Source organism: Calonectris borealis, chromosome 7 (genome assembly GCF_964195595.1).
Source record: "Calonectris borealis chromosome 7, bCalBor7.hap1.2, whole genome shotgun sequence".
In the NCBI taxonomy this organism is placed as follows: Eukaryota; Metazoa; Chordata; class Aves; order Procellariiformes; family Procellariidae; genus Calonectris; species Calonectris borealis.
The window spans coordinates 6,261,311-6,404,327 of record NC_134318.1 but is presented as its reverse complement, the minus strand read 5'-3'; the positions used below and the strand labels follow the sequence as shown (position 1 = coordinate 6,404,327).

General features: G+C 47.9%; 3 protein-coding genes across 3 annotated transcripts; 2 read left to right on the top strand and 1 right to left on the bottom strand.

Annotated features, from left to right (window-relative positions):
• The first annotated feature begins 63,541 nt into the window (after positions 1-63,541).
• PCBD1 (pterin-4 alpha-carbinolamine dehydratase 1) lies at positions 63,542-68,495 on the top strand. The gene is made up of 4 exons (XM_075154158.1): positions 63,542-63,614; positions 66,689-66,820; positions 67,185-67,265; positions 67,816-68,495. The coding sequence occupies exons 1-4, from the start codon at positions 63,612-63,614 to the stop codon at positions 67,912-67,914; spliced, it is 315 nt and encodes a 104-aa protein (XP_075010259.1). The 5' UTR covers positions 63,542-63,611; the 3' UTR covers positions 67,915-68,495.
• Positions 68,496-69,301: 806 nt separating this feature from the next.
• On the bottom strand, positions 69,302-101,643 carry SGPL1 (sphingosine-1-phosphate lyase 1). The gene is made up of 14 exons (XM_075154156.1): positions 101,521-101,643; positions 92,610-92,775; positions 90,577-90,644; positions 88,464-88,611; positions 86,692-86,771; positions 85,057-85,185; positions 78,000-78,088; positions 76,733-76,838; positions 76,155-76,253; positions 74,994-75,143; positions 74,511-74,749; positions 73,701-73,847; positions 72,550-72,670; positions 69,302-72,451 (listed from the first exon to the last, which is right to left on the bottom strand). Exons 1-14 carry the CDS (start codon positions 101,521-101,523, stop codon positions 72,311-72,313), a joined length of 1,686 nt encoding a protein of 561 aa, XP_075010257.1. The 5' UTR covers positions 101,524-101,643; the 3' UTR covers positions 69,302-72,310.
• Positions 101,644-122,339: 20,696 nt separating this feature from the next.
• On the top strand, positions 122,340-137,135 carry LOC142084566 (microsomal triglyceride transfer protein-like). The gene is made up of 18 exons (XM_075155414.1): positions 122,340-122,765; positions 123,812-123,993; positions 124,189-124,332; positions 124,836-124,943; positions 125,573-125,689; positions 127,336-127,475; positions 127,777-127,930; positions 128,597-128,754; positions 129,311-129,476; positions 129,919-130,026; positions 130,154-130,366; positions 130,497-130,711; positions 131,321-131,418; positions 132,508-132,629; positions 133,067-133,294; positions 133,616-133,740; positions 134,031-134,201; positions 134,496-137,135. Exons 1-18 carry the CDS (start codon positions 122,699-122,701, stop codon positions 134,638-134,640), a joined length of 2,661 nt encoding a protein of 886 aa, XP_075011515.1. The 5' UTR covers positions 122,340-122,698; the 3' UTR covers positions 134,641-137,135.
• Positions 137,136-143,017: the final 5,882 nt, after the last annotated feature.

The window sequence follows — 143,017 nt, the reverse complement described above, 5'->3', positions numbered from 1 at the left end:
GATAAAGGGTATTTGTTATTTTCTAAGAGACGTTAAATCTAAATCCCTAAGTTTGGTGTTAGGCCTACAGATTGACACGTCCTGATTAACCAAGGAGAATTAACCTCTCAGAGTGCAGAAAGAGTTGATTATTTAAAATAAATCAAAGATTCTTTTCCAGTTCAGATCACACGGACGGTCAGTTATTTTTAAGTCGATCTGTGCAAATACATTTTCGGCTGCACGTGCCCTGGCATCCGCGGGCTTGCTAAGCTGCTCCACCACCGACTCCCCGCAAACCTCGGGCTTCCCTGCAGCCGGGGCAGCCGCCTTTAGCCGGAGCCTTTCCCCCGCCAGGATTTACTGGGGGGAGGCTGAGGAAGGGCAAAGCACCTCACCCTGGCTCACCGGCTTCCAGCAAGGTGTGCCCGAGCCTCCGCCGCCTGCTCCGGCCACGTCTCCTTCACTCCTTTCTCAAGCCCTTCCACCACCTCCCACTCCATCCCTCGGCGTGAATCGTACCGCTATTAACTCGTGACACCATTAGCTTTTGCTGTCACCAGAGCTGACAATTCAAAAGGCCCTCGAGAGCTGTCTGCAGAAACACAATAAATGAGAGCTCTTAATTAACACCTCCCTTAACTAAATAAATTAATTTTATGCAGCTGATATGTCGCGCCTTCACAGTTTGAGGGTGACTGAGTAGCTGAAAACGAAACGTTCCTCTCCTCTCAGCCGGCGGAAGGACTTTTTCCTTGACAGCGTTTCTATAAACAAACCCGGCTCCGAGGTGGCCGCGGGTGCGTGAGAGGCAGGGGAGGGAGGGAGGGGGTCCGCTGGAAGCAGGATCAGCATCCCTCAGCACCTAGGCTTGCAGGAGAAACGCCTCACCGGGAGCAGGCAGGGGAAGAAACCCCTCTGCAAAGAAAGAGATGTGGGACGTACACGCTTGCATCCTTAGGCGGCTGCAGAGGCAAGGCAACCCACCTCCTCTTCCCCGGAGCAAAACCGCCTGCAGCTATGCCAAAGCATGGAGAAAAAGTCAGGGTGCTTCACCTCTCCTGAACCCGGTCTTGCAGTCAGTGCTATAAAACCTAGATCATAAAGATTAAAAAAAAAAAAAAAAAAACAAACAGGACTTTGGAACACAGGATTTCGGCCCTTGACCTATAGCATCTGATAGACAAAGCAGATCCCACACTCCCAGCTGAACGCAAACAGGTCCCTACCTAAACATAAGGGTGGAAAATGGCTACACACCAAGACTTCACATCCAGCGTGCAGCTACCGATGGATCGCTCAGCCAAAACACTAAGCGCGGCATACCTTAGGTTTTACACGTACACTCACCCTCCTCCCCAAATTCAACTATCTTTTCAGGGCAGGTGGCATACACACGTGCACGCTCTCTCCAAAACGCCTCTCAAAGGATAGCCTTTTCTTTCAGCTTTTCCCCCCCCTCTCGCTCCCTTTTAACCCAACAAGCAGGGTCCTCATTGGGAAGGAAGGAGACCTTGGCTCTTCCACAACTTGTTTTCTATAAAGCAGCCACTGGTAACGTGATAAAAGCCTCCTCTATGGCCTTTGATGGCTGGGGGGGGGGGAAAAAAAAAAAAAACCACCACAAACAAAACCCGAAAGCTTACCACTAAAAAAGACATTCTCCTCCAGGTCTGAATCACCAGCGCAGCTTTTGGTCCTTGAAGAAATGCGATAATCCAAGGGAACAGACTCAAGGCCAAAATCAGATTGTATTATCCAGGTTATCAACGGGGTGCCCTGCAGAGATGCAGCCAAGAATTATTTCCTCCTCCCCCTCTTTCGCCTGGCGGAGCATGACAGAGAAAGACTCTTCTTTTTTTTTTTTTTAAGGAAATTAATTAGATTTTTAAAGAGGCTTGGATTTAAAATCAATTTCCCAATTAAAAAGCGTAAGGTTTATAGTTGGTGCAGGATTTAAGCTGGGTCTGTTTGTTTGCATTACAGGATCGATGCACAAACCCCAAGTGCCATGGTTGTCACTATTTTGACAAGAACTTTTTAAGTAACCTTTGGGGGAACTGTTTCCCTGCTGAACACCAGTTTAAAGGAGAAATGGCGAAAAAGACTATGCTACTGCCAAGTAAAACAGCACCAGGCAGCATATAGTGAAAGGTATTATAAAGCAACGTCCACCTTCTTCGCAGGAGCAAGGAAAACAGACTCCAACAAATCAGAGACTGGCATAGGTGGATTCTCTGATGTGCGCTAAGGGGCTGGTTGACTCCGAATTTCTCCCCCAAGGAGGACACCAACAGCCCAGCTCCCTCTGCTCACCTCTGAAGGAATCGGTTCAAGGCTAGACTCTCTTATCTCCTACAAACAGAGCTTGACCTCTGCCATATTTGCAGCAAGTCCTATTACTTTGGGGTGATTCAGAGCTAGAAGCTGATTATTACAAGCCAGGAAGAAGCATTCTGGCTTCTTCAGTGTTTACAGCTTTTATCGCAGAAAAATCCACCTGCGCTAGCTATAAAAATAGATAAAATCTCCCAGCAAAGCCTGCTCTGCTCAAGATCCCATGCCACTAACAAGTCCCTGTATGCTCTGGGAGTCCCCCCCGGAGAGCAGGAGCTCTGGAAAAAGCTGTAAGGTTTTCCTCCAATTCAATCTGGTGTGTGATCCTGGCTTAGAGGAGCTCTAGAGACGACCTTAATGCCGACAGCACAGCACATTGCTGTGTTGAACAGGGTCACGCATCAAGTTGGATCAATGCTTCCATCATCTTGGCACTGCGGTGCACACCAGCAGCCACGAACATGCACTCGTAGCAAAGCAATTCTCTACAGCGAGACCAAGCGACGGGAAGAAGGAAGAAAAGCTCATTCATGGTGGTGTTTTTCACTTGCTCCCAGGCTTCAGGGAGATTTCGTCCCCCACCACTGCAACATAATGTAAATGGTAGATGTTGGTCAGCGAGGCCAACGGTATTCAACGAGTATGACATTCATTCGAGCGGGTTTCTGCAGTGCGTGAGATTTACTGTTGTGAGAAGATGCTGATCGCTTCCTCTGGAAAGGGGCTGGGCAGTGGGGAACTGCCTGCTTGGGTCAAACACCCGCGTGGAGGTACCTCAGCCATTCAGAGAGGGAGGTGGGGGGAACAGAAAGAAGACATTTGAAGAGCAGCAAGGTGAAGACGTGAGTTGAAGAACAGCCGTATAGGAAAGGCAGCATGGGACATGGGAGAGGACAGGGATTGGAGTGAGTAGCAGCAAGCAGTGCTGAGGGAGCTGCAGGAGCCCAGGGGCGAGGAGATGTTGGAAGTAACGTTGTTGGAGGAGGGAGTGCCAGGGGTTGGCATCCGAACGAAATGAGATGCACACAGCCAGCCTCGAAGTCTTTTAGGGTTTCTCAGAGTCCTGGTGCCACCAGAGAGGGTTTGAAAAAAACCCTCACCTTGTATTTAAAAAAGTGTCTATCTCCTACAGCCAGAGGGAAGAGAAGAGGAGGGGGAAAAAGTGTAAACACCCCATACGAATTGCAAGGGAAGGAAGGAATCAGGAGATATCCAACAGAACCCCAAGCCTGAATCACATCTATTGATGGAAATTAGATGAGGTTGCCTGCAATTGCCTCCTTCCCACACGTATATCCAGCCCATCCTTTGGTCTTTCTCACTCAAAGAGCCCTTAATTCTAGTTGACCCATTCCACCAAAGCTTGAGAAGACAACGGGGCTCCCCAGGATACACAGTTCCTACCAGCTTTCATGAAAATCTACATCTATACCAGCAAAGACATCCAGACTAGTGCAGGCCTGGACAAGGACATCACCAAAGCTGTGATGTTGTGCAAGGGTATCTAGAGGCACTGGAGGTGGTCAGACCAGAGGAGTGTGGTACAAGAAAGAAAATCAGGGGTTTTTTATTTATGTCCTTTCCCCCTCGCTCCTCCTGCTGCTCACAGCACAGCTTGCTTTCTTCCTCCTGCCTCTCCCAAGGGAAGTCATCGCTCCTTTCCTCATCTTCTTGAGCGAAGGGCTTGGCTTGGTCCCACCTAAATCCCAGGGCCAGAAGCTGCGATAAGCCCAATTGCCAGCGCCCAGCCCAGCTTTTTGATCAAAATGTCCCTCCAAACACAGGGGGAAGATCCTCCAGCTGCTGAAGAAGGAACAGTTTCTGGTTTGAAATTTCTACAAAGTTACTGCTTCCACAGGAAAGGAAGATATTAATTAAAGTTCATTTTTCAGTGAAAAAAAATCTGCAGGATAACCCGGAGTCCTGAGGAGAAACAAGCCGCAGGACAAAGCGGCGTGAGACTGCTGGAGGGGACGAGAGCTCGCGCAGCAGCACTGCCATCGCTGCCGGATGCCCTGAGATGACATTATCACTTTTATCCTCATCTCTCTTTTCCAATTCCCAGAGTTAAGTGAAAGAAGTTGGTTGCGGAGGGGCAGGCAAGCCCGAGCGCGCTTTAACAGTCCTACCAGCACACTGCCCATCGCCTGCAGCCACCGTTGCAGCTCAAAATAGCACCGATAACCTCAAGAGAAGCGCGGTGCAACCTCAGCTCAGGCAAGACCACTGGACACGCCAAGGTCTGGGCCCCCAACCCTACTGATGGTGCCGCTTGCCCCCTCCTCCCTAGATGAGACGTATCCCCTTCATTTGAGGATCTACAAGACAGAGCATAAACCATTTACTGCCCCGTTGCCACCCTCTTTCTCTCTCCCTGTAGCTGTTCTGCGCCTTACCGGCTGCTTGAGGACTATGTTTAGAAACTCACAAATTCCTTTTTTTTTTTTTTTTTTTAATAATTTTTGAAACAGTTTTTGGTTTCCTGCTGTCTTCATGGACACACCTCAGCTAAAAATGCAGTTTCAATGACATATCATTCATCCAAGGCCTGAGAGGGAGCAAAGGAATTGTTCACTCGCTCCACAAACAAGCGCAGGAAAGTGAATATTCCCTCCCATTCCTGCTGTTTCATTAAACTAATTTTATGCATGAGGTGAGATTGCATCTTTCCTAAAAATAATAATAATAATAATAATAATAATAAGTACATTTTTCTCCAGTGACAGCATCAGTGATGGGGTTTTGCTTTACCACAAAGTAGACATTTCAAGAGAGTGCATCTAGAAGCCACCTGGTTAAAAATGCACTGTGAACAGCCAGAATTAGCATCTGAAGGAATTTAAGGGGCTTTCTGGGTTATTCTGGAGCAGAAAGGTTAAGGAACCTCACCACATGGAAGACATACGCAAACCTGTTTCCAAAGCAGTGCCCTTCTGAGGGCGAATGGATACCTGTAGGATCCACCCACGCAACTGGGTTGAACGAGCAAACTAAGACCCACCAAAGCAGAGATTCACAGGTACTGACTTTGTTAAAGCATAATCCTCCATAAATGCAAACCGCGACTCTGAACAGGGATGCCAAATAGCACCCTGCTGAAAAAAAGCGATATCCAAAGTGAGTAGGGGATCTCCAATCCCCACATCACCTGCAGGGAGCTCAAGGACAACTCCACCTGGTCCTCTTCCCCAGCCCCAAACCCCAGTTACAACAAAGCAGGTGAGATGGGAAGGCAACTAGATAAATCAAGTCCTTGCAGAAATGCCAAGAAATGCAGAAGGAGCTTTGGGGGGAGAGCGAGCACATTGCAAGGAGATCTCAGGAGAGAGTCTGACTGTGCAACGCAAGGACAAGGGGCGGGGGGGGGGGGGGAAGCTTTTAGCACCTGTTTGCTTGCACTTATAAATAAGAAAAGAGGCAACTGCAGTTAGAGAGGACAGTAGACACCCATCTCCCCTTGAATCCTGGTTGCTGTCCCCTCTGTGAACTCCACACTTCATCAGGGCTGCAGGCAGGAAAGCTGCAGCTGCGAGAGGAGGGAAAAGGCGAGGGGAATCGCATCCCGCTTCCTAACCACGGCGGGCACGGAGGAGGTGCAGCCCTAGTCACGCATGCAGACAAGTTTCCCGGAAAGAAAAGCTGAGAAACGTATCTCCTATAATTAGAGGACCAGGATCGTAAATACAACAGCTGAATTAAAAGCAGAGATAGGTCCAGAGCAGAAAAGCAGAGCTTGAGCACACTCAAATCTAGGTCCCCAGCTGCAGCGTTTGACCAGCCCTTGAACCCGGTTTGCATTGCCACGGGGCTCAGCATTGCCAGCCAAAGGACTTCACACGCCCAAGGAGATGACAAGGGCTTAGCTGACAGAGTAACCCTGAGCACGCAGCCCCCCACGCCAGCCAGACGTAGGAAAAGCCCCTTTTCCACAAACAGGGATGGAGACATCATGAGTTGCCAGGGCTGAAGACGTTTAGCATGGATGATAAAGCGTAGTCATTTCAGAGAGCTGCTACGAGCAAGGTTACGCACATCGCCGATTAAAGAACCGATTGCGCTTTGCTAAGGTAGGGCATCTTGCTATTTACAACCCAGCACACAGGGTCACGGAGCACAGGTCCCCTCACAGGCCAGAATAAAGCAGCTCTTTAACACAGAGGGTGTCCAGACCACCTCCTCTGCCTGCCACAGGGCGCCCTGCGCACCCAAGGCTTTTTATTAGGTGGTTATGACCCACAACCGCACCGGAGCGAGCCCGCAGCTGCAACCTCCAGACCTCACCACCAAAGAAGCCCAGCTGAATCAGCGAGGTCCACGTCAGCTCACGCATCCTCCTTGGAGCCCTGCGTCACTTGGCTTTACATCAGATAGCAGGAAAGGCCAGTGAAGAGAACAATGTCCTGAATGATAACAAGCAACAAATAAAGACGTGGCGAGGGAGAAAAGCAGCAAAGCGATTTGCAAGCCCAGTTCTCTGGTCACGCAATGGACAGAAGACCATTGCAGCACACATAGCAAGCTCCTAGTTTTTCGTCTCCTATGGGGCACTCCAGAAATTCTGGCTTGTCCTGTAGGAGAAAGTTAAGGGTGCTTGCACCCATCGTCAGCTCACAGATAAGGAGAGGGAGGGCTCTGCTTTAGACTACGGATCCTCTGGACACCGGCTCCTCACTCCCACTCGAGGGCGAGGAGAACAACAAAGCTGGAAGACTTCAGTCCCTCTGACGTGAAGTTACATCCGTAGCCTCTACTCATCCAGAGACTCAAGCAAAGCTGTGCCAAAGACTTGACACCGTGCCTGCAAAAGGCAATAAACGCAACCAGTGCTGGAAGAGCTGACTTGCCTGTCGGTGCCTGGTTTCATAGCGTAAGAGGAAAACCGCCTCTGACAGCCTAGCAAGCGTGGCACTGAAGCCGTGGAGCAACGCCAAGGTGCTGTGACCTCCAAGTCATGTTCAGGAGACCAGCAGACTCCTGCCCTTGCCCAGCAGGACAAGGGAGCAGCCGAGCACAGGCAGCAGCGGTCCCGTCTGGAGTCAGCCTCCTGGCTAATTCCACTAACACGTGGAGAGAAGACACACCATCAGCTATTCCCTGGTTATTTTTAGTACCTGATGACTTTCCTGGAAGCACGCCACAGCAGCGGGTCGCAGGGATGACTGCAGAAGGGACAAACATAGCCCCTCTGCCAGGACCGCACCGGCAGCAAGAGATGCCAGCCCAGGTTTGAAGGGGTCACGGATAAACACATGAGCGTACCGAGCGTGAGTTCTAGCTGCTCTTCCTCCATCCTCCTCCTCCCTTTCCCCATTCACCTGCAGAGCAGCAGCCACCGCCAGCCCCGGGGCTCCCCGCCGCCCGCTCTGTCCCTGCACAGCCCCGAAAGGATGCAGGGCTGGCAGCGCTGGCACGGAGAGACCCGTTCATCTCAAGACCACAGACAAGAGTCAGTGATTATTACTGAAGAGGGAGACAGGGCATTGCCCCTGAAATGGGATAAAGGTAATGGCAAAAAGCCTCGTCGGTCTGGTCCCAGGGCGAACTGGCAGCCGCACTGCAGCACCTGCAAGCAAATTGCACCCACCAGCCGCTTCCCGCAGCCCTGACCGAGACGTAAGTTGTCTTTGCATCTCCTAGACTGCTGCTGGCCATCAGGAGAAGGAGCTCAACACTTCAGTAGGGATTAGGCTGAAAATTAATGACGTTTTCCTTTACGCTACCAGATAGATGCACCGGAGAGGCACGAAGGAAGGCAGCTCAGCCGAGAGCTCCAGCAAGGAACTCAGCCTGGTTTTCCACCTCATCTAACATATTCCCCCCAAAACAGTCTTCAGGACAGCATCTCAGAAGCAACGCATTAGGGCAACGGCAGTGGGAAGAGGAGATGAGAATCGGACCGGTCGTGCATGGGAGAACAGCTGGAGTTGAGCACAGCATTGCCTTTGGGTTTGAGTTGCCGAAGAATTATTGATTTACTCTCCGCCTGCACTCAGGGGGCCGCAAGCAGAAACGCTCCCATGCATTGCACAGCAGGGCTCGGCTGGTAAAATCGTAATGTTGAGGCACCCTGACTGAGCAGAGCCAACACTAAATAAATAAAAAGAAGGTGCGAGAATATCAATATTCTTTTTGCTACTCTAGGACCCAAATCAACAAAGGCAGGAACTGAGAAAAAACGGGATACACAGCACTCTGAAGTCATTCTACAGGTGCACGGGGCAAGGGGCTTCATTTGGGGGGAGCACAAGACACAGCCCAACTGCCTGATACTTGGCATATAAAGTTTGACCTGGTTGGGGATCAGAATATGTACAATTCTGGCCATATCCTATGGATCCATACCAAAAAAATGGGGTGGCGAGGAGCTTGAAGAAGCAGGCAGAAGTTTTGCCAGTTAAATTCTTACCAATTCACCTCCTTTAAGGTCTTGCCCCATCAAAGAGAAGTTTGAGCAGTCCCACCCCAGCGCTGTCCCCACGGCGTCACTCACCCCACCGCTGGGATTCGTCCCAGGCAGCACCCCACAGCTCGGGAGCTCACAGCCCAAATCCCTCCCTGATGCTGCCAAGGAAGCCGGGACCCAAACCGAGCCTTCTCCAGGGCTGGTTCCTCTGGAGAGCTCTGGAGGAGCTCATGTGGCCCCACAGTCCTTCGTCAGTGACCCATCCACGGGATTTGGGCACTCAGTTGCCCCTCAGCGTGGAGGGAAGCCCAGCAAAGCCCGGCACGCAGAGGCTTCCCACTCTGCTGAGAAAGTCCACGTTTTTGTCCTTCCACAAATGATTTATTCAACTTTACCTGCAGCCCAATTATATGTCAAAGCATTAAGGGAATAAAAAACCTTGGTGTGTGCAAACTGTTGCTTTACTAAATTAGTTTGGTTCATTGTATTGTTCAGGATAATTTTTTTAATGCATTCTGATCAGATATCTCTTCTATTTTGCTTTATGAAAAAAGAATTGATAAGAATGAATCTAAAACTTGCATTAATGACAGGGAAGGGGAATAAAGTTTTACAAAAGATGAGCATTAAGGGGGTTAGAAACGCATGCTTTTGAGATGCGAGACAGTAGGTTAGGAAATGAGGTGAAGCATCACAGTGAAGGGGTTTTATTTTGGCTGCCTGAGAACTTCCACATCTCCCCCTCCCCAACTTCCACATGTGATAAGATTGATAATGATAACTAAATATATAATTAAAATGAAGGCAGTGTAAAGTTCAAACAGATGCACTCGCTAGTCCTTTGCAAGAGCTGTGTGCATGCAGAATAGAAGCGTTAGCGCAAAGCTCTGCTCCCTCATCAAGAAGAATTGTTTGAATATCTGATGTAGCACGCGTACGGCTAAGGCTAGTTAAGCGCTGACACTTGGAGAATATGAATGAAGGCAGGCGTTTTTAAAGGCCTTAGAGGAATTAGGTGCCCAAAACACACACAGGCAGGCATTTAATTCCCCTGAAAACCCAGTATTTCAACTACCTTGCTGAAAAGATTTCTTGAGATAATCCAGAAAGCTTACAAAATACCCTACAAAGATTTTTTTTTTTTTTCCCCCTCTTTTTCTTAGGGACACTTGGGATTTAACATTATGATTCGGTTGCAGGAATAATTTGGTCTCACGCTTCTCCTCGCAAGGCCTCCAGCCTTTTGGGAAGTTTCAGAGTGCATTTCCTAGTTATTATAGTAATAAATGAAGAAAGGCTCCAGCCTAGTGTAATGGGTACAACCTGCAAGCAAAGAAATCCCTTTTCTTCCTCACACCCACTCGCATCCATCCACTGCCCATATTTTTAGCAAAAAGGCAACTTAAACGTGTAAGCTTCACTGCTGCACCTAAAACAAACAGAAACATCCAATCTCGTGAGCCAAGAGCATCACTGACGCCATCCTGGAAACATCCCTCTAGACAAGGTGAGCTCAGCGACCTCCTGCCCGCATCCCCTTCACCACAGTTTGAGGGAAACCCGAGCAAAGGCACGCAAAAAGCCGATTAGGGTATGACGAAGCATCTCTCGTTTCCCAGTCCTAGAAAGAGCTGTGCAAAGGGGGTATCTCCCAGAGCTCAGGTTGGAAATTATTGCCATCAGCCTCCCGAGGCTGCTCAGCATCCGCGGCTCCCAGGAGTACTTTGGATTTCCAAAAAGCCTTTCTCTATCACTGGGACAAGTTATTTTCAGGGCCATATTGTGCGAGGGCTGGAAATAGGCTCCGATCACCATTTTGTGCCTATTTAAACCAAGCAGGAAATAGCAGAGTCCCCTCCAGGGAGTCTCTTACCTGCGAGGGGTTTGGCAGAGCCACCTTGGCTGGAGGACACCATCTGTCCCCTGTCTGGCCTCCTCCATGCAAGAAGGACAAATGGACGAAGAGGGATTGGGCACAGAGATAAAAAATTAAAAAGCACCAAGAATACCGCAGGCTCCTGACCACGCAGGAAAGTTATTACAGTTAGAAAAAAGCCACCTGCATCAGAAGGGAGTGAAGCCAGCAACCGAGATACATATCAGGGGACAGGGAGGAGGGTGGGACGTGATGAGAATTGGCATAAATATGAGGCTGAGGCAGAAATCATAGGAAAATAAGGAAAGGAGAAGGAGCGTTGGGCTATACGGCATCCCTGGTTCATCGGATCCGGCCTTCCTGCAGCCTCCTGCTAAAAGCAGGAAGGGTTTTATCCCCGCTATTCCCACGGGGAGGCTGGTCCAGAGTCTGATTGCTCTCTGATTGTCAGAAACTATCTTCCAATTTCCAGGCTGAATTTATTCTGGGCCAGTTTATGTACATTTGTTCTTGTGCCAACACTGTCCTCGGGCATAAATAGTTCTCCTTCACTGATGCTCTCCCATCCCCGTCTTCCACCGATGTATTTATAGGCAGCTATCTTCCTCAGCCTTCATTTTGCTAATTTAATTAAGTCAGGCTTTCCTCGCCTTCCCTCCGAACGCATGAGCTTCATTTCTTTTATCGTGTTAGCAGCCCTTTCCCAGCCCCGGTTCTTCGGTCCAGCTCCAGCGTCCCTTGGAGGAAAACACGAGCCATACAATCGCCAGCGGTGATCTCTCCTAGAAAACAGATGCTTGTGAGCCGAGCGCCTAATTGCAAACTAACAGAGACAGGCTCGTCTTTTATCCTGTCAGCTATTTTGAATCAGTTAAAGACCATAAATAGTGTTCTTGAGCACAAGCAGGTCTCGTAGTGCTTTGTAATGTATTCAGTTTACATTTTGGCTGAGTTGTCTCACCGTAATCCTGAACCGTTCTTCTTTTTCCAATTACGCTGCGCCACTTTGTGAAACTGTATGATGTCCATCAGATTAAATATTATCCTATTTGGTGTTAGACAGCAGCTTGTATTGCAAAAAGGAGAAAGCTATGTCCAGCGGAGTGGAGGACAATAAGAGGTTTCATTCCTGCTTTTCTCGTGAAAAGAGAGAACTTGACAGCAGACTGCATGGGATGTAAATATTGCTGTTTCGCTTTGCATTTGGGGAAGAAGTCAAATCCACGGACTTCGTAACAACGAAAGATTATGCAAGAGTGGCACAATGTGGCAACTACAAGAGCAAGATATATTTAGGTGATCAAGGCTAGGGAACTTGGATTTGAGAATTTTAAGAGACCCAGCCAAGGAGCCATTTGGACCGTTTAATGCTCATTTTAGTAAGAGCCAGAACACCAGAAAAGCTTTCAAAAGATGGAAAAAGCTAACATCACATGAACATACATACATAGAGTATGGTGAGCAAATCCACAGCGCTTTAACGAAACTCCACTTTATGCTATTTTGTTTAAATATTTGATTAACAATGTTAATAATGTTAGATCTTTCATACCACTAGTATTTCTCATCTCCTAACTAGATGCTGGTACTTAGCATAGCCTTCCTTCAATATGAGTCAAAAAGGGACAGATTAATAAATGTAGCCAGCTGCCTGAGGACTTGCCAAGGGTACAGCTCAAACCTGGCTGCGAGGCGATCGCCATCCTAGCTATTTCTGGGAGGTGGTTAGGTCCTGGATACGACATCTCAAGAAAAGCAGAGGCACGGAAACCCAGTGTCTTTGCAGCTGGTATTAGGCTGACATTTAAAAAACAAAACAAAAAAAGACTCTGTCAAGGAGCAACTCTGCTTTTTAACCTATCCAAAAATGTTTGTTAGCCCAGCAAAAACCATCTCCCGCCTTGTGTAAGCATGCTTTCCTCCCCTTCTCACCGATGACCTAGACCAGGCTCTCCGGCTCAACAGCAGCTTCGTTGCACTCCGTGCAGAATAACAAACTCCTCACGCTCCATCTCAGTCTCCTCTTGACAACAACCAGTGCAAGCTGTCCTTCGCGTCACCAAAAGCAGAGGCGAAGGGGTACATCACTCTGTTTCGGTGGCCATTGAGCCCGGGGAGGTGCCAGCGCTCTGCGAGGCAGTGCAAAAGAACACGATATTGCCCCCAGGCACCATGGCACCGCTGCTGAGTAAGGCATTATTTTAATACTGTATCCTCCAATGGCTCGTTGCAGGACTGGGTACCATTTCGTGGGATGATTTTTGATCACCCAGCAAGCAAGACAGCCTCCCTTCCAGCCAAAACGGAGGAGAAAAGACTGATTTGCTGTAGTGGAACTGCCAGAAATAGCAGAAAAAAATGGAAATATCCTCAAAGAATCCCTAGTCTTTCAATAAATAAGGAAAGCTGTTGTCAAGATGTAAAACAGGCAGGTGTTATTCGTAGGAGAGCAAATCATAGTGGGGTGCGATAGGGCCAGAGGAACAGCAGCCACTCTCTCTCATTTCTTTGCGGAAATCTCATTTGGTGCCGGCTCAAAGACACGAAAGCCACGACCATTTCCAGCAGCATTAGAAACACAACCAACACGTCAACCATTTGTCAGAACAACAAAACTAGCGGGAAAAGAAAAGGGGAAATATGTTCTTTTCAAGCACCACCACAGGGGATTTGTAGAAATTGGGTGTTAAAAATAAAGCAAATGGCCAGCATCCTCCAACACAACTCACTTCATTTGTGATTTTACACATCTGGGTTGCTGGGCCATTTCTGAGCCAACAATTTCTGCTAAAAGAGAGAAGTGCCCGCTACAGAGGACTCAAGATGGTCTCGTAATGGGTTTTCTTTCAGCTAGAAACAAGCAGATCTAGCACAAATGCCTCCTAGCTAAAGGAAGATTATTAATACCAAGAGAGCAACTGCAAAGCATCCAGCGCCGTTGAAATATTAGCTTTTATAATTGCAGCATTGCAATTCCCTACAACCTGCGCTCTTCTCCTGCAAGACGCTCGTGGGGAACCTAAGCCCACCATGCCACAGGGGTGGCCAGGCTTCCCCCGGCCCCTCCAGTGCTGCCGAGGAGGGGGCAGCGCTGGCAGAGATGGATGGCCAGCCCCGGGGCGGCATGATTGATTTCCCTCGTTAGCCCAAGCGGTTAAGTGGGACAGAAGGGTGGCCGCACAGCTGATGGCGGCCCAGAGACGGGGTGCGGGGAGAGCAGTTTGTCTCGCTCAAGTTCGACGCGAGCAGTATGTGTGACGGCAGGCAATAAGCGTGACGGCAGGCAAGAGGAGGTGTAGAGGAGCAGAAAGCCCTTGCTGCTTCCAGCATGCAGCTTAACGCATTTATGGCAAGGGTTATGTGTTGCACCACGGCTGGGGAGCCAGGCAGGATGAGCCCTTCCGTATAGAATAAATTGGTTTTTATTGTTATTCCTTCTCCAGTGAGCCTTCCCCTTTCCATATATGAAGCACAGGTGGAATTAAGGCTCAAACAGCTGATGCTGGCCAGGTGCAGCAGAGCAAAAGGACCTCTTGGTGATGAAGACATGCCTCTGAGTTGACCCCAACCATCCCGAGTTAACACTCACACAGCCTGGCCCAAAGGAAAAAGTTCCCAGAAAAGTTTCTTTCTAACTGAAACAGCTCAGTTTAACTCTTGAGATCAATCCTTATTTTTCATTTCCCTATTACTATCACTCCAAAATAAAGCACTCCCTGAAAACTCAATGCCCATAATAGGAACCCAAATCTTACGGTGAGGCTGCAAAGAGGAAGAGTAAGAAATCACTAAAAACTTCTCTACTTCCCATGGAAAATTCTCCTGCAATCTCAGCTTTAAAGGTAGGTTAAAACTGGTTTGGCTTGGGGTTTGGTGGTTTAGGGGGGGAGATTTTTTGGAAATCAAAGGCACCAGCCATCATGCTGTGACACCCGCAGCATGATGAATGTGTGAAGCGATCACTAAACGTGGCTGCCGCGGGCCATGATAGAAATGAAATGTGGGAAATGGTAAATCAGCGCGGACAGGAGGAGGAGAGAGCACCGGAGGGGCACCAGCCCTGTTGCCTTCAAGGCAGGTCGCCGGCCGTAGCGGGGAGCCCCTCGCTCAGCGGGCATTAATGGATGCGGAGAGGGGAGACTGGCTTGATTTTTCATTGCTCCCTCCAAACCAGCTGCATCCCTCACTCCAAAGGCAAATAAACAGAAGCTCAGCTAAACACATCACTCCAACCCCACTGAGCTCCTGCCGAGCCCTTGCCCTCCGCTGACATCCCTGGATCCGGGGTGTTCTCAGGAAAAACTCCGCACCGGCTATTTTTCGACCTGGCATATGGCCGCGCCGGGCTCAGCCCCTTGCTCCGAGGTGAGAAAGCAGGCATCTGCCTATGCATATAATTGTGCGTGTATATGGGTCAGCGCCGGCTCGTGGGTCTGGTGGAGACACGTATGCATTTTTCTTGCCTCCTTAGGCAAGCTGGAAAATGTCACTCGCTAGGCAATCACTAAACATTTTGCTGCCCTAAGTGACCACCTGCTCCGCGTATGCAGCTCTGCGGCTGTGGGAGCAGGCTGCAAGCACGTCTGTAAGACTGAGAACAGGTTTCTCCTTTTTTATACATTTTGCTTGATTTTTTTTTTTTTTTTTTTTTAAAAAAGGCACACAGAGTGATTTAGAGCCCAAAACTGGGGCAAACGTCCCTACCCACATACTCATCCCTGTTCTCATCTGTGCCTCTGCAATATCCTTCACCTCCCTTTTTATTTTAACCCTGTAAGGGAAACCCTGTCTGCTGCCTGGCTTCCTAACGGCAGCATCATAAAGCTTTTATCTGAAGCGGGGGTGATGCCCACCAAGCAGAGAAATACGGGCAGAGGGCTGAGGCGTTCTTGCACATCCTGAAGGCAAAGTCCTGACCAAGGAGGGGGTTCCCTGTGTAGCCCATACCCGCGTGCAGAAGGAATCGCACACATGCCAGAGGGACTGCTTTTTCTTAGTCCTGGCTCCTCCACCCTTGGGGAAGAACATGAGCATCTGGCACAAGAGTTAAGTTCACAGACGGGTGTCTGCTGCTGAATCCCATGCTAGTTAAAATAAGTGGGTTTGGGGTGTGGGCTCGCAGCACCGTTTGGAGCAAGCGCCCTACAGCAAGCACAGCACCACGTTGCAGCGGGAGGACACGGCGAGTCCTTCCCAACCGGTGCACGGAGGCAAGGGGAGAAAGATGAAAGGGATGAGTCCAAGTGGAGGAAAGGAGCAGGGAGACTGCCCGAAGCTGAAGCTCTCCGGGAAGGTAGAGGGCAGCTGAAGATGCTTCAAAAGTGACCGTGCTTTCTATTTCCTAGCAACAGATGCCAGCAAAAAGCCAAGGGAGATGGTCAGAAGATACTCTTGGTTGAGGAAATGGGGGCTTTGCCAAGTCTCACCCTGATGGACCCCCATCCCTCCTCTCCTTGGGCTCCTTATGGACACCAACACCACTGCCCTCATCCCAGCCAGGCTGCTTTCTGCCCCCAATGGCCCGGGTGAGAGGTTTGGGTGTTTTCAGCCCTGGTCAGAGCACCTCTCTTGCCCTCTCCCCTGTAGGATCCACCCAGCTTAACTCGGGGCAATAGGGCCACAATTCGTGCTGTAGCCGCGCACGGGCGACCAAGCAGCTTGGTAGCTAAAGGGGGACCCCGATATTACACATAGGATGGTGCTTAGCTGGGAGCGAGCTCTCTGCCCCTCGGGGTCTTCTGCTGCTCAGTATTTTGGGCTCCATCTGCTTCCCTGCGAGCATCTTCATCTGCGAGTAGCAAACAGGGCAATATTTACAGCCCCCAAAGCATCTGGTACCAATACGTTTTAACCCATCAGTGAATGGCTGGAGGACACCACACTCAGTGCTTTTAAAGACATTAGGGAGGGGGAAAAAAAAAAAGAAAACCTGCATCTACAGGAAAAAAACGCCCTCCCCCATTGCTGTATCAATTACAGAAGATGCATTAGAAGGTTTTAGTAATGATTTCTTGTCAATAATCTGGATCTTCAAGTCCCAGTGTCCTTATTCAAACTCTCCTGGGAGTGAGATGTCCCAGCAAAAATGGACACACCACAGATGCGACGGCAAAGGCAGAGGAAAGATAATAGAAAAGAGATATTGGGCAGAGAAAAAAAGATCAGAGACAGCAATCTGTACGAACACAGACAGATCACGAGTTTAAAGGAAGGTGATTCTTCACTCTAAGCCTATACAAATGATTTCCTTCCCTCTGCGGTTCCCTCCTCCCCTCTCCCCTGATGATTTGAAGGCTTTGGGAGCTGCAGTAAGTGTGACCGTTTTTCCGTGCGAGTCAGCCGAAGATTTAAGCAGGCGGGAGGAAAGCACTTTCTTTTTCCATCAGTGTTCAATAGAAAGACAGTAAAAAAAAAAAAAATATCAAGGAAGAGTCCAAGCTGGGAATCGTTAAAAGAAAACACAACCAAGAACATAAAAAACAGAGAGATGGAGTGGAAAAATACACTCAGGCGATCCTTCCAGCTCTGAGCCACCCTCCGACACTTTTCAGGTATGTAAGGTCTTAACGCAGAGATTAATCTGCAAGCTGCCGAGCCGGAGATGGGCAAGCTGGCCTGGGAGGAGCCTCCTTCACACCAGGCGAGATCTTCTGATAATCCCCAGTAGAGAGCTAAGGAGGAAAGTTGGCCAACGCATTTGCTCAGTCCTTGGGCGATACAGAGGGGGGAGCGGAGGGCTGCTGCCCGTTATGATAAGGCTGCTCTATGAATGCTGATTATCAGCCTGGCCCCGGCTTGCTAATCCAGATCTCTAAGTCCACAGAGGTCTTTGCCTGACCCCGTAAAGCCCTCGTACGGGGCCAGGGCTGTTTGAGGCAGGCACTCGCGTTACGGACGTTTTGTGACGCATTCAGGCGCGCTTACTAGCCCGGTTTCCTAAGGAAACAGGGTACACACAGTCACAACATCCATCCGTCCATCCCTTCGCTAATCATTTCCGAACTCGTCAGCCCACTTTTAACTACATCCAAAAAGAACAGAAGACCCCCACCGCCCAACCCCCCCACCCCCCCAAAAAAAAAGTCACTGGGCACCAAAAACGTCATCCTCCCTGGTGAAAGCAAGCGCGGGGGACATTTTTCCGATTTAGGGAATTTCTCCCTCGTTAAACTCCAGAGAAACCACATGGGAACTCCAAGATGAGCCCAACCACAAGCAAAGAGCAGACATTTTAGTCTTGCGGGTCATGGGATGGCTTATTTTCATTACGTAAGGAAAATTCAATACGGTGGAACAGAAGCAGCTATTCTTGATGCAATCAACACTCACCCTCAGACATGTGATGTTGCAGGAACGCATGTTTTCTGTCCTTCCCGTGCTCCGACAACATTCCCAGCTCACAGGACCAGGCAGATTGTAGAATGAGGGCTTGGCTGATTATTTTTTTTCTTTCCAAGACCTTCATCTTTCTTTGCCACCAAACATTGCCTGGAGCCCATCCAAAGCTTTCCAGGAGCACAGCGTCTTGAGCGTGCATGCCTTGCAGCTTTTCCATTCTTCTTGACGTTGTAAAACTGTCTTGTAAAAGCAAAATTAAAGGCTTGAGTGCTGGCCACAAAGCCCTTACCGTGGACATGTTTTCTGTTGTATGCAACTCCAAGACAGACGTAGGGGGGTGGAAGGGGGGGGAGAGAGCTTCATGCATTAAACTTCTTTATAAATCTATTGAAGGTATTTCATCACTTCCCGACATTCCTCTATAAAACCCACTCAGCTACGTTTACAAATTATAAAATTAGTTTTATGTTCAGGGTCCAGCTAATGGCACAGCTAAATCTAGGGAGCAGGAAGATTAGATGCTTCTCCCTTCCTCATGGTGGAATTTATTTTGCAGCATCCCTGCGCAGGGAGCCGCATCCATCCTGGGGTGGAAGATGTTTCCCTCCCAAGCCAAAGCTTTCAAAGGTCAAATGAGATTTGACCACTAACTGGAGAGTTTTGGAGAAGCCACGTCTGTGGGGAGCAAATAGAGCTGGGTGGCTCAGGGGAACATTTGTGGTCCACAAAGACGAGGCGTTTCTGGTAAACTAGGGAACACAAAACTGGAGAACTTAAATCCCAGGCAAGATAATTTACGCATATGGGATGGAGGAAGAGAGGTGCAATATTGAGAACTTTTCAAGACAAAGGGACAGTTTTCATTACTCCCCTTATTTTCGTAAAACGGGTGTATGCCTCGCTCTGTGCTTTCAGCAGAAGACTATCGTGGTGGTAGCCAGCTAACTGCGTTTGAACATTAGAGAGGCATTTCGCTATGCACCTAGGACGTAAGATACCTGGCAGCTGTATTACATGTACTTGGTACCCTGCCACGCTCTTCAGAGAAACATTGGGCAGCACCAACCTAGTTCCCAGCGGTCTCCCATTTCTTGGCTACAGCCCAAGGCACTACCCAATACAGCTCTCTGGAAGAGTGCTAAAAGACCCATTACAGAGACAGGACCAGCATAAATATTAATTCAGCACAGCACAACTGCCAGGAAGGGAGGGAGTGATACGCTTCAGCCCTTCCTGCACAGGGCCAGCATCTCTCCTGCCCAGCTCTGCGCTTCATCCCTGCTCACATCCCCTCCTCCCTGGCCTCGGCACCTCTCCGGACTCCCCAGGCATTACAAGGGGTGCAGAAAGAGGCTTGACGTTGCTTACCTAGTCCATGGGGATGCTGCCTGCTTCCCCATGGCAGCCCAGCAGTCCAGGCCTGCGAGGAAGGATCTTATGGCAAAGCAAGGTCACCTCCCAACGCGTTTGGCCACTTGCTAATCCTCACGCTGTCGGGGATCAACGTTGCAGGCGAGGAGGGAAAAAACCACAACAGTTCCTCCAGTTAAGGCTGGAGGAAGACACAAAAGCTAATCAGCCTCGAGCACAGGGGACGTGAAGGGAACAAGCTTCTTCAAGGCACGTTCTCAGCTTTAGTTCTTTGCTCCCTTTAAAAAAAATAATTTCCCTCTGTAGCGTATTAATCACCACAAGTCAGCCTCGGCAAGAGTTATCCATGGAGCTATGCAGGGACTGCGAGGACACTGTGTTATAGCAGGATTATTTACTTTTATAACCTTTACAGAAACAAGAGATAACTACATTAGAAAAAAAAAAACTTGCTTGCACAAAACAGCAGCAACCGCCTGATTCATTCCTGCACCCTCCCATTTGTGCACATGTGCCGAAAGAGCCGATGCTCCGATTGCCACTGCAAGAGCCTCCCAAAATAGCATTGCCACCATGCAGGGGTGGCTTTGGAGGCAGCTGGATTTGGGAGGGTGGCTTTTTAGCGGGTTTGCCTTTCAGAGGACCAGAGGGTACCTGTCTCCCACCCCATGGGGCAGCGGCACTCAAGGGCTCAGGACCGGAGGCCATTCAGGGTTGCCCTGTGCCCCAGGGATGCGCATGGCATTGCATGGTGGCACAAGACAAAGTGGCTTGTGCAGCAGGACCCTCGGAGCCTCCCCATTGCTCCCCTTGGGTTTTCTTCTCCAGCAGGCATCGGCCACCAGCAGAAAGCCTCCTAAGCAGCTCTCAGCCACAAGCTTTCCAATGGCTCAGGTCATTGCACGCCAAGAGCGAGCCTGCAATAAACTGAGAGCCCACCCCTAAAAATCACCCCCATGTGACCTGCAGCTCCAAGCATGATGCATCCCTTGAGCAAACAAATGAACAAGCTCTCACCTGCACCGCCCTCTTCTCCCTGCCCCCCGATGCACGGCTGTAGTTGTGTGCGTGGCATTTCTTCCCCTGGTATTTATTTCCCTGCTGGCTGGCAGAGGGGATGCGCACAGAGCGACCTGCCCCATGCTCCCCGGCAGGTTATCAGAGATCATAGAATCATACAGGTTGGAAAAGACCTCTAAGATCATCGTGTCCAACCGTCAACCCAACACCACCATGCCCACTACACCATGTTCCTAAGCGCCTCATCTACACGTCTTTTAAATACCTCCAGGGATGGGGACTCCACCACTTCCCTGGGCAGCCTGTTCCAAGGCCTGACCACTCTTTCAGTAAAGAAATTTTTCCTAATGTTCAATCTAAACCTCCCTTGGCGCAACTTGAGGCCATTTCCTCTCGTCCTATCGCTGTTACTTGGGAGAAGAGACCAACCCCCACCTCGCTACAACCTCCTTTCAGGTAGCTGTAGAGCGCAATGAGGTCTCCCCTCAGCCTCCTCTTCTCCAGGCTGAACACCCCCAGTTCCCTCAGCCGCTCCTCATCAGACTTGTGCTCCAGGCCCTTCACCAGCTTCGTTGCCCTCCTCTGGACACGCTCCAGCACCTCCATGTCCTTCTTGTAGTGAGGGGCCCAAAACTGAACACAGGATTCGAGGTGCGGATGGGGAGACTTTCCCTGCACCTGCCCAGGGCAGCTATTGCACCTCTCTGCATTTTGGGTGAGGCATTGCAAATTTCCAGCAAATTCATCAACAACAATCGTGCCGGCAGCAGCTTCATCCCTCTAGTCTGCCGGCTGCAGTCTGGAACCTCTTCAAAAATCAAACGGCACGTGAGGAAAACAAAACAGTTACCTCCAGCCTCCGCTGCCATCAGCCAAACCTCGAAGCGTAAGTGCTCTTAAATCCCTGATTTCCATTTGTCCCTGAACCTGTGCCTTGCACCCTCCGGAGCCATCTCCCATTTCCGCAGGGCTCTGTGGGTGACATCCTGATCTACAGACATATAAAGGAGTCTTTGTTTACAAGATAAGAGCCACAAAATGCAAATAAAAAGCCCCAAATAGCACAAGATCAAACAGGGTCCATATCTACCCTTTCAAAGGCATCCAGGCTGCAAAGCTCGCTACAAGCAATGGTTTTGTTTGCAACAGTAATTACGATACTAAAAGCATCTTCCATGCAAAACCAACGTGCATATGAGTTTGTTGATGTTATAACTTTAATCTCGCCAATAAGAGGTCTTTAAACCTTATTTTAGGCTGAAAAAATAATACTGAGTAATGAATCAAGGCCTTAAGAGGCTGATAAGCAGCGGGGAACCATTACGGAGCGCATACTCCTGATTTAATTAAAGTCTTAAACATACTCCAAGAAACAAAATTCATCCACTCATCAATATGATGAAAAGACTGCAAGTTCCCTTAAACTCACCCAGCCACCTCATGAATCTCCTGCTTGCAAAAGCGAGGAAAAACGCGGTCTTCTTTCACTTAATTCTTCAAACCACCAATTTCCAGGCAAGCAGGAGCTGTTTCGCTGCTCCTGGGACACGCTAACGGGAGTTATACCTGCGCAGCGAGCAGCGAGGCGGCTTCAAAGCCTTCCTGCAGCAGGGGTGCAGCAAAGTCCAAGTCTCCGGCACCCATCCTGCAGCTCAGCCACGTGTCACCTCCCCTCCAGACGCTCTTCCTCCAGCAGCCTCCATGGCGTCCAGTTTTTGGTATCCCTTGCCGTGCCAGAAAGGATCCAAGATACCTCTGCTACACTGGCAGGAGTTATTTAAGGTGCTGCTCTTCCCTTTGGCACACGCAGCCAGAGCAGCTCTCTGTACTAGGACGCCCTGGGCACTGCTCAGATCTCTCCGTCTTTCCCATTTCTCATGGCTTGCACTGGTGGCTTATTCCTCCTTTTCAGAACAGTGAAAATTCAAGTGGCTTCACGGACACATCCCGCACCCCAGCAGAAGGTCACGGCACGGAGCATCTCTGCAGGCTCCTGAGAGCCAGAGGGGATGGACACCTGAGATGGGAGGACTGCCCCAGCCGAACCTCACCCACGGGGCCGCAGGTACTCCAGCAGACCGTAGGTTTAGGTGGCCTCCACGAAGGAGCCTTGGAGCATTCCCAGTTCAGGGGGAGAGATGACCCGACTCACCTGAAAGGAGAGCAGCCAAAGGGGTTTAAGCACATACTCATCATTAGGCATGCTAGTAACGTTTTCCCGAATCAGAGCTCGGGCAACCAAATGAAAAAAGCAAATATTTGCTAGAATGAAAATGTCAAACGCTTGGCAGCTTTCCTTTTGCTTTGTGTTTCTGCTCATGGGGGCTTCAACCAGTTAATAACCATGTAATTCATGGATTTTTTTTTTTTTTTTTTCTGGTCAAGGAGGTGGGGGCAACTCAAGACAAAGTTTTGCTTATTTCTTCCTAAACAAAATTAAAAGCAAGGAGAAAATGGGAAAAAAGGTTCACGGGGGGAGCGCCAAACTTTTTTTTTTTTAAAGTTAGCATTAGCTTCATTGAGGCTCCAAACATCGCTTCAAAAAGTCAAAGCATCTCATTTCAAAAACGCACAAAGTGATTTGATTTTTTTTAAATTACTACTTTCTGTTGTAATTTGTTGAGTTCAACACAAATAATTTCAGCTGACCTGAAACCCTATTTTTCAAAAAATGCATTTATGTACATTTAAAAAAAAAAAAAGAGACAGTCTAGTTCTTTAGCCTGTATTTGTGCAAAACCACTAATTTTTACATGTTGGCTTTCTGCTAAAGATAATGGCACTGAACAAATGGCTGACTAAATGATTCTTCTCACAGGTGTATCAAAAGGGCTGACAGAAAGAACAAAAAAAATGACAGTATCAGAAAAGGAAAAATATAAAGTGTGTATAGATACAAACCACTAGAAATATTTATAGAAACAGAGCACCAGCGTCAACACTCGAATGTTTGCGCTACCAACCCCCTTTTTGCATTTAGGTTTCACATCTCATGGCATTGCATACGTACTCCCTGTAATCCGAAAGCCCCAAATTAAGGAGCCTAATTTTATCTGGAAGAGCTTGGAGCGACCTCAAGAACAAGCGCTCTTCGGTGGGAGCCGGCATTTGAGTTTCTTTCTCGCCGAGAGGAGCATTAGTCCCCTGGGTAACCCGGCTCGAAGGCCGGGGGGACAGCTGCTTCATTTCCTCATTAAATAATTCTGACTCATGAACGCATCAGAAAACTTGCATTGTGGCCTTTGACAGTTTACCTCTATAACGGCAAAGTTTGTCGAAGAAATCATTTTCTGCAAATCATTCACGCGGCATTAGTCATGTTTGTCCCTTCCTCCCAGCCTCACGGAGACAGCTCCAGTAATTTGTATTATTTTCATTGCCTTCCCCTGTGCCCTCATCTATCTTGACCAAGTGAACTTGCAACTTTATCTCATCTTCCTGCAGCGGCGGATCAAGACAGAACTGCTCGTCCTGGCCAAGAGGAATGGGTTTAAATACAATTTTCGTCTTTTTCTCTTGAAGACAACCTAAATGCCGCTAATACCCCAGTCTGGGCTGGCTCTTGGCCTTCAGAGGAGTCTGAACAACAAGGACATATGGGCATAAGGACACAATTGGAAGGTCAAACCTTATCAATTATATTTACCTCCATTGCTTTTATTTGTATAACTCTGGTCTCTCTTTCCCTTCTGATTTTTTTTAAACCAGCCAAACTACCTACGGGCATCTCTCATGCCCACACATCTCTTTAAGCCACATGCAAAGCAGAGCACTGAAAAAGATGAATATGATAAAGATGCTTTTAAAGGTAATCTTAAAGTTGTTCAACCTTGCACACTTCTGGGGCCACGAGCACATACCTTCTTGGGTTACGGTTACATCCTGGGGGGAGAAACCAGTTTGAGGAACTTGAGAAACATCCTAAACACCTGATATTTCCTCCCCCACCTCCAAACCCTGGCATATTTCTAGAAGATCTGTACATTTATATCTGGCTGCTTAGCAGGGAAATGCTCTTTCTGAGCCATCTCCACTGTATGTTTTCTTCAGACATAAATATGAATTAAGGTTATGGCCCAGTATGCTCTTCCCAGGAAAAAGTGTAGATTACATCCATGTGACCCATTAAAGCAATCTTAAATACCCACTGATGGTTCACTATTGCAAGTTACTTTCCTTCCTGATGTAGAATTTATTCAATATATTGGAGGAAAAAAAAAAGCCTCCAGGAAGGCATTGCCTGTGCATCGCATTAATAAAAAGGGACAACGCAAGGGATGGGCTTGACAAGTTGGAAGAGGAGTCTCTATTTACCCAACTCTGCTGGATGAATAAAAATACTCTCCTGAAGGGCATGCAGGCCAAAGGGAAAACTTTAATTAACAAAATTCAGAAGGCGCAAGGACATCCTTATCCCATGCAGCAACAGATCATGCTGCGTGAAATATGAGAAAACACAGATAAAATATTATGCCTGCCTGAAAATGCTCAGGAACCCAAGAAATCCGAGGGCTAACCTTTCTCCTGTTGTGTGTAGTAAATACAGCAGCCTGCGTAGCGCTGTATCTGGGAGCAGTGGCTAATTGCTTATGGGATCGCCACCAGTGGCTATATGGGGGTGATACAGGTCCCACACCCCAGCAGCGAAGGGACTTCCCAGACACAAGCGGTCAGTGGCTCATATGTGACTCACACGTGACATCGAACGCCACTACCTAATTAGCTAGTAGGTTTCTGGCTGCTTTTTTAATACCCTTGCCCCACTGCAAGGCAAGAAACAGCACGTTGAGTTGCAAGGTGGATTTAGGTGCAGAAGAGGGGGTGGAGGACTCCCCACAGCATCGCTGCTCACTCCTTCCCCATCTCCTGCGCGGAAAGCAGTGACAGGAGAAGGCTGCGAGGCTCTTCCAGCTCAGGGGAGATGGGACTTCACGAGCCCTAAAAAAAGCCTCTCTCTTCCTTTATTTTACGCTTTGCCTCTGCAACCTGAATCTGAGTTTATAAACATTTTGCTGTGAGTTAAGTCTAGAGGGATTTTTTTTTTTTCTTTGCACCTATACGATTCAATTAAAAAAAAAAAATGTGTCTGGAGAAAAAGTAGCTTGTGCTATGGAAAGAAAAACTGCTCAAACCCAAGGCTGAGAGAAGAGAACGTGTACGCTTACTGGCTTTTCTCCCTCGCAGAGAGCACAGTGACGAAGACACACATCCAAGAGTCGATTGCCGGCAGTCGGCCCTGAGCTATGCTGGCTCACGACCCTACAAACGGTCCCGCCAAAGGCTGATTTCGGCTAAATTCCAGTTCCTAGATTCCTCCAGTTTGTGCCACCATGTGCCCAGGAGCCCTCGGTACTCAGCACGGCCACAGAAACCAATGCAGGGAAGAAGGGAGGGAGCTGCAAGCTTGCCACCGGGTCCTGTCGCGGTGCAAAGTCCCGAAGCATCGCTGGGGTTCAGCAAACCCTAAAAAGCCAAGCAGAGTTGGGTGCTGAGCACAGGGTCTCGAAGGTGCCCTGCACCCCTCCCACCTCCTCTGCCTTCAAGTGGGGAGGGCAAGGCAGCAAACAGTGCTGCCAGCTCAGCCTGGGAATCCTCCGTTCACAGCCTGGTACATCGCCTTGCCCATTGCAGCAGGTTTATGGTCTCCTACGCTCCCAGGATCCATAGACCTCCCAGAGGCAACCCCCTTTTCCAGGCATCCCTGCATCCGTAAGGTTAGGAGTGAGTGACGCTGCCAGAGCCTTTTCCAGTTGCTATGGGGCCTGTGCTTTCCCTAAGAGGATGGCCCCTTCCACACCAAAACCTGCCCCAAAGGGCCAAGAGGCTCCTGTGGGTACCCCTCACGCTACGTATAGCAGAGGGTCCCCGGGGAAGAGCACCCTGAATAATTTAGAGGAAGCCAGGCAGCTTGCGGGCTGCATCTGCAAGGTGCGATGTGGCACATCTTCCATTCTGTTAATTCATAGTATTGACAAAACATAAAATATTAATGCCGGAGAATACAGAATTCTCTTTAAAGAGACTGATTCGCAAAGGTTGGGAGCGGGTCCTTTGCCGTGCAGAACAGGTCAGGCAAGAAGTCTTCAGCAGCAGGCAGAGGGGTTTGTGCCAGGGAGCGAGGACTGCCTTCTCCCTCCTCGCCCTACGGGCTCCCGCTTGCAGGGGCTTTGCACGGTGCCTGCCCCGAGGCTTCGCAGGCTCCCAGAACATCTTGGGTTGGAGGGGCCTCAAGATGTCATCTCCTCCCACCGGCCCAAAGCAGGCCAATCTGCCAACACCTCCCTTAAAATGACGCCCCGTGCTGTCACACTCCTTCTCCCCACCATCACCCACCAGGAAACAGGGGACACCTGCCCGGGGGGGAAAGAGTGTAGGGAGCCAAGACCACATTGAAGCCTACCTTTTTTTTCCCCAAAATTTCCAGTTGCATCAGCTTCTTCATTTGCTCCAACTTCCTTCCAATTTTCTGTATTCTTCATGCGTCTAATTAATGATTCAGTTTTGGAGCAGAATTCTCTTCCCATCTATAAAGTGGCCATGCCAATTCTTAGCCCTAATTTTAAACAACATATTTTGTTTAAGCTTTCTGCAGAGAAAACAGCTTGAGACAAAAGACTTTTCTGTCTCTTCACAAGACAATTATTCAGAACGTTATCAGCAAATCTTAACGCACCTTCATCTGCGAGGAGGATTTCTCCCAACGCTGCTACACAGTCCACCCACCTCTAGATGAGCACAGGAGTACAATCAATACATGTTAATTAAGCCGTAGCCCACTCCAATTAAAATTATAGGATCTGAAGGACAGACATTTATTTTTGTCAGTAACTTAATTTAAGCATTCATTAATTTTAACTTTAATTTTTAAATTATATATCACTTTAATGATAAATAATTCCTCTCATTACAGAGGAAACATATGGAAGAGAAAGATAAAATGGGAGAGACTTGGACCCAGCGAGGAGTATGTTCTCCGGCACTTCCTTCTCTTTCGGCACATCAGCAACCCCATTTATGTCAGCAAACTGGGCTCTTTTGAAAATTTGGCTGGCGAGTGCAGTGCTGAAATAAGAACAGAGATTCTTTGAGTATCTCACCTCCTTCTCTGCTGGGAACATGAAAGCTTGGCTGTGAAATCTCAGTGTTTTAGAATAGCTGAAACTTTGTACACGCTACCAAAATAAACACTTTTCTACGGAAATAAAAATATTACCATGTTAACAGTTTTTTTAATTTATATAGAAAAGGGCAGGTTGTTTTACAGCTTAACCCTTTCCGGACAGATCCCAGGCAGAGAGCACCGATTTTTAAATGCAGGTTTGTGCAGTGTCCTGCACTCGGAGTTAAACCTTCCCTGGCTTGGGTATGGCAGTTAATTAAACACGGAGCAGAGCAGCAATATTTCGGGCCTTCTTTTCCCAGCAGATGCTGTGTGGCAAACGATCTGGGCTGGTCCAAAGGAGGGTTTTAACCCTCAACATCTTCATCCCAAGGGACTGCCCAACAGCTCACCTATCGGCATCCGTCACATCTGTGCCGTGAATTTTTTCTGCTCCACCTCAGTGCAAAACTAAGCAAACATCCCAAAGTCTTTTCCTTCCGTACGAAGCAGAACGCAAGAGTGTCTGGCATCCTAAAATGCTCTCTGAGATCACAAGCTCTTTACCCCGCCAAGCACATCCGCGCAGCGCTTCCCGTAGCCGGGATGCTGTATAAATAGCAGCGCTGCATACCGAGACTCCTCCACACAGACGTACCGTACCCTGCCTGGGACCTGTCAAATGCCAAAAATCAAAATAGATTAACTGAATAAATTATTCAATGGAGAGCGTCGTTACTCCTCAAGCGCTGCGCTGGACTGGTAGAGAATTGATCAGCTTCACAGCCGATGGTGGCAAACAAATAGCAAAACAAAATTGTTCAGTGAATAGACTATCTGACAAAAAAAGAGCTAGAAAAGCACCAGGTCTCAACCTCCAGGGAGCTTTAGACCTGCAGTGCAATTACGGTCTCTTCTTGCCATATTTCTTCCCTTGAAACAACTACTTGGCCCTCTTCCCAGCCCGGTTTTGCAGCTATCATCACAAACCATTGCTGCTGCATTTTTAGGACACCGCATCTGCTACCAACTCCTGGGAGACAGGGAGAGTCCCGCTCCGAGCCCCGTTGCAGAGGGCTCAGTGCAAGCACGATGCAAGGCACCGTTCACACAGACATCCCTCTGCCGCCTTTTATCCAAGACAGTAGCGCCGAGGCGAGGAAGAGACAGTGGCACAGCCCAGCCAGGACCTCCAGAGATAACCCAGGATGCCTACCAGCCAGACGAGTCGTGACCGCTGGCATACGCATTAAGCAGAGCATCCTGGCCTTCTCAGAGCCAAAATTCACTTCTTCCAGCTCCCCTGCCTCTTGACATCTCCTGTCTCACACTGTGCCGCCCTCCCACAGTGCCAAAATTAACTGTATTCCCTTCTCAAGATCCATACCCTTCCCTCCCCCTGCAGAACCGTCCCTAGCAGGGTGGCTTTGCTGAAGCCGAAGGGATTCCTCCTGCAAGGAGGAGCCCTGCTGCCTGCATTTCCACATATCAGTATAAAAGCAAGCAGGAGATAACCCAGTGCTTTGAGCAGATGGAGAGGCAGACCAGCAGCTTTGAAAACCTCTTTAGCAGGAACATGCAGGACCTATGTAATGGAGAAGGTTCAGTCGAAAGAGGAATAGGGCAGCGAAAGAGAAACTATGCTAAATATTACTTTACTAGTAATTTTCTGTTTCCTTAACTACTCCAGATATTTGAGCATTTAAAAAAGAAAGCCTTTCTCCCCATTTATCTATTAGCTCTTCTTCCATCCAGCTGTGCTGCTGAATTCCCATATTTATGACATCAGTGCATGTTACTATAGAGATAATTAATTAATGCAACATAATAAAGTCAGCAATTTTACTACTTTGCAGGTTAACACAGGACTGGAAATAGAGTGGGGAGGATAGAAAACCTTCCTTCGAAAAAGCAGTATTTTTAACGATCCTCCAAGCACTGAAAGAAACAGTTGGGCCTGAAAATCATTTCCACAGTATACAAGATGTACCGCATTTGGTATAATCACCGTCATCAGGAGCCCCGCGAAGAATTAGAAAAGCAGCAATAAAGATGAATAAACGTTCAGCCGAACAATTGCAGGGGGAGGAAAGAGTCCCCCAGCGTCCTGCAAAACTCTTCCTCTCAACCTGGCAACACCAGCTCACCAGGTATTTGGCCAAAGATGCTACAAGCGGTGATGTCCTAGTGGCCAACCCCAGGTGCACAGGGCCTTTCCCCAAGAGCCCTCCAACGTTGGCCACCCCAAAAATCGTCTTTCCAGGGGTGTCTCTCTTCTGTGGAAGGGAAGCTGAAGACAGGTTAAGAGCAGCTTTTCCTTGTGGGACCTTCTGAGCAAGCCCGTGATGAGAAAGGGGTTGAGACAACCTCTTTGCACCCCAGGAGACTCAATGTCATGCTCAGCCATGAGCCAGTGGCCTTCCCAGCTGCTCATCAAAGGACGATTTTCCTGCCTGTCACAGGTGGGCCACACAGGGAGGCAGGAGGTGAGACCAGACACTTTCACCTCTCTTCATACGTAGCTGCCTCCTGACAGTCAGGTTGACATTTCCAGCTGACAAGGACATCAGTGACTTGTCAACACGTCCAAACAAGACAACTCTTTGATGAGAGCTGTAACTCCACCCGGGAGCTTGCCTTCCTAACAAGAACTAGGCCAAAAAAAAAAGATGCTGTGGAGCATTCGGGTAGGTGCCACACTTGCGGTTTGGTCTAAGTCCACCCTTTTGTTAATTTAAAAAATTAAAAATCAATCCCCTTTTCAAGCGAGGCCTTATTTTATTATTTGTCCTGTGCTAATTAGAATCTTTTTATATACTTTTCAGTTCAGGGTCTCTGCCTTCTGAGGTTAGAAAGAAGGAAGCAGCACAGATTAAATTAGGTCACTTAACCCTCAGGATGCTACCATTCCTCCGCAAAGGTTGCTGTGCATGCAACGAAGCAACGGGGAAAATGCTTTGAGAGAGACACACATGCAGAATAAATGAGTAAAAAGACCATGTTTGGGGACAAAAGTGACATCATCAAGCAACACTTGCCTTCCATAACCACGAGGGCTTTGTCATGTTGTGATATTTTCATGGCAAGCTTCACTGTCATGCTGTAACTGAAGATACCTGCACTTCTCTGAGAACTGCCCAGGGAAAAAAACAACCAAATTATTAAAAAATTAAAAAAGATTGGGCCATTTGGCAAAAAAAAATCAGAAGGCCAGAATACTGCTGCCCAACTTAATAAGCCGTCTCCACAATACCCTATTCCAATAAAAGCATGGAAAAGCATGCAGCTTTTATGTTGCATTCATGTAGAACACAGCTGAGGAAAATCAGAACAAAAAATACCCGAGTATTAAATGCTTTATGATCTGTTTGGAGACTTCAGCATCAGCTATCAATTCTTTACAGGCTCAGCTACTTTCAATAGGATAAATTGCACCGAGTCATTAAAATCCAGAGCTTATTGCATACCATCTGCAGAGAGAGATAGTTTCTCTATTTTCAAGTCATAGCTCTTTTGCTGGCAGGCTGCTGCTTTGACCTGTTGCAAGACTTCTTCCCGTCTGTCTGCAACACACTCCCCGAGGAGATGGGTCCACCTTACGGGGTCAGTTTAGCTGCAGAAAGGAGTGGCAGAAGTCTGTCAGACAATTTTCATGAGACAATTCGAATGGCAGTACCCAAGCCACCAAAATATTTGCTCGATCCACACAAAAACCAGAGCAAAACCCACTCTTGCAACGAGCAGCTGCCGCTGCATAGGTTTGTAACTGGAACAGAGAGAGAACACATTTTTCCTAAACCCAGACGACAACCCAACCCAGATAGCAGAGGCAAGAAATCATCTATGGTGAGAGTAACAATGGGCAATTTAGCTTGATTATATCCTTGCAGATACTCCTATTTATAACGGCTTGCATTACTTTGAATGCAAACTGTTTTTTTTCCTGTGCATCAGCTCTCGCAACCAAAAGTTGTCATTAGCTCCTGATTAAAAGAGGCTTTAAATAAAGAGTAGAAACAAGCCCAAACAAAGAAGTGCTGCTGCATCCCAGTCCTGTTGTATCAGACTGCAAATGTCAGTTTTATTTACTGTTTGGAGTCCACTAAGCTTTTCTCTTGAAGGAGAGGTAAAACTGGGAATACTGGGCCAGACGGGAGAAAAGGAAAAACAGGGAGAAGCGAAGAGGTAAATAAATAAGCAGCCATGGGGCCCATGCATCCAGGAGGATCCCGGTAGTTCGTACCGGCAACAGACATGCAAAGTTTGCCCACAGATGCAGCAAACAAATTAAATAAGCTTCACTAGCGAGAGCCTGACCTTTTCCATCTTCCCCCCAGCAGAAATCAAGCTCTAACAGGGACCAAAAAGCGGGTTGGAAATAGCAAGGGTAATAAAGTCAGTCATCAGAAGCACAGAAGTCTGAAGGGAAGAGACAAGCAGGTGAAAGGACAACCTCAAGAAAACTGGAAATATTACAAGTCATCCTCTATTGCCAAAATACCATGAGACACAATCTATCCCACCGAAATACTGGCAGCGGGGGATGTGACCAGGTGAGGCTAGGAGCTCCGCTTCAAGGCTGAGAGAAGCAGCCTGCTCTGCTTTATACATTGAACTGCTCCTTTTGGCACACATTGCTCTGTATTTTTTAGCGGAACAGAACTCCCCTCTAGCAAGGTGGAGGCAGACACCAAACGAGATTACTTTGAATTTTCCAGTCTCGATGGCATCCAGACCACAGGAAACAGCACTGATTACTTCATGTCGCAGGTTCCTCACCCCGGTGATGGCCGAGCCACCGCCTTCAGGGGATGTCTGCACTGCACAGCCACCGATTCCTCTGGCTGATGGAGAACTCAAGCCAACGCCAAGCTGGTCCACCGCATCAGCACAGAGCACTGCCTGGGGTATTTAGCCCCTGCTTAGTTAGCCAGGATGAGTACCACTGGGAGATGACAGAGCAGGACCTGAGCACGGGATGACACGCTGCTCTACGGATGCACCAGCTTGGTTAGTTCAGTCTCCAGCAGGTACCCGTTTTATAGACGCATCTTTTAGTCAAGATGATGGGAATAGGGATAGAAAGGAGGGGATCCTCCATCCCTGCATCCTTCCTGACCGTACATATAGCACACTGCCTTCGCTAAGGGCCTGCCGGTGAGCAAAACCACGGCTCAGAGGAGCTCACAACTGCTCTCTCAAACCCCACAGCCAAGTCCACACTAATGCACCGCTCCAGATAGCCCTTCCCACCCCAAACAGCACAGGTACTCAACCCTTCTCCAACCCTCGAAAGCGGGAAAAGCTAACTTCAATAAACGCAAAGCAATTCCATTCGATTTCGCCTTTTAAATGCAACGCTTAATTAACTCTACTGGGGCTTCTTTCGCTCTAACTGCTTGTGTTTCCATGCCACCGAGGTTAGGAAAACACTTTCTCCCCTTGCACGGAGGGGCCCTGGCTTTCCCTCCCTGCTTCGTGCTGGCATTACATTAACCAGAGACGGGGCCCTCGGGCGCACAGAGCCCGGCCCCAAACAGAAAGAGCTTCTCCTTCAGAAACCTGCGACCAGACGGTAGGTTTTTTACTGCCCTGGCCGACCCTCGCTTCGACTCCGAGCCAGTACCCTGGCAGGGCTCTGGTACTCGAGCAGAAGAGGAGGAACCAAGCTGTCACCCCACTAGATCCAACATTTAGAGTCAGTAATGCTAAACTCTCCAAAAACAGAGTAAGAAAGAAAAGCAAAGGTGGGGGTGGAGGGAGAACAACCAAAACCAGATGTTTCTAAGCAGCTGGCATCTCTGTTTCTCCCAAGATGCTGATGAACGCAAACTCTGCAGCTTGACAGACCCCCATTGGCCGCCCTCTTCCTGCTAACAGAGAATTCAAATCAGCTCTGCTGGATTTAATCATCTTCTCCCCTTAAATAATACACTAGGGGGAGGAGAGGAAAAGGATTTATTCATGTCACTAACTGTCAAAAAAATGTTTACTGTGCTAAAATAACCTGGGCTCTTGAACTGCAGGAAGGAGGAAAAAAAAAAAGGAAGAGAAAACACCCAGGGGAGAGGGAACTGTGAGAATATCAGCTCCGCGCACGAGGGGCACGGACATGCCCAGGCAGACGTTGAAATGGGACATAGGTGAGGTCTTCCAGCAGATATTCACGGGGAAACGTGGTGAAAGCAGATCAGCGGGGAAGGGTGGGGAGCGCCTTGGTTGGTTTAGCTCAGCTGGGTGAGCTGAGCTCTGCTTTTTGGACAAAGCTGAGCACATCATACATTTTTTTAAGCAGAGCCTTGCGGGACTCGCACCAAACCCCAGCACTAGCTCAACAGTTTGCACAGCAGCTCCACCAGCCCTGGCCTGCTGACCCTCTGCGGTAGCGGACCACCCCTCTCCAAAACTCTTCAGAGAGGAAAAAAGAGACATCAGAAGCAGGACTGCAAGGTGCTCCTCCTGCCAGAGAAAGGTCGGGGGATGCAGGAGGCCCTAGAAGTAACCGCAAAAACTCAACGTACCAGGAGAAACAAAGACTTTGAAGCATTACTGAAACACATCTCCAGCTCTGTCACACAAGGCATGAACTGCAGAGCTCCTTGCAACAGGGCATGGGCGAAGGGCCCGTAACGCAAATGTTTAAGCAAACTGGCAGAAGTCCATCAAGGACTATTAAACACAAAGTTACAGATTAACTTGCCGCTCAGGCAGCCCTGAAGCTGCAAAATGGCCCAGATTAGGAGGGAGCAAGACAGGGGCACAGGGTCTTTCTCAGGCACCTCTTGAGACCCTGCCTCTCGCTGGAGACCCACCAGTGAACTCAAGCACAGCCAATGTTTTGTACCTGCTGTAGATAAACCAGCTGATGGCCACGTTTCACTGGTGCAGGGGCTGTGAGGCTGTTGCCGCAGTCCCAAGAAGCGTGGCCCCTTGAGCGGAGCCTATGGAGAGCTATACCCACCCGTATCCAGGACCCCGTCATCACCTGCAGCAGGTAACTGGGGGCAGGCACAGAGGAGATCCCACACTGAGCATCCCGTCCTTCAACACACCCAAGTGATAACATTACAATTGCGCACAGAAGTAAGGATCGCTTTGCTGGAGCAAGGCCTTCAAAACAGCCTTTCCAGAGTGGACATACCATATTCTTCCAGGATGATGAACCACTTGCAGTGAAAAATATCCCAGCCCCCCTACAATGCACTTCAGTCTTCTCATGCAACCCAGCCTGCCTCCTTTCTCTCCCACAAGCTTCCATCCTTTTATACTGGTGCCCACAGCTGGAAACCCATACAGATCTATTTTTTGGTGTTTTGAGCACGTTCCCAACCTTTCAGAGCTCTCCTGTGCTTTAGCAGTTATTTCTCAGCCTGGGAGACACTCTGCTGGCGGGATCTAACAGCACGGTGAAGGTGCAGTGGCTCACATCTCCAGTTTGAGGTTTAGAGGCAACAGCCACCTGCAGAAAACAGTCAACAGGAGAACTAGCCACCAACAGCACAGCCAGCCCCTGATTTCCTTGCTGTCCTCGCATACCCTCGGGGCTGCGCAGCATCTGGGAAAGCTAAGAGCCTCTCGAGATAAATCAGTGCAAAGCCACGGCGAGGGCAACCTTATCATGGATAATATTGATACAGCTGAATCCAGTAACAAATTGTTTTCCACTATAGACCATGCCTTTCGTCACAGTCCTTAGGGGACAAGCGATGGAATGAGATTCCCTCCTGTCAGAATCAAATCAGGACGCCTATTATAAGAAAATGAACTCAACTGCTGCACAATATCCTTTGATATTCCAGTTTCGTGATCCGGAGGTGGTCGAACCGCCACGACTGAGCAAGAGCTGAATGGCAGGCAGGCCACCCGCTGCTCAGACTGCCTGCGGACCGCAAGGACGTCGGGCACGCAGGATGCTCCGTCCAGGCAGCTGCACGCACAGGCATATCTAGAGCAAGAGCGAGAACCAGGAACCACAGGGAAGCAATTTCTCTGTGACAACAGATGCCTCATAACTTATTCCAGCAGCAGGACGTCATTCCAGCTCCACCTGCAGGAATTTCTGCCGGTGAGAAAGCCTTGAAGGTTAGATGGGAAAGGTATTGCTCAGGGAGATGAGGGAAGTGAGTAGGCTGAGGTTAGTGGAGAGAAGCAGGCTACAGGTTAGAAAAGCGGGGAAGGTGATGAGTCTTGGGGCTGCACGAAAATACTATTAAATAGCTTGGAGAGTCAAAAGGTTTGGGTTCTTTGGTATAATCCCCCAGGAAATGCTGAATGCAGCTTCCCGAGGCTGGAGTGCCTTCTAGCAACCTTCATGAATTCTCGGCTCCAGCCCATACTCCCTCTGCGTTCGGTATCTCTGCACGGTTCAGCAGCTGAAGTTTCCAGAAAGAACATTTGCTGAAACCGAATTTTACAGGAATATTAGAGAACATCTGCAAAATGAAATCGGAATTGACAGAAGGGAACATTCATGATACTAATGCCATTCCTAAAAAAGTTACTCCTCCAAATCAGGAAACAGACAATTGGTATGTCCTTGCAAAATCATCCACCTTTTTAATTACAGGTTTTAAATATCAGGAACTTCGTGTGTTTTGGAATCTACAGACAAAAAGCATCGTCTGGCAAATAATCACAAATGGAAGCGTGCGAAAACTGTGGTCATCTCCAAAACATTTCATCTACAGAAAGTAAAAAAAAAAATTCATCACATAAATTGAGACAAGGTATGCGCCCAGCAAACACACCAGTAACGGTCTAGAGGAACAAACTTCCTGCAGAAAGGGCTCACCTGGCTCTCCTGCCCCCCTAGAGCCACCTTCCCTTATTTCCCCAATAGAGAAAAACCAAACTGGAATCCATTGCCCAGTAGGAATGGCTTCTGTGGGAGGCTTCTTCCCATCGCACCAGAAGAGTGCAGCTCCTGGAGAAGCCCGTTCAGAGCTGCAAATCCCTATCTTCAGAGCGCCTTGGAGGCAGCAGATAAGCCTTTGGCTTTGAACTGGAGACAAAACCCAAAGAGGTAAGTGTGCAACCCATGGTGAGGGTGGGAGAGAATTAAGTCTCTGCGATGCTTCAAGCAACCTGACATGGTTTGGGCATCAAGCTCAGGCTCAAAGAAGTAGCAACTCAGCCCGTTTCATAAGTAGCCCATGCTATTAAATGGGAAACACTTAAGAGGTTAAAAAAAAAAAAAAAAAGAGACCTTCAGTGCTTTCCCACCGAGAGCAAAACCCTCAAAACTTACTAGATTCTGCAGGGGGCGAACTTCAAATCTGCATAATTAAAAAAAATATATATTTAAATGTTATCCATACAGCACCAACAGCAACAAGGAAATGTATCAGCAGATTACGGCTCACAGGAGAAATCCCTGCAGATAAAAGAGAGAAAAGAGGAACTGAAGTATGAGAGACAGGAGAGTTCACAGCACGGATCGCCAGTCCCAGAGCAAGCGTAAGGCATGGAGAGAGGCAAACGAGCTACACGCAAGCAACGAAGACAACTGTGACCTTGAGCTGAGAACACATTTGTAATAGATCTATAAAGATGCCAATCTCCTATTTATATAGTGGATAAATACCTGTGCAGCTACCCAGGAAGCCACGCATAAAAATTCTGCACCAAGCTCCTGACAAAGCCCCACGCCAGAGACTTCTCTGCTCCCGTCTCTGTATCAATCCACTGCAAAGCTGTGCTAAATGCCTCTTTTCCGCCCCACAGCTAACAATACAGGGCCTAAATGTGGTGCATTTTATCTGAATTATCAGCATTTGCTGGGCCTGGCTTTACCTATGCGGACAGCAATCACAGAAGAATAGAAAGAGAAAAATCCCGTATGGTTTATTCAAACGCTGGAAATGTCTCACAGCCCTGCTTGTTACAGGGTGATATTCTTGCATCCCTCTTCAAACAGAAAAGCAGCATGGCAAGAACTAGAGATCTAAAGTGGCAGCCGGACTGACCAAGAAAAATGTTGGGTGGAAAAGCAAAAAAGACTGAGGGCCAGGGTAGTACACACGGAGCAAAACCAATAGCGTCCTCTGTGTGAATTGCCCTAAACTGAATTGTTTTTACCAGCTTTGTAAACCAAATTTAGGCTTGTAGGAGATTCCAGAGAACACTGGTGATTCAGAGTTAGAAACAGCCTTTTACCCTACACTGGCTTTGCAGGGGTCTCAGAGAGAAAGCAACAGTAGCAAGAACGTATATGACATTAATGCACATGCCTGTGCATCCTCATTGCAGGGACAGACCGAAGGAGATTCCCACAGATGCCACCACCACAGGTTGTCCACAGTGCTGGTCTTTGAAAGAGGAGGGAGATGCACTTGCCTCTTTCCACTTTGGAAACGATCAACTGTTTGGGTGTTCCCATGAAGAGAAGGCAGAGAAGCACAAAGAGCTAACATGAACCTTTTCCCCCAATGCCGATATACCAACAGATTGATATTACCCTCCTTAAGTAACGAAGCGTCCTCTGAGAAGCCAGGATTAATGCAGTCTCAGCCCAAAAGGCCAAGCAGGCTCTAGACCAAACAGTACTCACAGAAATTAAGGCCCAGGCTGAGATGGCTTAAATTTCTTCTGGGAACCTGTGCCAAACCATTCCTGTTAGACAGACACCTCCAAACGCCCTAGAAAACCCAACAGGGAGCACCAGGCATGGACACAAGCCCGAACCCAAGCAGTTTGCATTTCATAGCCCTGCCTTCCCAGCTTGCCGCTTGCTCCCCAGTGCTTTCCCTTCTCCGACCCTCGGGGAGCTCCCGAGCTGCGGCGCTGCCGCTGGGACTCTGCTCTGAAAAACGACAGCGTTAACGACGTGAGTTTTGACAAAGCATCGAGCTCAGGTCTCTCAATACCTTTTATAACATCCACCTTTCAATTACCGCACTGCGCCACGTTTTAGTGTTTCAGGAGCATCGACAGGTGACAGATGCCAAAAAAAAAAAGGCAAAAGGCACTTTGCAAGGGCAGAAATAGTTCTGGGAGAGCTGCCTGGGGAGAGCAGCCCAACCGAATGCCCAAGAAACTACCTGTCCCCTGCTCTGCTCCATGGTTCCCCCACGGGTGGCTTCAGCAGAGGTGTAGATGTCTGAGAGAGCAGCAGCTCACGAAATCCCATCACCCTCCCAGGGCCACCCCATCCAAATAAGCACACACCATTATGAAAAATCAATTTAAAAAAAGCAGGAATGGAGGAGAAGGTGCAATTCCATCCAGTGTTAAAACTTCTCCATCCCAAGCACTATTTTTTTTTTTTTGCCTGCGAGCAATGATAAAACTACTGATTAAACTTTAAAGGGGGACTACCTTTGAACGAGAGGAGAGGCACAGCAGAGAAGGGATGCATTATTTAAAGGAAGGTTTGTGTTTTCCACCCCAGCAGCCACCATGAGATTGCCAGGCAAAGCACGGTACTACAGAGTCAAAATCCAAGTGCCCCAAGATGAACATTACATGGTAATGCATGCTTAAATAATCCGTTTATTACATCTGATTGTAACTTTAACAAGGCACAAGTTTTACAGCTAATATTTTGGAGAACTGCAACATTTTTTTATGGCATGCCACGAATTCACAGGAGAATGAGTCTCACCTAAGTTTACTTCTTCCATCAGGGGACTAAATAGATTTTTCCACATAAAATTACCTATCACATGGTGCCTATAAAAAGATACAGCTGTAAAAGTCCCAGTTTCAACCCCACAGCTGAAAGTTAGTAACACAAGGAGCAAAAAACAATTCCTACAGCAAAATGGCTAACTGCAATAGATTTTACACCTGTCTGGAAAGCTCTTCCTTCAATGCCGCGTTATCACATACGCTACAGCCCCCTGCCAGATGCTCGAGCAGGGTTGTGCTGTCGATGTGCAGCGTGCACGGCCAGGGAGGCACCGTGTGTGTTTGCCTATCATTTAAAGTCAACGTTTCTCACTTTTTTTTTTTTAATCAAAGAAGAATTAACCTTTGGGGGACAAAAAAAAAACCAAAAACATGCATGGACCATCTCCTGCAGTGTTGACACAATAGTTTTCATTTGCAAGCAAATGAAAGTTGAACTTAAACATCAAATATTCATTTATCAGCATTAACCTAGCTTCCCCTCCCCTCTTTGCTCTCACAGGCATTTTTCTTGTTTGGTTTTAAGTGGGCTCGTGACTCTATGTGTAAAGCTGTTTTGTTCCTTTTGCTTTGAGAACAGTTCCCCAGATTACCCCCTGAACTCCTCTGACCCACTAGCTGTCCCCTATGACAGGGTTGTCTGTTCTAGGCAACATTAAAAAAAAAAAAACACCCGGAATCAGGCTTTCAAAAAGGCTCCCATTCAGGAAAATCCATTATCATTAATGGCAAGCCTCCCAGAATCTGTTCTTCATTTCTTTTTCATTTTAAAATGTCAATGCATGTTGTCAGAATGCAATTGTTTTCCTTAATCATCCACAGCAGTGAAGTAGAAAGTACTCATCTTTGCGGTGTGGAAAAGTCACTTGCTTTATTCATACCACACTCGGTTTCGAGAGGATGCTTTCCGGGCTGGTTTTGCCTTCAAGACTCAAGGCTTATACACTCATCTTCTGTACGAGCCTGTGTGACGATAAAGATCCTACCACCGGGAAATTCAGGTTTCTTTGCTAGGGTTGCCACTGAAGGAAAGGCACAGGTATGAGGACACACGTCTGGAGGCGTCAGAGAACCCTTAAGGGAAAGCCGCCTAGAAAATCGGGTGTCCTCTTCCTTTAAGCTTGGGAACTAGAAAAAGCATTAGGGCATTTTTGTCATCTCGATTTTCATCCAAGCCAGAAAGGCAAACTGCAGAACGTCGCTCCGCTCCATTATCGCTTCTCGAGAGTTGTTCCTCAGTGCAACAACTACATACAATCTCTTCAGTTTGGTAATTGTTGTTTTTTTCCCCCCAGCAATCACAAAGAGAAGCTGCTGAAAGGTGCGGGCAATAGACTTAAAGAGCTGTTGACAACTCCCAGGAAACTTTTACATTTTGAATGCATTCTGCCCACATTTCCTATATTTTCTGTGGTTCTTAAGTTCCTCAATTTAGCACACAAAGCTATTTGCATGAAAATAGCATCTTGAGAGTTTCTTATGGAAGACTTACAATGCCTTTCTTTAGAAAAAAACACCACATAATTGTAGAATTATATGTTGAACATCTCAGGTAGCTGGGGTAAGAGGAGAATGAAGCACAAAACTGATTGCAAACATTTTTCTTTCATTTTAGATGCCATCAAGTTCTCATTCTCCAGCTGCCACTCACAATGGTACTCCTGGATACATTAATCTAGTGCCATTATCATTCTCTAAAGGCAAGGAGAGCTTTTATTAAAGCAAAGACAAATGAATTTAATGGTTTGACTGTCTGCGTTTCTAAAAATACATGTAGACTTCCTCTTGACCTGCAGGTAAGTAAATTCTATATTGATATATTTGTGGACTAAACCCACTCCCCCAAAGATAAAACATCCCATCTGGTAAGCACCCCTTTCCCAAAATCCTAGAGAAATGGCTGGAACCTATGATGCATCTGACAGGTCAGAGTGTTAGCTGAGAGACAAGTTCTGTTTCCAAATGAGATGGTCCTACGCAAATCCACCAGACCACGAACTCTACCAAGACACTGATTTGCAGTGGCAAAGTGTTATGCAAGCAAGGAGATAACCTTTCAGGTAGCCAGCAACCATCTCACTTAAGGATGTTGCACTTCCAATCAGCATCTTAAGTTGCACGAGATAGTAAACAGGCAGTTAGCATTTCAACATGCTTCAGAGAGGAAAAAAGCAGTATGTTTACCAGATTTTACACTTGCGAGTGTTTTGGAGTGTGTTGCAAGTGCAGTCTCACAAACAGACCGCTCCCAATGCTGGACGTTGGGATAAGCAAGGATGGGTCGTGGCTGGCAGCCGGCCTGATCTCAAGTGCCTGTGCAATGGCTTTGGACAACAGAAGCTCCCTGGACCCTTCTGGACTTGACATTTTCTCAGGTGGCCCACAAATACAGCGGGCTGGAGCCAACAACTTGGTCCTGCCAGCCCCACCTGCCTATATCTAAAAGCAAGGACTTTCTGGCCAAACCTGTATCACACAATCGTACCGATGAATCATCCAGCGGCATCAGGTAGTTGAAACAGCAGAACCGAAGGACAAATACCAACTATGTGCCTCAGACACCTAAAACTCTAGTAAAGACAACTACAGTCATTTCCCTACACTTGGCTCCGTCACCATCAGCAGGTGGGTGCAGCTACTTGGGTGATGTCAGAGCAGTTAAAGGAGGCAGAGCATGGTGTAGTTCTCCTAGCTGCAGTCTCTACCTTTCATCACCCATGAAGCAGATGATGATGTCATTTCAATTGCCCGTGACTCACAGAATCACAACATTGGATTTCCACGAGAACACCAAGGAAGAGAAAGGCAGCCACCATAGATGGTGGGCTCCATTATGAAAAACTCCGGAGACACCCTGCAGTTTATGTGACATCTCAGATAGCTCATGAGCACCTTCACACAGTGGCCTGCTCAGAGAAAGAGCCTCATGCACTCCCACTTACCTAGACCTGGGTCTTGGAGCCATTCACTCAGAGACCAGAAACCACTCCACCAAGGGCCGTACCAATTTTGGGTATTTTGCAAGCATTTTGCTTGCTGAAGTCCTGAATCGAGCTCTGCATTGCTGTATCAAAGTTCCTAGTAAAGGAGACATTTCTCACATAGCAATCTTGAACTCCAATGGAAAAATCACTGCAGGAAGGCAAGTCTTAATAAACTATTTACCCATGCGACCGGATGCTTCCAGAAATTAACAGCAGGCTTTGGGCACCCCACGGGAACGTGACCTGCCATAGGCTTGACTTGGAGAGATCCTAGCACAGGAGAACTGTCAATTAAGATGATAATCAATATTCTCTCTAAGGCAACCATTCCCCTTAAGATCATCAGGAAGCCCTAAGAAAGAATCACTGCTACCACCTTCAAGGGTGAACCACAGGGACTGTGTATTATGTTAGGTGTCAGTAAAGGAAAAGGAAGCAAAGAGGAGAAAGAAACTTCAAGAGGGAAGGGTAAATAGCATTTACCCCAAAATTGGAATTGCAACAGGGCTAGAGCGTTCAAAATCCTTAAAGGATTTTAAGATCTGGCCTTATTGTCCTTTATTCTACAAGATTTCTGCTGCACCTACACAAATACCCCTGAACAAAACCCTGGAGTTTATTCTGAACACATGCCGGAGGCTTTACAGATCACTACGAGCACTCACATCCTCTGTTTCGTGCCTCACCCAAAATCATACACACACCTTCAGCAGCATAGACCAAAATTCTGAGAGGACATCAGCAGGAACCTGGGGGGGGCGGGAGGGGGAAAAAAAAACAAATAGCAAATCACTCAAAATAAACCCAGGCAGCACCTGGACTTTTCTTTGTGGACAACCCAGCTTCAACACTGCTTTTCTCACAAACGTTGTCAAGATCATCTCCTAAAATGGCACATCGGAAAAATTTCTTTTTGCATGAACAAATGCCAAATTATCTTGATGGCTGGCAGTATTTAGCACATCATCACACAAATTCATTAAAAAAATTACAAGGTCACCTCCAAGCAACTCTTAAGTAGCTATTCTCATGCAAATGTTTCTGTGTGTAAACCCAAGAAAAACACAAACATCAAGAAATAGACTGAAAAGTAAAAAAAAAAAAAAATCACTGCAAGTAGAGGAGCTCTCCCACGAGACAGCAGGAGAGTTTTTTTAACACTTCTGACTGTTATTGCAAAGGCAGGAAGAAAAGACAAATTAGAAAGATGAGAAGGTAGCAAAACACAAGGTCAGCAATAATGTGACTCCAAGGTATTATTGAATTCAAGTCAAGGTTAATCAGAGAAGCCAAGTTTTTACCTTGGTGCCTTCACCAGGTGCCTAAAAATGATGTAAGGATCCAGCCTAAGAAACATTAGATGCTCTCATTTCTGCCTCACAGAGAAGTATTTGCAAGACCCTGGTTAATTAAACCAATAAACCACAAGTGAAAGCCTGGCCTCGTGCCACATTTTTACTAGCACGTTGTGCAGGGGTGTTGCATTAACAGCTGTTATCCTATCGCAGGGGGATGGGGGAGACGAGAGCGGAGAGCAGAGAAGGAGCAGTAGCGGCAAGAACAAGGCGAAGCAGCTGATTTTCAATTAACAGTTGAAATAAAAATGAAGTGCTTTTAGCGCTCGGCCTTCAAAGTGCCAATACTCTTAAATAACAGAGATACCTGGCCGTTCTATAGCCCTATTAAATCAACTTCATTTGTTTTAAGCAAAGCTAAGCGGTACTTATTTAACAAGCACTTCTTCAAGCATGACTCAACATGCAAAGAGGAATCCTTCCAGGGCAAAGAAAAATGTCTCAGAGGGATGCTGGGAGACGAAATTTCTCTTTGGACTAGAAATCACTCACCACAGCAGTTTCTGGCCAGGCTAGGAGTGTTTGGAGATGGTTTGCATCATCTGCTTCCGCCCAGCTGGGGATACACGTTACTTTGTCCCATGAAGGTATGTTGATGTCCCCAGACGTTAAGCACCCGGTAAAGGGGTGAAGTTAGGATCGCAGGCTCCTGGAGGGAGAAGCAGACGCCTCAAAAGAGGATCCACTCAGTCAGGACACCCTAAACATCCTCCTCAGTTACTCCTTTCCTCCTAACACCACCTGAAACCTTCCCACCACCTTGGTTTTAAGTGAAATGGTTAACACAAATCAGAAGCAACGTCCTCAGGATACATGGTGCAGCGTATCCAGCCCCAGGTGTGAAGCAAGCTGAGCAAGGGGTAGTAACAACAGCCTTGGTGCATAGTGAGCCTCCAAGCTGTCACCCAGCTTGCCTGGAAGTCCTAGCCTTTCCTTTTCTTGGAAAAAACAAGGATTTTGCTTAGCAAGTGGGTCTGAGGAGGGGCATGCATGCTATATCCACTCTACCCGCAACCGAATCCTTCCCAAAATCCTTGCAGTCCTTGGCCACCCAGACCACCTCTCTGTCCCACCTAGGAGCACATCACAGGTCAATTCTCACCTACCCTGGTTATTCAGGGCTGAGTGAAGCTCCTGGAGCTCCTTCACCACGTTTTAAGTGCTCAGGGCTTCAAGTTTCATTAGTGGTTACCCTTACCTGTCATTTTCTTTCGCTTTAGTTTCTGTATCCTGATCTCTTTGATCCATTTACTGTAAGATGCACTTACTCCAATCCCCAACCCCTCATCTTCGATACAACACACAACCGATTCTTAGTTGGAGCCTCTTTCCTTCTGCCAAAGAGCTCTCCAGCAACAGCTTTGTGTTACAGCCAAATCCATTCAAAAGGCCCCTTCACACACATAGCCTGAAACTCTTTTTCAATCGGTCGCCGGTTCTCCATGTGCAAGTAACTCTTGTCCGCACGTGACCAAGGCTCTCCTGCATTCGGTACAAAGCATCTCAGCACACTGAGTGGTGTTTATGAGCCAACGTGCATTAACCTTTCCTCTTGGAAACCTGAATACAGAGTACGATGGTTATCCAAAAGGCCTAATAACCAGTCGAGAGCACAAGGCGCGGCTAAGCCTCGCAGAGTGTTGAATTGCCTTCCTGGGATGGTTTGATGAGGGACATAATCACAGGAGAAGGATTTTGAAAAAGCACGTCTTCATCTCTCTTAAAAGTACCAATAATCAGTAGCTAATTTTCTCTGTCCTGTTAGAGCTTGTTTGACTTCTTGAGAAATTAATACCTGTCCTTAAGGTTAGGCTGATACAAGCACCACTGATTTTTCAATGGCTCAACTTCAGGGCTGCTAGAACAGCAAAATTATCATCATTTAAAGGTATCATTAGTTAAAGCAGAAGTTTCATTATTTAAAGTAAAAAAAAAATGCAGGAATATTGTTTGTGATACATGCAGAAGCACACCTCGCTTCACATTCAGATACCAACATTTGGGAAAACAGCCCCAACTCTCTGGTACTATCAATGTAGTCCAAAAGACGGATTAAACTGAAGACGTGGGGAAGGAGCAGCACCACACTGGGAACACAAATACTTTACTTCTCACCTGCCCCCATGCATCTAATTTTAAATCCTTCCTCTACGCCTTGCCCGCAGGGCACTCTGAAACACAGCATTCAGATCCTGGGTTTAAAGCATTTGGTGTCCAACGCTACATGGACAACTAGGTCCTCTCCCTAGCGATGCACCCATGCTTCAGGGAAAAAAAAAAAGCATTGGTGAAGGCATCAAACGCACAAGAGCGCTCTTCTCAACCCACAGCACACCAAAGGGTAGGACGATGCCGAAACAGCCACCCCACTCACCACCACCCGCTTTTCCATTTCACCGATGAGCTCCAAACGGCAGAGACCGAGGTCATGCAAAGACAGCCCCTCCGTTCCCCCCGCCACGAGCCCTCGCAGCACCACAGCAGACTGGGCACACGCACAGCCCCGAGGGGCGAATGCCTCCCACGCTCGCCCGGCTTGGGGCTGACCGCATCCGTGGGGACAGGAAGGGGGTGTCTCGGCCCCTCCGCCTCCTCTCCCCTCCGTTTCAGAAGCACTAAGTTGGAAAAGGGACAAGGCTGACAATTATTATTCGAGATTTCCAAACCGGGAGGGATGGGGGAGGCTAGAAAATGTCACAGGCTTCTTGCGGACGTGACACAGGCTGGCTTGTGGGCAAATTAACACAACCGGGAGAATTCGCTCAGGCTAATCAGGGTAATGAAATGTGATATCCACTGGAGAAAGCAGGGGCAGGGACACACTCCACTTTGCTGTAGCAGCGATGCCCTTTAGACAAAAGACTCCCTGGTGAAATGCAAAACAACTCTGGGATGGAGTGTATTCAAACAGGATGCAAGGACAGCAAACCCATAACATAAATAGATACCTTCTGCTTATTTCTGTGCTGCCCGGGGATGTGCCAACATATATTTGGGGAGGGGATGCTCAGAAAACACTACCATTTTTCTTTTTTCCCCGTTGCCTGCTCTCTAATAGTTGTATTGTTCAGGGTCCAGATAAAAAGGTCTTGCCCCAAAAAAACCTCGTTGACTATATCTACAGGCCACGTACATCAGCCGCAGGTTCTTTAAGACTGACTTACAGCAACTGCTGCACCAAGCAGGGAGGCAAATTAACCTGGCAACAACTCTTCCTATCCAGACTCCCCTTTTCTCCTGCAGATCAATCCTAACCTGCCAGCACTCCTTTCCTGTGAAGACAGATAAATTCCAGCTCTTTTTAAACAGCCTTGTTCAAGACTGCTGGCTGTTAGGATGGTCTGCGTCACCTTAAGACCATGCAAGGAAACCTTCCTTGTTAATGGATGGGGTGACCCATCTAGCACCTGGCACTTGGCATGCCCTGACCAGGACTGCCGGTCCCATCTCTTCAGAAACGCTTTTTGGTGGTGTGCCTGGCTTTCATCCCATTGCACATCCTCCTAACTGCTCCCAGCTCACGTGAGCCTCTCCAGACTTGCAAAGGAAGACTCGCCTGTTGACCTATTATGGTCTTCCTGCAAATTAACTTTATCTCAGGCCTTGCTGCCTTGTACATACCTCCCCATCTTCTGTCTTCACAGACATCAGATTAATTTTTGCATAAGTGGGGCTCCCGGAGAGCTCTTTTCAGAGGAACTTCAAGGAGGTCCTAGGAAAGGTTCTCCAAAATACTAACTATTCTTATCCTAACATCATTTGGGCATTGTACGTACATTATTACGCATACATCCAGAGTAGGAAAATACCCATTACCCCATGGATAACGCTACCTGAGAGCTCCTCTACGCGAGTCTGGTGTAGCTGTGAGTAAAAGGGAGATGCCAGTCCTAGGGAGAGGAAAAAACAGAGATCACAGCTTTAACTTTACGTTTCACACCTTCCCTTGCAGAGGAAATGCTGCATTAAGATGTTGGGTGAAGCATAACACATCCCACACTCTCCACCTCAGCTCGAAATGTGTAGCCCTCCATTACAGAATCCCAAATCGTTGTGCTCAGGCAGGTCAAAATAAGGCTATTCATCTGTGAAATCACTTCTTTGGTGCTGTTTGGACTTCAATTAATTTTAATGAGTACATATCCAAAGATGCCAACACTTGTCCATCCCAAGCAACACTTGTCCATCCCAAGACTGGGCTGTCGTGACACCAGCCTTCTCTGACACAGTTGGCCTCAAAACCATCTCTTGGACCTTGATACCAACAGCATACAGATATTTGTTTCTCCATACAGTTTGTTTTGGGTTTTTTTAAGGACTTTAAAAAGGCTGTTGGAAAAATGTTGACTTTGCAAACAAAGTTTCTACACAGAGCAATTTATCTGACACTTGGCATCTTAATTTGGATATGTGTTTTAAGAATGCTTCTTCAGGCAGCGAGCAGCTAAGCTTTGGGAAGTTACATAAATCAGTACATTTACATTTGTATGCTCTAACAAGAAATGAATGCCTCTTTCCCTTCCAGTTAGCATTTGTGTGTGTCACGGGTGCTGCTCCCTCTCCCCACCTTTTCCACTGTCTTCAGGATATGACCACAGAAATTGTCATATTGAATTACACTGATAAACCATCTAATTTAATGCCCTCTCTAAAATAATACCCCACACCAGCTGCTACAGAGGAACATTTAACACTCCTTATAATTGACAGTGATGGAACAGCACCACCACGAGGGACATATTTCCTTTGCGTTAGGGGACCCTCTTCTTTTCTTAAGCATTTTGTCATGTATATTTGTATCCCAGCTCGCATATCTGTGAATGTTATACTTTGAGAAAACCTGCTATGGTTTTTCTGGGGGGGACTCAGCAGCGTCTTCTGGCAAGGAGTTTTGCAGGTTAGCATGTTAATTGGGTGTGCAACGTATTGACTCCCATATGGCCACTCAGATGCAAGTGGCCATCTCTAACAACATCTCCTAGAAAGGGCTACAAGGGCTGACTTGCCTGTGTCGTTCAGTGACTTGCACGCCTCGGCCACGTTCTCTCTGTTCTCCTGCAAACGGAAACGGTCCTAGCAACTAATGCAACCTCAGAAAGGACAGCTTTAAAAAAACATGACACTCGCTGTAGCAGGGAAGCCTTCCCTTGCCTCTAATCACTGTCAGAGCCTATCTTCCAAAACCTTCTGTTTGTGCTGGATCGCCCTTCCTGCCCGCTGGAGGGCTCCAGGCAACGTGCCAACTCCCACAGATACTTCCACGAAAGGCTTCAAGACCTCTCTTCACCCCGTGGCAAGAAAAGGACAAGGCAGGCCAGATTCAGCCCAGCTGGAAGTCTTCCTCCTGCGGGAGACACGTGCACCGGGCACGCATACAGCCCCGTGACTCCGATGAACAAAAGACAGGGCTAATTGGACCTTGCAGCGCTCCCATGGCAAGGAGGGGATGGGGACGGGCTGGCTTGCAGAGTTCAGCTTTGTTCCTCAACAGGGAAATTTGCGGCGTAATTAAAATGAAATGTTGGTGTCTGTGTTGCACGTTGAAATATTGATGGAGGCAGGCATAAAGCATTTTACGAATGCATGCTTCCATTTTGTGATTTACTGCCCCCAAACACCGTGTTCGCAGAACCTGCTCGGGAAGAAAGGGGGAGAGATGAAAGAGCAATAGCAGTTTTATCGCTGCAGAAAAAGGGAACGGAATTGGACAAAGTTAAATACAATGTATTGAAAGATAGTCTTTGGCTCTGAACTTTAAATATAGCAGGAGCTCCCTCACACCTGGAAAGGGTCCACTGAAGTCCATGGAGGTTTCTTCCCTTTCCTTGTGCCATACCACGTAATGCTGGGAAGGGGCTATCCTGCTTTTAACCACAGTTAAAAAGAGGTCAAGCCCCTATTTATAATAAGGCTTGGAGTAAAGTACTCACAGCTGTGTGAGAAGAGACACAGGTAGGACTCTCCACCACCTGCATTTACCTGCCACTGTCTCTTTATTACTCAGCCCCACCAGGTACAGTTTGGCCAAATGGAAGTCTGACTCCATCCTTATTTCAAAAAAAGGGGCAGAGGAAATAGTCAGAGTTTTCTTTAATTAATGACCTAATTACAGCACAGACTAAGACAAGGCCTTTGCTGTAGCGAGGGCAGCAGCTAACTCTGCCTGAAATTTATTTGCCACAGGAATGAGTGGCAAATTTGCCTCCAGGATGAGTGAAATCCCAATTCTTAGCCAAAGATGAGACCTCAGCATCCATCAAACCTTGGGCGAGGGGAATGCAGAACAGCAGGATACCGACACAGCAACCAGCTCCAAAGAGGGCAAAGGAAATCTTGCCGGGATCTCGGAGGACAGTTTAAAATATGTAGTTTCACTTCACTCAGTCACTACTGTTTTCCTTTTCGCTCTGCCAAATCAATTAATGAACTGCAGTGAGCAGTCAGGAGTTGGAAAAAACATTATTAGCCCTGGTGAGGGTCAGGCAGGGCAGCCGATCCGCAACCCAGCCATCCACACTGCCCACCGAGAGCCCTCTCCTGCCATTCCCCAACCTTGGCTTCTCCTTTTATTGCCTCCTGTTCTTCTCCTCTGCTCCTTATAACCACGTTAAAGCAGAAGAGTTGCTGGCCCCATATTTGGGCTGGTAAAAGGCTGTGCCGAGGTGAGGCTGTACCTGCACCCCAGGGTGAGCACTGCATGTCCCTTGTTTTGGCACTAGACTCACAAGCAACTTTCTCTTTCCTTTCCATCAAACCCCACAAGCAGATGGGGCTCCAAATTTGCCAGCTGTTTTCCCAGAGGGTGGTAGAAACACCAGCCTGTCGCTCCCCAGAACGGCACTCGTTTCGGGGTTTGCATTGCTCACCACCAAACAGACTGCAGGCTGCGGCTGAAGGAGCAGGGGATGCATGTCCCATTTACGAGGTAGCCGTGGGGCTAGCGAGGCAGCTCTGCAATGGCAGGGAAGGCTGGCAGGTCTCCGCTAAAGCGCACAGACCTGGGGAAAGCTCACGCCTTTTCCCCCGGCCTCCTCTTTTCTTCACCAACCCTACAGAAACCTGCAGAAAGGGAAAGACTTGTTTATTCCAAGCTGGCTAAGATGGTCACAACCACGTTATACGGACACGTTGCAACATATTACTCCAGACCAACTGAACTGCAACGTTTTCAAATGCACAGCAAAACACTGTCCCCAAATTCCACGCTGAGGACGCACAAATTAAGCGTGGCTCATGCACCTGAAAGGGAGGATTTACATGGCACATACATGGAAGCACTTGAGTCTTCAGGCTGGCACTCAACCTACCCAAATTCCAGGCTCCTTGCTCCCAGTCCCAGCCACTGTCGGGTCCAACCGGGGTCATGAACAGACCCTCATGGGGCAGTTCAACGTACCCAGGATCAGAATCATCCCTTGAGATTCATTCAAGCCGCCTCTCTTGACCACAGGGTGAGATTAGGTACCCAGACGCTTCGCTTCAGGGTCTATGCTGGCTTGGGCTCAGCCCAGCTCTCGGTGCTACTCCACTTACAGATGCAGGCATAATCTTGTTTCACTTCTTTTAAGTACTACTTGTTCCAAAAACGAAGTTCGTTTCATTAGACTTCAAATTTACATTTTCTACCTCCATTTCTTCCAAGTTTCATCTCCTTTGGTAAGCCCAAGAACTTTGCTTTCTGAGCCAACTTAAAGATACTAAATTTTGACTGCATCTTTGAATTCAAGCATTTACATGTACACTTTTGAACCCCTAGTACAAAGCAGATGTTGTCCCAGAAGCATACTATAAGCTGAGGCAGAAGAGGCAAAAAACAGAAGCAAACCCAACAAGGCTGATTATTCAGAGCTAGCTGGTTGGAAGAGTCCTTACTAGCTACATATGCTGTGAAAAAAATACATTTCATTTTAAGGTTTGATTCTGTTTTAACATAGAGAGATGGGATTTATACAACAGGGCAACTTTTTTTGCAAGATGAATTTTTATATTCCATGTTCTCTTTACAAGTAATTCACTCACCGCAATGCAACAAAACACTTTTTGAAGTCCCTCAATTTACTATTTACTCAGCAGAAAATATCAGCAGGAGAGGTCTGTAGAAAATTAAATATATGCATACATTGAGAAAAGCAGTAAGTGATAGATACCGCTCAATGAAATTTTATGTCACCAATAGCTGTTGGTGGGTATGTGATTTAAAGGTTGCATTAAATATTTGAAGCTTTAACTAATCACTGTATAAATAACTTACAGTGGTGGCTTTGGGCAAACGACTGATAGAAGGGTTCTCAGCAGATACAGACACATATCAATGGAGGCGGCTCTGAGTTAAGTTCTACAGGAAGAGGGAAAAAAGATAATCCCAGAAATGCTACTGGAGAAGCAGAGAGCGAAACACGAAAGCTCAAGCAGTGCCTACGCACAGCGGCCTGGGAGGAGCAAGCTGTAAGAATAGGGTCTGTTGTTCAACCTCCGGCACCCACGGTGCAGGAGGGAGCGAGCCCGAACGGGTCTGCGAGATGCAGTGCCATTATCCACTGCACGATCCCTCGCTGGGCCACCCATGGGACATCGTATCAATGCCGCAAAAGGTCAGAGGAGCACACGGACATTTCCTTGGGCTCAAAATGCACCTTTTTGGTGCTCTGCCTCATGAGATTTCCAGAACTCTCTGGGAGCTCTCACTTTTAGCCTGATGAAACACCCTCGCAACTCACCCCATAAGCACTGCAGCTAAGTGCAAGCCATCTCCTCTCGGTTTGATGAGCCGCATGCAGAGCCCACTTTGTATTCCTGCCCTTCTTACTGAGAAGAGATGGGTAGGCGCTCCCTGCCCCACAGACCACCACCGTTTGGGACGGCCAAAAGGGTCTTTGGGCAGCACAGAGTACACATCCGCATGGTGTACAACACCTGATGGGAGCAGCAAAGCTGCTCAGCCAGCTCAATTCTTCAAAGCTTGGCCTTTATTCTCTTTTTTTAGAATCATAGAATAGTTTGGGTTGGAAGGGACCTTTAAAGGTCATCTAGTCCAATCTCCCTGCCGTGGGCAGGGGGTTTTTCTCCCCAACCAACAGGAAAGGACATGCTTTAGGAGAAAGAGAAGAAGTTAATAGGGGCCAAACCCACCACCCCTATGACATTCATGGATTGGAAGACCACATCATGTAATCCAAGAGCAGGGGATAAACTTCAGCATCTCAGGAGGCCTCTCTGAGTCCTTTTAATTCTTTAACCTAAATCATGTTAATCTGACAAAAGGAGGAATTGCTTCAGGGCAGATTCAACTGGCAGGAAGGAAGTTACACGACTTCCCAAGATGACTGAATATTTGCCATCTTACATCAGTGTTCAGGAAACAACCTCGCAGATGAGCGAGGACATTCTCGTTCTGGAGAGCAAGGTTGAGCATGCAGCGGTGGCTTCTCATCGCTTCCAGGAAAACACCAGATGAAAGCGTTTCCTGACCTCACCGAACCAGAAGTGTAACTCTTCCTTCCTGGTTTTGAGGTTGTATATACAATTTTGGCCAATCTAGGGTCACCTGTGCGCAGATGCAGCTACACCACTGGCGAAGTTAATTTTTAGTATGGAGGAAGGTAATTCAGACATCGATAAGTATTGATCTTCACTTTCTTTCCTTCGTGACCTGAGAGACATTCTCAGACTACTCACAAAATGAGGATAATCATACATTATTTATCTACCTTTAAAGAGGATCCTGTCCATTTTTTTCCTAAGGATGATCACTTGGGATAAGAAGGAGGGGAGCTGAAGTTACTGCCCACCTTCTCCTTTAACCAACATACAACAAGGGGTGGGGAGAAAAAAAGAAAGAAAAATATCAGCAAGGTCAGTTTTCACTGGGATGAGGAAGGGACTAGACAGGAAACTGCTCTTTTACCGTCACTTTTGGCTTCTGTTCCTGATGTTGAAATCCAAGAGCTAATGAAGATAGACGGGTTCATCCATGCCATGGGGTCTGGATACTAATGAAAATTATTTAATGGTAAAAAGCTGTCTCAGGGTGCATTGATTAATTTGCAGAGCTAGGAGGAGAAAGACTCTACCAGCACGTCAGCTACTAATAATAGAGCCCCGATCGGTCAGGGAGTCTATCCAAAAGGAAGATGAGGCAACTGTAGGCTCACAGCTCACCTTCACTGCAAGCGACAAAGGCAGAGGGCTTGTTTGCATCTCCCACCTCCTGCCAGGAAGGGATGTGTCCAGGATGAGTTGCTACCGGGGATGGAGCGGCCCCCCTCTGTCGACCCAAGAGCATGGCTGCAGATCAGCGATGGGGAAGGTCAGCAGGTGGGCGCTCCGTTTCTCAAAGAATCTGCTGTTTTAAGCACTGCTTTTCCCTTTCTGCAGGGGGACCTGCAACCCTTTCAGACCTGCCCAAGAGACCTCAGCACAGCCTCCCTATGAAACAATTTTCTCCCTTCTACCTTTTGAGGATACAAGCTTTCACTGAGAATTGGGTCTTTAACAGGTTTCGGTTTCCCCTTGCCTCAGTTTCCTACCTGTACAAATAAAACTTCCCCCCATCCATTTCAAGCATAAGCTACTCGGAGCACAAAATCTCTCTCCCTCTGTGTCTACAGGGCCTAAAAAAAAAAAACCACACACCAAACAAGCAGCTTGTTCTGGGGCTTTTCTACGCTACTGGAAAACAAACCAAAAAAAGAATTAACAAAAGTGACTCCTGGGAGAGGAGAGCTGCACTTAAGATAAGCTTCCCAGGTGCCTAGAGGAGTGCAGGGAATGATGATGAAATAGCTATATCATGTATACACACATTTGTTAGAGCACATACTGACACAGCTAGGAGACACTGACAGCTCTGCAGAGCAAGACTAATTTCCAAGCACTGAAAATCATCTTGGTGGAAGGCTTAGGGGTAAAAATTATCCAGCCAATCTGACAGAGTGGTCATAATTTCGGCGTCTAACATCTCAGTAATGCCCGAGCCACAAATTATCGTTCTGCATCAGCAGAAAGCAGAGGTCTTAATGCTTTTTGTTGACATGGCAGACTTGATCACTGGCTATAGTGAGTTGGAAAATAAGACAGGTGCTTTTTGCACCATCCTTACTGCCAATGAAGATTCAGGCACAGGGCAAAGAGGGGGAAGATCCTGGCCTGTTCTCCAGTTTGTTAGTGTTTCCGCCAAGCTTTAAAATACCCTTTTTCTGGGGTTCCGTAAGGAAAAAAAGAAAAAGCAATTCCATGCTGTAAAGCAGAGCTAAACCTTCCAGCAGTGTAAATGAAAGCAAGTGAAATAAAGACCAGTATACTATTTCTTCCTCAAACTAAACGTGGAGCAGATCTCAGGTTGCTTCTCAAATTTCAACAGAAGATGGTACCACAAAGACAGTAAAAAACCTTCTACCCAACTCACCCCTGCTGGTTGGTTACTTTTGTCAATGAACCACATGCAAAACGTGACCCATAACCACAGCAACTATGGTCTGATTTTTCTCATTCATAGCCCATAATGCAAGTATTTTACAGCATTACTTAATGAAAGCTATGTGCCACTAAGCAAAATGGGAGCATTAAGCTGCAGTCCACACCCAAGCTCCAGAGGAACAATTCAGATTCCAAATTTTACTGTGTAGACGGGGTGGGTAAGATGTACCTGATTTCTCACCGGATGGGCTCTCACTCCTTCCCCCCACAACAGCCACATCTGCGCACTGGAGAACTGCAGTGGCACCAGGAGGGTACCCCAAAATGCAGGTGCTTTTAAAAAAATCACAGTCTTCCCTCCCTTCTTATGCTGAATTTGATAGCAAAAGCAAGACAGGATTCCCAAGGATCAGCTGGGGAGAGGTACATTCAAATACTTCATGGAGTATCCCTGCTGATTTAAGGCACCTGTCAGTCATATAAGCCACTAGTTACCTGCTTAAGAAGGCAGATCAGCTGCAGCCACCAGGCTTGAGCAAGTCGGCTTCACCTGCTCAACTGTGCATCAGAAGAGACAGCTGAGTTATCACAGAGCACATGGCCATGCAGGCCTCAAGGGCAGGCTCAAGTCCGCAGCACCACCACAGTATCTGTATTTATTTACATGCTGGGCACTCATTGATCAGCTGATCAATAGCTGGTTCATGGAGAGAAAGCCCCTCTTTGCTGAGCAATGTTGCTGCTAGTGCACAAAGGTTGCTTTTTGATCCTGCTGACTGAAGTCCTTGTGCCACGGTAGACAATATCACATCTCCCAGTTGCACGGGAACTGTTGGTCCTTTTTATTAACACACCTAACTTGATCCAGTGTCCTGGTTTTCGCTGAGATAGAGTTAATTTTCTTCCTAGTAGCTGGTATAGTGTTGTGGTTTGGATTTAGTATGAGAATAACGTTGATAACACACTGATATTTTAGTTGTTGCTAAGCAGGGCTTACACTCGTCAAGGACTTTTCAGCTTCTCGTGCCCTGCCAGGGAGAAGCTGGGAGGGGACAGCCCGGAGAGCTGACCCAAACTGGCCAAAGGGGTATTCCATACCATATGACATCATGTTCAGTATATAAACTGGGAGAGTTGGCCAGGGGGCAGCAACCACCGCTCAGGAACTGGCTGGGCATCAGTCAGCAGGTGGTGAGCAATGCATTGTGCATCACTTATTTTGTATATTCTTTTATCGTCATTATTATTATTTTCCCTTCCTTTTCTGTCCTATTAAAAACTGTCTTTATGTCAACCCACGAACTTTACTTTTTTTTCGATTCTCTTCCCTGGGCAAAGGGAGAGTGAGCAAGCAGCTGTATGGTGTTTCGCTGCCTGCCAGGTTAAACCACAACATTCAGGAATAGGAGTTTGTGGAGAAGAATTCCTGTTTTCTTCTCCCTCCTCTTCTGCCCTTGGCCACTGGGTCTGTTCCTGTCTTCAGCTGCACTTCAACCAACTGTTCCTTCTTCATTTAATTTGCAGGCAGTTTGTCCAAAGCCATAGCCACCACATCGGCTGAGAGGGGAAAGCACCAGCAGATGAGCTCTCCTGAGCCTGATGACATGTCAGAGGCAGATTCCCCAATATACTCTTGCATTGGAAACCCTCCTGTCCCATGAACAAATATTGTCTCCCCATTGTGGGGCACGCTCCTGCTCCTCACCTTCCCTTTCTGTGACCAGCATGAGAAGCTCTCACAAGGACCCTCTGGAGGGCTCACGGTTCAGAGCAGTCCTACAGAACATCCTCCTTCCAGAAAAAAGAGTCAGGTCTCTTTCCCAGCAAAATCCTCCTTCCCAGCACAATACCATCACCAACATCTTGACTCTTCATGGTGCCTCAAGCAGACAGCAGCAGCACCCAGTGAAAGCTATCTTGCCACAGGACATTAGCTCTGAGATAACAACACAGGGTAGCTGGTGCCACCAAGCAATGTCCCCCAGGAGTTCACGGCACCAGTGATTTTCCAACTCAGGTCAGAAATGACCATCTCCCTTTCTCCTTCCTCCCCACCAGCTTCGCCACACTTCGCAAGCCTACACCAAGTACCAATTTCCAAGACCAGTTCAGGGTAGTACTCAGACAACCTTCAACACCATCTCAAAGGGGTGTTAGCAGCGGTCCAAGAGCTGAGGCAAACCATTACAAGTAACAGGTTCCTCCTTTTGAGCCCAAAGCTCCTCCAAGACACAGCTGTTGCAGGCGGGAGCAGAGGTGGCTGGAATTAAACACAGCTCCATTTTGCTGTAGCACATCAGCAAACTTCCAGCCCAGGCTGTGAATCAATGAGTATGTAGTATTTCATCTCTCCCTTCCTTGCCATGCCTGCCACAAGAACTCTTTATCCTCAGACTTTGAAGCAAGCTGCTACGTTATTTAATTTGCTACCCCCAATGGGTGAGGCACAGTGGCATTTTGGTTTCTTAAGATTGCTGCGTACACAATTTTCCCATTAATTTTTATCCTGCTTCGAACAAACAGTGCAGACAGCATGGTCCAGTGGTCATTCCCACTCATAGCAAGAACAAGCAAAGCAGATGCATTCGGTTTGTAAGAAGCAGTACAAACTCATTAGGCTGGGGAGAAATAGAGGTGGTAATATAAATAAGAGAGTAACCTCATCAAAAGAGTATGTTTAATGCTAACAAGGAAAAAAAAAAATCAGCTCTGCACCTGACATGAATTTCACACATAAGTTTCTGCTATCAGATTCCGCACAAAAAAAAAAGCAAAACTGGCCAATGTATCTCCAGCAGCTCCTCCTACGCCACGCTCCATGCCTGGATATTCCAGCAATGCGATACACTTCACCCAGCTCACCAACTTGCCCTTCTGGGAAGGCTGGGGATGAAGCTGAGCACCCGCTGAGTGCCTGAAGAGACTCCCACAGACAATCTGCGAGGGACAAGCGCACCCAGCGGGGGACTATTTATCACAAAAAAAAAAAATATCACTCCCTCTGCTCTCTCAGCCCTGATCTGAGAGGAAAAAAAAAAACAACTATGAAACATCTCCCAAAGGCAGATCTGGGAAATAAAATTCACAACCCTACCGTAGAGCCAAGCTCCTGGAGTTGGCCAGTGTGCCCTCTACCAGCCTCACCATGTGCCACGGCCCATAAGCTACCTGTCTCTTTCTCCAAGGAAATCACTGCCTTAACACACTTTTTTCCTCCACTCACCTATCATCATCTCCTGTACATTACAGCCACTCTTTCCCTCTAAAGCAACCACACATGTTAAATATCTCACTAATCTCCGAGCTACTGTTTTCAACTCATTTGGCTTTGAAGCCTGTCATTTCCAGTTCCGATTGAAGAAGAGCTTGTATGCCCAAAAGCTTGTCTACCTTCTCTAATCCTACCTTCTAATGCTGCCCAATAAAAGGTCTGCACAGACAGACCTTGCCTCTACATCCACACCCAGGGCCCCTCTCCTGTCCCTACCTCAGGGCAGCTTGCTGCGAGACCTGCAACTGGGAAGCTGGAAATAAAATCCAAGGACTTCCAGGACTTGAAAACAGCAATGGTAACCCAAAGACCTCCAGCAATCTGGCTGGAGAGACATCCCCAATGCTTACGTATCTACAGGCGAGCATGCCCCAGGAGCGGCATCGATGCTTTGGTGCACACCAAAGGATCTGGAGGTGCTTCTCATGAGAAACAATTTGGTCATGAAGGTCCAGCTGAAGAGCTGCTTTGCTGAGAGCAGCCACTCTTTAGCAGAGCTGATAACGTCAGCAATCGCTCCTGGGTTTGGGATCAGATAGGTTTCCGAGAGCCCCAACCCTGTGCCCTCCTGGCAGGGGCTGCGGTTTCAGGGAGCGCTCCAGTTTCTCAGCATTTTCCTGACCCCTAGTGACAAGATGTGGCTGTACAGCAGCCGCTTAACATGCAGCACCCAACTCTCCCCGCATAAACAAGGAGCAAAACTCACTCTTTAAGATGGGAGAAAGGTTTCCAGATCTGTCAAGATACTCGCCTTTCGCAACCCCTGCAAATTTGCCAGAAAATCCAACCTGTTTAGCAAAGAAACTCAAATTTGGACCAAAAGTCAGGAAACAAGTGGAATACAAGAAGTTCCCCTCGCACTGGGCTCCAGCTGTGCCTAGGGAAGCCGAGTTACGTGATAAATCCATCAGCAGACTGGACAAAGCAAGGGGTGGGGAGAAAGCAGTTTTGATGTATTACCTTCCCCCAGGGCAAATGCATCCTGTTGCAGGGAACAGAGAGGCCTTGGCCGGGCAGCAAACTGCATGATCTCACTGCCGTCCACCATGGAGCAAACTCCTGGGGACCTTGAGGACAAGACTTGTGACACAGGAGTACATTAGCTGGCAGGGCCCATGGCCCTTGTTTTTGTCATGCCACTTGGTTTCAAGGACAAACACAGAGTCAAAGCAGGATTATTCCGGCTCAGCTGTTGAGTTTTCAAATCCAGTTCATGCCAGGCTTCTCCATGCATCGGCTAGCCATGGGTTGTCTCTTCCAGCACCAGTCTGACACAGGAGAAGGCATCCGTGGCAATGTGCACTCAGGTACTTTAGACTCAGGTTTGCATCATCCTCCTCCTCCCTCTGGGAAACATCCCTTCAATGCAACGTGTCTTCACTCCCAGATACTATGATATTCCACCGTCTCGCACACAGTTGTCTGCCACTTTGGTATTCACGTTTTCTACACATTAGAAGTGGTTATGCCACTTTTATCGCCCTTTTTTTCAATCTAGCCTTCTCCAGAGGTACCTGCACACTGCCTGACATCAAGGCCCTTTACCTAAAGCATTGTGTGAGCAGACCAGAGAAGCCCCCATTTGTATCAGCCTCCGATTTATTTTGTTCATTGTGCTGAGGCCAATTCCCGGCCCTCACTGACTTTGATAAAACGAAGCTACAAGAGGAAGTCTCACACAGGAATAATTAATGATTCATCTCTATTTATTGGGCCCTTTTGTCAACTTAAACTTGTCACAACTGCCATAAATCCCCTCCAGTGCTAAACAAACTCTTTAATTAAATCTATTGTGCCACAAGAGCAATGCTTCAGATACCAGCGGAGTAGTCAATGATGAAAGAGGTTGGCCCACCCTGGCTTAACACACCCTTTGGGGGCTAAGGCTCACCAGGGGATTGCGACCCTGTCCCAGGCTACTCACTCAAAAGCCATTAACATGGATGCAAACTCTGAAAATGTATTCCCAGTGAATTCCTGAAGCAGTACAGCTGGTTAATTGTTTCCCTGTTCCCCCCTGCCCACAACACGAGTTTCAGTCTCATCACAGGAGCAACCTCAAAGCCATAAATACATGGACAATTCAGTACCCACCAGGCAAAAATCTTTTCCCCCATCTGCTAACAGTCCTCCTACCCTGGGTCTCCCCATTCAGGGTAAAGAGGTGAAGCATAGCAAGCCCTTCTCCCTCCTGAATGGTGGGAAGAAGGAACGGCAGATGGTGCCAGACCTGAAGAAGAGCCAAGCGCATCAGTTAAAGGTGAAGCAAACTAACAGCACACCCAGGATTTTCTAAAGGCGTTCTCCAAGGAGCAGGGACATCCTGACACAGGATCTAGTTCGCACCCTGCCTCCAGCTGCAGCGAGAAGCGGACCTGGGAAATGCAAGAACAGAGCAAGCACAAATGAAGCTTCTCCCTTTTTCTGCCTTTACCTACTTTCAGCCCAGGAGATCTTCACGTGATGTGTGTTTTCTATTTAGTAATCCCCACAGACAAACTTCTCCCATGCAGTGCTGGAGGACACCCACCCTTCTTCCAAGGTACCGTATAAAAAAACCAGCCAGCCCTGTAACTGCACCTTGCTTGAGATAAAGACTCCTTCTGCCAGTGTCATCAGCAAACATCCCGCTGCCGCGTCAGCAGCTCTGCTAACAGCCCATCCAATGCAAACTTGCATTGCAGCAAACAAGATGGCAGAAGCCACCGCTTTCTTTGCTGGTTAATCCCATTTGCCTCGTGAGAGGGCCCAAGATGCAAAGTCAGAGCGAATGTACCGTGACTTGAACCGTGCTAATGCTAACCCCACAGGTCAGCGGTTCCCAAGGGATGCCTGGAAAAGCGCACCTGCAGAAAGATGTCATTGAGCACATTTTTAACGCTGTTAAGTGAGGAGCCAGCACAGACTGTGGGGAAATAAAAGAAGAAAAAAAAAAAAAAAAATCAAACCATGTGGGGAAGAAAAACCACACCAAAAAAAGCCACTTGTTGCCGTGTTGGAGAGCCCTAAGCTCCTGCAGGGAGCTTCCCTCTCCTGGAAGCAGCAAGGATCACGCTCTCCACATCTCTTGTGTGATTGCAAGCAGCCACACATTGCAGCCAGCACTCTCAGAGAAGGAAACTAGCATCCCTCTTCCCCTCAAAGGGACCACGAAAATGTTTCAGGGAACGTGAAATGAGAAACGGGAGGAATTCAAAAAGCAAATCTCGAGATAGGAGATAGTACATGGATCTCAACCAAAGCAGCTTTCAGGGTCAGGTACATTTGGTTAAAAAAGTATTGACAAAATCAAAATAATAATAGTAGGTGAGTGATAGGAGAGCTCCCTCCAAATACGCAAATTGGATGCATATGGGTTTAGCTGCCATTGATCTAGCCCAAAGGAGCACAGCTCCAAACTAGACAACAAGGGAGAAAAAAAGAAAAAAAAAAATCTGTTGCCAGTAAACAAGCACGCCCCTTGCATGCGGCTGCAAACTGCTCTGAGCAAACACCTTGCCCAACATCACTCAATTAATCATTAAAAGCAAATCTAAAGAGTCCCATCTCAAAAAGAGAAATTAAAGCTGTGCAGAGGGGGACTTTTATGCAATTAGGGGTTCAGGAGTTGGAGTCAGCCAAAGGATCCCCCTGGCCACAATTTCACACCATAGACCAAGGAAAATTACAGCTGCCCTGTTGACACTTTTCAGCAAAAGCACATCCCTCTGTGAGAGATGTCTCGCATGTAAGATTGGCAGTTAAGGCTTGATTTATAACCTAGGAGAGAAAACGCCATTACAAAGGAGCTGGGTAATCAGTAGACACAGTATAATTAATCGTTTTTCTCCTGATGTTCTCCAACCACAGAAATTCTCACCTCTAATGAGCTGAGGTGTCTGTCAGTTGTTCTGTACTGGCAGCACACGTATTGGCAAGCTAAATAGGATCGGCTCCCAGCTGTGCTGGAACAAAATCCAACAGAGGGAAAGCGGGGTACCGTGAGAGATAGGGTATTTGCTTCCTCCCCCATCTCCAAACCTATAGGGAGGCCAACAGAGGCACTGTCACCTAGCCAAGGTGCATTCGAGGCCCTGACAAGTCACCATACAACTGCTACTGCATTTTTTTCGGAAAACTGCAGCCGAGGTCCCCTGAACATAGCTGTTATCTGCAGCACCCGTATCTCCACCTGCAACTTCACGACAACATTGCTTCCTTTACCTCCTGCTTATGCCACTACTTTCAGGGGCGCTTCTGCTGGGCTGGGCTGATGAAACTGCCAGTCCTGCAATTCAAACTCATGCCAAGAAAATATTCTGCTGGCCCTTCCCAACCTTACAAAAAATCCCACCTCTTGATTTCATTGCTGGAAACCATACAGCATCTCTCCTCTTCTCATCCATATCAAAGCTTCCAGCTTCATATCTGCACACAGTTATTTTCTTCTCAGGTGCTGCGCTGCTCTCCAAGTCTCTTCCCCCCAGACAGACACTCAGGGTCTCCCAGGACACAAAAGATGCTCATTTTTCCTTTTCATTACCCTGGCAAGCAAATTTACAGAGGGCAAAAAAAGAAAGGAAGAATTTGCTTCCCTCTAACTTGCCTGCTGGAGAAACAAATCATCTCTGTAGCACCCACAAACCCTAACAGTAGAAAACAAAATGTGCGCAAGAGTATATACAAGGGATGTATGTCACACCATATTAAAAAATTTCCAGACTCAGTTGCTTCAAGGGTAAAGAAAGCCACGAGGGTATAGCACGGTGCTGAATTTCTGTCTACAACGTACATCAGCACGGTACAAAATTGTTGTCAGCACTGGAAAATTGCCCATCACGTGAGTGGGTTTAACAGACAACGAGCTGCAGGACATGGGCACAAATCCGGCAGGCGTGGAGAGCGAAAACACGCTGGGGAGCCACACGCAGTGTCCGTGCAGACACGGTTCCCTCGGCAATGGTAGAAAACACCCTAAAAATGCTCAGAAGTGTTGTGCTGCACACACTCCCCTCCCATTACCCTGGCTCTCGGTCCACGTGCTGCGATATAATCCAGGCTGTCCCCAGACAATGCAGCCCTCAGGCCACGATCATCACTGCCCAGAGCTCAAAGGGCTGGGAGGCACGTGTGTGCTCAGCCAGGACGACTGTCACATTCATCACATGTGTTGCCAGCAGCATCCAGCGGTACACAGGCTTTAACTGCCCCTCTCCATCCCATTCTGCCTTTCCTTCGTGCAACAGGTTAAAAAAGTGACCCTAGAGGAGAGAGGCGGGTGATTCAGGGGCAGACGCATCACCGCTTCGGCGTGCAGGGGTTCAAAGAGACCCTGTTTCAGCGTCCCCCAAGCCCGACGGCCCCGTGGGGCCCCACAGGCGGGTGACCGCTGCTGGGCAGCGTAGGGAAAGGCACGGGCAGCAGTTTGCCGTGGGTGGACCCGGCCCCCTCGCCACGCCTCCCGCCGCCCCGGACAAGCCGCGGCTCCACGGGGCTACGGTACGGCGTGCATCACCCAGCCTGGACCGGGGACGGAGGCCACGGAGACCCACGGCGATGGTAAGTCGCTCCTGGGAAATCCGGCTGTTGCTTTGCAGGCGGCGGCAAAGGACAGGGCAGGAAGGTTTCAGCGGCAGCTCCAGCCTCTGAGAAGAGGCAGGAGGAAAGGGAGAAAGGAGCAGAGCTCTGCGCTGTGGTTAATAAGTAACACAGAGAGCTCCACCGGCTGCTGCTGAATTACCAAAGCCAGTGCTCTCCAGGCTCAGTTCCTCTGCGAGGGGGAGGGAAAGGGTCCGTCAGCAAGGCTGCGCTGCCAGCGCGACCCCTGCTCAAATTCTGCACGGCAAGTACGACCCCCATGCGTGCTCCGTCTGCACGGCCAGTGCAACCCACCCTGGCCGGCTGGAAATCAGCTTTTTCACGGCAGCGGAGGGGACAGGAGCAAAAGCCTGTGGGCCTTGTGGCATACCTCATTCCAGCTCTGCCTGTGGGTCCTGCTCACGCCAGGGCTGTCCCCTTTACCTTCTCCTAGGTGACAAGTCACCCTTAAAAGGGAAGATGCTAGTTTGAGCAAAGAGGGTTGTTTCATCTCCAGAAAGCCCCTATTTCCCACGCTGGTTCCTTTCCCTCGGTTGCACAATGCATCTACTTGGTTTCCTGCTGGCAAAAAAAAAAAAAAAAAAATCCCAATGCCTTGGCAGTCGAGAGCCAGCAAAATAAAACAAAATAATTAAATTTCCCTAATGAGAAGAGTGTGTTTTAAAGGAGTAAGTGCACATGAAAGCATTAACATGCCATACTGACAAAAACAGCAGGCTGGCCAATGTGCTGGGGTGGAGAAGGAGGGAAGGGGAAGGGAGCAGGGTAGAGGGCACGGAGGGTGCCCCGGGCAGAGGGTCTGCCACCACAAGACACAGCTGGAGGAGCCGGCTTTCGTGTGGTCCATTGGCCAAACCTCAGCCTGGCCATGCCATCCACTGGCGCTGGGCTCTCAGGGAGGAGCCGGGCCTGGAAAAAGCCCCGAGGCCCATCCTCCCATGCAGTTGCAACGCAGAAAAGCCTTCAGAGACCAATTAAGCCACATCCCTTCCAAGCAGCCTGGTTTCTTGCTCTGCCCAGAGGAGGCTGGCTCCACACCCAGCCCCCATGTCCATACCCCTCTGCTCCAGGCAAGCAACAGCTCCGGCTTTACGCAGCCTTTCCTCTCTTTAGCACAGATACACGAGCAGGAGCTTTCAGCCCCTGGTCCCAAAACTGGTGCAGCCCCTACCCCACTCCCATCAGAGTCCCCCAGGGCAGCCCCAGGGGTGCCCCCCTGCCAGCGGCCCCGTGCAGAGCCAGCCTCCGTCCCCAGTTATCCAGTTGCTAAGCTACCCGCGCCCGGCTTATCACGCCATCAGCACAGAAGGGCAACGGCTGAGGGTTTATTGCGCTGAGCTGTGTTTACTCACCACCTTCCCTCCCAGCCCAGAGCTCGGGAAGGGATGGGGTTGACATTAGCGGTCAGGGGGGCAGGGGGGTGGCGGAGCTGGGGCTGGCAGGGCACCATCCAAAACGCCGCACAAACTGAAGGGTGGCACGGGTGGTTTGCACGCTAGCAGCGAGGCCGGAGCATGCACGGGCGAGGAAGGCTTTCCCCAAACGTCGTGCAAGAGGGAGAGTGTGCAGCCGCGATGCCAGAGGGACAGGAACCATCCCACGCCCAGCCACTCCCGAGCTAAGGTTCAGCGCACACCTTGGCACTCTCCACTTCATGAAGTGCTCTGCAGCTGACAGCTTTCTCTAAGCGTAAGGGTCACGGCTATGCAGACGGGTAGGCACCCACTTGGGCTGATGGCTTAGCAGACCCAGTAACACGGGAACAGGGCATAATCTTTCCAATCTTCCTCAAAACACGCAAAACCAAAGAACCCACAAAAACGTCAGCTCCGTGGCTGCCTCTTTGGCTTTGTACAGCCTGTGGGTAGGTGAACAATAGGAAAGGACGATTTGCCTTCTTTGGTCAGCAGCCCCTTGAGAGGCTTTGCTTGGGCATCGATGCTCAGAAGTAGCATCTTAAATGGCTGGGCCAAGAAACAGTGGGCTGTATTTGTTGGGACTCACGTCTAACTTGCCACACTTTGCTCTACAGCATATAAAGAAAAACAAATTGCAGAGAGATATCAGTCTTTGTCATTGAGAAACAACAATCCTCACCAACCCGAAAGATCAGATCACCCGCTAGGAAAGAATTTTAATTGCCAGAACATAATCTTTCAGATAGAGTAATACCCCTCTGCACTCACTCCTGCCTTCCCCACCGAGCCAGAAGATACGCTGGCTCGGGTAGCCCCCATCCCCAAGAACTCCATTTTAGTTTCATCTTTGCCACTCCCCAAAGCCAAGAACTGCTGCTTTTTCCTCACACACCCCTCCCTTAAAAAACAAATAACAGCAGCTCTGCCCAAGAGGGGAAGACAATGCTAAATCACAGTCCCTCCCTCTGCCCTTTGTTACTCAGACAGAAACAGCCTCTTAAACTCCATCGTAACACAAGGGAGATTGAAAAGGAAAAGGAGCTGAACTCCAATTTAGTGTGACTCATCTCTCCATTCACACCGCTTCTTTCTCCTCTAAAGCAGGCTGCCAGTGCAGATGACCTGCAAATAAAGCCCTCCCGCTTCGGGAAGGTACTTAGCAAACCTCAAAAGCAAGCAATTCTCAGTTCTAGAAGCCATCACAGAGTTTCAGGGGTTTTTTTTTCCAGAAAATTGTATGTAATGTATTTGGGAGCTTAACCTCACACAGCCATCATTTCTTAGTACCTCAGGTTATAATGAATACATATATACACCGGTAAAGCGGTAGGTGTTGCAGGTCAGAGGACAAAAGTGACAAGCTGGACTTCACCTGACCTAGGTACATGCAGGATGTACCCAGGGCAGGGAGCAGAGGACAGCACTGATATCCCCTGTCATCAGCACCCCCCAATTCAGGTCCACGCACACACTCTAACCCTCCCACCCAGTCTGCAGCTGCCCCCACGGTCCCATAACTCCGCGACCCATGGGATGGGTCACTGCTTTGAGCATCTGCTTCATCCTACCTCTGCCACGCTGATCTGCTCCTCTTCCTTTTCCTTTCTGCGGTGTCAGGCGGGAAAAGCCCACAGGCTGAGCGCGGAGGAGAGGGAGCAGCTGCTGCCAAACCTGAGAGCCGTGGGGTGGAACGAGGTGGAAGGCAGAGATGCCATCTTCAAAGAGTTTCACTTCAAGGACTTCAACCGGGTATGAGCATCGATGGTACAAAGTTTTACAACGCGGGAGACCTAGTTTGCAGAGCAGGGAGTCCCATCTGCAAGGCTCAGCCAAAGAAACCCCTCCGTGTTTCTCCTGAAATGTAATGGCTGAGCAAGATAACCTGCCCAAGACACCGAAGTGCTCAACCCAGCACACGGTTTGTTGGGAAAAACTCCCCAAAAAGAGGAAAACCCATAGAAAATCCCAACAAAGATACAGAACATCCCAGGCCTTGCATTTGGTTAGGTTACCTAGAAACACGTGGTGTAAAATTAATAGCAATGGGGTGAAAAACAACATATCGCAGGGTAAGCAGCTCAGAGCTAACTTTTCTTCTTACTCCACTGGGCAGGCCTTTGGCTTCATGACCAGAGTGGCTCTACAGGCAGAAAAACTGGATCACCACCCCGAATGGTTCAATGTGTACAATAAGGTAAGAAAGAGGGATAGTGGGGGCAACCAGAGCTCTTCAGGGAACACATCCCTTTTGTGAAGCAAAGAACAGCAGCAGCAAGTGCTGTTCAAATCAGTGAGACCTCTTTCCTCAGACGCTATTCCCTTGGCATATCACAGACAGCCTATAGCTATCACCTACAGATCCTTTCCTCCCCCTTTTTTTACCTGTCCAGCTGAGCAGCAGCTGCCTGTAGGCTGGCACCAGGGTCGCTTTTTTAAAATCAGTATCGGAAGTAGCACCAAGGGGAAAAGCTTCTGGAAAGAGTGAGTTGAAAAGTGGGCACAGCTGGCTGCTGTGACCAAGGCAGGGGTGGCAGTGACAGCTTGTGGCCAGGATGAGCTGTAGGAAGGAGAAAACCAGACAAAATGCCAGACCACCTCTCCCACCCCAGGAAATTTTGCTAACAATTCTGGAGAAAGTAATAGTGCTACCTGCCTCGTCAGATGCGAACTGTCTGCAGCACTGGGGGAAGCCCTTCCTGTTCTTTCTGCCAGCAACACTTGGTCTGTCTGTCTGTCTGGTTTAGGTTCACATCACCTTGAGCACCCATGAGTGTGGAGGCTTATCGGAGCGAGACATCAACTTGGCCAGCTTCATCGAGCAGGTTGCAGCTTCTCTCTCCTGACTAGAGACACATGAAGCCAAAAATCAACTCTGCCGCTGCCACAACCCGCATCTCGCCTGGATGGCTGCACCTAGAGCCTTCTCCCACTTCCAAGCTAGTTCCTGGATCCAGATTGCCTAATGCCATGCCAAACTCCCTGCCACAGCTCAGATGGATGGAGGCACCTCTTGGGCACCGTGCATATATCCATCTCTGATCTTGCCGCTTCCATTCTTAAACCCTTCATTAGCTGTGCGCTACCAGCCCACAAACTGCTGAGCCTCTCGGGCTTTCAGCAGCCGTGCCCTTTTACCAGGAGTCGTGTTACACAATTGCACCAGTAAATCTTCCCGAGCCTGGCCCCATCCAGCCACTGTGTAATTGCTTCTTACCTACCAGAACATGCTTTCTACCTAAAACATGGTACGTGAACCCTGTGGTTTCTCTATAACATACCAGCAACTGTGACATGCAATTTGGTTATTACTGTAACCTCTCTCTAGCAGTATTATAAGCAGGCATGTGATCTCACCCCTATTGTAACCGGCCTTTAGTAGGATACCGACCGAAAATGTTTACAATAAAGGTCTTGGTTAACCTGATGTCAGTTTGGAAGGAGGCCTCACTGTCAAAATTACGCCAGCAAGTTTTCCCAAGGCAGGTACTGGCCTGACTGCTCTCAAGAAGGTGCTTCTGCCATGGAAACGCTTCTTGGTGAAGCGATGCGGAGAAATGGCACGTGCCTTCGCAGGCCTGCACCTCAAAGTGAGCGGGGTCTGAAAGAGAATGAGATTATCAAAGCCAGAGCAGATCAGATAAAAACTGCTTGTGCTAAAATCAGAAGTGTACCACAGCCAAGGCACAAACACAGGGAAGGCGCAACCAAAAGGCACGAAAGCAGCGCAAGCAACGGGCCAGGGGCTTCTTACGGTAGGATACCTCCCAAAAGAGGTTGTAGGCGGATTTGGTGGTGTAAGATCTTCGCTCCAGTTACACAATGATCTCGGCATTCAGGGAGTCTGCAGCCAAATTGCTGCATTTTTGGTACAACAGGAACAATTTGCTGTGAAAACAACAGTAGTTGCTTTCAGCAAAACAGTCTGGGAGAAACACTACAAACACCCAATTCAGGTCTTTTTTTCTTTTTTTTTTTAACCCTTTAAAGTTCTATAAAGCATTAAGAGAAAATCCATAGCTCTTAAATGACAATTTTCAGCATCCCTGAACATCACACGCAAGACGTAGCCACGGACACCACCTTTACCTTGACAGAATGAAAGAGCAGCCCTCGGGCAGAGGTAGTAAGATTCATAAACCATTCTCCTTGCCACAGACTAGGCTGTGCATAAGCAAAGACCAAGAGCAATAGGTCCCCATTCATTCAAATGAGCATTGAAACAGAAAAAAAAAGAGTTCAATGAGCCTAGATAGCTAAATGCACCATTTTAATACAAACTAGGCCCATTTTCACCATCTCTTCAGCTATTTCAGCCTACAGTTTTACAGTGGCACATTAGAGCAATACAGAATACTGCCATCAGATGAACTCGTCCCATTTGTTCATTAAAAAGTCAATGTGTATTTATTGGGCAAGATCTTATTTTGTTGTACACAACCCTTCCGCTCCCCCCTCCCCCAAGTCATCAGAAAAGTGCAGATGAAATCCATGGCATGAAGACACACATCTCTTCTTGGTCCATCCCATTGGATATTCTTCAGTCTAGTACCTACGAGCACACACATCCCTTGGGAGTGCTTTGTACAAGCCACAAATGTAGTGTCTCGCTTGGAAAACCTGACAGTCGGAAATCTCGCAGGAATTAACAGTCGCGAAGATCCCTCCAGGTCTAAAGTACCATCCAGTTTCAGATCATAATCCAGTCCATAAAATTCTTCTTTTTTGTCTTTTAAATAATTATACAGCCTGCTAATCGCACCATTTTCCTAAGACCATTTGGCATGATAAAGGAGATGCAGATTACATGTTAGATGACAAGGATGAATAAAGACTACACACCGGTAAATTACAGTGGCCTCTTCCTGACCAGAAGATTACATTTACAGTATAGAACAAATACACATAAAATAATTAAACCCACAAATATCACTAGTAAGTGAAGCCCAGAATAGAATACATTGACTTACAAATAACATCTTCAAATACATCCAAAAATGTGAAATGGAGCACTGATCTGTTAGATCCATCTACTTCCTCGGAGGAAAATGCAACCAGGGAAGGGGAAGGAGTTCTTCCTCTCCTTAACCCCACCCCAATCCATCCCCCCTTTCTTTTAAAGCAGAAACAAAAAGAGTACCTCCCTTTTTTGTTTTGTGGTTTTTGTTTTTTGTTTTTTTTTTTTTTAAATCTCGGTTCAAAAGAGAACCATCACAGTAGCCAGACACTTAAGACTATCTCCAAAGTATGGCAAACTCAGAGATGCAGTAATGGTCACATTGGCAAGACGTTAACAGAATAAATAGGTCCAACATAAATGCTGACTGCCAGAGCTGGTAACACCATCAAGAGACTATCAGGCAATTCAAATGCAGTGTTTTCAAAAGGGCTCAGAGACATGCATAAAGTCATCAATTTAAGGGCAGATGGCCAAAATACTTTTGTCTCCTAGCACTGAGAATAAACCTGTTAAAAAGCAAGTCTTCTTCCCACAATCACTGGGCCGAAGGCTGCACTGGTTTGTGCAGTGGCTGGTAAGTAACCTTCTCATTCGGTACAATTATTGTGCTAGTGTGTGCTTCAGCTGCGTTAAGCCAGCGAGGGTCAGCTTAGGGCTAACAAGCCCATTACAGCAGAGAGACAGATGCCTTCAGATGCCCTGCACAAGACCCCGCAGACGTGGCACAAAGTCTTCTCCCAAGTGTTGAACTCTGCCCGGGAAACTCTCGGTAGCATGCAAAAAGCTGAGAGGAAACACGTGGGAAAGCCCTGCAGGAGTGACTCCACCGCTGTTTAATAATTCAAGAGATTCTAGCTTGTCCTTGAGGCCACAACTGCCTCACAAGTTGCACTGGGAAAACTCTCTCACCATAAAAACAGCGGAGAAAAATAGGAAGGGTGAGCCATATGCTCAAGGCTTGAACACCTCTCCAACTTGCTGCATCCTATCATCTACCTCTCAGAGCTATACCAGCATCTTTGTAATACTGTAAAGGGACTTGGCTCAATACAACTACTATTCTACCTTACAGGCAAGCGTACTTTCTCTGAGGCCAGCCTGCCTTTGAGGTTTTTTTTTCAGTGTAGTACCATAAGGAAACGACTGCAGCAAACACTGCAGTCAACAGCTGAACCCTCAAACCCTCCCTGGCGTCCCACAAAAACAAGCCAGAGAAGCGTCAAGGCACAATGGTGAATGCCCTTTTGAGAATGTGCCTTAAAAGAATCAGTGCAAAGAGCAGAGATTACTACTATTACAAAAGTCACCTTTTTATACTAAAAGATCATGGTAAAAAAGGTCAGCTTTGGCGCCATCCGTTTGCACGTGAAGTCCCTAGCCATGACACACGCCAGGGCCTGACCGACTCTACTACAGCATTGTGAGATAGTGCAAAACCTTCAAGTTCTGAACAGCGGCATCGCTGTTTTGCACATCCCTCCAGAACTGAGCAAGGTACAACAAGCACTCTAGGTGGTAAATGCATGTCTTCTAGAAGAGGCAGGGAAGCAAAACAGTTACTATGTACCTAGGATTTTCAGTACCATCCAGCTCCTCTCCCTACACCATCCGCTTGGTTTCCATTTCTGCTGTTATTCAAACCAAGATATTCCAGAAAAGGATTTTGTGTTGTTTTTTTTCCCCCCTCAGCAGATATTGATTGCAGTCTCACTGAGATCTCCAGAGGGGATTTCAAAAAGAGTACATGACCGTCTTTCCTTTGCCAATTTATCGGCTCTGCATTACACAGATATAAGGCTCCCAGCACAGTCTGTCAAATGCAGTAGCTTGGAGGGATACTCAAAAGAAAGCAAAATATTCAATTTATTTTCTACCTTCAACTTCTGGGAAGATCGAAGCTTTGGAACACAACACGAGAACTCAAATCTAACACTTGGCTGGACACCACCTGAATACCAGGTCTGAGGAGAAGAAACAGCAAGGAATGAAGTGACACACAGAATACCTGAGGAATTTGGAGTTGTGGAATGGACATTCAATTCACCATCAATAGTCATGATGAAAATAGGCAGGGGGAAGGGAAGAAAAGCCCTAAAACTAAAGTTGGGCATGAAAACAATGCAGATTTCAGAACAGACTAAGGCGGGGAAGGAAGTTTTCAAGATCAAGCTGCCATCAGACCTGCAACTGTAGGAACAAAGGCTTACTGCAATCTCTTCCCCTAGGAAACCTTTAGAACCACCCCAGTGCTAGTTGGCAAGGCACCGATTGTTGTACTACAGTCAGTGGTGGCCAGGAGAGCCGTTCATGTGCTTTTCACTGCAAGGAACATCCGTGCTGTAGAGGCCGTCCAAGTACGCCTGAGAAATCTCCGCTACCAAGCTCCTGTCTGGGACGGACTGGGCCATTCCATAGATGGCTCCCTAAGCAGAGAAGAGGAGGTCGTTACGTAGGATCATTAGTGCCATCAGAGAAACACACTCACCCCAAACACACCCTCACTACATGCTGGCCTCCTTACCATGCCTGTGGTCTTGGCGTTGAGGTCCTTCATGATCTCCTCAATGCTGTCTTTGACATCTTTCAGGAACTGTTCAGCCACACCGGACTTTGTGTGCAACTGCGTAATGCAGAGATGAATGCTGGGCAGGCAGGGGGGAAGGGAGAGATTAACCATCTCGAGCATGTACAGCTTCCCACTTTCTGAGCAACCGACAGCAATTTAGTCCTTCCCTGGCCAGTGACAACCGTGTATCTCCTTAAAATAGCATTTCAGCAATATAATGGGAGAAGACAATGCACTCCCTTCCAATTAAAGGTAACCCCTGCAAAATACTTGCTAGAACCAAGCCGCGGAGAGTTCAGCTGTTCTTTCGCAAAATGGCAGCTCCTCCTTCCTTCCTGACTTCACCGTACACGGTTAAAGGCCTGCCATTTTCTCACCTCATTCCAGGTACCGCTGGTGAGAAAAATGCAGCTGCCTGCAAGCACAGTGATCCTTGCCATCATTTCCCTCCCCTTCCTCCCCAGCTTAGATAAGCCATCAGCCACCCGTAGCGTGGAAGTTAGCATCCACCAGAAGGAACAGGGCTACTCGCACCTCTGAGCTGTCGCTTCAGGCTCTCTAGACTTTGCTTCAAGCTATCTGCAAGTCCAAAGCGTTTTCAGTGCAGCTACATCTGAGAGCATTTGCCCCTTTTACCCACAGAAAGACAACAGCCACCCACTCAAGGAAACTCTGACAAACGTTCATTTTACACCAGGCTGGAAATGTCACTGAAAATGATCAGCCCTTCACTGTTCTTTCAATAACCTTCATCTTCAGTGGGCAGCAAGATACTAAAAATAACAACCTTCAGTTAACTAACATGAGATAAAGCCCTGGCTATTTATATTTTTCTGCTTGTATTAGACAGAGGTAAATAGAAAGGGAGCCTCAGATATGTCCTCTGCCAGGCTCATTGAAATTACTATTGTCTTATCCTCGCTGCAGTAACTGCTATATATCAGCAATTACAAAAGTAATGCCTTCTCTGCAGAGGAAAAGTCTACATACAATTTATCAGATACAAACAACATCACTCCGCAAATCAAGAGAGCTAAGTGGCCTGAAGACGACCACCTTGCATACCCTGGCTACGCACATCATTCCACTGGTCTCCACAAACTCACCTTGATGGGAACTGCAGGACATTTAAGTTCCATCCTTTTGCAGCTAAGAAATTAGATAATCGATAAATGTCAAAAGTGTCTGAACCGATGGAGAGGACAGACACCTCAGGTTTCCCAAAAATGAAGATGCTGTCAATTTTTCTCAACCTTAAAAAGAAAAAGGAGAAAAGAAGTGACTGACCAGGATTACAGGGGCCAGACATTCTGTCCATCTATCTGGAGCCTTAAAGGAAAAGCTACAGAAGAAAACAGATGACAGCACATCCCTACCAAAAAAAAAAAAAAAATCACACAACCAACCCAGGCTGTTGGGACTTGCAAGAGGACTCAGGTCATTAGAGGCCCTGAAGTCAAGCACACTCAGGAAGAAATGGAAAAGAGGGAGGACAGAAAGGCAAGGGAAGACGGAGTAGCAGAGAAGATCAGCTTATCAGCTCACATAGCAACACAAGCACCCCCACAAGACAGAGTATAACCCTTCTTTCATCATCTTCAGTAAGTCCTTCCAGATTCCCCCTCAGCCCTGGCTGAGGCAGAAGAAACTCTCGAAGCAAAGTCAGCTAAATAAAGATGCCCGCACCCCTCCTCCTCTCTGTGCCTCTCAGCTATCTGGCACAGGGCAGCAACCTGGGCATAAACAAAGCATCTTCTCCCATAACCGCCCGGTGGATCCCCACCCAGCAGTAACACGCTATAGCTTCTCCGGGGGGGGGGGGGGGGGAAGTTGCAAGAGAAACAAAAGCAGTTTGGGAAGAGGAGTCCAGAACGGGGTTAAAGAGTGTGATCAAAACACTAAGGGCGCACACGTACTCTGATTCGAGGAAACGAGCCGTTTTAATGATCCTCTTCGTAGCCTCAACGTAGCCCGATTCCCCTATGTGCATCAGAGTTGCCCAGCACGCAGCTATGATTCCGCCAGGCCTGGAGCCTGCCACGGAGGGGGAGGCGTATATGCCCCCTTGCCAATCGGGTGCTATAAAGAACTGGTAGCTCCTGTACTTCTTGTCGCTGTACAGCACCACTGAGGAGCCCTTGGGAGCGTAGCCATACTGCAAGGAGCACAGAAATCATTAAAAAGCAGCAGGAGGGCACAGGAACGCATTCAAGCACTCACTGCATGCTGTCACCAAGATCCCACTTGCCCGTACTTTGGCATCTGAATAGGGCAGCCCCTACCCCTGCACTTCAGCACTCCTCCACATCGCAGAGCAGAAATGCCTGAAGGCAGGGATGGCATCGGGAATCGCTCCCCAAAAATGAAAGCATTGGAAGACCTTTCTCTCCACTTCTTACCTTGTGGGTGTCAGCAGAAATGCTGGTCACACCTTTTACGCGGAAGTCAAATGGACGCTTTAGAGGGAACCCTGCTTTGTCCATGAAAGCAATAAGAAAACCACCCAGGCAGGCATCGACGTGGAAAGGGATTTTGTACTTCACCGCAAGCTGTGTGTGAACAAGAGATTCTGGTGAGTAACACGCAATCAGGCAAGAAAACGATATTGTCGGGGCACCCAAACTCCAGTCACCAAAAGGTACTCTGCATTTCACAATTAAATGTTTCCTGGACCCTTCTGGAACATCATGCCACTGTCAAGCCGTTGAGGATAGGAGATGTGGAAGCGCTGGCTACTTGTGGGATGCTTTCTCCTGCCTTCCACATATTTGAGGATTGCTAGCAAGAGGAAAAACAACACTGCATTTTTTGGCAGTTTGCTGTATTTGCCAAAGAGATGTGACAACGTGGTCTGAAAGGAGTATCCGCAATAAAGTGTAAGGGCGTGATCCAAATAAAAAGAAGGTCGGAAGTCTTGGCTAGTTACATACAAAATAAATAACTGGAGCACAGAGAGAAAAATCAAGAGGCGTGTTTGAAAAATAAGATCCCAGCCCTTTGACTCGTACTCCCTCCACACATTCCTCCAACTTCCTCCAAGCCTTTTTACCAGGTGGACTATTTTGCTGTTATTTCCTCTCAGATATCAAAGAATGCCCTTCTGGTTGGTCTCGCAGTGGGTGCAGCAGAGCTCAAAGTCACGTACACAACACATACCTTCAGTTACAGCAGAAGTTTATGGCACGGACTTGAGAGTTCAGAGACAAAGCACATGCAGAAGGCCTGCCGCTTTGCCTTGCTGTGACACACTGCACGCTCCAGCTCAGGTCCGAAATCCAGCCCCACGCAAACAGCTTTATGACAATGCCCAGAGGTACTTCGAGTACCAGCAGTTACAGAGTGCAAGAGAACAGTCCCATATTCCTCCTCACTTCCAAACTGTGTCGTACATACCCTGCTGTTGGTTAATACCCAATTTAAGGACAGTAATACCCTCCCAACCAGTCTGTTCTTCCCACCAGATTCACTGGTTGGCATCCTGGAACCCCTCTGCTCTTCTTGTACAGAAGGACATGCTGGTTTTATTGCTACAGCACCCAGAAGTCCCGGAGGCACCCTACCTCTGCCACCTCTTCAATCGGGTCCATAATTCCATGCGGGAACTGGGGAGCAGAACAGACCAGCATGGCTGTGTTCTTCGAGATAGCTCTTCTCATTGCCTGAAGATTTAAAGAGAGAAGATGCTCACATTCCATTTACCAAGTGCCACCCTGCCAAAAAAGATAAAAAGTGAAAAATGCAGCATCTAGTCTTAAAAACCAACACACAAAAGCCTATAGAAAGCAAAGCAATGAGCTACAAGCATCAGCAGACATCAACTGAGTAATTCAACTCATCCACTTGGAAATACTAGAACACTTTTGTTTGCCCTCATCTGAAATCTGGGGCTATTTCTGAAACACAAATTATTTCATTCTAAATGAATCACACAGGAAAAGGGGATGGTTTACATCCAATTATTTCAAACAAAACCTTATCTGCAATGACAGGCACTTACTCCTGCCATTTTTCCTTATTTCCAGGAAGCATTCACCCCTCTCTATCCACTGACTTGCCACCTGGATAGGTAGATTTCTTGCTATTTGCTGTACAATGCTAATTTCCCACAGAAAGAATGCTGTGCTGCCTAAAGCAATACCTGAACATCCACTTCCATAGCCTTGGTCAACGGTATGTGAATCAACTTCAGTCCAAAGTAGTGTGCTGCCTTGTCAAACGCTGCATGAGCACTCACCGGGACCAACCTAGAAAAGTAACAGATTGCATATGTCAACCCACCTAAGCCTTACATGAACAGGAGGGGAAAGAGCAAAAAATGCAACTTGCAGATATTCTTGTGACAGACAGGTCACAAACAGGCCAACTGCATGTTTCAACTAGCCAAAAGTCACACAGACCGAATAAAGTTGGGGAAAATACTCTCTGGGACAGAATAGAGGCCATGTGCAGTTCTGAACTAAAATGATGGACACTAGATCTTGAACAACCCGGAGAAAACCTATTGAAGTAATTCTATTCCACTGCATGGTCTTCTGTGAACCAGGAACCAGAATTCCCAAGAAAGCTAATTTCTTGTCATATCAAACGATATTGTACCGTCTCCTACCAACCACCCGCCCTGAGAGGGGCATACGAGACAATACAAAAAGGAAGGAGCAGCATAAATACACCAAATGAACATAACATCTGCTGTCTCCTATCTCGAATGGCAGTGGCTGAACAGCCTTAATTAACCTTGTTTTCTGAGGCATCATATCTTTATCTGGGCCTTTAATAGCATGCAAAAATGTTAGAGAGGGAAGAAAAGAACTGCGGGAATTCAGCAGAAGATGAACATCACAGTGTTTCATCTCTCTTTACATTTTCCCCTCATAAGCAATTAACCAAAGAAATATTTTTGATGCACCGTCTAAAAAAAAGAAGCACATTAGAGAGAGCAAATCCTCTGTTAGCAGCGTAACGATTAGCACAATTCCTCATTTCAGCTCCAACCAGCCCCAACTTTAGTCCCAGAGTTTTCAGGCTAAACCCTCTTTGATCTGAATAAATCAAAACCCTTAAACACTTCAAAGGGCCTGACAATCTCTGCTCGAGAGGGGCCCAAAGTGGATATAAGCAGGCTCTGTCCAGAGAAGCACGCAGGTATTGCCAAAAACATCTGCACAGCATAACTACCACAGCCCCCCAGCAGCACCATGCCCCCCAGGCTGCTTAAAGGTTCCTGTGCTGCTGCACCGCTTCTTTCGACCCAGGTTTCTCTCCTTCAGAGACAGGTGGACAAGGAGGAGGTGGTAATGAGCTATGAAATGAAGGAATACTGGGCTCCAGTAGCCACCTCCGCTCAGAGGAACAGCAAGTCCCACAGGCTCCCAAAGCAAAAACCAAGCCATAGAAGTATTGCTCACATTTCTGGCTGTTTGATGCCTCTCTCATAAGCCAGGTCTCGGTATGCCTTGCAGGCCATCAGAATGCTCTCAGTCCCCCCAGATGTCATCTGTTGTGAAGAAAAGAAGTAGACAAGAAAAACAACTGCTTACATGGATATTGCAGAAAAGAAAAGCAAAAAAGGGATGCTGCCACAGCATCTCTGCCCAGAGATGCTTTAGAGGCAAGAGTTGTACAGGAAAACTCAGGTTTCAAGGGCAGCAGAAGCCACTGAACAGCTCCAGGTAGCTTTCTGACATTCAGCTTGAAAGTGCACATTTAAATGTTGACAAAAATTTTTCAAGTCAAAAGCCTGACAAGAGGGGACCATACTGCAGTCAATAGCTGGCAAACATGACCGCACCTCATGAAACTACTAGTACATACTTAGCTCTTGATTACCCGGGGATTGTTTATCTGGATTACAGATTAATTATGCCACGTATACGGAAACAACAAAGTTGATTTTGTATTAAGTCAGCTGAAGTCCAGCAGGGTTTATTAGGTCTGGAGCAGTGCCATGCTGAGGCATGGAGCCAGCTCAGCGTTGGCACCGCTTCTGAGCTACAAAACCTTCCCAGAACCTGGAACACTGCAGAGAGCAGAGCTCTCTCCCACCTTCTCTCTGCAGAGACCAGCCTAGGTCTGGTCAACAGCAGGCCAGAGCTTGTAAGTCCTCAAGGACCAAGAAATTTTATACCAGGAGGAATTTCTGCATCACTTTCCCCAGCAAGTCCCTCGGTATCCACACCACCCACTACCCGTGCTGTCCCAGCCCTCTTTACCCTGACCATAGGAGAACAAGGAGTTTTGCATCAGGAGATGGAAGAGAGGAAGGTACAGGCACAAGCTGTTCAATCAGGTTTACTATTGCACACCAGAACTCAAGAGCTGTTGCAAATAAATAAGTGAAACTACAGGAATAAATTCCTCAAGTGGGAGGACTGTCTCTTGTCGGCCAGCTTTTATGAGTTCTGACATGCAGGGGACAGAAAAGCGTGTGGGCACAAACCTTCCAAAGTAAAATTTTAACCTAGTAGAATGTGAGTTTGGTTTTTGAAGCAGCCTGCAGGACTGACTGACTGCTAAGCTGGGTGAGCCGGCATGAGGACGGGGGGTACGTGGGACAGGTATACAGAAGTGCAGGTGAAAGAAAGGAACCAAAATCTACTTATAGTGCTTAATTTTGATCCTCAGACCTGCTGAACCAACTGCAACTTCCCCTTTTAATCTCTTCCCCAAAAAAATAAACATAAAAAGGATGAAATCACATTTGCATGCCTTATGACATCTGCTAGTCTGGGTTTTCTTTTGGTTTTTGTTTTTGGTTTTGGTTTTTTTTTTTTTTCCCAGCTGACACAGCTGCAAAACCCCAAAATGCAAGGAAGAAGTGTGACTGCGTGACAATGACTAAACATTAAGTACAGAGATAAGGAACAAAGTTCACAGGCACATAAAACAGCCTGCTACCTTTGTTCCTAACATGATCCAAGCTAGCAGCAGCTGCTGCCACAGGCAGTGTGGAAGTGACTGTCACACCACAGACAATTTCTGCTTTTTTGGTAGTTTGTAAAGCAACAGCTGCCACAGATAAACCCTAACAGAGCCTCACACTGGATAAAGAAATCATTGCATTTATTGTGCAGCAAATACGTGGTAGCAGGAACACAATGTCCTAAGTGTTTTATGGGCTGTGTCATTCACTCCTCAACCCTTCTTATGAAAAGATCTGTGAAGTTGTCAGCTATTACCTTTGGGAAAAACAACCAGCTGGTATAACACTGATTGCCTTGCTACTGCCGGGTGGGAAAAGAGGAATGGGATTATTGCATACTTGTAACGCTGCTTGCAACACTGCTTACCATATTGCAATGATTGTGAAAACTTTGCTAGGCATGATTTGGGGATCTTGGGATTCACATTACTGAACACAGATGCTTCGCGCCACCAGGCCTGCTCCTTGTTGAGCAAGCAGTCCCTACCTCTACTCTCATCTAGGTAGCCTGCTCTTCAAAGAGCAGCCTCTGTACAGTCTTATTCCCATTTCGGTCTTTCCACCAAAGCACCAACATCTTGCCCTTATATATGACAAACCCTCCTTCAAAGTCTGGCTTATCACTTGCATGCAAGTGCTGAGCCACAGACGGTTTTGGGGAGGTCAGAGTCAATGCTTTTCGGCAGTTGTAGTCAGATGCAGGTTAAGGAACAGCATCCAGGACGGATCCTCCTCCCAGGCACCAAGACTGGCACGCAGATGAGCACACAGAAAGCTTCTTCAGACAGCTGAAAGTCCACCCAAAAAGCTGAATTTCAGCAAGATCAGCTTCCTAAATTGGCCCACAGCCGGCACATCAGTATCAACATGAGTGTAAGCCACGGAGGTGTGCCAGAGCAGCTTGATCTACAGCAGCACCTTTAGCGTGGCACAGCTACAACAGCAAAAACCGTTTTGGTCCACGCAGTTTATACCTGCAGAGGGAGTCTGCTTCGTTGCAGGAGGCTTTGTCAGCTTAGCTATCAACAGCAAACTCGTTCTGCTATAGCCAGGGCTTGAATCACTGTCACAGGATACAACTTCCCCACCGCCTGCGGCACGCCGGCGGCTGGCCAACACGCAGTGATTCAGCACCCGCCAATGGCTCACACAAATATTTTCTTCTCTCCTCTAAATGAAAGTGCACAGACTCAAGCAATGCCATGGGGAAAAGGGGCTGGAAACAGGCATTGTTTTAAACAGCTTTCCAACCCTGCGCTATCTTCAAAAGCCAGGCAAAGTGTGTGGAAAAAGGCAAGCAAACACATCTTTTTGTTCTTGATTTATTTATTATTTTCCAAATGGGAAAGGAGAGGAGAAAGCACAGGGAAAAAATATCCCTCCTGCTTTCTAGACTCAGTATATCCCTTCCATTGCTCCCTCCCTCCAAATCATTAAAACAGCAATAAGAAGTACAGTCCCTATTCTGGGATTTCTTTGGCCGTGCCACTTGCATGTCACAGTCAAACTGTCAGACATAAAAGAACCATTTTGGTTCGTGGCCTTTAAAGTTTTGCTTGCATTTTCACCTTAGGAAACACGTCCATTAAGACCCTGGAGACAAAGCTGATCAAAAGTTTCACTGAGCTGAACTACCCCATGAATAAGAAAGCGAACTACAATTTATTTCTAAGGTAGCATTAGAGCAAAAATAGACCACAACCCACTGCATGGTCATAACGTAGTGGCAGACTCGCATAAAACCCCTGTAAACCTGCAGGTTGTAAATTCCACTGGTTGTCTCTCTCAAGGTGACCCGCTCATCACTACAGATAAAACCTGACAGATCCACAGCATTTAAGCCCCCCCCCCAAGACACATCACTCACATTTCACTGTTAAAGTCCTACTTCAAATGTGCAGCCAGCACTACGACAAAGTTTGGAAGCCCCAGAATTTGGGAGGAAGAGACAAGATGGTTTCTACAAGACGCTTAGGTTTGCATCTACTAATTTTGCCTCCTCTCTCCTGTCCTCAGCTGCAGAAAGTGCAAAGAATTATTCATAGAGAGACTGACATCAAATACACACGCACACCCCCCCACGCAATTTCCCCCTACACTTCAAAGCTGCAGTTTAAAGTTCGAACAACTACTAAAAAAAAATCATTGAAGCTTGCATAAAACTGGTGATTTCTCCCCAAATTAGAGGGGAAATCCACAGAGCCAGCACTGCAAAACAAAGCACCTTGTGAACAGGAACACATGCACACATCAGACAAGAACAAACTCCCCCCATTCCTCCTCTGTGTGCTGAGCTTAATTAGTCCTTCCAAATCATTGCAAGAATGTGATTAGAATCTCCTGGGAGCCAAAAATCACCAACGCCTGTCTCTTTGCTCTTGCATAACACGATTAAAAGTAAGAACAAAAGGAGTAATTAGTGAGAAATAGGAAGCATCCATCCGCTGCTGAAAATGATTACTTTTAAAAACTGCTTAAAAACCTAGAACATCTCTCGGTGCAATTTAAGGCAAAAAGCATGCCTGCACACCCCCCCCACCACAAGGGCATTGTTAGTGTTTTTATGCCCATGTTTAAACTAAGGAGAATTATAGCCCCCATGTCTCAAATAAAGGCAACTTCTATAAATAATCCAAGCTGCTCATCTGATTTAACATTCAGAAATCTAAAAAGACATGTTTCATTTTAGCATTTATTAAGCACACCAAAAACCGTCGAAGAGGAAGCAGGGGACTGCTCTCCAGAGATCCTGCTTAGGAAGATGTCCACCTGACACAGGGCAGGACCATGCAGGGACCCCCAGGCTGCTGGAAGCCCTGGGAACAGCACAAATGTGTCACCGTGCTGCTTTTCCCAGACTGAGCAGCTGAGTATTAGCCCCAAAAAGCGCTGTTCTGCAACGTGTCGTGGAAATCAGAGCACAAAGGAAGTGAAATTGCCTCACTGAGAAGCACAGACAGAAACTTTTGATGTTTTCCACATAGCATAGCCACAGATACACCAACAAGCTCCAAGCTCCATCACCAGGCACCAACAAAATTGGACAAGCAGTCCCAGCTGTTTAAATCAGGTTAGCAAATCCAGCAGACAGGGACCTGGCAGTAAGACACATTGCTACTTGGAGACAGCAGTGATGAAATTCAGGGGGGAAAAAAAAAAAAAAAAAAAAAACAACACACATTTGTTTTAGTTTAGAACACTGCAAAAGTTGAATCGGGTAAACCAGAAGCCTTCTCAGTAGAAAAAGCCAGCAGCACCTCCTGAACAGATCAATTTAAAGATAAAGACAACTCACAGCATCGCACCCTCCCTGGTTTAGCCACCTCTCTGTTTTACAGCCTGACCGGTTACTGAGGCGTAACTGCAGCAGTCTGAGCGACCAGCTACAGCAGGGCCTTCCAGTGACAGAAACCATAGCATTGGTTTGAAAAAATGCTCTTTTAAAATTACTTTCTAACTTTCCAAGCCTCCAGAAATAATTCTGAAATGTTAATTCTGTTTTGGGGAGAAGAAAATAAGAGAAGTCTTTGAGCCCAACTACTTAAAGAGCATGTGACCTCCATGTATCCACCCACACTTCTCCATCAATGATTAGCAGCTCTGGACACTCTTCACAGTCAGGAAGGGCAACGTGGGAGGAAGACAAAAAGTCCACTGGAGAGACTCATTTGGACAAGATAATTACAGGGATGCAATTAATCTTACATTTCCGGCCAATCAACTTTTCAACCCTCCCTCTCACCCTGCAAATTTGACTGTTCAGCCAGCTAGAACGTAACTCCACAGCAGGTTGCATGCTTCTGCTTTGCTTCTGCTTGAATCTCAGCTGCGGCTTTGCAGCACAACCCTCAGAAGGGAGGGGAAATAGAAAGGAGCAGAGGAGAAAGCGGGATTCCCCAGAGAGCATCTATGGAGGTCTCACGTCAGCCGTGATCACTGTTTGATTGTTTTGGAGCAGTTTTTTACCCGTTCTGAACCTCTCCTCTCGGGCAATTCTACTTTCAAACTTCAGTGAAAGAGCACACAGGGCCAAGGTTGACACTTTTACAACACATGCTTTACGTAACAAAAAACACACGCCTTGCAGGCTTCAGCAAGCAAAGTTCTCCAAGCATATGATAAGTGTCACAGGGCTATCTGACTGTTTTATCAATTGACATCTCAACTGTTGAGTTTCAACAGCTTTAGACCCAGCCTATTCCCCACTCCAGGGATAATCTCACCAGTGTTCTCAGCACTGCAAACCAGGAAGGAGATAAGGTGAAGTTAAATGCTTTTTACAAGCATGTTCCTTCTCTAAACTTGAAGGTGGCACAAGGAATACAGTCCCAAGACGACAAGTCAGGTCACAGGGTGCAGCCTCCTGCTATCAAAAGCAATCACGCCTTACACTCCCAGACACTGCACAGTCAAGTCTCATCTTCAATCCAGTTGGAGCCTGGTCCCAACTACACCTACTATAAGGCTACTCCAGTACTCACCTCCTTAACACACCCAAGCCTCCAACTGTCAGACTAAGCCCATTCAAGGCCAGTTCACCTCATAAGCTCTTGTGTCAACACTGCCTCTTCCCATATTGATCTTCAGCCGTTGCTGGCCGCCTCCCTCCCTAGGATATTTACAGACAGCAATCACCTCACACCCAGTCTCTGAAAAATCTCATCTGGATTCTTCTCACAAATGGAATTACTTCCTCACAAGTTATGAAGCAGCCTGTTTGTATCACAGCTGCACCTGACCACCATGCTAGGAGATAAGACCTCACTGTCCCACACACCATGTAAACAGGGAGAGAATTTGGCCTAAGGAATTCAGGATCCTCACCAAAAAAGGTAAAGCAAGAGAGGAGCATAAAAAAAAAAAACATGGCTCATTTTTATAACAATAATTCACCGTGCAAGTTCACAACTTTTGTTCTTTGACCAACTTTGAAATCATCAATTTAAGGACACACACCTGGACTCTTGCTAGGAACTCTATCAAGGCTTTAAAACTGGTTTCCACGCTAGCACACTGGAAGGCCACATAAGCCTGGAAAGACAGCTTTCCAGCTGGACAAATGACAGTACGTGCCACATCTGCTTGATCACCAATACTTCAAGCTGCTTGCTGGTGACCAGCCAGCGAGCCGGTCTTGTCCCCAATCTTAGCATTCTGGCAGGCTCACAGACTTCCAGTTCAGAGATTAAAACTGAGGGGAGCTACTCAAAATGACACCATCCCCCACTGGCAACCAGCCAGGCTACATTACACTGGTTCGCTTTTCCAACTGCAATCAAGCCTGTATCATTTAAGAGTGTGGAAAAAAAGCTGAAGTAAATGGTCTTGTCTGAAGAACTACTTCCCTGAGTTAAACTGTCTCTCAGAAAGCTTCACCAAGAGCAGCAATTAGCAACCGTCTTCTGTACAGCTATGTTGGCATGGCTTATACCAGAATGAGCTTGACCTCAGCCTCAGCTGGATAGCAGAAGGTGCATTTACATTTAAATCAAAGTCAGAAATATCCAAAATGTTCATGGGACACTTGAAGACTGGCTACTTACAGCACCACAAGAGTTGGGGCCCCCGTTGAAGAGTGTACAGGCAATCCTCACTACTTCTGCTTCCATCTTCCTCAAACCAGGGAATATATCTGGATGGAGAGGATTACTCCAGGCAAACTCTTCATATACCTTCAGAAAACAAAGACAGAAAGTTAGCCTTGCAGACGAAGCACTGAATTATCAGTGCAGATTTGGGAACTCGCCATACACACTATATAAGCAAATTGGCTGCATTTAGCCCTAGACAATACTGCAGATCTCCTTGGACTTAACTCCTGCTGCAAGTAAATATCACAAGCGGGGAAGCTACGCTGAGGGGGGAAAATAACTCACTTGTTCTTCTAGGGCATTCTGGCCTCTGGAGTGATTCTACAACGCTGCAATATTTCTTTTTGTAAAGACAGGTTGAATCGTTTAGCTATTTTTAAAAAAGAACACAATATGCACCCTACGATTGCTTTACACAAAGCAGGCCAAAAAACTTACTTTGCAGAACTAGTTTTCAAGTTTACTATTAAAGGGGAATTCTGAAGCAGCTAGAAAAGCACAACTGCCCACCCACACCGCAACAAAACTGGCCGTGGAAACCAGTATTTCATGCTCGTTCTGCAACTGCGGGCTCACAGGATAAGGCTGGAACAGGCCAGTTCTGACCTCCTGCAGTTGAGATCAAAAAACAACTGCAGGGATATTAAAAGAAATACAGCAGAAAACCCAGCAAACAAACAGCACAAACAGAGGGAACGTTTCCACAACACTCAATCCAAGCTAAGGCCCCTCTAGAAAGGCTGCTCTGAGCTTTATGTTTCCCCAGAAGTGGCAAAGAAAATGTCAAGGAGCAGAAGAAAACACCAATAGTAACCACCAAATAGAGCTCATTACAGCTGTTACAAAGCTGTTCCCAGGAGCAAGAAGGCTAGACTTCCCTTTCTAGCAAAAAACCTCTTGAAGTAGATATATTTGAAAACAGACCTTTGGGCTGTTTAGATTATTTTCCAACCTTCTCAAAGGGAAAAGTTCCTGAGTAAGTAAACAGACCTAACAAAGACACCACTGAAGCATGCCAATGCTCCATTGTTGTAAGATTTGGATGGCCAAAAAACATTTTACAAACTTCTTTTTTTGCTTAAACCAAGAATTCAGTTTTGCTCAGTGAAGCTGTTCCAGTCCGAAGTCCCACAGCCTCCCAGTAACAGGACAGCCAAGGATGCTTTCACTCCAGCCTGCAGCAAAGGCACATCTGTCAGGGGCTTGCCAAAGCTGATCAATGGCAATTTCATGCCTCCCACCATTCCCTGAATTAGAAGGTCAGCACCAGTTTCCAGTTCACTTGTAACCAGCTTCTAACTTCCTTACTCAAAACAACATCTCATCTGATTGGATCCCAGTTATCTCTACACGGTGTTTTCGCAGGGACAGTCACTTGGTCAGCTTTACACTGCCTAAATGCTTTGCTAATAATTCCCCTTCCACCTACATTTGCCCCAGGCGCTGTCTTCATAGTTGGGCAGCCTTAGTTTCAGATCTTCCCTATTTATTTTGAAAAATGTTGGAACAGTGTTGAGGTGTTTCTGGTCACCCTGAAGATACTAAGGATATCTACAAAGATGCAAAGTTAGACTGCTTGCACTTCACCTTCACTAGCAGACGGGTGAGTTTCTCTTCACCACTGTACACAGTCCCAGAGACTTTCCCATCCTGCCAACGTACGTCTCCTGAAAGAGAAGGAAGAGCACACTGCTTGCAAACACAGCCATTCTCAGAAAGCATGCAGAAGTGCACAGAGAAGTCCTCCCACCAGTTCTGCAGATGAGGATTCAGCTTTTGACATTTCACTGATGAGGAACAAGTATGATTTTTGTGCCACAGAGATAGCTGTGTGCAACACTAAGCCTCTGGCATCGCGTATCCCATGAACTTAGCAAACTGCAAGTAAATGATGACTAAAGAGTCAGCACATAAACAACATCTAGCTGCAGCAAGCAGTTATATTAATATGTAATCCACTTAATCCCCACTCAGTCTCCCCAAACTGCTGTCCAACCAACTGAACTCTAAAGTGGCTAAAGTTAAAGCCACTTTCAAAGAGCACCATCACCACTGTAAGCCGAGAAGAGACGGAAAGGCCAAGCTTGTATTGCTAAAGCCTACAGTGCCGGGTGCCTCAATTAAATTTCACCTACAACAATATGCCGAAGCTTTAACAATTGAGAGCGGGTGGATGGAACAGCATCAGCAGCACACCCTATTGAAAAGGCTTTCAACCCACTGCCTGACATGACGGTACTTAGCCAAGTAACTTTCTGCCTCCAAACACCCCAGCAGTGTATTTCCACTTGTTCCGTTATTTGCTCCCTCTCCTAACTGTTAGCCTCCTTCATAAAACTCAATGGCATCAGCTTCACAAGCATATATAAGGTGAACATAGTCACAACCCACATTTCCAAGCAACTTTCAAAGGGGAGTGCACGTGCGTGGGAAGGAGGGGGCCACAGGAAAAGAGAAAGGAACAGAAGAACCCAGAGAAGGAAGGAAATAATCATTTGAGCAGAAAGACAGACAGAAGCTACATAAGCAATACATAAAAGTAGAAAAGAAGGAAGTTGTTATAGGATACTCGACTGCGAAACTGTTTCTGAATTTGGAGTAGATGCACTGTTCTAGCAGAAAATCGAAGGCAATTCTCAAATTTGGGATAGGAGCAGGGCAGTTATATCTTCTCTGGACAGCCAGTCACCCAAATCTGCTCACTACGAGTAATAGGTACATGAATCAGGGTGGAGATATTTACATGAGTGAGGCAACTTAATTTAAGTTTCAGACACTGCTTATGTGGACTCAAGCCAGGAGAAGAACATCATGATTTTGCCTTCCTTAAATGGCATTTTCAAGGTGCAAACCATTACGACATTGATTAAGAGAGACAGTTTTGGAAATTCCCTAAAAATCCTGCTTGGAAGTTGTTTTTTTGGGATGGTTTTTTTTTGTTTCGGTTGGGGTTTTTTTTTTTTTTGTTATGAGTATTCCCTGGGGCTTCACAGAAAACACATTTCTGGTTAAAGTCGAACATCAAGGCAACTGCTCAGAAACGCAATCAAAAATGCGTTCAAATAATTTCCTCCGTATTTCTCTTCTCCTCAGCTCTCTCATCATCAGTCTAGAACTCTTGGGGAAGGAACAGAATTTTACTGCAAATACTCAAATACAGTATTAGAAGTCACGAATGCTGATCTTAGTCACTTCCAGAAGGAAAACAGACAAAAACTTGCAAGCAAAGAACATCAGGGAAGAAATATTTACGATGAAACCATGAGCAGGAGTCATTAGAACTCATTTAAGAGAGTAAGTCTAATGTTAGGTCTAAGAAACAGACCCAGCTCTGATGCAGTACAGACTCACATTCATACCTTTTGAGCTGTACTCTTTCATCTTCTCTAGTACTTCAGGCTGGCTCATGCCTTGTTCCGGCAGCGCTTTGATATAATCCTTTTCATCTTTCAGGAAGGATAAACTGGAAGTGACGTCATTCAAGGCTTCATCAATCTTCTTTTGAATCTAAAAAGAAAGGAAAACCCTATCAACAATGGCGCTGGCCATATTATAAATAATTGTTGAGTGCATGCAAGATTGAACTCACTAGCTACATCCCATACTATTGAGCAGAATAGATAGGAAGTGTTTCAGCTCTATGACCAAAAAGCGTAGCAAGTGTTGACAGCCACACAGCTCAACTCTTCCTTCCTACCAATCTCTCCCTCCAAAAACAAGCTGCCTGGAATGGTGAACTGGCATGCACTAGTCTCCAAACCACACTGGGAATTGCCTATGGGAATGCTAGCTGGCACAGCCCGGAATTGTGCCAAGTAACCACTGTGGGCGATTGCAGAGTGGCACTTGGGCCACTGCTTGGCTGCGTTTCATTTAACAGCACAGACACCACCACCACGTTCAGACAGACTACATTCTTTACTGGGCACTGATGAGCAGTGGGAGCTTTGAGCCCCTTCCTTAATGCTTGAGAAAACAAAGCTCAAAGCAAAAGTACTGCATTTTTACCCACCGAATCCTTTTAAGTCACAGTTTTTAATTTGCAGAAGTCTTCAGATGCATTCTATTTTGTACCTTGTCTCCTCTGCCATCACACACACAGTTTAGAAACTCATGAAAATAGAAACAATGAAGAAATCTCCACTACAGGTACAGTTAAGAGATTTCTTTCCTCCTCCCCACGCCTTACATTCAGGAGGCCCAGACTTCTTCTCACAACACATTCCAAAGTACAGACTCTTCTTCCAGGCAACTCAGGTGTTGGGATATCATCAGCTTTAAAGACTTTTGGACATTGGAATGCCTCAAAGTCAAGGCCTCCTGTAAGCAACTTATCAGGTATCAGCCTACCAAGGAGCAGAAACAGTACACAGATAGGACAGACTAGTGGTCCTCTGGCACAGGAGAGCTTAACAGCCTTAGCCCCGACAAGATAAGTCTGGACAAAATAGGGATTGTATACAAGGGGCCCAGAAGGTGTCCTTTTCTAACAGGCAGACAACAAATATAAGCAAAAGAGAACAAGTCATTAATTCATCTCATCAAAGGCTACTCAAGTCAGAAGGTGAAAGTCAGGGCACTGAACATGACATAAAGGGGGGATACTAGTCCCTTCCAGAGGGCTGGGGGAGGAACTTGAGAACCACTTCCACGTCCATGGCAAAAGGAAAAAGTTGCTCTTTGCTACTTTCATTTGTTAAGATTGCCTATAACAGACCTGACCCCCCGAATCAATGTGAAAATCTGCCAACAAATCAAGCAGAAAGAAGGGCAATTATCAAGTGTGATACCATCATTTACTAGGTAAAATAAACCAAGCTGTGCATTTCTCAATCATTAAGTTGTTAACGTGCTAAAACATGCTGACATCTGTAGTTTCAAGTTTTTACAAAAAAAACCACATCTCCCAAACACCAAAGTTTGTCTCATTTTAATGATTACACAAGCTTCTGATATCTTTGTGCTATAATGCTAACTATTGCCAATAGGTATCCGAGCTCTAAACTAATCATGGCCAGTCATCTGATTAAAAAAATTATCTTTCCATGTTGCACAACAAACATCTGGCTATCTCACACTTGCTCAATAAGACATTGTTTTAGAAGAACAACTCAGGTTCAATCCTGTCCCCTTCTTCCATAAATAAAACTATTTTCTTAAAATCTAACAATGAGGAAACGTTACTGAAAAATTCTGTAATTACTGGAAAATTCTGTAACTGCATTTACTGATTCTTGGTTTAAAAAAAAAAAAGGTGGCACCCCCATTTTATGAGAGTGATACTATGACAAAAAGACTAGGTAGAAATTATAACTTTCATCAAACCAGGTGGCAGCAGAACACCTTCTAGACCTATACCTTTGGATCATTATGATCACAGTAACATGACAGCAAAGATGCAAGGTCTCAGAGAGCATGCAGGCTGAAACAAGGACCTGGCATAATATTAAGAAAAGTTGTTCAAATACTTACTATAGCCCCGATAAACGGCATTTTTCTCAGTAGTTTAAAGAACTGTTTTTTAATTCGGGATGTTAAACCTGAAAGACAAAAGTCAGAAATTAAGCTAATGTGACTCAAGAAACAAAAAAATGTTTGTTTATCGGAGCACAATACTTCCAATACAGCCCATGACACAGGCTCAGTATTTCTGATCCAGGCCAAAATAACACAGTGACCAAGGGGACATGGTGAGACAGATTAGAGTATCAAAGAGCAAGGTTCAGAAATGGACCAGGCTACAGAAACATATGGCTTGCAGAACAGTAGCCATCTATGGGAATCAATAATTTGACTCATTTTCTTACTTATATGGGAATTTGCACCCACATGTGGAATTTTACAGAGAAGAGAGGGACTCTAGGATTTGCTAAAGGCAAGGTCTCCAGCAAAAAAGGAAAACATTTCTTGAAATTATTTGCTGCGTCTTCAAACCAGAATAGTACTGTAACACGAAAACACTCCGCAACGTGAAACAGGCTCCCAGGCCAAAGGAGGAAAGAGTAGTTCAGCTGTAACGTGACAAGGATTCACCCGGTGTCTGGCCATCCGATACAGGAAACGTGTGATGCAACAGGAGGCGACTCAGGGGAAGGGGACGGACAGAGGGAAGAGCAGAAATGCCACCACAGTCCAAATACTGAAATGAGAGAAGCCACTGATGACAAACACCGGAAAACTCCCAGGGTAGCTCTAAAGGCAGGAATGAAAGCAGGATGACACAGATGCTTTCTAGCCACCAAAAATGCCTTTTGAGTCCTACAGGCATTTCAATTGAGCACCAGCAGTTACAGGACACTTACACCAAGAAATAACTAAACAACTTTAAAAATCAACCGTTTTAGGACTTTGCAATTTTATCTACATTTTCCCTGCCACTTCATATATACTTCACTTCATATATATTTTGAAAAGCTACAGAAGGAGAGTAATTGCAGTTTGGCACATCCTGTAGCAAATACTCATTAACACTCTGACGATAACATTTCTATTGCACATTTCAGTGCGCGCACTGTTTCATTAATAACTTCCACAGTGAGAAAAGACTGCAAACTCCTGAAAAATTCAGACAATCTAATCAGATAACAGCTAGTCAATACTTTAAAAAAAAAAATACTGTGCAGCAGTACAAATACTAGCCAAGAAGCTCAGATAACCCTGTATTGAGCAAAAGCTTCATATCATTTTGTTCCTTCCATAGACATTCCCACTATTCAGCTACTCCCGCCTTTAAAAAGAAAAAAGGCTGGTTGAGGAACAGAGAGGCACAGAAGTAAACATCAAGTTAAAAACTCGGCTATTTTTAACAAAGTGCCACTGGAGTGTAACCCGAAGGCCTGTGGGAACTACAAAGCACCATGTTCTCCTCTGAGGGCAAGGTAGTTATCTCAGAGCCAGAGAAAACTGCAGGTTCATCAAAAGAGATCTCACTGAAGAGCTGTCAGTATCAGAAACTGCTCAAAACAGGAAGATGCTCCGGAAAAAAAATAAAAAAATAAATCCACACAACAATACCGCATACAATTATCTTGAACATCCTGAGGATGGAACATGCCTCCAACACCGAATCAAAACCACATCTCTTCCCCCAGCAGGAAGGGAAACAATCAAAAGCAAGAGTTATCCAGACACTTTTCACCAGTGACTAAGTTCACAAGAACCCAGCTCTCAGATAAATTTCCCCCGGTTTTGAGCAAGAAGAGAGTGTTGCGACAAGTAAATGGTTTAGCCAAAAGCAAAAAGGAGACGAGAGGAAGGGAAGGAGATGCAGGCGCATTCCAGGCTGGCCTACCGCACCCTCTGAAGGAATGGAGGTGTTTCATTGATCAGACAGGCCTTGACCTTAATTTGGAAGAGGGTTTTGTTAATACCAGTTGAGAACAGAAGGCCTGTTTTAATCAGTGTTTGGCCTTGTTTCATCCTCTTTCCCTCCACTACTTAGGAACAACTCTGTCCTCCCTCCCTTCCCCCCAAACATAAGAAAATCCCCCATTTCAAATACTTACTCTCGGACTGGAAGAGGAAGCCATGCAGCCATACGCTTAGAAGCGTAGAAGAAAACGTCAACCCAACCAGTTGCCAGGGTTCAAGTCCATCGCACTGGGCATTCACAAAGCTCGTTGCTTTCTCCCAATACATCTGGAGGATTTCCTTGTAGGGAATAATGGCATCCTGCACAAAAGAAAACGAGACTGATATTGGGAGAGGTTCAAATGCACACAAATAGGGCATCAAAAAGTCTGAGAGTCATTGTCTATTAAAAAGGTGCTTTTCAGTATGCAGACCCCACGCTTTCCTTAATTCCTGTAAACTGAACAGGTAGGAGATAGGTTTTTTTCTCTAGTCAAGAGCTACCGATTAAAAATACACATCTTGAGAGATTTCAAGTATTCAGAGAGAAGGGTCAAGGGCAGACGAGTAAGATGTGCAAGCTTCACTGTCCCAAGACTCATCACCAGATCCTACCATGCCCAAGAGAAGCAATTGTGTTAATCTCAATATTTTTTCCAAGGAATTATTAGGTGGTGAGTGAAGACTGAACTACTACAATACACCCGTCAGAGAAGCCACCACTCATCAGGTACCACCAAAACAGGCCTATTAAGTACCCAGGGCTGGATTTTTAAAGAAGATGTAAGTACTTAGCAACTCCTTAAATTTAAGATCTAATTAGTACTTTCCATACAAAGGGAGGACGGAATAGACAAACATTGCCACTGCCAGAAAAAAAAAACCAGAACTGTGATGCAATAACAATTACAATGTTAAACTAGCAATTACTGTCGGGACAGAGCCCAAGTACCTAATCAATATCTTCAAAGAGTCTCAGAAGAACAGGGTGGGGAAAAATGGATGTACACAAAGGAAAAAGGCCCTTTTCCCCCAAAACAGGGGTCTTCAGTACAATTCTCTGGAAGAAGGTTTCTAGAGATAAGAAGACCTTGTTTGGAGCTATGACCAAAAATAAGTATTTGGGGGGTTTGTTGCATGTTACAGACAAAAGCTTGTACATTTTACTTTGCTTTTTTTAAAGCTTCTTCAGCCTGCCCCCAGAGCACTCTTCCCAACCCTTCTCCCCTTTTAACCTACTGTCAAGCCTAGTTTTCCCCAGTTTTGCTGGAGAGTTTTCTGCAGGGGGGATCTTCAGCACTACAAAGCTTCACCCTCCAAACAGAGAAAGTACACGGAGCCTTTCAAAAGATTTGTTAATAAACCTTGGAAAGAATACATCCTTGATACCTATGCTGTCATACCCTTGGCGGGTTTAGAGCAGCTTGCAAAGACAGATATAAATAAACCACTAAATTAAAAGCTGCTAAAACTTCCCTTCTCAGCACCCTTTACAGATCTCACTTCTGAGTCAAGTCAACAGCAGAAGCAGCATTTAGTTGGGGTTTCTTAGGTCACATTTAGGGGTAACGTATTTCAGTAGAACTGGAGAGGCTACAAACAGCCTAAAAAAAGCCAAGTTCTTCCAAATAATCAATGGAAAAAGGCAAGATTCCTTACAAAAAAAACGCTGCTACTAAATATTCACTATTTTGGAAAAGCAGTAAAATGCATATAATGTGAGAGAGTTTAAAAATATTTAAGCAACCCAAACATAAAGCTAAAAAATTCCAGCAAAACAACAGTGTCAACCCATTGCAGAGGACTAATATCACCCACGTCCCAGCACAGGCTGAAGGATACAGACTGAACTGGGCAAGTTTCCTCATAAGGAGCAGCGCTCAGCTATGAGAAGTCAAATTAGCACCCATCCGCTTGGCAAAGGGCAATTTAAAACTACACCAGCTACTTTCAGCCTTGAAAACAAGACAGCCACATAAACCACTGCAATTAGGCAATGTCCTAGCTAATGCCTAGTCCTCCAATCTAGTCACCACAAAGCTGATTTAATCCTAGAATTTAAGGGAAGAGCTACCTTTTTCAACTAACCGGAGGTGGTACTTAAGTTTCATTGAGTTTGCATAATCTTCTCTGAAAAATCCCTGGAAAGGCGTGTTTAACCAACAACGGCAACTTTGGTTCATTGCCTAGCAGCTAACGCTGGGATATCATCTGGTTTTGGAACTGCACTTAAAGAATGGAAACGGAGCCACTAATGTGTCGGTGTCTCGATAGCTGTTCTCAACTGATGGCAAGAAAATGCTGCAGCATCAAATATAAAGTGGGTTGTGCTTTTTCTCCTGAAGATGGAGGATACTGTAAGCTATAAGCCCAAAATCAAAACGGAACATGACCTTCTAGACAGCAGTCACTTAAGTCAATGGCCAAGTTAAAATAAATGAATCTGGCAAGAGATTGATCTCACTCTTGGAAAAAGCTCTGGATAGAAGACCCTAGCCAACTGCACATTTTGTTGTCAAATCACACACTCCCCACTGAAACCACTGTGTTCTGCGGCACATCAGCTGTCCACTGGGACAGGAGGAAAAAATAAGTCAGTTTTTCTAGACACAACGAATACCAGTGGCAAATCTTGCATCCTAAGGATGCTTATCCAGGGATAAGCAAACCCTCAGAAAAGCCCTTCTGTCTTCTCTTTTCTGAGAGCCCATCAAATCAGTGTTCTGGTCTGTAAATGCAGGCTGCTCGACTCTGAACTTCAGGTGATCCCAAGCAAAGTGCAGATGGGACGTCTGCAACGTGTGACACCACAGTAACCCCAGCATGCTGCTGCAGAAGGTATTTTCGCAGCCAGATTACCAGCAAAAAAGGCTCAGGTGCATGACAAAGACATCACGGATGAATGAGCAACATCTGCTTTTCTGCTCTTAGCCTACCACGTATACAAGGCACTGTGCCTCTGCCTCGGCTCACTTTTGCATTACTGAGATGGAAGACAAAATATTTTACCTTAAGTTTACCCCAAGCTAGAAGTGTGCACACCAGCACTGATATATGGTAACTCAATGGTACGTCCAAGATTTGAACAAAGAAGAGAAGATTTTCATTATGTTAATTCTAAGCCACTGAATAATTTCTTTCCCTTTCTTGCTTTAAAAAAACAACCTGAGATCACTCCACAAAAAGTACAGTTTGACAAGGTAAAGTTTTCTCTGTATTTCTCACTTTCTCCTTCTTCAGTCATTTCATACTTACAAGACCTTGAAGGATGAGATTAATCAATTTAGGAGGATACTAAAAAGAGGGATTAAAAAAAAAAAGAGTGAAAACTGGCACGGAAGACAAGTTAGCAATGAAATACAATGTAGTTAGCTCCCTGGCTAACTACACACTCAGTGTTTTTGAAGCTCCTCGTTGCCCCAAAGTATCCAGCAAGATATGAGACCTCTGTACCTTCCAAATTACCAAATGAATCCTAGCGAAACTAGAGGTCATTTAGAAGGTTGCATTCGAATGTACTCTGTTTTTATTACACTCAATAACATGTGATTGCAGCCTCACTGCTGTGGCCCTACATAGCTTCCTTATTTTACAGGGAGGAGGCAGAGGTAATAAATATATTGCCTACATTCAGCCAAGCCATTTGAACCCCTTCCCCTGCAGACCTGAAGGAGCTCCTCATAACAGAGTAAAAAACAGGGTTTTGTTTTTTCCAATCAACCTCAGCCAAAAGAAATGTTCATCCCATGCAATAAGATGGGATGCACTTCCAGCTTTGCGGGATTATAGCATCCATTCGCCCCTGCTATTACCGCTCCCCCAGCTGGGCTAAAGACAACAAGTTGGCCTGATTTTAAGCCTATCTACAGGACAGAATTTCATGCAAGACAATAACCTGCTTATTTGTGAAGACATCAAAAAAAAAAAAGATTTCCCTTCTCTTTATAGGAGAGTAAATAAGCTGGTTTTATTTCCTTAGGAGAACCTTCCCTTCACAAAAGCTTCATAAGACACAGGATTATTTTAGAAGCAGTTTAAAAGCCCGACTTATGAGCACACTAAAAAGCATGGGGGGAAAATCTCCACTGGAGGATTTGTTTTTAATTCTCAGAGCATTAAGACAGACCCAGGTATCAGATAAAATACTAATTGCTATCATTAGGACTTGCAGTGTTCATTTGTACCAATATTAATGCACTCAGCAACCCAAGCAGTTTACATATTGAATTTCTAGCTCCACAGATTAGGAATACATCCTTAGTACTTTATTTCTAAAAGCCATTAGCTAGCTGAGCTGGTTCCAGGGATAGCACTTATGCCACTACAAAAGAGGACAAATTAACTGCAGTAATGCTCTTCTGTCCCAGATGATAGAAAAGAAAGAGAGGGGGGGAAAAATGCCAAAGCTAACGAGAGCAGATTTTGCAGATTTGCCAGAACAGCATTTCCTCGGCTGCAAGTTTTAGGACTCAAATAAGCCTTTAAAAAAAAAAAAAGAGAGAGAGAAACAGAAAGGCAATAAACTGGAGGACTTCACACTTTTGTTACAAGTCCCTCCTGTTTCTGACAGTGTAAAGTGGAAGCACCATTAAAGTTTAGTTGTGGGAAGAGCAGGAAAAAAGGTTTTATCAGCAGAATCTTCCTTCCCCCAGGAGAGCGTTTAGAGTGGGCCACAGAATAAAAGTAGCTTTTAAAGGCAAGTTTATTTTAGCATGAGTCTTAGGCTCACTGTGCAAGTACGAATTGCTAAGATCAAACCACATCCTCAGCTTTCACCCGAATCCACACATTTTCCCAAACCAGGGACCCTCTGACCACCTCCCCGTGCCTGAACCTTAACATTTGCGTTTGCCATTCTTCTTTCCTCACTTCAACAGAGCCGATGAACAAGGCGGCGTGTCGCACAACTTGGCACGTAGTGAATCAAGGCAGAGGGAGATTGCTCATAGCAACTGCATGAGCTAGGTCAACTCTGATTAGGGTAACGCACGGAATACAGGTATTGCTACTGTAATTAAGGCCTGTGCTCCTATGCAACAAGCTTTTCTCAGGAGGAGGCTTCCTGACTGACAACAAACCGCACAGAACCAGCAACGACACAGCAGCTTCGTTTATTTATTCTGCTCCTAAGACGAAGGAAGACTTCAATTAGCCATGCCTCAGCTAACACCCTGTTGCCAGTACAGGCTCTGGCCACAAAAGGCATGTCTGACCAGCATAACTACGCAGCATAACTGGCCTAGCCGCAGGTAAGTACTGGACTTGCAGCCTTCAGCCAGCCAGCTTCCTACCGGAGAGCCAGGGATTGAGCAATGCCACCTCAGCCTCAGAGGGTGCTAGTTACTGCATGTGCCTGCAGTGTTTTGATTCGCACCCCAGTAATGAATCTGCTCCTCCGTCCCTCCCTGCCACCCCCAGTGTGACAAATATCTTTACATAAGCACCAGGCAGAGAATATTTGTTAGTCAGCTCCTAATTAGAGCTCGAGGTTTGGACTGCATGCTGCTCCCCCCACCAAAGGATGTGGGCACACCGAGCGATACCAGACACAGGATGTCTCAGAAATCAAGAATCACGAACCTTTAGATCTACAGGCTGAACTATGTGAAAGAAAAACACATTCAGGTCATGCTTATCTTGCCACAGCTCCGTGGTACCACCAGCTTCTTCTGCATTGCAGTTATTTCCACCACTGCCAAACTGAAATCTTTTTTTTTTCCCCCAGAGGGATGGCAATTTTTTTTTTTTTGCTATATACAGTGTATGCAAAATGAATGTATATGCACTATCCCACCAGCCCTGAGAGTTCAAGGGGAGTGGCTAGACAATGGCTAATTATAGCTTCAGCACAAAACAAACAAGGCAGCAGCTCAGAGTAAGACCAGCAGCATCCCAGCCTCCATTGCAGAGAAGGAATGTAAAACTATCAAACAAGATGGAAAAAGGCTGATTCAAGGCTCAAAAAAATGTGTAGTTTTACAAGAGCCCAAGGGACTTTCAAAATTAGGTGCAATTTCAAATTTCATTTAACCCAAAACACACACAAGATGTTGTTACTTATTGTTCACTTTGCTCATTACAACAAACCAATTTATAAAAGCAGTCTCTGCACACATCTAGGCATGCTCCAGGTAGCACAGATCTCAAATTCATAAGAGACAGGATTCACTCAATACATGCCCTATGTGAACCCATTACGGATCTCCTTGTGGGTCACTGGCTCCAAGAAGGTGCAGTTTCTGCAAGGAAACATCCTCTCCCGGCATCTGCAATAATTAGAATAAAAGAAGCGCTCAGTTCCCTGTGTGCTGGGACTCATCCGGACACATTTGTTCGTTCCTCCACTCGGCATCCTCTCAGATGCGGATCATGCAGTCCCTTCTGCATGCCTTCTGGAGAACAAAATGGGTATTTATTTGAAACATTTTGCAAGTAGCTCAGTGCCATGCAGAGGTACACGCAGCATTAAAAGATAAAGTCTTGGCGGGAGCTGTCTGAAAGCAGACGATAGCATGGCAATTGTTCTGGGAACAGGCATCCGCGAACAAAGGCAGCACCAAGACCTGGCACAGCTTCCTCACAGGGTTACGCAAGCCTCTGACAAAACCCCTAGTATCAGCACAAACTGAATGCCGCTATTATACACTAAGGGCTCTGTTCTTCGGCAACTTTGACCACAGTGCAGAATCCTCAAAAACTGTCTTATCAACACCAACGCGCAAAACCCTTCGGCCCCTGCGATACCTAGTCACACGCCCTTCCCGATACATGGCACAGATGGATCTCAATGAGCTAAGAGTGGCAAAGGAAACTGAAACGCTCAGAACACAAGGGCTTCCAAGCAACTTTTACCTGCAAATTTCTAGGAAACACAAATCTTTGCTAAAAAAGAATAAAGAAAATCGTATCACAGTCACCACAGCCCACTGCAAAAAGACCAATCAACAACATCAATCGACGGAATCCAAATCTCAGTTACACATCACACTCTAAGGACACTACTAAAATGTACTTCAAAGCCCCTACTGCTACACCAACCAGTAAAGGACCATTGCCGTTTAGCCAGTACACAAAGAGATTTCGGTAGTAAATGCTCCAGAAGGAAGGCCTGCTAATGCTTGAAAGGAAATGTCTTCGACTACCTGGGACACGAGGAATGAGAGCAATAGTTCTAGGTCAAAAATGCACCACTCCGTTTCCAAAAACCAAAGAGTGTGGACAGATCAGGCCGCCTGAAACAACCCTCACTGCACACTGGGGTCTGCGGCAGGAGGCAGCTGGTGCAAGAGGAAATCGGACTGAAACTACGCCTTTCCATTGCCAGAACCATGTGTCTGGCAGAAGAGGTAAGCAGCACTTCAAAATCCATATTCTCAGAAATGGGCTCTACTGAATCCCTTTTGCCAAGACAGTCACAGCAAGGTTTTGATCACTGCCACACCGATTAAACTGCATATACACAATAAACGCTGTGATTAGGTTTATCTTAACACCGCCAAACAGTGGAAGCATGCGCTGGAGAAATCAAAGGCAAGGAGCACGGCGTCATCTCAGCAGATCCTTCCATGCTCAGGTTAGCAATTCATCTATAACTTGTAAGGGTAGCAAGAGAGTGGAAAACTGCGCTTAGCAGGCTGGAAGCGCGCAGCGCATGGGAGAAGCAAGATTCTTCTTCATTTAGGTAAGAGAATTTCCAGTGCCTCACAATCCCTTTTGCTAAGGTCATGAGGAGGATCGCATATTCAACCCACAATTTAGGAAAAATGCCATATATCAGTGTTTCTCCAGAGAAAGCGTCAGCCCCTGAGTATACAGCCAGCTTCGTTAGCTTTCCAGAAGCCAGGAACCCTGTGCAAAAGCTGCCGTCTAGTCTAACGAATAAAATAGCAAACCTGCACAGGTCTTCTAGACACAATAAGCAAGAGAAAACTCCGCAAAGCCTTGGCACAGAGAGACTAAGGTGAGAACAGCCTGACCACACAGCACGCTTCCAGCAACCCCAGGCCAGTCTAGACCACACCGTGCACAAGGTGCGCAGTATTTACTCGGTTCCAAAAGAGCTAACTTTTGGCAACCGAAAGCAACTGAAACACAAGCCGTGCAAGCTCTCGATGCTGTCCCGGACTACGCACGCTGACAGACACCAAGGCGTGCCATGGGCCCTGCCTTTGTCCCCCACACGGAGGTGGTGACACACTGGCTGGACACAACTCCATGCCAGAGTGGGATGAGGAAGCGGCACTTGAGTGTTTGGGCACCCACAGCCGCTCCCCGTGACCGAGTGGGAAAAGGCAGTCGGCCAGAGATGATGCTCTTTCATCTACCACTCAGTAGCAGCCACGATTTCAAGGTACCTTCCTGGAGGAGAGGGAAGGAAAAAAAAAAAAAGAGATAGCACCCCTTCCAGTTTTGAGGACTCAGAAAAGGCATGCCATACCACTGCGTGCTGGAGCCAGCTATATTTCAAGCAATCCCAGTTACAGCTGAAGAGTTTGCTTCTCTAAAACTTCTAGCCAAAAAAAAAAAAAGAATAAGTAAACCAGGTCTCTATTAGCGAGATAACTTTTAGCAGAAACTCAGGCACCCTCAACCAAAATCCCGAGCAAGTGGAAAATACAATTTCTACCCCGCTCCGCTGAAATAAACCCACAGAACCAGCCGAAAATACCATTTCTAACCCTCCCTGCCCTGAAACTAGACACCTGTGGGAGGCGAGGAAAGCACTGCACGGCTAGTAGGCCTGCAAAAGTGACTCCCCCCTCGTTTAGGGGTACAGCATCGGCCTCGCCCGGCCGCCGGAGGGGGTCCGGGACGGGGGGCTCCGGCGGGAGGGGGCTCTCCCGCCGGAGCCTCCCGCCCCGGACCCCCGCCGGCGGCCTCGCTCGGCCAGGCGGCCCCTGAGAGGCGACAGGCAGCCCCCGGCCCACACCCGCCCCCCGCCGGACAAGGCCCCGGCCTCGCCGCCTCAGAGCCGGGACGGCGCAGGCCGCGCCGGGACACCCCCATCTCTCGCCCCTCCGTTCGCCGACCGAGGCGGGGACCCACCACCCCACGTTCCCCGCTCACCATCGCTGCTGCCGCCACCTCCTCCTCCTCACAGGGTCCCGGCGCGGCCCCGCTCCTCCCCACCCAGATTACCCGGCGCCTCCCCGCCTCGCCCTCACGACGGCGCCCCCTGCTGGGCGCGCCGCGGGCAGCGCGCGCTCCCGCCGAAAGGGAGGAGCGGCGCGAAACGGGAAGCAGCGGGCGGGAAGCCCGGCAGCTCGGTGAGGCCTAATTTGAGGCCAGTTCCCTCGATATAGGGGCCGCAAAGTCAGTGCTGCAGCAAGGGAGAACGCAGACTTTTGGTTAAAAGCGTGAAAAAGCAAAAAAAAAAAAAGGGGGGGGTTATAAACCTGTTCTGATCCCTGCCCCGTGGTGCTTCCTCACGCCACGACGACGAGGGAAACTTCCTCAGAGAGGGGAGCTCCTCATAATGACAATTAACCAGCAAGCAGTTCTCAGAGCTTGAGTTTAATCAGCTGCTGCAAACCACAAGGAGACCTCACAAGAGCTCTGCACTAACACACAGTCGTCCTTGAGCATGACAAATACTTGGTTAGCACCAGATCGGCTGAAGCCCATGAGAAATTTTATTCAGAGGTTATTCCAGCATCCAGTTGCTCTTAACCCGCATCACTGGTTTTACGATACGTGTTCCCGTGTTTTTTGGAAGAAAGTTTTTTGTTCTGTGGAAAAGAAAAAGGCAGGAGCTACTGGATCAGGTGTGACCCCACGAGGCAAAGGTTGGGTGCTGGGTTTCAAACACAACAAGCAGAATATTATTTGTGACCAGCCTCCTACAAGTACAACAATTTTTAGGCATCCAGGGCAAACAACCACCTGGCAAACATCCAAAGGGCCTTTAAGTTGTGGGAAGCAACGTTTAGAAGAAAGCGTGTTACAGAATAGTTGCAGCTAGAAGGGAACCTACACAATCAATCTCGGCCAACTGCCTGACCACTTCAGGGCTGACCAAAGTTAAAGCATATGATTTAGGGCATTGTCCAAATGCCTCTTACAACACTGACAGGCTTGGGGCATCAGCCACTGCTCTAGGAAGCCTGTTCCACTGTTTGACCATCTCTCGGTGAAGAAACATTTCCTAATGTCAAGTCTGAACCTCCCCTGATGCAGCCTTGAACCATTCCCACACATCACGTCATATCACGGGATGCCAGGGAGAAGAGATCAGCACCTCCCTGCAATGAGGTCGCCCCTCAGCCTCCTTTTCTCCAAACCACACAAACCCAGAGTCCTTAGCTGCTCCTCATAGGATGCTTCCAGTTACCTAGCATCCAGTTTGCAAAGAGGGAGGTAGCCCTGCGATGTTTCACAGCTCTAGGGAGCGCGCCCCAAGGGTGGGAGAGCAGCATGGAGGTGGGAGGCTGCCTCTGGGGAACCAACAGCAACCTGGAAAGAGGGAGAGATGGGCAATGGCAAAAAGAAAGGGAAACATTTCACATAAGTAGTTCTAAAGTGTTTGAAACACACCTTTTGTTACAAGCTTCCAAACCTATTAAGACATTAGGTCATTAAAACTAAAGCTGAAGATTTCTGATTAGTCACTCCACAACACACCTTGGTTTTAAATGTATAAACCTGTACATTCTCTTGCACAGATTCAGGTGTGGCTTTTTAAATAATTGCATTTAACCTCCCATGCTTTTGCTTTTACAATGTTTTGAAATGGGTGTACAAGTATCAGCTCTTGGCCTTCGTAGCTAGTACAAATATTTAACTCTGTGCTGCATTTACAAGTGGTAACTGTGTTCGTCAGCTGTCACCATGCCATCCAAAGCTATCTCCTCACAGAAGATGGCATCTTGCATAAGTCACCAGACAGTACTTTTATCTCAAGAAAACTGCCCTCGTGGGATTGTTTTTAGAATATCAGATGTTCTTTTTAGCAGAAAAGGGAGCAAACAGATCTGTTACTAACCCACAGTCTCACAAAGTAGGCCTTCTTCCCGTGCGCTTGCCAAGCAAGAAAGCATCTAAGACAACCCCGAAAGTGCTGTGTTTTCTGATCAGAAAAAACTCTGCAATAAGCACCGTGGCCCCCAAACTTCCAGAAAAATGTTGCTATTTGGAAAATATCCTCAAAAAAACCCATTTATGTCTAAGTAACATTTTGATCTCAAGGGGATGAAAGGAAGTTTTATTTGTTCCTTCAACCCTGAAAAAAAGCCTCTTAGGATGCAACATTGCAAGCCTTGCTAATCTTTACACACACCTTCACATAATGCCGGGAAACCAGGAGCTCCGTTTGTTTAATCTGACTAAAAGCACAGGTAGGGAGGACTACCGTATCTCGCTATAAATATATGGGTGGGGGAGGAAGAGACACACCAGGGAGGGAGACGAGCTGTTTGAGTGAAAGGACAATGGTGGCATGAGAACAAATGGATGCAGGCTGGCCCTGAACCCATTTAGGCTGAGAACTGGAAGAAGGTTTGTAGCCATTAGAGCTGGAGCTGAGGTTCTGCAACAGCCTTTCCTTTAGACTAATAACAACTTACAAGCCTCAAGAAAGCCAGAGCCACTTCTCCAAAGGATAACAAAGGACCACAGCTTCTTCACAGCTTTACATCTGAGTTTAAGAATCTATCTTGAAACTGTGAGACTTACTCCGTGGAGATTAGGTTTTCCATATTCATTTAAACCAGGGTTTCCATTTTTCTCTGGTCCATCACACAGCTCCTCTGCAGCCCAGGCAGAAGTTACTTTTGCCACTATTCAGGTGAAGGAAAAAATGCAAGTACCTTGGCTTCTCCTTGCAGGTGGCAGGATTAGTGTTGTGGCTGTGCCAAAGTAGCTGCTCTCACATAAAGAAGGGAGTTGCCTTTCCCAGGAGCAGCCGGCCATCACCTGAGCTCCTGGCCCTGCTCTCCATCCATCTCTGCTGCTGCTGGCCCCAAGAAGGGCTGGGAAGGGGAACCTGGGGCTGAGGAGCACAACAGCCAGGCTGCTTGCATGGCCTGAGCGGACCTAGAGCCTGGTGCAGAATAAGGCCAAGAGGGTAGGTTTGCTGGTGGATTGCTCCCAGCAATGCCAAGAGGACCTCTCCTGCAGAGCCTTAGTCTGGGCACCTCCACTCTGCCAACCAAGATGCCTGCCAGCATTGCCCATGCTAAAACAGAGCTCTCGCACTCTCCTTTAAAGGCTGTCTTGGAAAAGGGGCTGGAGAGAGAAAAAAACCACAAATAAGTTCTGGTTTTGCAATGCTCCGAGACCCTCTCTGCCAGCAGGGCTGTGTGTGGGTATTACAGGTTACATACTTATACGTGAAAAAATCTCGTTGAGACCAATCCAGCAGGACTAATCAGTTGAAGGGCTGATGCAAAAAGTCAAGTCTGAAAGCAGTCAAGTATGAAAAAAGGAGTGCTTTTTCCTCTTTCCACAAAGTAATGAAAAGAGGGGATTATAACAACTTTCTGAATGGAACAAACCCCTCTTTCTTCTCTCAGCCCCAACGCTGCCTGCTCGCTCTTGCGAGCGAGCGGCAACCAGTTGGCTGAGGGGAACAAAAGAAGCTGCGATGGAGCAGCACAAGCCAGTGCCTCTCGGTTCAGGTGTCAGCAGCACCCTGGCTTCAACATGCATCGGTGAGACGACTTCACAAGGCAGAGAGGAAAGAGTAGATTTAAATATTTTTGATGAGGATTTTAAAGGGATATTACATTCTTGATGTAGTTTAAGGTAGTAACAGCTCCACCTGTTCAACCCCATTTTGCTTAGATCTGGCAGTCCTGAAGAGAAGGTATGGGCTAACCTTTAGAAGACAAGGAGAAGTAACAGGATTTAATGTAGATTTAAGGTTCTTGATCTACATCAGATCAGAGGGCTTCTTTTAGAGACTGAATTATTTTCTCTGATTCCATAGGACTTATGATCATTCATGTTTGCCATTTACATGCAGCTTAATGTTGCTTACCTAAGCATATCACGAACACCACATTAAGAAACAAATCAATAGGTAAGCCATTAGCAAACCTCCAGCCGTAATTCTCAGACATGAGGAACGTACAATAAGCTCCTACAAGAAACATTGCTCCCTGTTTCAGCAACAGGCAGGAATTACAATCTCTGCTCCAGCCAGCCATGGCCTGTAGGAGATGGAAATGAGAAACACATTGGCTTCCTAGAATAGATCACGACGTACGCGTCATGTCTCGCCCCAGATTCATTTCCTTTCCATGCGTTCCCTGCTGATTGATTAAAGACCACAGTATGCATCACTGAGAAGTTGCTAGCAGCTGCCAACCACACCGAGAGCACCAAGTAGCTGTCAAGTCAGCAGATCTGGACCTCCAAGGGTTCCTCCACCCCACTGCACTTGCTAAGCCCTCTGTGCTGCACGGCCAGGAATCCAGAACATGCAACCAAGGAGCCCACACAGCCCCGGGGCCCAACCCTGCCGGAAAGGGTCATAAGCAAGTTCACATGAGGATGTGAACTTCACAGCTGCGCAGCAGGAGAGCGGAGCCACCGCTTTGTTTGATTTCAAGACAACACGCTTCTGAAGTATAATAGCTGGGTCAATAAAATTAAAGTCACATGCGTTGCCTGCTAATGTTGTTTTAGCTGAGGCTTGAGTTGGGATAGAAATAGTCCACTGACTGGTTTCACTTGCTTGTTTGGAGGATGTGAAAGGCCCAAGGAGGAGATGCCATCCAGGCTTCCCCTGTCCTTTCCCCTGCCTAATCAAAGAACAGGGGCAATACCACATTGAGCATCCACAAAAGTGTCCGTAATTAGTACAGAGCAGATACAATCTGTAAGTAATTCATCACCTAATCAGGTAATCTCATAAAAAGCTGGTGATATAGTTAGCCCAATCATTTTAAGAAACTATTTAAACCACTATTTAGGAACAGAAAGTAGAAGCAGCAAAATTAAGTAAACTGAGTGTTCCCCACAGGTGGATCAAGATTCATATTTCCATCCAAACATCCATGACATTAACACACAGCACGAATCACACTTCTCCTGTCATTTAGTCTGTTTTGTTAGTGTGGTTCTGTACAAGTCTTGGGGGAGCAGAGGATAAGAGAGACTGATGGTAAAGAGGAATATTTGCCTCCCCCTTTCCCTTCCACCGCCCCACAGCTCACATCAGGCAGATGGCCACAGCTCGTGCAAGCCCATAGAGATCAGCCGAGTGGCTGCTGGGGTGAAACCCACCCCATCGGATCCCAATTCATGCAACCGTTGATCAGCTTTTACAAACAAACATAGTTCTGGTTTTGCAAAGAGCGAGTGTGACGTATTTCAGCACAGCGTGCTCAGATCTGACTGCTCACATCCATATCGCACAGGACACCTGCAACTCAGCTGCAAGATGCTGTTACAAGGACAGCCCAAATTTAGGCTGTTTACAACCCCAGATTGCCTCAGGGAGAACTGCATCAGTGCCCTTGTAAGATGTCAACATGCACACGGGTGCAATGCGTTGCAGAGCCTGAGCAGGTACAGTACATCCAGCCTGACTGCTCCATGAAAATGTGGTTATTTAGACCTTCGTCAACAGAAGCTTTCTTCCCCCAGCTTACCCTGAAGACCTACAGAGGCAAGTCTGGTCTTGAGCAGATGCTCAAAGCCTCAACTTAAAGTACAGCACAAACTTAATCAAAATTTACAGTGCATAAAATTAAACACGTGAATACACCTTTGAGGGATGAGGACTAGAAGAAAACTCATACCAATCAGAGGAACAGACTTTTAAAAGCAATATAAAAATAAATGAGCTCAAAGGGCCCTCATAATGAAAGCCTAACATGAGTTTACATAAAAAATGTTGTCTGGTCAACCTAGACTTTTCCACTTGATTCATTTGATTTGTAACTAAACAGATCAAGAACAGTAGCTATTTTCTACACTAGCAAAGTTCTTTTCTGTAATCTTCACTGATGCAACTTTATATTGTGCACATATGGGCTCAGTTCCTGAAACAACTGTACAGTATTCCTATTTGGCAGGCAGCATAGGTTCTCGTCTTACAGAAAATTACACTGGAATTGGTGGAATTAAAAGGAATCCCATTTCTTTTCTTGTTTCCAAGTTGTTCAGGACAGAAGCTACTCAAAGTGCTGAAATATGAGCACTTGGAAATAAATATTTATGTTATACTTTTTGCATTAAGAAAGAAAGAGAAAGCTCTGGTTTTATATAAACTCTACAGAAGTTGAAGAACACAGTGTAATATGCTTTCAACATTTTCCCCCTAGAAACTTCGGAAATGACTTAGCTTAGTGACTGCAGCACAAGATTGGGAAATGGCAAATCAGTCAAAGAGCAGCAGTTCTCTAGAAGAAAAACAGATACAGGGGATTATTTTTGCCCCTTTCCTGTCTAGTTTTTCAGCCCTACATCTAGCTCCCCAAAAGAAATCTTAGTTGCCTTTCCAAAAAAACAAAAAAAAAGATAAAAGCCTATCGAGCACAGAGCCGTTACCCTTAGACACCATCTACCACAAGCTCAAAACAGGAAATGTTCAACTCCTTGAATAATCCAAGGAGCTGAGTAGCAGATTGCAACATCCGCGTTTTCTGCCCAGCCTGAGGGTTTCTTGCAAGTGCTGACTCCAGTGCTCCCAGACCAGACATTTCTGACAATTTTTACGGCGAGAACGCTTTAGGCTTTCCTTTCCAGGGGACGATCCTGCTCAAAGGGTGCTGAGCCCCCTCCACCCCAGTTAGCACCCGCAGAGGAGGTGTTTAAGGGTCACAGTTGGGAGGTGACACCTCATTGCAGCACTCCAGACATGTCCTAGTGCCACCCTCTGGTCCTCCCCAGCCTGTCCCTCCTGTTGCCACTATTGCTCTGGGACTCTGCCCGTGTTCCTGTCCTGGTTTCATGTCTGCTTTCGCGTCCCTCTGATCTCTGTAGGTCTGACAACTGCTCAAGACACACGTTTCTTTCCAAAGACACTGAATTTATTAAAGACCAATGGCATAAAAGGACAAGATGGACCAAACGGCATCAGTGTAAGCACTGTCTTCCTAGTGCATTTGCATGCATGTGATTTTACCATCAAGCCCCATCTCTGCTGTCCCAAGAAAGCCTTTAGACATGCACAGAGAGGTACCAAAAAAATTAAAGGTCATATTGCTGCTAGGAGGCAGGCCCTGGCATTCTCAGATGCCCTTTGGTACCACATTGCTGCCCTCTCTACTGAGGATGCCCTGGGTGCAGGAAGCTGAAAGAGTCCTCGCCTAAAGCAGAGGGGTTGTTTGGTTGCATATCTACTTTATTAGTGTCACCCTTTCAAGGCAACAATGGGGCCCGAAACATCCACAGAACCAAAAAGTCACCTGGCAACTTCACCTAACAAATCCCCTCTTCTCCTCCTGTGGCTCACTGCAGGTCTCGGTGTGGAGCAGGTTACGGGCACCCAGGAGCTGGCAGAGCTCAGGTTTTGACCCTGGACTTTCTTCCACAGCTGCAAGAGTTCAGAGGTCTGGGTTAAGTCCTCTGTGAGGTGCTTTCCAGCCCTTAGAACAGCTTAGGGAATCACTATATCACATTCTGGTTTAATTGCATAGCACAGGCTACATGTAAAGGCACATCAGGCAAGGTTTGGATGAGATCCTCGCACTTTCAGCTGTCTTTTAACAGTTGGTGCTTGCACAAGCACTTCGATAGCGTTTTACCACCCTGAGCACCAGGATCCAGCCCAGTCTGGAGCAATTCCATGAATTATTACATCCTGCTGCATGCTGGCTTTGGTCAGCCCTCCAAATAGCATACTAGCATCACGCCAGAAAATTTTGGTTTTTTGGTTTTTGTTTTATTTTGTTTTTTCTCAATATTACATCAGGCGATGTTCTTGGGAGTTGCAAAACAAACTTTAAAAATAAACCAGACTTGTAAAATCAAGAAGATGACAATTCCCAGTGTAATGGCAATAGTTTTACTGAATTAGCCCAATAAATATTAAAATACTCAGATACAAACTTCTTACTACTCCCCATTGGTAGAATAAGTTGAGTCCAGGCTGGAAAGCAATGCAAACTGTTACCAGACAATTAGACCACAACTGAGGCAGCTTCTAACACCTTTCCAGCAGCAGCTGTTTGAATTCAGAGAAAATCCTGCTTGCCAAGGACTAGGTAGAGGCACTGCTCCCTGCCAGAGGCACCTTTCCAACCGGATTTGGATTACTGCAACAAGTACCTCACAGTCCTGGCTTCAGAGGGGCTGTAGTAATATTTGCAATTTCAACCTGTTCTTTCAGTGTTGCAATTGGTTTCCCACTGATTTCTTCAGAGCTTCTTCTCAGTGAAAAGCTTTCTAGCTTCACTCTGGAGGCAGGGGAGAAAGAAGCAATAACCTCTCCCTTCAATGTGGAAACCCCAGCATTTTGCAAGGCAAACAAGCAGAAATTAAAAATCATGCTTTTTACCAAACAGAGCCAAAATCCTCTCAAATGTCATGTATACGCCAAAGAATTTCCGTATTTGTTTCTTTGCTCTCACATGCTGACACCAAACATATATAACGTATATATGTACGTAACAGAAATAAAATATTGCCTATCCCATATCGCACAGCAAATAGAGCCTCAGCATGGTGAAACCCCCCAGAAAGCTGACTGCAGGATGCGTACCTGGAAGTCAGCTAACAGCCCCGTATTTATAACAGTAAGCCCCATCCTGGAAAACTGTATTCTGTCATCATCTGCATTGCTCATGCATATCAGTTTATTATCTCCAAGCGTTCACAAGGGACCTGTTCCTATAATGCAGCCACAGCTGCAACCACTATATTTGGTGCATAGACATGTAATAGCACTTATGGTCCCCTTCCAAAGTCTAATGACAGCAAACTACTCTCAACAGCCCCATGGCCGGAATTAGCCTGAGAAGACTGTATAATTGCTCCTCGCTATCTGTGTGGCACAGAAACCACAGCCTGGATTTATCCCACTTCACTGAAGTGCGGGAGCAGCATTATCTGCAGCTGATAGAGAAGATTCAGCAGCAGGATCTTCCCGACCATGAATGGGCTGCATTGCCTTCAGAGGTGTCCCTTGCTCTCCTGCTCACAACAGAGCAGCTCAGAGGTGACCAAGCTACTAAACTGATCTTTATTATTTAAGCCCGCAAAGCAACGGAAGAGGAACTGCTGCCTGCACCATGCCTTACAGCTCTGCTAAAAGGCATCTGGAGACTCCAAACCTACATGTGCTCAGCAAACTGAGGATGCAAACCTAAAATCCCAGCTCTGCAATCCTTTAAGGGGTTCCTCTAGTCTGATAAGCCACAGCCTCATAACTGCAGCAAATCCACACAGGCTCCTGGCTGAAAAAACCCCATGTACTTGCAGTTCCTCTGCATTAGCTTCATCTCACCTCCAGCAGCCCCTAGGCAAGAGTGCCTAACACCGTAAACATCTCCACTTCTTGCCAGATTTTCAGTGCAATACAAAGGCATTTCAAGCTCTATTGTCTTTTAACGCAGAGCAGTGTTTCCATACCAGTCCTGATTATTCTTTATTCACTTGCAAATGCTTTTGCACCTCTTGTCGCACCACAGTAGGTGTGTTGGCCCAAGCCCGTGATTCAATTTACAGCTCATACACTTGAGAGATTTACCACCTTGAGTGGGATTTACACCATAATTTTAGGAGGAGGCAAGACTTCAGCTACTGAACAGTGGATACGCAACGCTGGAAGAGCATAATCTGGAGAGAAAAACCCCCTGAAGGAAGGTGTCTCTCCCTCTTTTGACCGTAGAGGGAGCTGAGTCTCCAGTGTTAACCTCTTAAAAAAAAAAAATCGAGCACTCAAGCTCCAAGTCCCAATATACAGAAATTATATTGGCCCCATCCCCAGCCCTCACACGTAGAGGAAGAAGGCAATGCGGATTAAATAATTAATGCCCCTGGATACTGTTTTCCCCCAAACTACAGGGGATCACAGAGGAAAAAACATTTCCTTAAACATGATTGATTGCTCCTTGCTGGCACAACAAGAGAAAGAGAAATCAGTCAGGAATATTCTCCATCGTTCCGCTGCGGCTTTGTCAAACACCATAGCTCCTGCATTTCAGTGAATGATAAATTGCTTTTAAGAAGTGACTTTTATGTCAGTGAGCATGTTATTATTGATTACTCTAATCTCACACTGGAAAAGAGTCTTCATATCCTACTGTTCTTTAAATCACCCGGAGAGCTTAGAGGTTGCTGTCTAACAAGCTCCAAAGTCGTATCTTTCTTGTCAATCTTATCAACCCCTTGTTTAATTGTAAAAATGTAAATAAAATGCAGCGAGCTTTGGCCTAATGCCTCACAACTCCCATATCTCTTCCAAAGAGAAAAACAAGAGATTCTTCAGCTGCACTTGAGGCTTGTCAAGCATCATTTTAATTCAAAGCAGGTTCTGGCTTTCTCAGAGCCACATCCAACACCAGAGCACAACAGTCCTTTGATGGGTAATAAGATACATGTGTCAGAGCCAGGAAAGCCTCCGTGATTTCCTTATGTCTGAGGAATATCAGTTTAAATACCAGTTAAAGAGTGAGACCCCCGGGGACCACCCATGACTTTGTTCTCTATCCTCACTATGCAACAAGGTGATGCTTTCGGTGGCAGCAGAGATGAGGAGCAACTGAAAGATGACCCCAGCATTGGGTCTCTGGCCACTTTGGTGTTTGTTAACAGAGCCTACTCTTGTATCTGGCCAGCTTCAATTACACTGGTAAATAGAATACCTTGCTTCCAACATCGGGATGCTCAAAGTAATCTAGTAGTTACATCCCAGCGTGCAAACAAAGGCAGTGCTGATGATACTGTGTATGTTGAAAAATTAATGGCCAAGTAGGACTTGAATGCACACTGACATGAGGCTTTTCATGTCCTCTGGATACTCTGACTTCTGCAAGCCCAATGTCAGCATCTCCCCGTTAGGTCTCGGAGACTAGATGCTATGAAATGACTCCCAGCATTTGCAGGAGGGCATCCATCGAGCAGAGGAGCTCCTGGCAGCTCTCACTCAAGGGCAATCTGCTCCCCTGGCATTAATCAGAGTAAGAAGTGACCACCAGAGTTGGAAAGGTGCACAATGTTCTAAAGATTTTCTAAAACATATCGCTGTGTCATCAAAAAGAAAACCAATTTCTCTCAGACAGAACAAAGCTCTTGACTTTCTGAAAGCTTGATCACTCAAGGGCCTCAGTTCAGGAAACCATCTGATTACAAGAATAAAGCATGTGAATGAAGAAAATTAGCCACTAAAATTGAACAGAGGAAGCAGCAGCGGGATTGTGAGGTTTTTCTACAGCGTTTCTCCCAAAACACTGTGTTAAAAAGTTGTTGGGTTTTTTTAAAGAAAAAGAGGAACAGTGGAATATCAATTACTATGCCAGTGATGCTCCAATCTATTCATGTTCTCTTAAATTCTTTCTGCTTGTAGCATCTCTAAAAATCCTTTTGTTTACAAACTTAACGAGAACCAGAAGCGATCTGGCAGCAGGCTGGTGATGCTCCACCACGCAACCTGCAATAAGGGAGCTCATCCCTTCTGCTGGGGGGGGCTAGATCCCAAAGCTAGATCCCAAAGTACTGAGCATCAGCTATTAGCTTTTTTTAATTTATCTACAAGAAAAGCTGCTGGGGAGGACCATGCTTCAGGCACATCGGTGGAATTTCATACGTACAGCACACGAAGCTCAACCTGTGCCTTTTCCTCTATGTTGCTGGGCTTAGCTCAGACCAGACCCCTCTCATGAGGGGACTGGCCCTACCATTGAGCAAAGAACACATTGGCCACCCACATCAGCTGGATGGTCACATTTTACAGTGCAGATTTATCCTAAATGGACCATTTTCCAAAGTAATTCAAATGCCTTGATTTCACTGAATGCAAGTTACACAAAATGGCTCTTAAAGAAACCTAGCTTAATACACTACATTTATAAACAACTACCAGGCAACACTTTTTCCATCCCTGTAAATGTTATTCTTTGACCCTTGGAGAAAGGCATTAAAGAAGCGTAGCAAAGATCTTGTTAAGCAGCAGCTTACTAAATCAAGAATTGAAATCAATAGCATAGGCATAGCCTGACTTAAAAACCTATTTTAAAACTAAATTAAAAAGCAGTTGCATTGCCAATTGACAAGATTAGAAAGGTTTCCCTAGCAATTGTTGAGATTACAAACTAATGAACCGTGCAGAGAGATGGAGCGCAGGAGGCCGGGAGGGGGAAATGTACGTGCATTTGCGCTGTTGGCTTTTAACAAATATGGTCACATCTCAACGACTTGGAGAAAGCATTATAACCTTAAGAAAGGAAAAGTTTCCCAGATATTTTTCATTTCATCAAGTGCTTTGCACTAGCCTAAGGAAGCCGTCCTCAGTGCCAAAGCCCAAAACAAGAGCAGCAGAGGGAGATTAAAATAACTGCAAGATTAGTTGCTGGAGCAAAGGGAGCAGGATGGGCTCCTCAAAGCCAGACCTTCATCCACAGCTTCCAGAAGGTAGAGAAGCAAGTATAAACCAGAGCCTTAACTGGGGAAGAGACCCTCTAGTTCCAAGAGTTACCAAGAGTTTATAGGGAAAGAGCAGGGGTCTGGAAAACGGAACCTGTGAGGTGAGAGAGGAAAGAAATAGGGTTGCAGCCAAGATACCTTCAAATTCCTCTCATAAAGAAGAAAAGAAACAACTTTCCACATCAGCTGGGGCTAGGGTTAGAAGCAATAAAGTAAAATTGCAGCAAGATGAGATATCTTTATAGCAGTAAAGCGCTGGGATAAATTCACTATAGAAATTGAGAAATCTCCGTCAGCAGAGGCTCTTTACAAAGAGGTCAGACATTCCTTCGTCATGGTAAAGCCAGCCCCAGGGAGATGGGCCAGGCCACCTCCTGAAGTCAATCCCAGCCCTATTTTCCCCCGCAATCGCACAAAATATCATTGCGCATTAACACAGCAAAGTCTTTTCTTCAGCTTATCGGTCCCCAGGAGACCTCAGATTGAGATGTAAGCCCAACTCCTACCACTTTGCTGTGCCCAGGCTCTCCCCCGCCCCAACCCCATCTATTGAGCCCCCCCAAGACGTAGCTATGGTGAGCAACCAACAACTCATAAAGAGCCAAGCCCGGGGGTTATTTCAAAGCCCGTTTCAGGCGGCGGGATGGAGAAACAAGGAAGACAAAAAGGAGGCAGGCTTTGCTGCTGCCCTGAGAAATGCAGCTTAGCAACCTCCACACAATAAAGCACGAAGCGCACAGACAGAGCCATGCAAAACGGGGGGTTGCAAGCCTCTCTGCAGGGTCGGTGGTGAGCCGCTCTTTTTATATGTCTCATAACAAACTCATCACTGGTGTTGACTGCTTTCCTCCACCCAGGTAGCACAATCTAAGGTTTTTTTTCCTGGGAAGCAATTGCCTAAAAAGCAGACTGGGAAGAGAGCAGTTCTGGCTGCCAGACCCAGCTTATGTGAACTATCTTAAAAAGGGCTGGTCCAAGACCAGAGCTGTATGAAAAAATAAGACAGATTCACAAATAAAATAGCTCCAAACCTTTCAAAGCCCAATATTTACTGCTGCTACCTGAGTGTGTTTGAGTTTTTCTCACTTGTCTTTGAATATCATTTGCTTTTTAAACAGGTAACACGGGCACCGGTCAGACACCTTCTTGCCCTTGCTCACAGAGCAGGCGATGGGCTGCTTCGTAGGAATATAGATCATCTCCTAAGCTGTTTGTCTTGTAGGAAAAATAAACATGCACAGCGTTGCTCCTGACATCTCACTGCATTTACATGAGGAACTCTAGTGGCGGAGTCAGACCTCAGGTGCTCAATATACCCAGCCCAACAAAAAAATTATTGCACAGCAGAGAGTCACAGGACAAATCCCACCTACCTCAGAGACCTGTGCAAGGGGAAGCAGGAGGAAGAGGTAGACATTTTGGGAACGATAACAGCTCCTTGGAGGATCCGTAGCCCCGTACAATGCAGGGGGATGAGCTAGGGTGACCCAGTACAGGCAGTGGCCCCACCAGCAGAGTCTGTCTGGAAGCATCTGAGTCTGGGTCCTCATAAAAGGCTCCATCAGCACTCCCCAACGCAACAAGGGCATGAAGCAGCTTTGAGTCCATCCAGGAAGAGCAGATATGGAGCAGACAGAGCAGGTACAAAGGCTACAGCACAGGCTGAGAAACTTAGCCAGGCTGGAGGCTGAGCTTAAATATGCTCCTGGGCCCATGAGTGTGGGTGGGGGCCTCAGATGAAGCTCCTTAGGGCCGTTAAGGCTCATTAGTACCCTCAGCTTTACACTGGACATACTTGGCCCCAAGGGTCCTCCTAGCCAGTATGTCCCATACAACCTCTTGTTGATCAGAGCTGCAACCCATGCTATGTACAGCACCTTTCACTTCTATTAAGATCTGCTTGGCAGGAAAATAGTAATCACTGGGATTTATATGCTGAAAGAGTTTCTTGTTGGAACTATTATAGTACTCTGCTCTTTGCTAAGGTCTAACACATTCGTCTCCTACAACGTATAGGTTTGTGAGAATGGATTATTTCCTTAAAAGCAGGCATGGTCTGGGTAAGATTCACGCCCCACCATCGGGGCAAAGGAAGGGGAAAGGGTTTGAAACTCTGCCAAGCTGAGATTAGATGCAGGGAAGTTAAGTGAACTGACTCTGAAATTGCAAAAGTGGATGAAGCAGCAGAAAACATGGACCATACCCGCTCCTCCCCATCTAAGAGACACTGCAGGGAAGGCTCCCTCTGTGTTAAAACACAGCTTTTAGCAGGAGGAGAGTCTGCACAGGTTTATAAGCACAAAAATTGGAAAAGCACTAAGGAAGCACCCATCAGGCACGCCTGAACGGGTGTTTAGAAACTGTTGCGTGGCTGTATTTGCCTCTGATCTCTCTAATAAAGTGCTGCACGCTTTCAGAGGGGAGCGTCATAATCTGCTCCCAAGGAGCTCCAAGGGGCTGCAGAAGACAATCCTCAAAGGTTTCTCCATCAACTCCATGATTTCCCACGGAGGAGTCGCCTCCAGCCTGGAGGAGAGAGACAATGCATGGTCCAGGGCAGAGGGGCAATAGCTTAGACAGGGAATGGACAATTCGGCTTCTCCATTAGAAACTTGAGCATTGGCCTTCAAAGAGTTGTTGGCGACCTTTGCAGGATGGCAGCTCAGCTGCTGCATAAGCAAACAACCCATCAGTGGTGACCCTGCCTATTTGAGCTGAAATGGCTCTGAAAGATGTTGTCAGGTTTCAGAGGTGTCACTTGTCTCCCACTGCGCAACAGGGAGGGCATCTTGGGAAGAGCTCTTCTGGTGACAGGCGAAGGTCCATCACCTTCTGCCAGCAGCAGAGGCCACGTCGTCCCATTTGAGACCCGCTGTGTCACCTGCATGTTTCCCAATTGAGTGCAATTACCATGGAAATGAAACTAAGTACACCCCTATCAAATTTCATCATGCCTTTAGCTTGGTTTGCTGCAAGCAACCTGATTAGAAGCACGCCCATTAAGTGGAGCAAGGTGGATCATCAGTCAGAGAAGGTCCTGTCCTGCTTGCCCACTGCCTCGCTCCCCACACCAGACTGTTTTGTTGCAAGCCCGGCTCTCTACCCAGCTCTTTCTCCAGGAAGGTGAGGATTTGGTTTCACTCACCCACGGGAAAGCATCGGACAGAGCTTCTCCTCCCAGGTCCCAACTCTGGTGTGGCACCAGCATGCAAAGACGGGAGAGTGAAATCGCTCTGCTCAGGGTTTTTGGAGACTTTTGAGTGCCACCAGGACAATTATGTGGGAACTGCTCGTGCATCTTCAGTTTTTCTCTCTTCTCTTAGAGGGAAGAACTGAGGGAGCTTGTTGGCAGAGTCAGTGCTTTCTCTACTGCTGCAATGACAAAAAGGGAGGTGGCAAGGCAGGAAAAGGTGCTGAGGAGGCATGATGGACTTGAAGGTCACTTAGAAGGGAAGAGAGAAATAAAGGATGCAACAAGGAGAAAAAACTCAATTAAATTCAGTTGGAGACTGCTCCATCACTTTTATAAGTCCTGGGTTTTGGGGTGGTTTCAGGACTTTAAGGGTTGTTGGGAATCTCCTTGGGAAAAGAGAAGCTTAAAAGAGCACCTCACTCAGGGTGAAAGGTGCAGCTGGAGGAATCCTGCTGCCCACCCCAAGCTTTGAGCTTTCCCATCCAAAATCTTGAGCCCCTGCAATATGCATCCCTTTGTCATGTACAAACTCGTAGTCTCTGGAGCCCTGCGAACCTCTTCCCTGCGGCGCTGGAAACCTGCCTTCTCCACTCTAAGCCAATGCCTCTGGCAACAAAAATGAAGGGGCTTGAGCCAAACCGAGAACTGGTTTGACGCAGTCATTTTCCACTCTTTGAATCAGGAGCCCATGGTCCCAACTCCGACACCCCAGAGAGGCACGGCAGCAAAGCTGGACCAGAATTGATCAGCGGCTGCAGATCAAAGGACCATGGGGCACAGAAAAGCTGATATGGGACAGGAGTGAAGGAAGTCGAGCAGAAGCTGGAAGGAGAGACCTCTGCAAATGAGGAGCAAAGCGCAACACAACGCTCAGCGCAGGGCAAGCTGCCCTCCCCTTCCAGCAGCAAGAGCTCGTGGTAAGGAAAAGCGATTGGAGTAGCTGGAAAAGAGCTGGAGCTCTTTTGAGACAGACAGCAAGACCTGCTTTCACAGGCTTCTGGTCCGTAGTAGAAAAGATGAGTGGCACCAAGTGGGATTTAAAGCCGCTACAGATCATTACATCATGTCATCTGCTATGTTTAGCAGAGCTGAAGAATTTCACTTGCATTGCTAAATGTCTTCCAGCAAAACCGTCCTTCTGGCTTTGAGGTTACTGAAGGATGGAGCATCCCCTGATTCCCTCGGCAATTTGCTTCATAGTGAATCATCCTCGCTGCTAAGGTGACCTGCTGTGGGGTGTCCTGGTTAGCAGTAGCCACGGTGTCCCTCGGGAGAATGACTCTTCTCCGGCTCTGGAAGTGCAGCCTGCATCCTTTGCTCTTTTCCACTGAGTCACCCTCTAAAGATTTACCCCCGGGGTTTGTTATGTACTTTTTGTTATCTTCTGCTTCCCCCTCTGGGCTATCTACATATTTTTTTTCTACTTGCTTCCAGGTCTTTCCTAAAAACTCCTGAATAATAAGAGGCTGGAGTGGGTGCGTAACTAAAGATCACATGCAAAAAATGCGTAAGGAACAGAGCCCTTAAGGAGTCTTTCCTTCTACCCTCCCATCCACCCCAGCGTGATGAGGTACTGGAAACTCCCCAGCCTGCCAACATCTGTGCTGGGAAATCCCTGAGACGGTGCAGCGACCTCCTCAGCTCAGACCCCAGTACAGTAGCCTCCAAACCTAGAGACTGGCCGCTGGTACTGCTATTCCCCTGGGTAAGGAGTGTTTGGCTGTCATTATTTCCACTAGACATTTTTGATGAGAATCTGCACTTGAATAATCCCCTGAAAACACGCACGGGTTGGGGCTTGCAGTCAATGGGCTTTGGTGCAACAGTCCCCATTGCCTCCATCCTGCTTTCATCTAGGCGAGTTCAGCCTCAGGTTGACCACCCTTTGCCAAAGTCCACCCTGATGTCACACCTCGGTGGCGAGGTCCCCGCGTGCCTCTCTGACCCTGGGGCACGGTGACCCGGTGACGCTGACCCCCTCTGCTCCGCTCTCCTGCCAACGGGTTTCGGAGCTGCCACGTCAGGTCCTGCAGCCGGACTCCCCGACGACGATTCTTCAGTGGCTGCTCGCAGGCGGCCAGCGTGGTGAGGACCACCTGGAGCATGAGGGTTGGTGACCAGGGTGGGGGCTTGGCATCCCAATTCTGTCCATAAAGCTTGCTACCAGGTCATTTCCAAGGGAACCTAGAATCAGACAGCAGCACAGCGTAGAATCAGACAGCAGCACAGCGCCCAAATAAGAAAGTGAAATGATGGAGAGATATCCCTGACCACACTACATTAATTTAATTTATTAGAAGAGGTTTTGCACTGGCAGGCTGTGCCCAGAGGGAGATCACGTTTCCCTCGGGTGGTACGTGAGGGGCCGGAGGAGCACCCAGGGATTTCAGCAGTGCCATTTTTAAGACCATGCATCTGTCTGTAGGTTTACAAAGTTTCATCAGGCATCTTTCCAAGAGCACGACAGCCCCAGCTGAGTTTGGGAAGAATGCTTAGCAAATTGGAGGCCTTATAAAAGTTGGTTAAATTTGAAGTGAGTGGAAATTAAAAGTGAAGGTCCAGAAAAGAGGATCAGCTTGTGACACTACTATCGAAGCTTTTAACACAACAGCGGAAAAGCGTTTCCTTCTGTTTCCACTTTGCCCTCTTCTTACTGAAAAGAGCATCGTTCTGGGCTCGTTGGAGACGGCAGCTACCAACCTCCAGCCCGAGCCACGGCTGGTGGGGGCAGAGACTGGGGAGCACCGGGGGTCCAGCCTCCGGGGATCGGCACCGACCAGGACCTGCAGAGCTGGTCCAGGGAACGAAGCGGGGGGCTGGGGAGGCTACGCTCCGGGCCTCCCCCATGTACGGAGGAAGGACCAGCGTGTGGGAAGAGATGTGTCAGGGGATGCTGGTGAAATTCATCTTGCACGAATGCTTTATTTCCCTTTCTTTTGGTTCAGCTGCGGGGTGGATTCAAAGCTCACTGACCTTTATCCAGTTTCATCCCGCAGTATTGGGATGAAAGCAGAGTATGGGTAACCATGCAGTGATGCTGGGCAGCAGTGCCTTTGCTGAGACCCACAGCCACCGTGTCCTGGCGTCACTACGGAGTGGACAAACACAGCAACACTGAGCAACAGGCGAAGCCATCTGCCCTTCCTGTTCATGACCAGCACCAGGCATATAAAACATCCGATTTCTTCTACTTTACTCTTTCACAGATTCTCCCAGAGACAGAAGCAAGAACCAGGTCTAGAGGAAGGTGAAAACAGGCACTGAAACTCACTGTGCATCCCGGCCTCCCCTCCTGCACTAACAAACCCGGGGCAGATTTCTCTCCGGGCAGAGAAGTTGTCGCAGTGACTGGCTAAGCCGCACGTCAGAAAGCAGGATTCGTTTCAAAGTTACACATCAAAGTCTGAGCAAGGTATTAAATTGCCTACATAATCGACGGTGTTAAATAAATACCATCAGAGGGAGATTAATGTCACAGTAAGGCAGTGCCCAAGATAAGAAGCACGTAGCATCCTCCGAAGACACCTCTCTCTTTCCGCTGCCTTTAAGAAGGATCCAGGGTGGTTGGGTTAGTCTAGAGACCTGATTTAGGAACCCAGAGATAAATCCCATCCCTGGTGACTTTCCAGCTGCACGACTACTTTCCCTGCCCGTTGCCATCATGTCGTGAGGATGAGATTATAACAGAGGAGATCAAGAAACGACAGCAAGACACCTCCCATGCAGATTTCGAGTGGGAGCTCAGCAGCTCATCCCCGGTAGCACGGGCAGCGGATAAACTCCTTTCCTTGGGACTGCTGGGAAAACTCTGTCGAGTGACATGCTAGGTTTGCCTCTCAAACTTCCCGGCGGGTAGAAATCGGCAGTGCAGAGCTGCCTACGGGAAAGCAGGTTGCAGCTTGTCGGCTTCCCACAGCCCGGTCCTGGAAGGACTCAGCAGCCAAGTCTAAATAAGCAAACCTGCCAAAGTTCAGCTCCGGTCCGAAGCCTCCTTATCAGCAGGGTCTTTTTCACGAGCTCTTTCTGTTTGCCTTTCCTCTCCAGGTAGTGTGTTTAGCTGCAACCAGCAAACACTCTGGGACCTTGTTTTTGGGACTTAGACCCCCAACAGCCGCTTTTAAATAGTTCATTTTTTCCCCACCCTGGCTAAAGGGCTAAAGCTTTCTGCGTTCAGCAGGACTTTCGTCCATCCCCAGTGTGCTTTGCTCTCTCAGTGCGCAGTGGCAGAGCAGAAGCCCCCCCAGGTCCGTACATCCCAGGAGGAGAAGCTGACACAGGCAGACCCTCCCAACTGACGGTGTCACACCCTGTGGGGTCCATCTTGAGCAGCCGACTCAAAGATAGCCCTAATGATCATCACTCAAAAGGAAACAGTTGAACAAAAAGCTGACAGACCAGCAAGAAAGACAATAATAAAGAAAAGAAAAGGCTTCATTCTAAATATGGGATATTTGTCCATAAAGACCATCAGAGGACCAAGTGGAGACACCACGTATGGGAAACCTATAGCTGAACTTTCCCCAGGTAGCTCACAGCTGGATCTGCCCTGCTTTTCGGGTCACAGTAGCGGCCTGAAAGCCCAGTGGTGATGCAGAGCTGAAAGATGTGCCCTTGAAAACGCCATAACACCAAACCTGTTGGGTTTTGGTCCTACTGCAATACGCAGCTCGTTTCCATAATGACATCACTGCCTTTCAGATCCCTGTACAAAGAAGGGCGCGATATGCCCCGCTCTCCCCACTCTTTTCGGCAAAAAGACTCTTCACAAGACCCTAAGCCACTCCATCACCACCTCGTAGGGACTTTGGCCCTTTGCAGCATACAGTGCCTTTAGGAACCAATTAAACTCAGCAATCAGAAAGTTCATGCATAGAAAAAAAATGCACGGTTGGTGGGCCAAGGGGTTTGCAGGCTGTGTGGAGCACAACCAGCAAAATACTCGTTTCCTAAACCCTTTCCCACGCTGTTGTAGGGGGGGGTAACGGTGTTCACGGTCCGACCCATCAGCGGGCTCTCCCCGTCCCCCTCCAGCCTGGCCCTTTAAGTAACTTGAGCCTCCGGGCTGCAAATCCCAGTCTCTAACTGAAAGGATGGAAAAGCAGTTTTCCCCCTTCCCCCTTCTGGGTCTTTTCTTTTAAAAGCAACCATTTCTTCCCCTTTCCCTTCTGGTGGGAAGAGATGGTTCACCAAGGGTCGGAGCAGCTTTCTGAGCATCCCCCTCCTATATCAAGGCAAACTGGCAATTTCTCCACTCCGCAATGCTTCTGGCAGCTCTTTTTTGCAGCTTTCCTCCCCTCCCGCCGGTCTTTGGCAAACCTCAGCTGATTTCCAAACCCTCCGTGGCTGCTGGGGGTTGGTGCAAAGGTTTAATTATTCGCTTTTCTTTGGGTGCGTAAGGCGGGGATAGGGAGAAGGTCAGGCCCCATCGCCTGACGCTGCGAATCTTGCCCACTTTTGTTGTATAGTCCCTCTCCCACCCCCCTTCCTTCCCCGTCTCCCGCCCAGCTCCCAGAGCCCACCATGAATCCGCAGGCGGTTTCGGGATGCGTGTGCCTGCTTTGCTTTTCCTTCGTGAGCACAGCAAAAGGTAAGAGACTTTGGGCTGCTTCGGGTTCAGGGACACGATGGGGTCCGGGTACCCAGAGAGGTGGGATGCTCGTCCCGGTGCACTAAGAGCCTCCCGGGGCTCGCCGTAATGCCACATCTCCCCGGTCTCCAGCTGGGGAGGGAAGAGTTATTGCCACAACTGCAAACGGTCGGAGCATCTCCCAATTTTTTGGGGCCGTGGAAGTACTCCCTGGGGGGTGAGGGAAAAAAAGAGCTGGGGCTTTTCAAACTGCACATGGTGCAGAAATATAGAAACTCTTCAGTCTGACTCACGGAGGAGAGCCCCAGGGAGTCAGCTGGATTTCCATCGATTCATTTATCATTACAACAAAAGTAGCAAAACTATAAAACATTTCAGAAGCCCAGCATCAGATTTGCAGGAGAACTTGAAATGACTTTAGAAAATAGATTAGACTGGTTATGTGATGGCAAAGGCAACCCTCCCCCCTACAATCATATTTGTATATGAACAAGAGAAGCAAGTCCAAATAATTCTAGGTAAATAAGATTAAAGCAGGGAGTTTTGATCTAAAGCTGCCCCATTAACTTCATTTTGCCCCATCACAACGTCAGTGATTTAATTAAGAATTGGCAGTTCTGATGGGAAACACACGATATGAACAATATGGCCTCTCTTCTCCCCTAAATAAAAATGCTAATGTTGCCCCAGTTAATCCACAATGCTGAAAAGACATTTCAAGAGATCCCTCCTGTCCGTGGGCACGCTCAGGAAACTTTCCTTCAGGATTAAAGTGTGTTTCTCTGGCACTTTCAAAAAGCCCTGAAGTCCCCAAGGAGGGTCCCCACTCTGGCCATCATTTCTAAGGCAGGACTGGAAACGCAAGCAGGAATCGGCTGTTACTCCGAGAACACCCAAATATCCAAACTGCAGATCCAGTATCCAAATTTCCCATGAAAACCTCCCCAGGTCGCAAACATCCCTGCCAGGCCAGGGTCCTCTCTAGGATAGAGGATGCTGACTGAGGTCTGCAACCGCTTGCCTTCAACATCTGCATCTTTCCTTAGGGGGTTTGCAGCCGCTTTCTTTCCAGCCCAGGACCCTGTATCAGTACCGCTACACCCTGGATGTCCAGCTGGACCACGCATCCACGCCGGCCCCGCAGGGAGCCTGGCTGCGGGCTGAGGCCTTGGTCCAGCTGCGCCGGCTCTGGAGGGACCGAGGCGGGGAAGAGCTGCTCCAGGTGCAGGTGCGTGAGGTGGTGAAGCCACTGCAGCTAGGTACTCCTCCTGGAGTGTCTTTCTTTAGCCCCTTCCCTTTCTAGCCCAAGCCATCTGAAAAATGACCTCTCTGACCAAGAGGCCATCACTTGCGGGTAAAACGCATAGCAACTTTAGAGCAGACATGCTTGGTCACTGCTTTCTGCCATCTTCTGTTGTCATAGATCCGCGACCTGAAAGCCCAACACGAGCCAGAAGAGGAAGGGAGCCAGGACGGCACTGGAGGTCCCCCTGCAGAGATTGCACTCAGCCAGGAGGCGCGGGCAGAGCTCCAGCAGCCGGTGTTCATCTCCTGGAGCAGCGGGAAGGTCAGCTGGACACCTCCTGGGCTTGCTCATGCCCCCTGCGTCCCAAATTTTCCTGGCTACAAAGCCCGTACGAATTCCTGCTCCACCTCTGATTTCATATCAGAGCACAAGGAGCCGGACGGGGTGGCAAAGGCAGGTCTCCCGCAGGGTCTGGTGTGACCCTAGATGCAGCCCCGTCCTCCAAAGGGGCTGCAGGCTCAGCTGGAGCTGCAGCATCCCATGTGAAAAGGGCCTTGGTCCTAACTGTGGGGTGTGAGCTCCTTTCTGACCTTCTCTAAGGCTTGGGAAAACCATCGGGGGGGAAAAAAGGGAAAATTTGTGGGCATGCATCCACAAAGCCCGTGCTATTGAGGGATACGGTCCTCCTTGTCAAAAATCTTCGGGTATCTACAGGGTGTTGCTTAGGTTGCAGAGGAGATGCCCTTCAGCAGGGAAAGCAGCAGAGAGCCCGCAGGGCCCCCAGAGCCGTCCCCGCAGGCAGACACCACCTCTTGCCCTCCCAGGTCAAAGCCTTCTACGGGGACGAAGCAGAAAGCATCCTGATCTCAAACCTGAAGCGAGGCGTCGTCAGTCTGCTCCAGCTCCAGCCCCACACCGGCACCGCAGTGGAGGTAGGTGCAGAGCCAGGGCCGAATCCTGCCCGAAAGCCAGGGACCATGCCGCAGCAAGAGAGCCGGCCCCGAAGCACAACCAGCCCAGGTGCTTCAGCAGAGCCAAAATTCAGGATAAACATCATGGGCTTTGCTGATCCAGCTGCTCGTGGGCTGTGAGCGAGGATGACTATGGGAAAGACAGAAGATTTAAAATAAAATAATCCGTAGATGATTTTCAGCAATGGGCACACTTACAAAATCATCCCCTTTCCCTGGACAGTAGGAAAAGTCAAGGAAAAACTCTACAAGAATTTCTGCAGGATTTGCTTTGCGCAGCCCAGCCAAATGGCAGGGAAATCCCTCCCTCCGGAGCTCAACTGATGCTCTAGTGACCTGCGAACAACATGAAATAACTTCAAAACCCAAAATGCAGGCACAAAGGTGCTGCTGCTGGTGTTAGCCTAAATTTGCAAAAGCAAATTTCCTGCCCACATGGACTTGGAGCTATCCAACACCCCCAAATATGGCCCAGTTTCTAGCTTTTTGATGATTTTTCTATTTGTGCCTGTCCTCTACACAGATCATTTTATTCAGGCTCGATCAAAGCCAATCACCCTTAACCATGGTCACTTACATTTGTTTTTCAGGAGGACGTCTCCGGGAGCTGCCAAGTCACGTACGCCGTGTCCAACCATTCCGTCACGAAGACAAAAGATCTCCTCAGCTGCGCAAAGCCGAAGTCCGGATTCACCTCCGTAAACAAAGCAAGTCCATTGCTCTCATGGTGGTGGGCTCAACTTACATCAAGTAGATCAGGGTTGTCCCCATATTCTTCCTACAGGTGGGCTGTGAGTCCCACTCCCAGCTGGCTTCAGCCTTCTGCACCAGCCTGGGATGGGGCTCGGTTCTCGGACCCATACCCAAAGTGGGATGCACCAACATACCTCAGGAGGAGCATATGGTTTGGAGGGGTGTAGGAGCAGAAAAGATGTCCTGGATCACCCCATCCCTATCCTTGTTATCACTTCTGACCTGTCAGCTAATCCTGCTTGGGAAGGGTGGAGATAGAGAAGTGTTTTCTAGATCTCAGACTCATCGGATTGGGGATTAGGGTGACAGGGGACGGGACCAAAGACCGCTGCTTGTTTCGTTTAAAGCAGTAGCCCATGGTCAGCCCTGACATGAATAGATGAAACTCTGTGGGTCTTAATGCAGTTATACCTGCCATGGTTAAAATTAAGGAGTTTTTTGAATATAGAAATTCTACTGAATTCTATATAAAAATGGACATCACTGCACAGAGAACCCATGGGCTTCAGCAGGGGTCTCGAGACCTGGCAGTCAAACTCCGAGTGTTCTTATAATAAAAGCTTTCTGGGGTATGAATCACGGCAAACTTACCCAAGAAAGGAACAAACCCTGCGTAGCACATTTTTGGCAATAAGATTTTCCCCCAAGCCTGCCCTCTGGACTAGGGCAGCTCTCTGGACCTTGCCTGGATCCGTAGCTGTGACAGCAAAATAACGATGCTGCCCAGCTCTGTAAAAGGCAAAGCCTATGGATGAAAAACTCTCTATTAAAATAGGGATATTATTATTGCTGTGCCATTTGCTGTCAAAAACCACGGCTTGCACATGGTTCAGCTCTTCCCCTTCCCCGAGACCGGCCAAGCGCAAGCCCAGCTGCTCCGATAACATCTCCCGGTGTGACCAGCGCTCCCCTGGCTGGGGCCAGGAGAAGAGGTAGAGGTGAAGTCCAGCAAGTGCATCACTTCTTTCAGAAGGAGAAAAGCCAGAGAGATTCCCCAAGGTCACCACGCAGCACAGCGAGGAAGCCGAGCATTTTTTGGCATGAGCTCGGTGGAAATTGCTGTTGCTTAGCTTTCTCTTTCCCTTGGAGGATGTCCTTGCTGATGCTCGTCAGGATGAGGGGGATTTTGGCGTTGAGGGCCATACCTCTTCCCTACTGCGCTGGGGCAGCTATGGAGCTAGCGCTGTTGAATGGACCTGAAGGAAGGACAATGCTTTGGGAGGCATTTATTTCCAGTTTGCAGTCTCCAGGCATCACCCACACCGGGCAGGAACATCCCCTGCTCCCTCTGCTGCCCTTTTCTTCTGAGCCAAGGTGACACCAACCTTGTAATGAAAGGGAAGGTCCGCATGGTGTCACCAGTCTGTCTCCCCACATCAGCCACGGGCGAGAGCATCCCCTCGCCGTGGTCCTCGCCTGGTGCTGCCTTCTCCCACATCTGGGAAGAGGTTGGGCTCTTCTGGATTTTCCTTTCCTACATTTTGCAGGTGACTTTGTGGACTGGAAAGCTCTTTTGCTGCTAATAGAGAAGAGGGAAATCTCCTGGGGAGAGGGGAAGAGGGAAAAGGTTGCATTTTTTCCTTGCTTTTCCTTTTTCAAGATTTTTGGAGTCGAGTGGCAGCCCACCAGCAAAAGCCAGTACGTGGTGAAAGACAACCTCCTCCAGTCGGTGCAGGCAGAAGAAAGCCACGTGGTGTCTCCAGCCCTGAGGTCCACCACCGGCATCAGAATCAGTTCAAGGTGAGCGATGTCCCCATACCAACTGCCCGAACTGGGCAGCCTGGCATGGGACGAAGGTGGCATCTGTTGGAGTTAAAGTGCTCGCTGCTCTCCCGCCAGCTCGCCTGGCACAGCCTGGTGCGGGCAGCAAGGAGGACAGGGTGCAGCAGCTGGGCATGGCACGGAGGGAACCCCAGACACCATTTGACAGCTTCCCCCCGCACCTCCTCCTTCTCCAAACCTGCATGAACCCAACCAGCCTCTGAGCCACGGAGGGTGTAAATGACGAAGCGCTTCCCGATGGCTTCTTCTCCCTCCACAGGCAGCAGCTCCAGCTAGCGTCTCCTCCGATGCCCGGCGCGGCAGAGGTGGCCGGACGAAGCCTTGAGGACGTGCTGGCTGGCACGGAGGGACGGCACCAGCCCCTGGACATGGCCAGCCTGCCCTTCAGGAGGGTCTGCACCCGCTGCCCATCGGTCAGTGACATTACCCACCCCCAAAACGCGCCACGTGCTCTCCCCCAAGCCGGGTGCCTGTGCGGGCAAGAGAAGGCTGTAGGATTTGGGGTTAAACCACAGCGGTGCATTTGGAGGGGCTGGTTACCGCTGTCGAGGCAGGATGCGGCCCTGGGAGCGCTGTAGAGCAGCAGCCTGACTTGTTACCTCTCCTAAATAGTGTCTAACGTTGCTACCCGTGGTGGAAGGACCCCTCTGTCCCCCCAGACATAGCTGCATTTCTGTGATGGGAGGAGTAACCTGGCACATCCAGTTGGGTTAAACTCATCACAGGTCCGAGGTCAGGAAACATTGCCACCACAGGTCAGGCCAGCAAGGACAAAGCAGGGGTCATTTCTGCCTCCTCGAGTCCTCCAGACTGTTTCGCCTAGGAAATCTGGCATTGCAATAACTTTCAGGCACCGGTGATGCTCGCAGTTTCTCCTGCTCTTTTCCTGGCACATACCACAAATTGGGGCGTTTGGGCTTCAGCACAAGTCCTCAGCGGTGGGGGTGGGAGGCTGCAGTAGATGCCTGCAGGTAACTGCACGACCCCCATGGGCCCCTCCCACTTCTAAATATTTCCTGAGAATAAACATTACCCCATGATTCAGGATAAATTCCACCTAACAAACCTCATCTTTGCAGCTGAGAACCTACCTGAAGGCTTTTGACAGCCAGAGAGTCAAAATGGACACCTTGAAGGCGATGACCACGTGGCAGTTCCAGAGGTTCATCCAGATGCTGCGCAGCGCCAAGAAGAGAGATGTTCTGCAGCTGCTGAGGAGAGCACCCGAGGGGATGCTGTGAGACTCCCAGGAGCTATCTTGCCACAATTGGCTTTCTGTGCATGTAGAGCCCTGGCATGTAGGGTCATTCCTGGCAACCAGGATCATTTGGTGCTGGTCCATACACCATACCTGGCCTAGGCAGTTGTCCTGACTAATGCAAACGTGCTCTGTTTTTCCTTAATGCCTGTTCTGTACAAACACCGCATGGCTTTTTTTTTTTTTTTTTGCTGGCTTTGGAGCAGGGCGAATGCTCCAGCAAGGCTTTCTGCAAAGATCGCTGGAGGTCTGTTATTTACAGATCATCCACCCGCGGCCGTAGCATCCATTCCTTGTCAGGGTGGGCGCCGGGGCCGGGCTCCTCTCTGCAATGAAATACCTAAATGTGGGGGAGTTCAGAGCAAGAGCCAACCTTCTAGGTTTTTTTAACCCATGAACTGAAGCTCCCATGAGTTTTAAAGCAAGAAAGCATGGAGAAGAGAAAGGGGGATGAGGAGCTGCACAGGGCACCTTGTTTCTTCTCCAGCTCTATCGGTGGGTCGTGCCACTGATGACCTCCCTCTTCTTGCTCCAGCCCCTTCGTCGTGGAGGCGGCGGTGGCCGCACAGTCGGTGGCATCCTTGGCAGCTCTCTCGGACTTTCTGGATTTCAGCAAGGAGCCCAAGTCCCTGCTGGAGAAGTTTCTCTACGCGGCAGCTTTCTCTCCCCGGCCGTCGGGAGAGCTTCTCCGACTGGTGTTGGTAAGTACGGACATTTTTCTCCCTCCCTGAGGGTCCTGGGTCTGGGATGGATCCTCACCCCATTTCAGGCAGGAGGGAACAGCAAGTGTGTTTTCCTGAAAAAAGAAAATATGTTTCTGTAGAAATATATCTTCCTGCTTTTATGTGCTTTTAATGGGACAGTGGCCATGGGAGTAGATGCTCCTGGGAGGAAAAGCATTCAGCAGAAAGTGCTTTATATCAGTGCATTACAGATAATAAAAGCTTAATTAAAAGCCACTGTGAAAAATTGGCCTTTTATCCAATTAAACCCTGCATTGCCTCCTTCAAGGCAGGTAAGGACTAGTTTTTCCTTACTTTTTTGGTAAACGCTTTGAGATAAGAGGTAAAACATACTCCTTCTCTCTCTCTTTTCCCCATTTCTTTTTTCCCTGCTTCCCAATACCCCTTTCCTGGTGCTCAGGACAAGCTGGATGGGAAGCAGCTGGCCCCCGAGGTCCAGGAGACAGGGATAATTGCCATGGGCGCTCTGGTTGGCAAGCTTTGCCAGCAGCAGCTGTGTGGGCTGCAGGTGGGTCCTCTGCAAACCCTCATACTTGGCTTTTTAGGACCGCCCTTCTCCTCCTGGAGTGCTCAGAATGTCTCCTGTCCCTCACCTCACTCTCCTTCTCTTCTGTCCTCCTGCAAACCCCGAGCAGGAGGTAGAGCGTGGGGTGGAAACCATCCTCAGGGGGCTAAGAGGTGCCAAAGAGGAACCCGAGGTGGTCATTTACCTGCTGGCCCTGGGGAACACGGCGCTCCCCGAAACCATCCCCACCCTCCTGGACCACGCCGAGGAGGGTCCCGCCGCCGTCGCCACTGCAGCCATCTCCGCCCTGGGGCGATTCCCCGCTCGGCACATCTCCAGCAAGGTACGAAACAAAGCTGCTGAGGCTTGGTGCTCCTCTTCCCATTCAAAGCCAAGCCATCGGGGTGCAAAGGGAGCCACCATTTGCACATCACCACCTTAACCGCACCATTTTAATTGCCTTCTCGCGTCAGGTGAAACGAGCAATGAGGAGGATTTTCCACGAGAAAAGGAAAAGCTACGAAAAAACATGTCGCCTGGCCGCTGCAGAAATCCTCCTAGATAACGAGCCCTCGCCCATGGATGTCATCAACATCCTGCTGGCTGCCAGCGAGCTGGAGACGGAGATGGCGACGTTTCTGCTGCTGAAGGTCCAGAACAGCCTGCGTGCTGACCACCACCCGGCAAGGTGGGTCTGGAGGGGAAGGTTGCATTTTTCCCCCTAGCTCTACATCGCTGTTTTTTCCTTCTCCACACTCCAGCTGTGGCTTTTGACCCACCATGCCTTTAAAGCTGGATAAGCGCGCGTGCTAGCATCGCTTCTTGGAGTTGCCTGGAAATTCCCAGCTGCAGGAGGAAGAAAATAGCAGAGCTGCTAATGCAGATGGTGCCCAACCTGCCGAAACCCTGCGTCCCTCCTCGTCCTGCCCCGCAGCAGCAGGACCCAGGCTCGTGGCTTCGGCAGAGTCTGCTCCGGCTGGCAGGGCAGCGCACAACTTGTAGCTGCATTAATCTTCCTATCTGCACAAAACGAACCGAGCGCTAACATTTTTCAGAGCTAAGCAAAAGCTGCACAAAAACATCTGACTGGTTTATTTGTAATAAAGCAGAGGAGAAGGAAATTCCAGGGTAGCCCACGTCTGCTCATTTCCTTTTTTTGCTCACATTTCTCTGGACAACTGAGAGAAATAGTTTTGAAATTTATATTTCCTTCTTTGTACAGCCTTCTGTAATGACCACTGACGTTTTCCCTTCCTTCCTTCCTGGTGCTGACATACCCTTTTCCTCTGGCTTCCAGGAAAATAATGAAAGACATCATGAGAGACCCACGGATAAATAATTACAACTTCTTCTCGAAAGCTGGCATCTCCTCTTCTTTCTCAGGACCTCTGACAGGTGAAACCAGGGAGGACACTCATCCCATGGACCCCTCAAATGGCTAAAGGAGGGGCTGGTGGGGAAAGGCAGCTTTCAGAAAAAGGCCTTGGCTTTATAGAAATGCCCCAAAATCTCAGTATGAGGTTTCTGAGCATCAGCTGAGGCTGGCTGGTTGCCATCACCTGAGATGTAGATGCCTCTGACACCCCTGCAGCCACCTGGCTTTCTACAGCAGGAGGGTTGGGCTGTGCTACATACTTTTCCCAAATCCTGCTAATTTGAAAGAGGAACTTCAGCTAGAGGTGAAACGAATGGTAGATTGTAGGTGGGATTTTCTATGCTTTTCCTGATAAGTCAAGATATTTAGCTCTATTCCTCAGTTCCTTAGGTATTTTTAATAAGCTCTTCAAAGAGAAGAATCCTTGTACTGAGATAAAAATCATCAAACTTCAGAGAGACTGCAACAATCGACACGTGCTAAATACCTGCTTAAATCTTCGCCCCTCGGCTCTCGTTTCTGTCCCCCTTCAAATTATCTCAGTCTAGCTTTGTAAGGTGGAGGCAAAATAGCCAACACCTGGAAGAAAAACACTGCAATGCTAAATCCTTTGATTATTGCAAGAATGGAAGGAGATTCTGCAGAGAAGCTTTCCCCTCTGAATATTTAGCTTTATCAGATATGTAATGGCTAACATATGAGATCTGTGCAGGTCAGCCTCCCTGACCACAGGTGGGACAGCTCTACAGGACTAGCCATACAATCTATTGAGGAGGCTTGCAAATTACCAAGGAGCTCTCAGGATCCTGCTTTTGGACGTACCCAGTGGCCTCCTAATTCCTGCAATCAATCTGGACAAGCTCTTTTAAAACACCACCCCGTCCTGCTGAGCGCTGGCTTGGTGGCACCGGAGGCAGGGGACATGCTTGCCAGGGTCCCAGCCTTGCACATCTTACCTACGGGCTCTTTATTTTCTTGTGAGCCTTCATCCCCAGCTGCTGCTTTCAGAGCATTTACGATTCACCACCAACGTTCAGGGACTCATTTGCAAAAAGAGATGTGCCAGGCGCTGCCCGGGGGGTGCTTACGGGCATCTCTCTGCCTTTCAGTCACCCAGGACCTGCTTTCCACCTTTGGGCTGGACCTGCTGTTTTTGGAGGGTGGATTCCTGAGAAAGAGCGTCTCTGACTTCTCGTTGCTCAGCCGTGGCCGGCGGCTTCGCGCTGCTCAGGTGGGCTGCCGGGAGAGTGGCTGCGGGGCACGTACACGGAGGGGGGTGGCAGCACTAACCCGGTGGTGACACTGCCCCGTCTGTGTCCCCTCTTAACCTCCTTACGGGCTTGACCTCACCTCTGCACTCAGTGTGCCCCGTACCAGAAATACATAAATGCATACCCCCCATCACCGATGCGACGCCAGATCGACCTGCTCTGGAGAAGGGAGTCCCCTGCCCCCCCAAAAAAGCAGGGGATGTGACACCACGGCTGCACGGTGCTCAGGGATAGCTTGGATGCCCCATCCAGCCCACTCCATCGCTGTCCTCCTGCTTCAAAGGGTGCTTATCCAAGGGTTGGACAAGTATAGCAACTCAAATAGCGTTGCGGGGCACGAAACGGACTCTCCAGCTTTGCTCCGTGCAGCTTGCACATCTCTGCTTCTGTGTTTTAGGTCACTATTGAAGCACAAGGGATGGAATCCATGCTGGGAGAAAATGTCTTAGAAGGGGAAGAGGAGCCAGAGCTCATGGCCGGGATGTCTGCCATCTTCTTTGATGTTCAGTTGCGGCCCATAGTCTTCTTCCAGGGATATACAGACTTAATGGCCAAGGTCCTGCTAAGCAGCGGAGAACCCACAAGCGTGGTCAAAGGGAACCTCCTGCTGATGGACCATCACCAGGTACTGGATGGGAGGGAGAGGTGGCCTGCCTCCACGCCAAATCCTAGTGAATCCCATAGGATGAGCCAGTGGATTTTAGGTATGTTACTCACTGTGGACACACATCTAAGAGCAAGGTGACAGTGCCAGAGGTCTCTTGGGGTTGGTAAAACAGCGGGATGGCTCAACTCTGCCATGGGACACACGTGGCTTGAGTTTCTCCCACGAAAGCCCAGCTGTGGCGTTGGGATAGTCCCAGCAGCCACGCATCGCTGCCAGTATCAGCCGCTCGGCCACGAGAGGTGTCCGATCACAGCAAGTTGTGCCTTCTCCATCTCCCAGGTCATTCCTCTACAGTCCGGCCTCCAAGTGGCCATCAAACTCCAGGGCGGGCTGGGGCTTGACATTTCAGCTGACATGGACGTGAGCATTTGGGAGCAGGAACTGAAAACCAGCATCAACACGAGGTCAGCGGGTGGGAAACCGCTTGGCTCTGGGAATGCGGGGTACCTGGGGGGGCTCAGCACCCAGCACGAGGGATGCTCCACCTTAGGCTGACTTTCCATAGCCCCCTGCTCTTCTCCTGCTGGGTCCAGCCCTGCCTGGTGGACACGTTGGGCAGGGCATTGGTTACACACTCCTTTCCCATGGCCAGACCTAAAATTAAGATGTTTATGGGGTTGTTTGGTGCCAGTCCGTTGGTGCACAGCACAGGGCCATTGCTTGGTGACCGGACCCACGTGTTTCCCTCTCGCAGGGGAAGTCTCGCCATTGATTTCCAGGCAGAACTAGATGCCCCTTTCCTCCAAGCCACCCTGAGAAGCCAGGCAGAGGTGGAGACCTCAATCCAGTTTGACACTATCCTGAGGTTTTCCAGCAGCCCGGTGCTCATGTGCCTGCAGCTGAGAGAGGAGCAGGTCCCGTACAGGTAAGGTCTGGATATGGCCAGATACTGTAGAAACATCATGAAGTGCTTGGAGATAGAGGAGGACTTCTTGGGGAGAGGAGGGAGTTAATGGTTGTACACTTATTGAGCAGGGTGGGTCAAAACCAGTAGGGAGGGTGCGAAGGACACCACAAGTTCATGGTGATGGGGGTGGAAGTGCCATGCCTAGACCATCAGGAGAAGCCCTGCCAGTGAATATGCTGGTCTGGGAGGAGGATGAGGTCCACCACCACCACCACAGCCTCCTTACCATCCTGCTGTCACCTTGTCCCACAGAGAAATCTTCACAGTTTCCAAGTCTGCCGGGAGCCAGAGCAGCACTGTTCGAAAAGGCAGGCAGGGCACCGTGCCCGGGCGGGAGTTTGCCTTGCACCGGGCCAACTCCAAGGTCTGCAACCTCCTGCTGACCGCAGAAGAATAGGGGAGTCAGAGCACTTTGGGACTGGATAACTGCCTGCCACACACCCTAGTTCTCTGCAAACCCGATGTGAGCTGTCAAGGGCTCTGCCCAACTCCTCCACAACCACCTTTTAATAAGAAAAATGCTGCACTAAAGGCATCAGAAGAGACCACAGGAGGAACTGCTGCAGGACAGTCAGAGGCACCCCTTGCTTGGCAGGAGGAGCCAAGCCTGCCCTCCCCACCCCAAGGACTGAGATTTCCCCCTCCTGAACTCTTCTCCTTCACGGGAAGGGCTTGCTGGAAGCCAAACTGGTCCTTGTGAAAAACAGCCTTCTTTTGCAAATGAATGAGTTTCTCAGAGCCCAAGAAACCCTTCTGCAAGCCTATACCTCAAAACGCTGTGTTTTCTCCCCATTTATCAAAGCAATCAGGGGGGAGCACATCTGCAGCCAGCAGGGAGGAGGTTCCCCATGAAGGGACTGAATGACCCTCCTTTAATGCACAGTTTTGCAGCTGCCAAAAGAGTCCAGGAACATGCAAAATTTTCTTTCCGGAGGAGCTGTGGGGTTTTTGAATTTTTTTTTTTTTTTTTTTAATGCAACCACAGAGACGTCCACCCCAGAATAATCCTCAGGAAGAAGGGCAGAGGTGCAAGACAAAATGCTGCGTAACCTGTTGCCAATTATTGTATGTGCTTTCCGGATTAATTGAAGGCGTTTGCATTTATTTACATACAAAGGCAACTCAGCTCCCTCACAGCTTGGTGCCATCCTCTTACTCCTGGGGGGGATTTGCACGCTGTTGCCAGGGATGTGGCTGGTGCAAGGATGAGGCCGGGGGGGGAACTCCTTGTGTTTCAGGTTCACACTTGGAGAAAAAAAAAAAAAAAAAAGGAGGAAGGCAGAGGAATGCAACCCACAGAGCTTTCCCAAAAATTGGGGAAATGAAGGCAAAGTTAAACCAGAGCAGGGGAGAGTGTAGCAAATTGCAAGAGGCCCTTCTAAAGAGCATGGGCCAGCAGTCTCAATCCTCATCTTGAAACAGGGAGAATTGTCTTGAAGGTGGAGCTGAAAAATGTGGGGAAAAAAAAAATGCTGGAGACCCACCGGCTGCTGGGGGAGGCTGGAAGGAGATGGGGGAACTCAGTCAGGGAGAGGCTGAATGAAAGACAGAAGAGACATTGGTGTCTCCAAGGCATTAAAGCATCTCATCGCAGCTCTGCATATCCCCCTCGTGATGCTGATCCTCAGCAACGGCTTCCTGCTTTAGTGTCTACACTTGACTTTTTCTGCGTGTTTTCCCCTCTAAGACAGGCAGGGCTGCAAGAATCATCCGAGGTCATAAAAAACACCTTGTAATTAAAAAAACCCACAAGAGCACAAGCATTTTAGTGTTTGCAAAGGGTGGATTAAAAAGGTGTTTTGAGATTATCAGGACTCCCAGCATGGGGCGATGACACTAGAGGTAAAGGAATTACTACCCTTAGAGGGGTGGCACGCAGAGCTGGATCTGAAGTCAGCTGGGGAACCAGATGATTTCAAACCATGGGCACAAGCTGCCAAGGTGTTTGGAAAGTTCTCCATCCTTTGGGTATTTTCTTTTTTTCCCCATGAATTATTGGTGGTTCAGTCCATGCTATAGGGCAAATTCAGATGCTGGTTGCCATGGAGGGCAAGAGATCGTGTTTGACTGACGTGGTCCTTTCTGGATTTGAGAATCTGCCACAGAGAGCTTGGACAAACGTTACAAAGCTGTTATTTCAGGTAATCATCCTTCAGGGTGGACGTTATTCAACCCAGACCGGAAAGGTTAAATAGCAGGGTCACACCTCCATCCTGTCCCCTTCCTCCTCGTTATAGAAGCCAGCACACCCTAGATGTGGCTTTTGCTGGTGCACGCAGATTCAGAACCCATCTATTGAGAGGTGGCTTCTGCCTAGAGCCTCTCGTCTTCCTTTTTGATCCAAAGTTTACATATTAATGAAGAAGCCTCTGGCCCCTTTTATTGCCTGAACAGCAGTTCCCCTTCTCTTTTAATGGAGGCAGCAGATGGAGATAAGATTGCCTCAACCCTACACGCAGGAAGGCAGCGTTCCAGCAACAAAGAGATACAGCAGCTTCCCTTTTCTGCTGATACTTGGGCTCTTTTGGTGACCATTTGTGAAAATTACAATTAGCTTCAAGTAAATATTGTTCTTCTGTTTTACATTCTCCTCTCAAGTTGGATTGTTATCAGCCGAACAGCTCTCCAGCGCTGGAGGGAAGCTTGCAAGGCAAAAGCAGTATTTCTTCATTCCTTCCTGATAAGAATGTGTCTTTGAAATATTTCTTTTTGTACTATAAAATGTGCTTTTTAGGAAAAAGAGGGACATTGGCTATATTTTTAAATTATGAGCCTGACAATGTAGCACTGAGTTTCCTGGTCTGGGAGAAGAAAACTTGTCTGGTTTTCCATCTGGAGACACTAATTACAAGCGCTTTGGTTATCTACAGAAATAAATGCCATGTATTTTTATATTTTCTCTGTTTGACTCTTTTCTGGACACACAGCCGGGAAGAGGAGAGAGGCAGAGAGCAGCTCCCATAGCACAGGCTCTTCCAGCAAGAACAGCATGGCCAAAGCCACCTTTAAATAAAGTCTCGCTCCCAAGGGACCTGCTTTCTAGGTCCGTATTTAGGGTGCCCCCGAGACGCGTAGCTAAATACCCCATCAAGGCTGCAAGACAGGGACACAAGGGCTACCTCTGCTCCCAAAAACCCCCAGAGCACCGTTAGGGATGACGGCAGCCCTGCAAGAGGGTTCCCATGGGGCTGAAGACCCTGCCTTAGCCTCTCCAGCCCACTTCTGCAAAGCTATTGGAGGCCATCCAAGACTTTGCTTAAAATTAGGGCTTCCCCTGCATCAAGGCTCTGCTGATTACAGAGCAGTCTCGCTCAGAGCGGGCCCCAAGGACACGGAGAGTAATTGCCCTGGGACTTGCCCTCGGGTCTGAACAGGAGGATCCCCGCGTGACCGTGGGAGGAGGGAGCCCGTATCGCCCTTGTTGCGTTGCTCAGCTTTCTGCAGAGCCGCTGATAGCAGCTCCGAGTCCCGCTAGCTCCCCATCTTCACCCTTTCCCCAGGGAGCATCCCGTTATTTCCCATTCCTCTTGTCTCACGGGCAGGGTTTGGGCTGACTCAGGCTCTTTTCCACGCTGATGAGTTGCTGTGATCTCTGCTGGCACACGCCACCCCTGTGACCGCCTACGGACCTGCACAAGCCTTGATCCCCGTCCAAACCCACGCTGCTCTGCCAGGCGTTTGGGGAGGACTATTAGGACCTGAAACCTTTCTCAGCCTCAGCGTTTGCTCCTCAGCCAGAGCCAGAAGGCACCCACCTGCCGTTTAGGACCTTTTCCACTGCTCTCTTTCCCCCTTCTCCTTCTCTAAAGGAGATCTAGAGAGGCAGATTTGTCATTCAGCTGAGGTTTGCATTGCGCAGGCTAAATCTGAAAATGCCACCCTTACCCCTTGGGGTGGGGAGAGAATAATATTGCTGATGGGTGAGCTCTTACAGCAGGTAGCAGATGGTTTTGCCCTAAAGAAATAAATGAGGTTTCCTCACTACCTGCAAATGAGGAGGCATCAGTATTCAGGGGGTGTAGAAACCCCAAAAGATCCAGGTTTTACTTAAATGCTGAGCAACAGCTTTACCCTAAATTGGTTGAACTTCTAGTCCTGAAGGATGATACTTGTCCTGCCAGAGAGGTGCTAGAGACGGGATCGGAGCTGGAAATGTGTTTCCAGCCCCCTTGGAAATGGTGAGGACATTTCACTGGGGATTCTATCAGTTTGCATTGCTGCTGGAAGTATTGATCTCCTGCTGAGCCAGTGAACCCTAAAGGACTCAGGTCCCTTCTGGAGATTTTTTTCCAGTTCTGGTTGAATGCTTAAACAGCAAAAGACAATGAAAGGACATGGGCATGTCTGTAAAATCACCCATTTCTTTGGCAATGGCTCCAAACCCTCCTAGAAGGGACCTTTCAGCCCCAAACCCCCAGCGCTGACTGTATTTGCACCTACAGAGCTGGGGTGCAACAGCGCGTGGGACACGGAGCTGCCTCGGTGAAAGGGGGCAGAAAGGGTCTTGGCCACGAAGAGAAGAAACAAATAAGAGCATCCTCCTTCAAAGGTACATTATTCCTACTAGCTAACTTCATTACAGACTATTTGACAAGAACAACGAAGGAAAAATTAGCTGCTGAAATTCTGCCTTTGCATCCCAAAGTGCGGGTTACAGGCTTTGCATTTCACATTTGGCAAGGCTGTTTGCTCGGGAGCTGTAGGATGTTCCCCGAGCCAGCATCCCTCCCAGGAGGTCCCACACCGAGCTGCGCGATTGGAAGGGATGGGTCCCCAGAGGGTCCTTGCATCCAGGAGCAGGAGACAGGGATAACTGGGGAGGGTTGGGGGTGCCAGATCTTATTTCTAGTGGAGGTCCTACGTGCCGGCAACCACCCAGCTCCCAGGGATTTTGCAGGGGGTTAGAGGCAGAGCAGCCCAGGGCCAGCACCTGGGAGCAGGGCTCCCACCCGCCTCTCCGAAAGTGGCTTTGCATGTGGAGCTGCAGATCAGCAGTGACCTCCAGTGGTTGCAGCCAAAGCCGGTGGAGATGTCAGGGATGCAGGCTCCGCTGCAGCCACGCACGGCACCCTGCACCCGGGGGTGTCCCACAACCGGCCCCCAAGATTGTGGGACCTTTGCATCAGCAGGCGATGGACCAGGGCTGACCCATGGCAGCCCCTCACCCCTCTGAGCTGGGGTCTCATGTGGCCGTGCCATCCTCTCCTGGCCTCCAGGCTTGCCATCACAGGCAATTTTTGACATTTTCTTTTCCCCTGGATGTCACTTTATTCCCAGGACATCTCGTACAGCCCTGAGGAGAACATATGGACACCGCTCACCAAATGGGGTGATAAAACATTATCTGCCTGTCTATTACAGCTTTCTGCAGAGACAAAACTAACAGGAGAAAGTGTGCCCAAAAGCGAGGGGAAAGTGTGTGAGAGGATAGACCGCTGGCAGGGACCAGCTGGCCCCGGGAGCTAGCGGAGGCGCAGGTTTAAAGCGCTGGGGCAGGTCTCTTACCAGCCACTGCTCTCTCCTTCCCAGGCAGCTTGCAAAAAAAGTATTGTATTTCCTAACTGCTGGGCCCCAGTGACTCCCCAAACCCCGTGAAAAATCTAGAAAAAGTGGTTTGCAACTCACCAAAGCAGCAGTGTAAATCCCAGCACTGAAGAGAGAGCCCTGCGGATAGCAAATCTCCCACAGAGCTGCAGTTGGGCACCTCCCAAGCCCCCGCCGCAAAGCTTGCGGCTGCTTTGGGCCATGCACGTCGCACAGGCATTTCTGCAAGGATGGGACGTGCACACAGGCACTTACCTGGGTGCCACCGCATACGAAGTCACCCTGGAGCAGACAGAGCAGCAGCTGGCGGGGGGTAGCTGTTATAACCTGCCCAGCAATCAGGAATGGAGGGAGAAAGCTGTGAAGCTGCAACGGGACACAGCTGTGCAAGCCGCAGCGGCTGGGCCGTGAGGTTATCCCTGCAGGAAAAGCCAGGGGGAAAAGCTCAGGGCTGGGGCTGGTGTGTCAGGCGGGGAGCCTGGGAACTGGCTGAGCCGAGCCAACGCGTCCCCAGGGCTGGGATAAAACCCTCCGGCACAGCAGGGCCAAAACCCATGGGAAAAAAGCTGAAGTTTTCCTCGGAAACTGTTCCACCCGCTCCATCCCTGCCAACAGTGGGAGTATTGAAGGGATGCGATGCTTGCTATAGGAAAAAAGGTATTAGCAGCGCAGGTGGTGTTTGGAGAGGCAGCCGGAGCCCCCAGCTCCCGTCTGGGACAAGGCTGTGAAGGGGGACAGGGGGACAAGCCCCTGCTCTGGCCCATCTCCCCGCGCTGGCGGGGGCTGCTGCCTGTCTCAGTCACCGGGCTGCAAGGGTCACCCCATCGGTGAGCGGCTGCTCCTGGGAGCGAGCACTCACCTTGAGGCAGAAAGAGCAAATAACCGTATTTAACTCCGTCGGCTTTGGGTGAAAACGGTCGTTTCCTACCACTGCTTTTCCTACTTACTCAATTACCCTCCGCCGCAGTTATTCTGCCACGCCCAAAAGCCATCCACAGGCATCTCTCTTGCTACTCCACTCCTAATAATACACTTAGTAAATCAACATGCAATACTGTATAGATTCACCAGACCGTCCCCGTCACCGCTGTGACAGCCCCAGGGCTGCCAGGGAGCAGGGGTCCGCAGGCAGCTGCCTGCAGTGCTTGCCCGGCAGCCGCCGAAGGACTGTTCCCATCCCAGCAAGACACCCACTGGCCACAACCACACCAGACTGCAAGCCTTGAAGTCTCTTCTATCCCTTATTAAAGCCAAAAAGTCCTCCTGGCCTCTTTGCCCAAATAGTTTGGCTGTTGCAGCCTCAGAGACTGAAGGTAAAGTGAGCCGTGGTGATGCTACGTGAAACAAAAGCACCCAACCCCTTAGGGACAGACAGGTGGAAGAGCCTTTCCGTGGTAAAAATCAAGCGGGTTTTTCAAAGCACTTGAAAAAGCAGGTATTGCAACGGGCCAGAGGAGTACAGCGTGGCTGTATTTTAAGAAGTGATCTAGCAGGTTTTGGGTTTAACCTTTTAAGAGGGGCCATTAAAAACACGAGGGGAAGGACTGAATAACGTCATGCCAAAAGATGTAGCGGTCCCACCATCACCGTGAGCACAGAGGTCTGCAGCAGACGATTAGGAAGGAGTAAAGAGGAAAATAAGGAGTTACTTGAGGAGTTACAACAGCAGCAATTACCACCATAACGTCTATGAAGTTTCCATGGGAAGAAGCACCATTTTCCATGAGCTTTAACAGCAGCTTCCACGCTCCCCGAGAGCAAAGCCACGTTGCTCTCAACTCCTACCCCATCCTTCCCTCCGGTTGCCTTTGCCGGCTTGGGTTTGCCACCGCAGTCCTCCATCAAGTGGCACTGGGGACCACTGAAGTCTCCCATCTCAGCCACGTTCTTTCACAGCCGCCTGCCCAGGGCAGGAGGCAAGGCAGGGACTGCTCATTCAGAGGGAAGCGTGGCCTTTCCCTCCGGCCCCTTCTCTCGCTTGCCTTCTCCTTGAGAACTCCTCATTCCCAGCCGCTGTCTGGCAGCGTGGTCCCATCATCAGGTGCCATCCTTCAGGCCGGCTATAAAGGATGCGGCGTGCTGCGGCATCGCCCACGACCACCTCCGCCGCCTGCCCGGGAAGCACCGCTCGCCTCGGGGAAAAACAGGCAGAAATGAGGGTCCTAAAGGAGACGCTAAGTCTGATGGGCATCCCCTCGGGAGGTGCTCCCTTGGAAATGTCACATCTCTGCATCTATTTTCCTCCCGCGTTGTATCGTGCATAGGGTAGTCTTGGTCTGAGCTGCAAAAGAACTGCCAGCAGCGACGCGGGGCACCACGGCATCTTCCTCGCAGGCTCCGTGCTCACCAAAGCCCGCTCACCTCTTCCCTAGGCTTGAAGAAAACAGCCCTTGCGGCAATACAGAAGGACGTGAGAGGGCTGGTGGTGAGACGATCCCGTCGCCTGCCTTCCAGAATTCCTCATTATCTTCAGAGGCTGATGGGGAAGGAGACAGGTAAGCTCAGCCCGGCGCTTGGGTACCCCATTTCCTAGCCCCGCTCACGACCCCCTTGCAACACATGATGGAGGGATGTGTATTAAAATGCACCCCTCTCTATATGATTCGACCCATTATTTTGGGAGACAGAGTTAATTGTCTTCTCACTGCTGGTCTCCAGCTCTCTGGTAGCTTAAAAGCATTCTCCGTCCTGATGGCAAACTGGGTTAGCGGGGAGCCCCTGAGGTTCTGGGAAGGTAAATTGCATTGGCTCACGTGCAGGCAGCCAAAGCTTTTAGCAGAGGTCACAGGCACTTCTCAGCCTTTTGTTGCACGTCTGCTGTGTCTCTAGTTCCACCGCTTACCTAAAGACTTGAAAATTGGCAAATTCATCTGGTTATTTTGAAGCGTGGCTTGGTCCAAAGGCTGCCCGTTGTTAATAATACCCAAGCAACGTGCAATTTGTACCACAGTGTTCCTGGGAATTGATTTGGAAAGCAATTTCAAAAAGCTTTCCAACCACAGACACCGTGAAGGGATGCCAGGGATGCTCCTGACAGCAAGGTTTTCTGCACCAAGCCAGCCCCCAGCCCAAGAGGGGACCAGTGGTGGAAATGGCGGTGTAAGAGCCGAGACTTTGGGTCAGCAAACCCCTCTGCTCCAGCTCCGTTTGCACTTCTGGACCCGCAGCCACGTGCGCAGGCGAAGCTGGAGGGGCTTTTCACGTTGCTCTGCCTTGTTCCCGCAGCCCCC

Coding starts and splice junctions, on each gene's coding strand:
- PCBD1 (XM_075154158.1), top strand. Junction 66,821..67,184: donor ACTTCAAGGACTTCAACCGG/GTATGAGCATCG, acceptor TCCACTGGGCAG/GCCTTTGGCTTCATGACCAG. Junction 67,266..67,815: donor GGTTCAATGTGTACAATAAG/GTAAGAAAGAGG, acceptor TGTCTGGTTTAG/GTTCACATCACCTTGAGCAC.
- SGPL1 (XM_075154156.1), bottom strand. Junction 75,144..76,154: donor CGATTGAAGAGGTGGCAGAG/GTAGGGTGCCTC, acceptor GTTCACACACAG/CTTGCGGTGAAGTACAAAAT. Junction 74,750..74,993: donor TTTCTGCTGACACCCACAAG/GTAAGAAGTGGA, acceptor TGCTCCTTGCAG/TATGGCTACGCTCCCAAGGG.
- LOC142084566 (XM_075155414.1), top strand. CDS start 122,699: ATGAATCCGCAGGCGGTTTCGGGATGCGTGTGCCTGCTTTGCTTTTCC. Junction 129,477..129,918: donor AGCTTCTCCGACTGGTGTTG/GTAAGTACGGAC, acceptor CCTGGTGCTCAG/GACAAGCTGGATGGGAAGCA. Junction 130,367..130,496: donor CTCGGCACATCTCCAGCAAG/GTACGAAACAAA, acceptor TTCTCGCGTCAG/GTGAAACGAGCAATGAGGAG.